General features: G+C 47.9%; 2 protein-coding genes across 6 annotated transcripts; one reads left to right on the top strand and one right to left on the bottom strand.

Annotated features, from left to right (window-relative positions):
* The first annotated feature begins 46,492 nt into the window (after nt 1-46,492).
* RRBP1 (ribosome binding protein 1) lies at nt 46,493-102,327 on the top strand. 5 transcript variants are annotated; one of them, XM_084623087.1, is made up of 25 exons: nt 46,493-46,705; nt 62,767-63,465; nt 71,184-71,329; nt 71,894-71,965; nt 72,681-72,803; nt 74,324-74,476; nt 75,281-75,399; nt 77,127-77,280; nt 82,288-82,426; nt 83,342-83,529; nt 83,696-83,733; nt 85,156-85,246; nt 86,416-86,508; nt 87,329-87,421; nt 87,525-87,605; nt 87,767-87,856; nt 88,470-88,562; nt 90,326-90,397; nt 90,630-90,725; nt 93,292-93,375; nt 96,340-96,462; nt 97,826-97,909; nt 99,101-99,199; nt 100,331-100,474; nt 101,829-102,327. In XM_084623087.1, the coding sequence occupies exons 2-25, from the start codon at nt 62,787-62,789 to the stop codon at nt 101,865-101,867; spliced, it is 3,093 nt and encodes a 1,030-aa protein (XP_084479213.1). In that variant the 5' UTR covers nt 46,493-46,705; nt 62,767-62,786; the 3' UTR covers nt 101,868-102,327. The 5 variants fall into 5 exon arrangements, with proteins under 5 accessions (XP_084479213.1, XP_084479217.1, XP_084479214.1 ...); XM_084623088.1 differs by having other exon boundaries at nt 46,494-46,705; nt 96,340-96,432; XM_084623091.1 differs by lacking the exon at nt 96,340-96,462.
* A 12,586-nt stretch (nt 102,328-114,913) lies between these two features.
* DSTN (destrin, actin depolymerizing factor) lies at nt 114,914-126,526 on the bottom strand. Its single transcript, XM_084624019.1, has 4 exons — nt 126,316-126,526; nt 116,265-116,572; nt 115,895-115,971; nt 114,914-115,242 (listed from the first exon to the last, which is right to left on the bottom strand). Exons 1-4 carry the CDS (start codon nt 126,316-126,318, stop codon nt 115,133-115,135), a joined length of 498 nt encoding a protein of 165 aa, XP_084480145.1. The 5' UTR covers nt 126,319-126,526; the 3' UTR covers nt 114,914-115,132.
* Nucleotides 126,527-142,902: the final 16,376 nt, after the last annotated feature.

Below are 142,902 nucleotides of genomic sequence, written 5' to 3'. Positions count from 1 at the left end.
ACAGCATCCCCTGTGCTTTTGGCCCTTTCCCGTTGCCTGAGAGGAGCAGAGGTTTCTTTTCGTGAGAGCTCTGTGTGACTGAGCTCAGCTACTCCCAGTCCTGTCTCCTTCTCTTCCTTCCTGTGCCTTTCTTATTAGTTACTCCTAGGGGAATTCTGCGCCAAAAAAATTAAAAATTCTGCACACCATATGTTAAAATTCTGCACAAAATTTTATTTGTCAAAATAACACTACATAATCACACCAGTTTCAATTATTTTGGTAATTTATTTCAAAATACCTGTTAGCAAGTATGTCTGTGACAATGCAGGCATACACAAAATTTCCCCCAGGAGTAGAGAGTTAAAGAAACCCCTATGACAATCCAGTTCCTGTTTCTTTGCCCCTTTCCCCTTAGAGCCCAGCCAGGGGGCCAGACACCCACAACCCCTCGCCCCCCCCCAGAGCCCACCTGCAGGACTACCCCCAGCCAATACACCTGAACCCCCTCCTCCCCAGAGCCCAACTGCGGGGCTTCCCCAGCCCAGATACCTGTCCCCCTCACCCCTAGAACCCAGTCATAGCCCCCACCCCATCCTGAGCTTCTAGGACTGGCTCTCCCACAGAGCTAATAATAATAATTAATTAATAAAAATTCAGAAGTAGTTTTGAGAACAATGTCAAGAGTTTGAACTTGATTTCATTTTGAAGGGTTCCAAATGAAACTGTTTTTCAATTTCTTGATTTTTTTGTGATCTTAAAAAAACAAACAAACAAAACCACTAATTTCCCCCCCGCCCAATTTTTATCAAAAAACATTATCAAAACCTTTTGTTTACCAACAACCAAGTTTTGACCAAACCTCTGTTTTGCTGGTAAATAGAAAATTACATTTGGACAATGTTCTGATAAAAATTGTGTGTGTGTGGGGGAATAAAAAAGGTATGGAATTTTTTACCAAAAACATATAAAATTGTCAGCAATTTTTCATTAAAAATCATTTTTGGAAAATGACTTTTTAAAAATGAAAAATCTGAAGCAGATGCACGACAGACCAGTCACAGGAAGGGCTGGTCGACAGTTACTTGGCTATAACTATGCCAGTCAATTTCCCACTGTAGACAAGCCCCATAGCTTTAACATAGCTGCTGAGCCCACATGCAAAAATCTGGAATGCGTTTTTCTAGGTAAAAAGAAAAGGAGTACTTGTGGCACCTTAGAGACTAACCAATTTATTTGAGCATGAGCTTTCGTGAGCTACAGCTCACTTCATCGGATGCATACCGTGGAAATGCACGGTATGCATCCGATGAAGTGAGCTGTAGCTCACAAAAGCTCATGCTCAAATAAATTGGTTAGTCTCTAAGGTGCCACAAGTACTCCTTTTCTTTTTGCGAATACAGACTAACACGGCTGTTACTCTGAAACCTGTTGTTTTTCTAGGTGTCGTCCCTGGCTTCTTGACTACCTTCCTTGGATTTCTAGGATATTTTACTGTAGAATTGCTTATGGGAATAACATAGGGATGGGCTCTCTTGCATTTCTAGGGCCTGATTCAGAGCCCATTGAATCAGTGAGCAACTAGCCATTGATTTAATTGGTCTTTGGATCAAGCCTCCTACGACTGGCTTGGTTTCTTTTATGTAAACTATATATATGTATATTGTGACAAAGTTCCTGCTCTACCCTGTGGGTCTTGCACTTGTTGGCGGATTTGCTCGCCTTGGAACTTCACAGCAGCCATCAGCTTGGCCGTTTTTCTGAACCCACAGTCCAGGTCAACTCCTCTTGTGTCTGATCAGGAGTTGGGAGGATTTGGGGGGAACCCGGGCCCGCCCTCTACTCCGGGTTCCAGCCCAGGGCCCTGTGGAATGCAGCTGTCTGGAGTGCCTCCTGGAACAGCTGTGTGACAGCTACAACTCCCTGGGCTACTTCCCCATGGCCTCCTCCCAACACCTTCTTTATCCTCACCATAGGACCTTCCTCCTGGTGTCGGATAATACGTGTACACTTCATTCCTCCAGTAGTCTGCGTTCTCACTCTCAGCTCCTAGTGCCTCTTGCTCCCAGCTCCTCACACACACACCACAAACTGAAGTGAGCTCCTTTTTAAACCCAGGTGCCCTGATTAGCCGGCCTTAATTGATTTTAGCAGCTTCTTGATTGGCTGCAGATGTTCTAATCAGCCTGTCTTAATTGTCTCCAGAAGGTTCCCTTATTGTTCTGGAACCTTCCCTGTTACCTTACCCAGGGAAAAGGGACCTACTTAGCCTGGGGCTAATATATCTGCCTTCTATTACTCTCCTACAGCCATCTGGCCTGACCCTGTCACTATATATATATATATATATATATATATGCCAGTTCCATATAAATCATATATGTAATCCTTATACGAGGAAAAGTAAACAATTTGTGGCTTTTTTAAAAAAAGGTGGTGTTTCTTGCCAGTTGTCCCTGATTCACATGTATCCAGACACCAACTGAGATCATTCCTCCAGGCTACCTAAAAGTCCTCTTAGTTTTTGGACAGTTAAAGACAGGCTTGCATTCTCAAGTGGCTGCATTCTGATTTCTAGTTCTGTAGGGTAAATGGCTTTTTCCTCATTCCGCCTGCAATTTGAAACCAGCCCATTTCATCCCAGGGCTGTTGTAGTGCATGGACCTTTTTGCCTTTAGGATAAAGATTGCGGTGTCTTCCTGAACTTCCGGCGCTCTGTGTGCGTACGTCTGACCCACAGCAAGACCTTTAGCCGGCACGCTCTGCCTAGGTAGATGCCATGATCAGTGCGCTAGTACTGGGTCACCTTGACAGCTTGGTAGGAAGTGCAACTAGCTGTGTTTTGATAACTGAATGTTGTCGTTCGGCCTTTGAGTTGGAAGATGACCACGACATCACCGATTGGTTTAGTTTCTGTGAACGTGTGAGGCCGATTTAAGCTTTCAACAATCTCTGTGGCGCACTGAACAAGAGCTGCCGCTATGGGGGGCTTGTTTAACAGCAGATATGCTGCTGCTGAGAGATTTATGCTGCTGGTGCTTCTGCTCCGCCTCAGTTCTCCTCCCCTCACAGACTGTAACTCTAGTAGGGATGAGACTTCGCCAGGTAGAGCGATCATGAGCGAGATCTTCCCAAAACTCTGGGTCGATGCTGAAACGCCCCAAGGATAACTTGAGGGAAACGTTTCTTCTGGTTTCCCTGAGAGCGCTTTCTCTCTTTTAGGTCACCATAAAAGATCTTCTTCGGCAGTTGCTCATCCAACATTCTGGTGGCATGGCCTGCCCATTTCACCTGTGATTTCATCAACAGAGTATGGAAGCTTCGAATACCCGCCTATAGGAGAACCTCAGTATCTGGAATCTTGCCTTGCCATCTTATCCTCATCAGTTTCCTCAGACAGCCTGTGGAAAGGTGATTTAGCTTCATAGCATGGTGTCTGTACACCGTCCTGGTGTCACATGCATACGTGATGGCTTTGTAGACCTTCAGTTTTTTCTGTTGACTAGTGCCTCCGCGCTCCCACACATTTGCACGTAGCCTGCCAAAGGCCACACTTGCTCTGGCAATTCTGGCATTGGTTTCATCGTCATTGTGAACTGCATGTGACCGTGTACAGCCGAGGCAGGTAAACTTCTCCACAGGCTGGAGGATTTGGCCATCCACTGTCAGAGCAGGCTCTACGTGAGTCTTTCCTGGTGCAGGCTGGTGCATCACTTCGGTCTTCTAGATGTTGATTGTGAGACCAAAATTGTCACAAGCTGAAGAGAAATGGTCCGTACTCCGCTGCATGTCAGACTCAGGTGTGGCATTCTGGGAACAGTCATCAGCAAACAGAAGATCACAAACAGTCACTTCCTGTACCTTTATCTTTGCCTGTAGTCTCCTCAGATTGAAGTTTGCCATCAGTCCGGTGCCTGATGCCAGTCCCGGTGTCACGGTCACAAAAGGCATCTGTAAGCATGGCAGAAAACATCATAGTGAAGAGGGTTGGGGCCAATACACAGCCCTGCTCGACTCCATCGGTGACTGGGAATGGTTCAGATGACTCACCCTCGTCCATAACGCGAGCGAGTGGGCCACCGTGGAGTTGCTGACCTATTGCGATGAATTACTGAATGCTGACCGTGCTGTTGGCAGTCTAGTGATGCTGGAGCAGTCAGGAAGGAGACAGTGACACCTTGATACAAGCCTGGAGTCCTGCTCCGGAAATCAAGCCCCAGAGAGATCTCGCCAGGCACCTCATATGTCCTGATGGTTCTTCTTGGACCACCTGTAATGAAAGGGATAACGCCATTAATTAGATTTGGCATTCTGAGCACCTCTAGCTTGGAATCTGGCCCAGTGATTGGAAATCGTTATCGCCCATAGCAATGCAGTGGCCTGTGTGAAATGAATGAAGGACACTTGTCCGCTTCGAACCGGGCTGAGGCCACCATGGCTGGCAGATGCACCGGAGAAGGCAAAGGGCAGTGAATCTAAACTAACCCATTGGTCCTAGAGATGGGCGCTCCTAGTCAGGGTTGAGGCACATTTGGTGAGGTGGGCTGGTTGCCCTGCACCAGTTCTGTGGCTGTGAATGGGATCTACTAGGGCCTACGTTTTCAAAAGTGAGTAGTGATTTTGGGTGTCTCCCTTTCCGAGTGCACAACCTAAAAGATCTTAAAGGGACCTGTTGGTGAGAAATGCTGAGCACTGACATTCCTGATAATCAGGCCCCTTTAAGGTTCTTCAAACTAGACAACCCAAAATGGAGACACCCCAAATCACTAGTTGCTCTGGGAAATGTAGGCCATCTTTTTTTCTTTTTTTTTTTTAAAAGAAGAGTTATGGCGGATTTTTTCCCCTATTTTGTTCTTCCAATGATCTTCATTTTAAACAAGTGAAGTAATTGTCAAGAGAGGGGAAAATATGACATAATGGGCAGTCCAGGAAGCGGCTATATATCCAGCAGATAAAGGGACATCTCTGATTGAATGTTTGTCTTTGGGAAACATTTTGAGTAGCTGCCCATGCCAGCTCTTCCTTTGCCTGCAAAAGGACAGTGTGACAAAATCCACAAGGTTGTCTTCAGCATCACTGAGTCAGCAATTACTGAAAAGATAATCCCTGAAAGAATGGACATGGAAAACAATGCCTTCATCGGCTAGCTTGGTTGCACAATGAGAATGCATCACGGGGGCACACAGTTTTCCACCACAGTGCTCAAAGTATAAATGCAGCCCCTATTTTCAACCTGCTCACAAATGTACTAGCTTTTTAAAAAAGGACACTGCCCCCCCCCCCTTGTTTAATGCAGAAGAATAAGTTTTAGGCTTTCTCTTCATAGGGGAAATTGATCAGCCTGGCTATTCCAGAATAACTATTCCACTCTAGCTATTCTGGAATAACTCCCCTGTGTGGCCTCTCTGTTCTGGAATAGAAGTGATTTTATTCCAGAATAATTACTCTGCTTCCAAAAAGAGGAAGGATGGTGCAGTGTGAGGATCAGTGTATTAAAGATCATAAGGTGTTCAGATAGATACTATGGTGATGGGGCCATATAAGTACTTAAAATAAGATATTACAGAATAGCTATGCTAGTCAATTTGTCCAATGGTCAATGTAGACAAGGCCTTATTCTACAGAGAGGAGATTCAAACCTCTCTTTCCTAAACTATTAGATGCTTGTCTGCTGGATATATTGCAATTTCCTGCTTTTTCATTTCTTCTTGCACGCATGTCTGTCTCTAGCCTTGGGGCAGTCAGTGTATTTATGCTGCTTTATACCAGGTGAGGATCTGGCCCAGTGTACGCTCAAGGGGTTTCATCTATTTATTTCCTTGGTAATTTTGAAGCAAAAGACAAAAATAACCAAGGGCAATCAGTACTCCGAGCTCGGCTGTCTTGTGTGCAATCTGCCTTTGCAAACAGGATGCGGAAAGGCACTGGCCTAGCAGAGAGATGTTTGCACATTGAGCTTTTCCAAAACAAACACACACAATTACTGTACTTTGTGTGCCGAGGAGAAAGTGAAGCACAAAAAGAATCCAAGTCCAAGGGGGAAAACTTCACGCAGCTCGCTTCCAAGCCGGAGAAAATCTCCTGCATATGCTTTGAATGTTGGGCGCAGATTCAGGCCTGAATCGTTCATTCAGAATGCTAAGGAACCTTAAGGAATTACAACTTGACCAAGAAGTGTTAAAGGAACATCCACCCAGTGATTCTGGAAAATGAGTTAATGGGGGCAGCTTTATTAAAATGGTCATTCACCCGGAAAAAAAAATGAGGTCAGAAGGAATTTAGCCCTGAGAACTTAACCCTTTAGGTGCTACAGACATGTGACTCAGTTACAGCTGCTCTGAAAACGACCGCCTGAGAATACGGCCAGCCCAGAGGCCTCCCTTGCTGACCTACATCTGGCATTAGGGTTCTACATGAGTAGGGTTGCTAGGTGTCCGGTTTTCATCCGGAATGCCTGGTGGAAAAGGGATCCTGGCGGCTTGATCAGCACTGCTGTCTGGGCTGTTAAGTCCGGTCGGCAGCGCAGCGGGGCTAAGGCAGGCTCCCTGCCTGCCATGGCTCTGCGCAGCTCCCGGAAGCAGTGGCATGTCCCCCCTCCAGCTCCTAGGCATAGGGGCAGCCAGGCTGGGGCTCCTGCGCCTGTGGACGGAGCAGCGTGCAGAGCTGCCTGGCTGCACCTCTACAAAGGAGCTGGAGGCGGGACATGCTGCTGCTTCTAGGAGCCGCCTGAGGTAAGTGCGGCCCAGAGCCTGCACCCCTCACCACCGCCTGCGCCCCAGCCCTGATCCTCCTCCCGCACTCCAAACCTCTCAGCCCTAGCCTGGAGCCCCCTCCTGCACCCCAAATCCCTCAGCCCCACCCCGGAGCCCGCACCCCCAGCCAGAGCCCTCTCCTGCACCCCAAATCCCTCAGCCCCACCCCGGAGCCCGCACCCCCAGCCAGAGCCCTCACCCCCACCCCTACTACAACCCCCTGCCCCAGCCCAGAACCCCCTCCTGCATGCTGCACCAGGGCCGTCCCTAGCTATTCTGGGGCCCTACGCAGCCCCCCCACGGTGGCGTGTGTGGGGCCCCAGGCCTCTGCATGGGAGAGCGGCGGGGCTGGCTTGGAGGGCAGGGGGGACCCACCCCCCAGCACTAACCGGCGGCACGGGTGGGGCCGGGTCACTGCACTTCCCGCTGCTGGTGAGTGCAGGCCCGGCCCTGCTGCAGAGCTCAGGGGCGTGGGGCGGGGCGGGGGCGGAGCAGGGCGGGGGCCCTGGGGAAGAGCCGGGGCAGGGGCTGGAGCAGAACGCAGCTGCTCAGGGCACCAGGAAATTTGGGGCCCCAAATTTCCTGGTGCCCTACACAGCTGCGTACTTTGCGAATGGCCCTGCCCTGAACACCTCCATCCCAGAGCTCTCACCCCCTCCCGTACCCTAATTCCCAATTTCGCAAGCATTCATGGCCTGCCACACAATTTCCATAGCCAGATGTGGACCTCAGGCCAAAACGTTTGCCCATCTCTGGCTTAGTTGCTCCAAGTTTTGCAGGAAGTGAAAATAAATCTCAGTAAATACTGACAATCTTTTTGCAGTATTCATCCAGCTGTAAAAAGCACCATATAAGTTGTCTTTCTGGAAAATAAATTTTGTACTGTTTGTTTAAGCACCAGTTTAATCATCTGGGCTTAAATTTACAAAAGTGACTGGAGAAGACACATTAGCTAATGAGGATGGTTGGTTAAGCCAGTGACCTAGGACTCGGAAGATCTCGGGTCAGTTCTCAGCTCTGTCCCTGTGTGAGCTTCGATGCAGCTTGGTGCCTCAGTTTCCAATCTATGACATGGGGATGGCAATCCGTCCTTCATGTATTTAGACTGTAAACTCTTTGGCACAGGCACTGTCCCTTACTCTGTTTGCACATTGCATAGCACAGCATGATCCCATTCCTTTTTAGGTGCTAATATAATACAAATAATTAATAATACTTAAGAATAATTAGGATTTTTTTTTGCTGCCAGTTTGTGACACCTTAAAGGGAGGTGGCTTTTTTAAGGTGGGTGCTCAGCACTTTCTGAAAATCAGGCCCTGTGAAGGTGACCTGAGTTGGGAACCTAAAATTTGAGGCATCCAAAAATCACAAGCCACTTTTGAAAATACAGGCCCTGACCTAGAGACAACCAGCTTCCAAAATTTCTCCTTGAGAAACCCACTCCCCTTCTCTTGAGAGCAAGTGAGCAGAGTGATGCTGGGGCTGGAGCAAAGCAGCTGGCAGATGGAGGAGTGGGTGCAGATAGCTCGCTGACATAGAAATGCCCTTTTGGCAAGTTCAGCAAGTCTAGCAAGTGCAATTTGGGAAAGTCGTCTGTTTATTTGGGATCTGGGATCCACACTCTGTTTTACTGAAAGGCTGCAACTTTGATTGTCAGGTTGCAAACAGCCTGACAACATACGATACAGCTCTCTCCATGTGTCTGGATATTTTGACTTCTAGGCTTCCTGAAAGCACGGGTCAGATCTTCTGCCTGGGTATTGTGAGCTATAAAATGTAAGCGTGCTGTAAAAAGCCATATTTAACGGAATAAATCATTAGAAATGACACTTAATATCCAGGACAATTGCTCTCCTGAAATGGCAGCTTTTTATAGCACACTGTCTTTCAGATTTTGCCTGAATGAGGCTTTATTGTTGATCTTCTAAAGATTCTGGCCACAATTTTTCAAAAGTGACTTTGGGGCTCCAGTTTTTGGGTGGTGGCTGAATCTGAGACGCTTCAAAGGGGCTGGATTCTCCGAGGGCCAGTGCTAAGCACTTTCTGAAAACCAGACGCTTTTTTAAAGTGTCTCAAGTTGGGCGTCCAAAAAACACGTCCAACATCATGAGTCTCTTTTGAAAATGTACGACCTGGAGCCTGTTAAGTACCATGAGTCCCAGGAAATAGCCATGTTTCTCTGTCCCTTCTTGGTCAACTCTAAGTGACTGCCAGCTGTAGCGAGATGTATTGTACAATCCTTAATTGTCCTTCCCCGGAGCCAGCCTGTTGTATCACGTCCTTTGATTGTCTCAGTCTGGAATGCAGGTGTTGATTAATTAATACAGCTTTATGAATCCTGCCTGAATCATCTGCAAACTAGCTTTAAGACCACGAAGGACTCCCAAAGTCCTTAGTCTATTATTTACAATGAATCTCCTAATTGATATCTATAGATTTGTTAAATAGTTTGCTTTTCCAGTTGGGTTTGGGTCACATTATCCTATTGGTGGAGGTTCTTTATTCCCATATTGGAGGGCTAATACCATCTAGGGAAGACATAAACTCACTGCCATGTGGGAATAGACTAAAGTTTAGTTTCTAGTCTCACATTCTAGCTTCTCAGACAAGCTGGAGAGATTGTCCTGTTATGTTTAGGACAGTTAACTTAACCGTGACATCCAGCCCTTTGCTTCCCCATGGAAAATCCCACATACTGCATAAGAAGATAGATTTTTCAATCACAGTTAAGTAGCTCCTGCAAAATATGTACACGCTTGTGGGCAAAAAGATGATTGCACATAGACCTGTGCAAAAAAACTGGTTTCCCGTTCAATGGGCAAACCACAAAAATCTGAAAAATACATTGGTTCTCGTTAACCCAAAATGAAAAATTTCCAACATTTTCAGGAAACTGGAAAAGTTTCTAAAAAATAGTTTTGAGTCAAACAAAACATTTCATTCAACCTGAAATGAAATGTTTCCTTTCACTTTTGAGGGTTTTTTTTTTTTACTTTTTAAAAAAATAATAAAATTGAAGTAAAACTCAAAACAAAAAATCATTTTGAGTCGCAAGGTTGAAAGGAAACATTTTGCCCTTTTCAAACCGTTTTGAGACGAATCTTTGAAATATTTTCCTCGACCTGATGCTGCTTTTTTGTTTGTTTGTTTGTTTCATCCTTAAAAAAAATGTTTTATCCTAAAACTTCCCCAGCTCTTATTGCACAGACATCGCTTCCCTCGGTGCACACGTAAGGGGCATAGGTCCCTGGGTGAAGCTGTATAGCCACTGTGGATACAAAATGAATTACCCAGTGTGTGTGTGTGTGTGTGTGTAAATGTATGATTTGTGCACACAATTTTTTCTGCACGTACAAGTGCATGTTTAGTGGATAATGTGGGATAGCGCGTGAGGCCCTTGAGGGTGTTATCTCTTTAAGATCCTTTCCTGGACTGGGAGTTAAGGCAGAGACAGGCGTTTGCTGTGCCCAACAGGAACGTTCAGAGCCAGTGCTAAGCAGACATCTGAGATGGTTGGTGTTTGTGTGGCAGTGTCTTTCCATTGAGTGCCTTTACATCCTGCACTGGAGTCTAATTTGGGGCTTATTTATTTTTAAACCAATTTATTTGTATATCAAAGGGCTCCATGGGCAGTCTACAGTTAGGCATACAGGTAGCTATGCAAGCAGGTATATATGGCCCTATCCAGGGAAATATTTCACTCAGGTCCAGAGAGTCAAAGTACATTTGTTACTCACCAATTGGTACAAGTAGCAGGGGGTTTTGGTTTTTGGTTTTACTTGGTTAGAGTGTGGGGTGCAGTTTCCATATGTAGATGGTCCCTGGAAGGCTGGGGTCAAGTTGTATTAGTGTTTTATTTAAGGGTCTCAGTTGTCTGTTGCTCTCATGAGTAGAGAATAATAAGATTGCTAGGGTCTTTCTGTCCTCCAGGCATCCCTAATACCTAGCTCTTGTAGAGCGTTTTTCATCAGCAGATCTGAAAGAACTTTACAAAGGAGGGCAGCGTCCACCCCCATTTTACAGATGGGGAAACTGAGGCACAGAACCGCTGCATGACAAGGTTACTCAGCAAGTCAGTGGCAAACCCGGGAATATAATTCATTTCTCCTGAGTCTCAGCACAGCAGTCCATCCTTTAGGCCGCACTACGTCCCCAAAGGTTGCTTGATTCCATTCTTTGATTTATTCCAGGTCCTGAATTCTCTGTAACTTAATTACTGAGGGGAATAAGGGTGGGTGAAGAGCTATTTAAGCTAAAGGACAGTGTTGGCACAAGAACAAAAAGGTAGAAACAGGCAACGAACAAATTCAGGCTGGAAATGAGAAGAAGGTTTTTACCCATCGGGGTGAGGTTCCAGAACAGCCTCGCAACAGGAGTTGTGGGACAAATGACTTAAATTTGTCCAGCTCTCTCTCAAACAAATTGTGTGTGTGAGTGTATGACAGGATTGCTTGTGATAGTTGGAGGCAGGGCACAACAGCCCTGGGGGTCACTTTTTGGTTTATGTCTTATGTTCATGCTGGGCTTCAGCTGGCCACATGTAGGGGTCAGGAAGGGATTTCGCCTGCCCCCCATGTATTCTGGGAGGGTTTTTTTTATCTCCTACTCCGATGCATCAGGGATAGCCGTGCCTGGAGACGGAACATTGACCAGGGAGGGCCAGGCCATAGGTGCTGACTCTGTGGGTGCTCGGGGGCTGGAGCACCCATGGGGGAAAACAGTGGGTGCTCAGCACCCACCAGCCACAGCTATTTGGCAGCACGGCTGATCAGCTGGCTCGGGGAGGGGCTTTGGGGAGGGCGGAGAGCAGCAAGCAGCGGGTGGGTGGGGTCCTTGGGGAGGAGGCAGAGTGGGGGCAGGAAGAGGTGGAGCAAGGGCAGGGCCGAGTGGGAGCAGGGCCTCAGGGTGGAGCACTCTTGGGGGAAAAATAAGTCAGCGCCCCTGGGCCAGGGCTACAAGGTGGAACCGAGCATTCTCTCTCTCAGGTGATTGGTTGGCTGGTTCTTTTTCACATGCTCCCTATCTAACTGATCAACAAATGTGGGGTCGGGAAGGAATTTCCCCCCAGGTCAGACTGGCTGTGACTTTAGAGGGTTTTCACCTTTTTCTGCAGCCTGGGGTGTAGGTCACTTGCCAGGATTATCTGGGTATATCTCACTTAATAATTTTCCTGCCATTGCAGGGCCTCGGGCACTGGTGCCCCTTGGTCCCACTTATTCTCTGCCTGTGACCCATGGTAGTCTAGTCTCCTGTGGGCTGTAATACTTTGGTTTCATTTCTCTCTCTCTCATTGGACTTTATTTCACAAAGCAATGGCTCAAATGCTCTGTGGAGTAAAACGGTGTAGTTCTGTTGACCGTAACAGAGCTATGCTAACTTACACCCGCTAAGGATCTGACCCATAGTTTTGTGATGCATTTCCTGAAAGCCATTGTTAATATTCTAAATTAGTCCTCTTTGTTCTGAAAGTTTATAAACACCTAATTCTTTTCCAAAGCATACTAATCTATCTAGGTATGTACACAACCCAACAGTGTATTATTTGAACACCTCACGGTCTTTAATGTATTTACCTTTACAACACGCCCTATGAGCTAGGAAGTGCTCTTTTCCACTTGAGGCACAGAATTCACAGGACTTGAATCTGGCTGTTCTAAGTACTGGGGTAGTCCCTTAACCAAAGATCACCTCTCCTCTTTATTGCCAGCTTGTTGCAATTTTATCATGAGACTTATATGTGCTATTTTACTTCAGGCCCTAGCTCCTGGAGTCATGTGAATATGTGACAATTTCTGCTTTTCATTAAAAAACTTACTTTCTAGCCTCCTGCCTATGGAGGAAATGTGGGAGGCTGTGGCTCAGACACCAGAAGGCAAATACAAATAAACCAACATTTATTATTTTCAGGATTTTTAAGCCTGTCTCGTGATTTTGGGGGCCTGACTTGTTGGTGAATGTTTGGGGCTGGCAATAGGGCTGGCTGGAAAACAACATTTCTGGTTTGTGAAAAAAATTGAGATTTCTACATTTGTTACAACTTTCAGGGGGGGAAAATAGCCACTACTCCAGTGTTTAGGACACTCGGTTGGGACGTGGGAGATGCAGGTTCAAGTCACTGCTCTGAGTGAGAGACTTGAACCTGGGTCCTACAAGTGCTTTTACCAGCAGGGTATCGAATCAGTCTCTCTCTTTTTCTCTGGCTTAGGGGATACTTAATGATTTATACACAATAGGAGGGCTTCACTTTATAGCCCAGTGGTTAGGGTACTCACCTGGAATGTATAAGGCCTAGTTTCAAGTTTCTGCTGCAGAGTAGGGGCTTGAACCTATGTCCTCTACTAGTCAGGCGAGTGCTCTGTTTTCTTTGGTTTTGGCCAGACATTTTAGCCTGGACCTGAGAAAACTTCTTTGCTGAAAAATTCCCAGCTGACTCTAGTTGACAGTTCTGCTTCCTATACTATCCTTTATGAGTTTCACAGGTTAATTATTTGCAGTATAAATAGGCTTGGCAGATTTCCATTTTCATTTTTAAAATCATTTTGATGCATAATATTGATTATTTGTAAGCATTTTTTCAATTTTTATCTATTTAAATTTTTGCAGTTGCAGGAAATTGTGCGGGCAGAGAATGGTGGGGGCAGACATTGATTATTTAATGGAAATAGACACAGATTCAAAAAGTTAAAGCTTTATAACCATCAAAATACAAACTGTCAACATCACATCTCAAAATATATAAAGTAAATTGCTTCAATTCAAACTCTAATAAGTTCTCAAGCAACATTTTCTTTGTCTATCTGTTAATTTCAATTATGATCAATGGAAATATTTTTCTATCGGTTTATGTGTGTGGGGGTGAAATTGACGCTGACTGACACTGATTGATAAAAATCTAATCCTTTCAAGCCTATGTATAAAAAAATTAATTCACTTCATGGTTTAATACTGACATTCTAATGCTCAGGTGGTGTAACCAGTAGAGGCCCCACTGACTTTAACGGAACTGTACCCGTTTACGCTAACATAGAATTTGGCCCTATACGTTCATGCAGCTTTCTGTCGTTGGAATACACACATTTGTGTGCTATTGTGATCATGTTCTTGTCAGATCAGAGCTTAAAATGAGGTGCTGTACACACAGGTGGGTGATAACTTACAAAATACGTTGCAGGGCTGTCTACCTGTCACTCTCAAATATTGTTTCTGCAGGTCATTGTGTGGGAAACAATAACAGACAGCAACCTGCGTTTCACTGAGAAATGGTTTTCCTTTTGCATTTGGATTTATTAGCCCTCCCACCAGGCCCTCAGCCCTGCCTGCGCACAACCAGATCTACTAGCTTTGTCAGTCAGCATTGTTTGCCTTTATTAGATTGTTGGCTCTTTGTTTCCAGTGAGTATGCAAGTATAAAAGGCCACTGCCCACGAACTAGTCAGGCTCAGTCACAGCGTGTCATGGAATTTCTTGAGAAATGTCAAGATGACCTTGTTCCTCTCCCCCGCAGCCCTTCCCTTATTCAATCTGCTGTTATTTTTAAAGAATTTGTCATATGCCAAAAAATGTTCCCTTTTGCCAGGGCGATCACACACCAGAAGTCATCTTGGATCGGAATTACCGAGACTTACTTTCAAAACCTTTCAGCTCTTCGTCCCTAAAGCCAGTGTTCTCAGAAGGTGAGTGATTGTGCTGAGATCCCAGGCAGGGCACTTATTAAAGGTGCTGCTTGTGAGCATATTGCATTGCATTTAGCAGTGCAAATAAAACCCATGTTATCTGTCTTAGTTCAGAAGGACATCCAATCTTAGCTATTATGGTGTTTATTAAGGTAGCATCTAGGAGCCAGCCGAGACCAGGGCCCCATTGCTCTAGGTGCTGTACAAATACATACTAAGAGACAGCCCCGGACCGAAGAGTCTACAATCAAACTAGTTTTATTGCTACCCCATCCCACACAAGCAAAGTAATGGTTGGCAGGTGTCATGTTAGTGCCATGAGTTTTTGTGTTTGCTGTTTAAAATCCGTTTAGTCCCTAGGGCTGAGAAGTGAGTGTGGCGAAGTTTGCCTTGGAGTAATTTCACTAGTGCCTGGTTTTCACCTGTGCCTGCTTTATCATGTTCCTGTTTTCTGCTGCCTCTAAAAAGACTGGGCCAGATCCTCAACTGGTGTAAATTGGCCTGCCTCCATTCTCCTTAATGGAGCTATACCAATATACATCATCAGCTGAGAATCTGGCCCATGGAATATAAAGTGAAGCACAACAGATTAATGGGGAAGTGGGGCTACCAGTTCAAATAAAGTGAGACCACTTTCCTCTCCTCTGTTAAAAAAACAACCCCCCTCTCCCCCCAGTTCACCCAATAAAAACCTAAATGTTCTGAGGTTCAAAAAACCATTATTTTTCATTTCTGGCCACTTCTGCATTGGCATGTTTTGGCCAGGATCAAAGGCTGAAGTATGAAAATATTGTCAGAAACCCTAGGCTTGTAAGGACTGGTCTTCACCCCAGAGTTGTAAAGCTGTAGCACTGTAACTGGCCTGGAACAGTTAAAGCAGGACCATCCCCCTCCCCAAGGCAGGGTGGCCTAGTGGATAGAGGACTGGGACTCAAGAGATCTGAGTTCTATTCCTGGATCTGGCATGGCTCACCTGGGGCAAGTCACCATCCCTCCCCGTGCCTCAGTTTCCCCAGTGGTAAAATGGGGATAACAACAAATCACTATGTCATATTCTGATAAACAGCAATACGTATAAGCTAGGTGTTATTATGATTAAGACCATATCTATAAAGACCTGCTCCGAAGTCAATAGAAAGACTTGTGTTTATTTCAATGGACTTGTGATCAGGCTCTCACTGAGCAGGCCTAGAATGATTTCTTTAGAAGCATGTTGTTTGCTCCTCCAACTTCTCCTCGCTAGGGATAGCCTGCGGCAGGAGAGACTCTCAGATGATAATTGCAGTGTGCTGGGTTTGACTAATGGTTATAACTAACTATATCTAAAAACACATTAGACTTCCTGATTCCTCGTGTCTCGCAGTAAGACATTATCTCTGTTTGCAGCTACTGCGTCTGGCTTTCCCACTTTGCTTTCATTGTACAAACAAGAAAATTCTCCTTCAAATCTTTCTCTTCCCTTTCTGGATCTTCTCCCAGAAATTTAGTAGCAGACTCTCCAGATCTTCACAGCCTGTCCACGGGGAGATCGTCCCCCCCCTGCCCCCAGCCACACACACTGTTCTGATGAAACATTTGACTATTTGCATCTTTAAAATCTGCAGCTCAGTTCCTATGGAATAATAAAAATGAATCAGAATGCCTAACGCTTATCTAGTGACACTCTCTTAACTACCCTGTCTGCCCCTCGTAGGCGTGGCAATCACTAGCGGTAGGTTTGGATAATTTTTGGTGGTGCCCAGAACGGGTCCAAGTCGTGTGTCGTGTTGTCCTCCAAGTCGTGTTGTGTCTCTCTTCCCCCTTCCCCCCCCAGCCCCGCCTAAGGCTCTGGGAGGGAGTTTGGGTGCGGGCAGGGGTTCAGGCTCTAGGAGGAAGTTTGGGTGCGGGCTGGGGCAGGAGGTTGGGGGGCAGGGGGTCAGCGCTTACCTCGGGTGGCACCAGCTCCCGAAAGCGACCTGCACGCCCAGCAGGAGGGGCCGGGAGGTGCCTGGGCATGGCAGGCGGGACTGGGGGAGATACCCAGCCCCAAACATTGGTGGAGCTGGGCCCCTGGGCCCTGAATATTCATGGAGCATACACTATGGGCCCATACAACTTGCCGCCCCTCGTGGTAATAACAACCAGCAGCAACAGGTGGTGTAAGTTACAAAGAACAATGATTTTGCTGAGGGCAGGGGTGCCGGAATGGTGGGGGGGCCAGAGGGCCATGGCCCCATCACTTTTAAACATGGGGATGGGGTCTTGGGGAATAAGTAGTGTAGGGACAGGGTCTTGGGGAGAAGGGGCAGTGTGAGAACGGGAGCTCAGGGAGAAGGGGTGGTATGGGGCGGGGCCTTGGGGAGGGGGTGGTATGGGGGCGGGCCCATGGTTCAGGCACTGGTGGCCCCCCACTTTTAGGGGGCTTACGCTGCTCCTGGCTGAGGAGCATCTTTCAAATTGTCCTCAGCTCTTTCGCTGCAAAGTTTTCAATGGGGAAGTGTGGAGGAGCAGTTAGGTCATGCGGTACCATAGCAGAAACGCACAAAACGGTGATACTTTTCAAGAGGGGAAAGTGCTGTGGCTGAATCAAGTGATTCCTGGCTATTTTCTTTCTCCCAGACCCTGCCAGAGTATAAAGTTTCTTGGGACAGAGTGAGAATCGTGCTTTTTATTCCTGTAGGGGGCACAGCCCATGTCAGTGCCTGAGACAGCTGACAAGGAAATCTTCTTTTTAGTACAGGATGTTTAGAGCTACATCCATATTAGACCCATAGAAATATAGGGCTGGAAGGGACCTTGAGAGGTCATCTAGTCCACCCCCACCATGCTGAGGCAGGATTTAGTATACCTTAGAGCCCATCCCTGATGGGTGTTTGTCTAACCTGTCCTTAAAAACCTCTAAGAATGGGGATTCCATAACCTATTCTAGACCTTCTCTCTCCATATGGTTAGAAAGTTTCTCCTAATATCTAACCTAAGGGTATGTCTACACTACAGAATAAGGTCGAATTTATAGAAGTCGTTTTTTTAGAAATCGGTTTTATATATTCGAGTGTGTGTGTCCCCACAGAAAATGCTCTAAGTGCATTAAGTGCATTAACTCGGCGGAGTGCTTCCACAGTACCGAGGCTAGAGTCGACTTCCGGAGCGTTGCACTGTGGGTAGCTATCCCACAGTTCCCGCAGTCTCTGCTGCCCATTGGAATTCTGGGTTGAGATCCCAATGCCTGATGGGGCTAAAACATTGTCGCGGGTGGTTCTGGGTACATATCGTCAGGCCCCCGTTCCCTCCCTCCCTCCGTGAAAGCAAGGGCAGCAATCGTTTCGCGCCTTTTTTCCTGAGTTACCTGTGCAGACGCCATACCACGGCAAGCATGGAGCCCGCTCAGGTAACCGTCACCCTATGACTCCTGGGTGCTGGCAGACGCGGTACGGCATTGCTACACAGTAGCAGCAACCCCTTGCCTTGTGGCAGCAGACGGTGCAGTACGACTGGTAGCCGTCATCGTCATGTCCGAGGTGCTCCTGGCCACGTCGGCTGGGAGCGCCTGGACAGACATGGGCGCAGGGACTAAATTTGGAGTGACTTGACCAGGTCATTCTCTTTAGTCCTGCAGTCAGTCCTATTGAACCATCTTATGGTGAGCAGGCAGGTGATACGGACTGCTAGCAGTCCTATTGCATCATCTTCTGCCAGGCAGGCAAGAGATGAGGATGGCTAGCAGTCGTACTGTACCATCTTCTGCCGAGCAGCCATGAGATGTGGATGGCATGCAGTCCTTCTGCACCGTCTGCTGCCAGCCAAAGATGTAAAAGATAGATGGAGTGGATCAAAACAAGAAATAGACCAGATTTGTTCTGTATTCATTTGCTTCCCCCTCTCCCCCGTCTAGGGGACTCATTCTTCTAGGTCACACTGCAGTCACTCACAGAGAAGGTGCAGCGAGATAAATCTAGCCATGTATCAATCAGAGGCCAGGCTAACCTTCCTGTTCCAATAAGAACGATAACTTAGGTGCACCATTTCTTATTGGAACCCTCCGTGAAGTCCTGCCTGAAATACTCCTTGATGTAAAGACACCCCCTTTGTTGATCTTAGCTCCCTGAAGCCAACCCTGTAAGCCGTGTCGTCAGTCGCCCCTCCCTGCATCAGAGCAACGGCAAACAATCGGGCATCTGAGAGTGCTGTCCAGAGCAGTCATAATGGAGCACTCTGATGGGGCTAAAACATTGTCGCGGGTGGTTCGGGGTACGTATCGTCAGGCCCCCGTTCCCTCCCTCCCTCCGTGAAAGCAAGGGCAGACAATCGTTTCACGCCTTTTTTCCTGAGTTACCTGTGCAGACGCCATACCACGGCAAGCATGGAGCCCGCTCAGGTAACCATCACCCTATGTCTCCTGGGTGCTGGCAGACGCGGTACGGCTTTGCTACACAGTAGCAGCAACCCATTGCCTTCTGGCAGCAGACGGTGCAATACGACTGGTAGCCGTCATCGTCATGTCTGAGGTGCTCCTGGCCACGTCGGCTGGGAGCGCCTGGACAGACATGGGCGCAGGGACTAAATTTGGAGTGACTTGACCAGGTCATTCTCTTTAGTCCTGCAGTCGGTCCTATTGAACCGTCTTATGGTGAGCGGGCAGGCGATACGGACTGCTAGCAGTCGTACTGTACCATCTTCTGCCAGGCAGGCAGGAGATGAGGATTCCTAGTAGTCGTATTGTACCATCTTCTGCCAGGCAGGCAAGAGATGAGGATGGCTAGCAGTCGTACTGTACCATCTTCTGCCGAGCAGCCATGAGATGTGGATGGCATACAGTCCTTCTGCACCGTCTGCTGCCAGCCAAAGATGTAAAAGATAGATGGAGTGGGTCAAAACAAGAAATAGACCAGATTTGTTTTGTACTCATTTGCCTCCTCCCCTGTCTAGGGGATTCATTCCTCTAGGTCACACTGCAGTCACTCACAGATTAGGTGCAGTGAGGTAAATCTAGCCATGTATCAATCAGAGGCCAGGCTAACCTTCTTGTTCCAATAAGAACAATAACTTAGGTGCACCATTTCTTATTGGAACCCTCCGTGAAGTCCTGCCTGAAATACTCCTTGATGTAAAGACACCCCCTTTGTTGATTTTAGCTCCCTGAAGCCAACCCTGTAAGCCGTGTCGTCAGTCGCCCCTCCCTCCGTCAGAGCAACGGCAGACAATCGTTCCGCGCCTTTTTTCTGTGCGGACGCCATACCAAGACAGGCATGGAGACCGCTCAGCTCACTTTGGCAATTAGGAGCACATTAAACACCACACGCATTATCCAGCAGTATATGCAGCACTGGAACCTGGCAAAGCGATACCGGGCGAGGAGGCGACGTCAGCGCGATCACGTGAGTGATCAGGACATGGACACAGATTTCTCTGAAAGCACGGGCCCTGCCAATGCATGCATCATGGTGCTAATGGGGCAGGTTCATGCGGTGGAACGCCGATTCTGGGCTCGGGAAACAAGCACAGACTGGTGGGACCGCATAGTGTTGCAGGTCTGGGACGATTCCCAGTGGCTGCGAAACTTTCGCATGCGTAAGGGCATTTTCATGGAACTTTGTGACTTGCTTTCCCCTGCTTTGAGGCGCATGAATACCAAGATGAGAGCAGCCCTCACAGTTGAGAAGCGAGTGGCGATAGCTCTGTGGAAGCTTGCAACGCCAGACAGCTACCGGTCAGTTGGGAATCAATTTGGAGTGGGCAAATCTACTGTGGGGGCTGCTGTGATGCAAGTAGCTCACGCAATCAAAGATCTGCTGATATCAAGGGTAGTGACCCTGGGAAATGTGCAGGTCATAGTGGATGGCTTTGCTGCAATGGGATTCCCTAACTGTGGTGGGGCCATAGACGGAACCCATATCCCTATCTTGGCACCGGAGCACCAAGCCGCCGAGTACATAAACCGCAAGGGGTACTTTTCGATAGTGCTGCAAGCTCTGGTGGATCACAAGGGACGTTTCACCAACATCAACGTGGGATGGCCGGGAAAGGTGCATGACGCTCGCATCTTCAGGAACTCTGGTCTGTTTCAAAAGCTGCAGGAAGGGACTTTATTCCCAGACCAGAAAATAACTGTTGGGGATGTTGAAATGCCTATATGTATCCTTGGGGACCCAGCCTACCCCTTAATGCCATAGCTCATGAAGCCATACACAGGCAGCCTGGACAGTAGTCAGGAGCTGTTCAACTACAGGCTGAGCAAGTGCAGAATGGTGGTAGAGTGTGCATTTGGACGTTTAAAGGCCCGCTGGCGCAGTTTACTGACTTGCTTATACCTCAGCGAAACCAATATTCCCACTGTTATTACTGCTTGCTGTGTGCTCCACAATATCTGTGAGAGTAAGGGGGAGACGTTTATGGCGGGGTGGGAGGTTGAGGCAAATCGCCTGGCTGCTGGTTACGCGCAGCCAGACACCAGGGCGGTTAGAAGAGCACAGGAGGGCGCGGTGTGCATCAGAGAAGCTTTGAAAACCAGTTTCATGACTGGCCAGGCTATGGTGTGAAAGTTCTGTTTGTTTCTCCTTGATGAAACCCCCCCGCCCCTTGGTTCACTCTACTTCCCTGTAAGCTAACCACCCGCCCCTCCTCCCTTCGATCACCGCTTGCAGAGGCAATAAAGTCATTGTTGCTTCACATTCATGCATTCTTTATTCATTCATCACACAAATAGGGGGATGACTATCAAGGTAGCCCAGGAGGGGTGGTGGAGGAGGGAAGGAAAATGCCACACAGCACTTTAAGCACAGCACTTTAAAAGTTTACAACTTTAAAATTTATTGAATGACAGCCTTCTTTTTTTTGGGCAATCCTCTGTGGTGGAGTGGCTGGTTGGCCGGAGGCCCCCCCACCGCGTTCTTGGGCGTCTGGGTGTGGAGGCTATGGAACTTGGGGAGGAGGGCGGTTGGTTACAGAGGGGCTGCAGTGGCAGTCTGTGCTCCAGCTGCCTTTGCTGCAGCTCAACCATACACTGGAGCATTCTGGTTTGGTCCTGCAGCAGCCTCAGCATTGAATCCTGCCTCCTCTCATCACGCTGCCGCCACATTTGAGCTTCAGCCCTGTCTTCAGCCCGCCACTTACTGTCTTCAGCCCGCCACCTCTCCTCCTGGTCATTTTGTGCTTTCCTGCACTCTGACATTATTTGCCTCCACGCATTCGTCTGTGCTCTGTCAGTGTGGGAGGACAGCATGAGCTCGGAGAACATTTCATCGCGAGTGCGTTTTTTTTTCTTTCTAAGCTTCACTAGCCTCTGGGAAGGAGAAGATCCTGTGATCATTGAAACACATGCAGCTGGTGGAGAAAAAAAAAGGGACAGCGGTATTTAAAAAGACACATTTTATAAAACAGTGGCTACACTCTTTCAGGGTAAACGTTGCTGTTAACATTACATACATAGCAAATGTGCTTTCGTTACAAGGTCGCATTTGGCCTCCCCCCACCGCGTGACTACCCCCTCAACCTTCCCCCCTCCCTGTGGCTAACAGCGGGGAACATTTCTGTTTAGCCACAGGCAAACAGCCCAGCAGGAATGGGCTCCTCTGAGTGTCCCCTGAAGAAAAGCACTCTATTTCAACCAGGTGACCATGAATTATATCTCACTCTCCTGAGGATAACACAGAGAGATAAAGAACGGATGTTGTTTGAATGCCAGCAAACATCAATGCTTTGTTCTACAATGATTCCCGAGTACGTGTTACTGGCCTGGAGTGGTAAAGTGTCCTACCATGAAGGACGCAATAAGGCTGCCCTCCCCAGAAACCTTTTGCAAAGGCTTTAGGACTACATCTAGGAGAACCGCGAATGCCAGGGCAAAAGTAATCCTTTCTTTTAAACCATGTATAGTATTTTAAAAGGTACACTCACCAGAGGTCCCTTCTCCGCCTGCTGGGTCCAGGAGGCAGTCTTGGGTGGGTTCGGGGGGTACTGGCTCCAGGTCCAGGGTGAGAAACAGTTCCTGGCTGTCGGGAAAACCGGTTTCTCCGCTTGCTTGCTGTGAGCTATCTACAACCTCATCATCATCATCATCTTCTTCGTCCCCAAAACCTGCTTCCGTATTGCCTCCATCTCCATTGAAGGAGTCAAACAACACGGCTGGGGTAGTGGTGGCTGAACCCCCTAAAATGGCATGCAGCTCATCATAGAAGCGGCATGTTTGGGGCTCTGACCCAGAGCGGCCGTTCGCCTCTCTGGTTTTCTGGTAGGCTTGCCTCAGCTCCTTCAGTTTCACATGGCACTGATTCGGGTCCCTGTTATGGCCTCTGTCCTTCATGACCTGGGAGATTTTGACAAATGTTTTGGCATTTCGAAAACTGGAACGGAGTTCTGATAGCACGGATTCCTCTCCCCAAACAGCGATCAGATCCCGTACCTCCCGTTCGGTCCATGCTGGAGCTCTTTTGCGATTCTGGGACTCCATCATGGTCACCTGTGCTGATGAGCTCTGCATGGGCACCTGCAGCTTGCCACGCTGGCCAAACAGGAAATGAGATTCAAAAGTTCGCGATTCTTTTCCTGTCTACCTGGCCAGTGCATCTGAGTTGAGAGTGCTGTCCAGAGCGGTCACAATGGAGCACTCTGGGATAGCTCCCGGAGGCCAATACCATCGAATTGTGTCCACAGTACCCCAAATTCGAGCTGGCAACGTCGATTTAAGCGCTAATCCACTTGTCAGGGGTGGAGTAAGGAAATCGATTTTAAGAGCCCTTTAAGTCGAAATAAAGGGCTTCATTGTGTGGACGGGTGCAGGTTTACATCGATTTAACGCTGCTAAATTCGACCTAAAGTCCTAGTGTAGACCAGGGCTAAATCTCCCCTGCTGCAGATAAAGCCCATTTCTTCTGGCCTAACCTTCAGGGACGTGGAGAACACTTGATCTTCAGTATCTCTTTAACAGCCCTTGATATATTTGAAGACTGTAATCAGGTCCCGCCGCCCCAGCCTTCTCTTCCTGCACTAAACATGCCCAATTCTTTCTGCATTTCCTCTCAGGTCAGGTTTTCTAAACCGTTTACCATTGTTGTTGCTCTTCTCTGGACTGTCTCCATTTTGTTCACATCTTTCTTAAAGCGCAGTGCCCAAAACTGGACACAATACTCCAGGTGAGGCCTCACCGGTGCTGAGTAGAGCAGGACAATTACCTCCTGTGTCTTTCTTACAACACTCCTGTTCAGACATCCCAGGATGACCTTTGCCTGACTTGCCCTAACATAGCTGACTCCTTTTCAGCTTGCGATCCACTATAACCCCCAATCCTTTTCTGCCATAGACCTGCCCAGCCAGTTATTCCCCATTTTGTAGTTGTGCGTGTGACATTGCATTCCATAGTCTTTATGAAAATATGCTTATGATGTGAATATGACATAACCAAGATGTACTTTATGCAAGATGGCTCATGTGAGATATCATTGGAAAGGCTATGACTTGCTGAATGTGATTATCCAAATTGTATGCCTGTATCATTTTTGTATCTGAAGTTAGGAATATTGACTATGTGGATGAGAAGCTGGATATGAGTCAACAGTGTGCCCGTGTTGCCAAGAAGGCTAACAGCATTTTGGGCTGTATAAGTAGGAGCATTGCCAATAGATCGAGGGACGTGATCATTACCCTCTGTTCGGCATTGGTGAGGTCTCTTCTGGAGTACCGTGTGCAGTTTTGGGCCCCACACTACAAGAAGGATGTGAAGAAATTGGAAAGAGTCCAGTGGAGGGTAACAAAAATTATTAGGGGGCTGGAGCACATGACTTATGAGGAGAGGCTGAGGGAACTGGGATTGTTTAGTCTGAAGAAGAGAAGAGTGAGGGTGGATTTGATAGTTGCTTTCAACTATCTGAAAGGGGGTTCCAAAGAGGATGCATCTAGACTGTTCTCAGTGGTAGCAGGTGACAGAACAAGGACTAACGGTCTCAAATTGCAATGGGGGAGGTTTAGGTTGGATATAAGGAAAAACTTTTTCACTAGGAGGGTGGTGAAGCATTGGAATGGGTTACCTAGGGAAGTGGTGGAATCTCCTTCTTTAGAGGTTTTTAAGGTCAGGCTTGACAAAGCCCTGGCTGGGATGATTTAGTTGGGGTTGGTCCTGCTTTGAGCAGGGGTTTGGACTAGATGACCTCCTGGGGTCCCTTCCAACCCTGATATTCTATGATCTGTATTTCAACTCTGCTACTTTGGATGATGCCCCCCCCCCCCGCTAACACTTCAGGTACAACAATTAAAAAGCCGGACAGTGCTGATGGCCCATCAGCAAGAGACAATGGAGTGTAAAAGAGTTTAGTCTTCCTGTGACCGTGTGGGTCAGCCTGTGAAGAATGGCTACAGGGGCCCTACAGAGGCAGGTGACCATGTCACCTGATACTGGAACCCATCTTGAATTCTGTACTTTTCCACAAGAAGCTTGGGGGGGAGGGGGAGGGTCAAACTAGGAAACAAAGGACTCCCGCCTTATGCAAATCCTATTTAAGGGTGGGGAGTGAGGTAATCCTGGTTGTCAGTTCTCCCCTGCTACCCCACCCACGATGACTGCTGGAAACAACTAAGACTGAACGGGGGGAAAAAACTGGACCCAGGCTGGAAGGGCATTTGGCTTACGAAAAAGATTATTAGAACCACATTTTGGGTGAGAATTTACATGTAACCAGTTTCTTTAGTGTATTGAGCTTAGTTTGCATGCTTTGTTTTATTTTCTTAGTAATCTGCCTTGTTCTGTCTGCTACCTCCTTAACTACTTAAAATACACCTATTATAGTTAATACGTTTATTTCTGGTTTATAATATAACCCAGTTGATGTGATTTCTACCTGGGGGAGTGAGGAGTTGTGCATACCCTCCTCCACATTGAGGGAAGAGATAAATTTCATACAATTTTGGGTTTGTTCTCCAAGGGAGGATGGACATCTGGGTGCTGTGGCAAGCCCCGTAAGCTGAGCCTTCCCGGAGCGGATCTCTGTCTCTCTGTGCAGCTGGGTGTAGCCGTGCCTGTGTACCTGGTTGGAAAAGGCTAGGGAGCCTAGCCCAGCAAGACCAGGTAAAAGGGGGCCCAGGCTGGCAGAAAAGTCTGAGTCAGTGGAGTCCCAGCACACCAGGTGACATCCCAGGGCGTCCATCCCATCCCAGCGCATTTGATTTTTTTCCCTTCCCAAGTGTAGTACTTTGCAGTTGTCTGTGCAGAATTTCATCTTGTTGATTTCAGACCAATTCTCCAATTTTTCAGAATTTTGAATTCTGATTGTGTCCTCTGAAGGGCTTTAAAACCCCTCCCAGCTGGTGTCAGCTGCAGATTTTATAAGCATCTTCTCCATTCTGTTACCTAAGTCATTTATGAAATACTAGACCCAAAACAGGCCACTGCAGGACCCCACCAGATACAGCCTCCCAGCAAACCATTTGGACAGCAAACACTCGATAAGTATTCTTTGAGAATGGTCTTATGACCAGTTGTGCATCCACCCTACAGTAATTTCATCAAGACCACATTTTTTTGTTTGTGTATGAAAATGTCACTTGGGACTATGTCAAAAGCCTTATTAACGCACTGTGCATTAAACAGCAGCAAGGGCGGTTTAGGTTGGTCATTAGGAAAAACTTCCTAATGGTCAGGGTGGTTAAGCACTGGAATAGATTGCCTAGGAAGGTGGTGGAATCTCCCTCACCGGGGATTTTTAAGAGCAGGTTCGGACAAACACCTGTCAGGGATGGTCTAGATAATACTAGTCCTGCCATGAGTGCAGGGCACTGGACTAGATGACCTCTCGAGATTCCTTCCAGTTCTAGATTCTATGTGCAGATGCATCACATCTACTGCTCCTCCTGCATCCACTAGGCTGGTTTCCCTGGCAAAGAAGAAAATAAGGTTGATTTGCCCTGATTTGTTCTTGACAAATCCACTTTGGCTGTTACTTATCAGATTCTTATCCTCTAGGTTTGAGCAAACTGATGTCTGCTATTAAGCCAAGAGCTCTCTGTCTTCAGCGGCCTAGGGAGATACACAGCAGTAAGAGCGTGGCCTCTGTGCGGGGCAGAGGGTTTTCTGAGGAAGGGAAGATGGACTCTGTTCTCAGCCCCACACGTGGGGTCCCAGCCTTGGCCCCCTTATCCCTGTCTGCGTTCCCCCACCCCAATCCACAGCCTGGCTCCTGGCCCTAACTGCCTTACGGACTGGAGTAAGGGAGGGTGAGGTAAAGGTTGGGGCGGGGGGGGGGGGGACCACTGGCTTTCAGTGCCCACACTGTAAAAAATGTTCCACTGCAGTGGGAGAATGCATATGAAAGGCCAAAAGGGGGAAGAGAACCCGAGTCTCAGGGGGGAACTTTTCTTCCCTCCCCTTTACTCCAAGGTGGCACAGCCTGGCAGACAAAGGAGGCTTTAAGACACCTCTGTGCCTCCCAAATTCTGGGTGCATCTGGTGTCCGTCAGAGCTGCTCTAGACTATAGCAGCGTCCCCAGCCCCAGCTCTGCCAGCTGGGGCTAGCTGGGACAGCAGGCTCAGGATAGTAGACCCACGCCCCTGCCAGGCCTAGAGTTGTGCCAAGGAAATCCAGCGGCTTTCCACCTTCTTTATGCCACGCCAGCAGCAGCATGGTCGCAGAATCAGGGCCAGGGTGCTCCGTGCATACTTCCACTGTATTTATGTGAAGATCACACATCGCTTTGCAAATATCAGTATGAACACAGCCGCCCTCAGAGGTCGGGAGTTGGCTAACCTGCTTTTACAAAACAGGAAGAAGTTAGGGCCCCATCTCTAGAGTGCTCACTGAGACATCCTTATTTGCTGAGCAGCTGCTGCTCCCATAGAAGCCAGTGGGAACAGCAAATTCTCAGCATTGTTCGGGGGGTGGGGGGGAAGAATCATGCTTAGTGTCATGTAGAGTCAATGGCTGATTTTGAAAGTGTTGGCCTGAGTGAGTGGCCCAAGGTCACACAGGGGAAGCTGGAAATAGAACCCAGATCTCCTGGGTGCCTGGTGCCTTAACCACAAGACCAGCTTTCCCCTCTCAGGTTCTAATTTGGCAAGGCACTTAAACCCCTGGCTAACCTTCAAGTCTACGGGTAACCCATTGACGTCAGCTGGGCCACTCCTGGGGTTAGCGTTGGAGCACGTGCTTCTCTGTCTTGCTGAACCTGGGTCCGAGAGAACAGCTGGGCTAAGAGGGAGAAGTTCCAGGTTTCTCCATGGGCAGGGGGCTGTTGGGCTAGACTCTCAGTGACTCCAGAGGGGTAGCACAGGGATAACGAAGGACAGAATTTGACCCACTTAATCACCCTGCACAAGAACATACAACAGTTTGTTTGGGGGACAATAGAGACTCTGTTAATCTAATAAGAAGACATTGAGGCTGGACAGTTCAAGGCAGGAAAGACTTTATTGCAGTCCACAGAACACACCACGAGGGCTATGCAGCCAGCTCCCTAGAGGAAAGCGTAGCACCAGTCTGTCAGACAGGAGGCGCACCGCTGAGCCTGGCTCGGACTGGCTCCATATGCCCCTTTCAGCCACCTTTGGAAAACCGCATGGTCCTTTTTTAAGAGGAGGAATTGGCCCAGAAGGATGTATGCCTAGGAGGAGGAACAGAATGAGTTAGTACAGCTAATGAGTTTCCCCCCATCCTCCCATTTGACTCCATATCCTGGAGTAGCTGGTTAATTTGAAACTCTGGCCCACTTTATGGTCTAAGCTTTGCCAGACAAGTAACTGCTTCTCTTCCTGTGGTGACTTCATTAGGGGTGTTCTGCCAGGATAAGGAACTTTGCCCATTTTTAGCCTGGTGCTTAGCTCTCCAGAACGAGAGGGAGGCCAGGTTTACTCCGACACAAGTGTGGGACAGGCTCCTAGCATCATTAAAAGAGGAGCCTATCTGTTGCGTGTAGTGCAACCTTGGGCCTTGTCTGTCCAGCTCCCTCGAAAGGGGCTGTTTTCATGACGCGAGGCTGTTGCTGGTTAACTCCACCCCATAACCACTGGAACAGGGTCTGTCCTAACTTTGTGCTGGGCGTGAATCAGCCAGGAAGTGGTCCCCACTTCAATCCGCTCTTACAATTGCTAACATTTCAAGTTGCAATCAAAATGGGTAAGAGACAAGGACAGGCTCAGGGTTGTGGGGCCTAAACATTGACCTGCCTTGACAGTCACTGTCTGCTAAAGGAGTTAGCTCACAGATTCTGCAGTTGTCCCATTAGTACCGCAGCAGGAAATGGACCAGGCAGTAGGAGGTGTCCATTACCTTCCATCAACAGCACAACTCAAGAGTCACCTGGTTACTACAGTTTAACAAAATAAGGTGGCATCAGCTATCTGTTGCTGTGTGACTTGCTTCCCGTGCATCCCATGGCAACCAAGGCAATGCACGTGCACTAGGAGAGAAGGCCACGCACGCAGTGACCATAGCGGGCTGTTCTGCACGAACTACTTGACTTTGCAGCAATGCTACGGGTGCAGACGGGATCCAGTCGTTACACAAAACTGATCCCCAACACGGACAGGTGGAGCAGGGTTTGCTCTTCTTGAAATCTACACAGAGATCTTCCCACACCCCTTCTGTTCACTTTCTTTCAACCAGCATGCACAAAAGGTTAACTGGACTAGAAGTGTAAATTTTTTTCCCCCTGGGGGGGAGACGGCTAACCGGCATTCAAGGAAGGTAGTAAGAAAGCAGAAGCATCCGTTTCTCCAGTGACGGAATTTCCCAAGCCCGCACTAGAAACGAAATAGCTCGACCTTCTTGAGCTTAGCTGCTGCCAGACTTACCATAACGAACGCATGACATATATATTTTTAATTCCATACTCCCACCCTCCCATGGGAAGTCCTTGTGGCTTTCTTACAAACAAATTCTGCAATGGGGGGGAATGCATTTCAAAAAACCAAAGGCATAGTTTGAATATTTCTGGTTGGACTGTAAGGAACTGTCACGATGCATTCACTTTAAAATGGAAAAAATTTGACCTTGCCCCTTTGAATAACATTCAGTCTTGCGCCTTTGAATAATTCAGCATAACTACCCTCCAGAGTTTGGATCAAGCTATGGTAATGAAGTGCCTTTAAGACCATAATAGCAGGAGAAACTATCACAAGAGCAAAGTCACAAGAACACAGTCTTCTTAAAATCAAGTCCTCTCACAGTACCTGCTCCATAAATAGAACAGAGCTTGGGAAGGAGTGGGAGGAAAAGATGGTTACCTTGTCAAAACCCTTTGTAGCTAATTTTAGTCCAAGCTCGTCATTAATGCCATCCACTGCTGTAACGTCCTTATCGCCCATCGGCTCAGACACAAACGCTTTGAACTTCTGGGTTCCGGTCGCCATGATCTGTCACAGCAGCGGTGTGAGGGTGGGGAGGAGGCAAAGAACAATCAAAGGCCAATGCTGATATCACACCTATTGGAGTCATCCTGGAAGACCAGCCCTCCCACAGAGCAAGCATTCCCCTAAGCATCCCTCCCTTGTTTTAATCCCAAAGTTATCCCCGTTCCATACAAATCCGACTTCCCCCTACCTCCCTGTTTTGATTGCTGAAGTTTATTAACATCAGAAGTAAATAATCGGGAACCTGAGGTTAGAGAGTTGGATACTAAAGGTGGGTCGTTTCAAGATTCCTGCATGAATAGTTTGCATGTCCCTCATTTGGTTCTTCAGTGGTGCACAAGGAATGCCTCACACAGCTCCCACATAAGGCCCTTGCTCCCTGTTGCCTGAGCAATTTTTGTCCTGTATAAACTTCATTTTCTATCCCATTAAAAAAAAAACAACTAGTTTACACCTAGGGTGATATCTGACCTGTAATCACCTACTGCTGACTATTGTGACTCAGCAGCACGTCTGAAATATCAGGCGGATACCGGAACATCAAGACATCCAAAGTCAGGGGCCACTTTGAGACTTTTTGCTTCAATCAAGACGCATCCTTATGTAGCTACATGGGGGAAACGAGCACACGGTTTCCAGCCACGGGGCAGTTGCATTGTTGCCACCAACAGCGTAGACCGGGCGTAGGCAATTATACCGCCTGCTCGTGACAAGCTGCTCAGAGGCTGGCAGCATCAGGGGAGCTGCACCGCTGCTGATAAACTGGTATGGATTTCCCCCACGTGCAGGCGAGCTCAGCGTCTAATGAGCTGCAGGCCCCCACAGAGAAGAGCAGCAGAGTCCTGGCTCGCCCCGAACCACAGGGCGGCACCCGTGGCTCAGCTGGCTAGCTAGTTGCTGCCTGTCAATTCCAGCACAGCACCAGTGTCCCTACCCGTCGGTCCCCTTCCCCTGCCCGGCTGGGCTGGTGGAGAGAAGCCAGCAGCAGAAAGGGGAGGGTGGCAAGAGCAAGCCAAACAGACTGGGGCCACTTCTCTACCTTCTCAGAGACCTTGGGCTTTAGCGGCCTTGATGGAGAAGCGGCAGCAGTGGGTGCTTCCCAGGCCTGCCCCGCAGGACCACACCCAAAGGTCAGGTTTGTGACGACACCTCCCTCCCCACCATGGCCTGGGCTGGAGACGCCTTGGCGGACTTCAACTGCCGCAGGCTTCTGGAACCCCTTTCCCTATGACATCACTGCCCCTTGCCACGGGAAGAGGCCCGTTGGGTGGCCCGTGTTTTAGCTGCCTGCAGTTTCTCCATTGAGAGTGTCCTGATCGCAGCCGATGGGAGCGTGGCAGGGAAAGTGGCTGCCCGCTCCAGGGCGAGCGCTCATCAGCTAGGAACACTCCTGCTGTTATAAATATTGCACAGTGCGATGCAATAGAAACCTAACTCATAAATACAGCGAATGCAGGTTATACCACGTCCCTACCCACAGAAGGGGGACATTTTCAAGTAACAAGTAGAGGGTTTTAGCTCATCCCCCTGTTCATTCGTGCATCAGGGCACGACTTGCAGAGTCACTGAGCACTGACTCCAGTGGGCATGGGGTGGAGAGGATCTGGAGGGACTTGTGGACAGGTGGGGATGATGGGAGGTGGCATCTCCTGCCCCTTAAGGCAGCCTGTGTGGGAAGGGGGACCCCAGAACAATCTGTTCACAGCCCCCAGCAGGAAATCTGCTGCAAAGACAGTATAGTTCCCAGCTGTATTAGCCTTCTGCTCACTGAAACCCTTTCCCCACTTCATGGAGGGGTGTGTCTTCATGGCTACGCTACAGTTGCACTGGCAGGGAGTTGGAGAAGAGACATCTCCAGAGCCACAGGATTTGGGGGCTGGACCCCCAATTGGTTCCACGCAGAGCAAGGCAGCCCCCTCCAGACACAGAGTCAGAGGAAGATTTACAAGAGGGAATTCACAGGGTTTCTTCTCCCCAGCCCCACACCAGATTGTGCCATAGGAAGACATGATCTCCCCCACGATTGTCGCCTGGCACAGTTTCAGCACAACAGACATGGTGCATTTTCTAAAGATGGGAGCCACATAGACATTCAAGGTTATAATTAAACCAATAGTCCTATAAACTCTAGATTCACCACCCACCAGCATGAGTAGACACAAGGAGCCAGTTATCTGATACAAAAGTTGTTTATCTATCCCTCCTAATCCTCCATCACAACACCCTATGCCACACTTAATTGCAACTGGTAGCAGGAGTTTCCACTGCCCTTATAAACCTGCCACTTCTTAAACCAAAAAACATAAACCACTTGCAAAACACACCAGGAGCCAGAGAGCAGAAGGAACAGCCAGCAAGCAAGGAAATAGCAAAAAGCCCAGGCTCCTGCTTTTATAAGGGGTAGGAGAGGTGGCTGGCTACAGGAGCTCAAAAGGGACAAACTAGGGAAGTTAAGTGCAATAGGTTGTACCTCTCAACTCCTTGTGCATTGTGCCTATAGGATTATATAGCCTCCTAGGTAATGTATCTGTCCCTCTCTGACTAAAATAGTGCATTCAAATCCTACAAGAGTTGCTTGTATTAAAATTTCTGCTAAGTTTTATTAATGATTATTTATTTTATTTGTGTATTTCTATAGCAGCCAAATCATGGTCAGTGCTATGCAATCCTATCAAAAGAGCCCATGCCCCAAAGAGGTCACATTCTAAAACCTTTATTCCATGAATGCCCCTAGAGATTTTTGCCATTGCAAAACACAAGGCTTGTAAGACATGCTCCAATGTTAGAAAAGAAATGCTGAATGGCTAGATTGGACGGGAATGCTGCTTTCTGTGTGACTAATGTGGGGCGCGACGTGGGGATCATGGCCCTTATCCCACAACGAAATCTACATGAGCAAAAACCCTGCATCCCCATGGAGTCTCGCTCATTACAAGTGCAGGCCTCAATGTTCCTCACTGAGAAGTGCATGATTTTAAGTAAACTAATAAATCAAGTGGAGAGATCTGGAAATGCATCAGCACTAAGCAACAGGGCTTGCCAAAGCTTTCCTAGCTAGCAGCCAGAGACTTGAGGCTATAAAATAACTTATCCTGTTTTAACCTCGTCATTGTACAAAGCTTTATTTATTTACTCACCTGATCCTTGTCCTTCTTCCTTCCCTCCCCAGCTGGGTGGCTTGGTTGGAAACACAGAGTAAAAGCCGCCTACAATGCAGCTGTTGATCAGTCAACAGGGGCTGCTTTGAGCATAGAGGTGTAATTGTGTGGTTGATGACTATGCTGTGCTGATGGAATAATCTCTGGTGTATGTTGGAGGTGGCGGGGGGGGGGAGTTCATTCCCTGGTGTGTCTTCCTGAATGACATCTGGATCAAAGTTATAGGGCGAACTTTTTGCTGCTCGCTTGCTCGTTAATTAAGGGGACTCTAGAAGTTCCCCTATGTAGTGCAGCATTCAAGGGAGCGTAGCCACCCTTCCTCCCTGCCGCAGTATCCGACAGTTGGGGGAGCAGTGGGAGTTGCAGCCCCTTCCTGTACGGATCCTTCATCTGCAAGATGGATCCGCTTGTCTGTTCAAAAGGACAACTACAGGCGGCCCATAGGGCTGAGATGGAAAGAAAGCTGGGCTCAGTAGGTCAGTGTCCCTGGAGCCCTATGGGCAGAGCCACCACTGATAGAGGCATAGCAGGATTGCTGGTCACTCACTCACTGAGGACACGATCCTGCCGTGATCCAGTGCCTAGCCCACAGGGGTCCACAGAAGTGCAGGGGTCTGCTTGCACTAATGGGACCTAACCTTTCATTGCCTTCTCACACAGCCTCTGATGCCGCCGGTTCAGGTGCCCTGGTTCTAATGATTGGATCTGACATCCCTGCAAGAGCATTTATTTCTACCCTCCGCGTTTCCTAATTAACAAGGTGCGCCCAGCTCTGACTCCTTTCATTTCACCCTCAGATGCAGCAAACCTTCCTTTTGTGCCATCACCTCAGGCAGCTGTCGCCGGGTCGCTGCGGCATAGCTTCGAACGGTTGCTTGGTTATGTACCAGGGTTGGTACGTGTGCCCACTCTTTCAGGGGTCTGTCTGTGAACTTTCAGCACCGCTTTTACCACGGAGAACTATTTCCAATACACTTCCCTTTCTCTCTTCTTCTCGTTTGATTAAGCTTCTGAGCTGCAGGACTTCACAAATCAGGGCCGTTCTCCGGTCGGCTAGGTCTGTTTTCACAGGCACAGTGCTGAATTCTCTTGGCTTGACATTGCTTTCTTGGCTACATGAGGACAGGAACAAACATTGCAGGTTGGCAGCAGAGCCAGCCTTAAACAACCGTGGCCCCTCCGGCCCAGATCCTCACAGGGATTTAGACACCTTGGTTTTAATGGGAGGATCTGGGCCTGACTCCTTGGGGCCAGCACAGAGTCACAATTGATGGGAGCTCACCATCGGTTTACCCCATCAGCAGGAAGACTGATGGGGCACAGATACCCCCTCCACCTCTCTAGCTTGGAGCAACAAAGTTTGTAATGTGCACCCTGATCCAAATGTCCCAGTTAAATCTACTCTAGGAATAACTCTGGGGGTAGCTTAACATGAGTTTCACTGGAGGAATAGAGCCATATAAAGAGAATCTTACCCCTCTCCCTCAAAAGGTTTTATACTTAAGCTGTTTGGGATAGGGACCATCTTTTTGTTCTGGGTTTGTGCAGTGCCTACCACCATGGGGTCTTGGTCCATGACTGGGGCTCCCAGGTGCTACCACAATACAAATGAATAACAATAATAATAATCATTAATAACCGCTGCCCAGTGTCAGACCAGAGGGCCTTCTACTATAAATTGCTTCAAGGAAGGTACAAGAAATCCTGCAGGGGATAGTAATGGGATAATCTGCCCGCAAAGGAAGTTTCCCCCTGACTCCCACTAGTTAGAGGTTAGTTTAAGCCCTGAAGCATGAGGGGTTATAGTCCTTCCTAAACTCTTGAGGTTTTTTGGTTTTGTATTATTATAACCCTAGATATTCTTTTTAATCATATAATTATAATTAATATAGCTTATCAAGCGCTTTTTATCTACAGATCTCAAAGTGTTTCACGAAAGAGCTCAGTAACAATATCACCATTTTACAGATGGGGAAACTGAGGCACAGGGAGGGGAAGTGACTTGCCTAAGGTCACCTAGCAGGCCAGTGTTAGAGCTAGAAACAGAACCCAGCTCTTCTGAGTCCCAGTCTAGTGCTCTATCCACTAGTCAACACTGTCTCTCCAATTCCTTTTCTGTCTCCTACTATGCTCTTTGTTTCAATGCTATCTTGTGGCAATGAGTTCCGCATGCTAGCTGTGCACCATGTGAAAAAGTATTTCCTTCTGGGCACTAATCCATGTTTGGTGCGACTGCCCACTGGTGGGAAAATGTTATCACGGTTATGGGTGACTTGCCTGATAACAGAGAGTGACAAGAAACACTTGGTAGGATTTATTTGTCCAAACCAATAAAGAAAGTAAAAAATCAAATGAAAATTCAGTTCGTACAAGTTACCATCCTGGGGTGGCTGATGGGATGTATAGGTCACATGTGCCAAGAAAGCAGGGGAAAAGTTCCTGCAGGCCTAGGAGAGGCAGCAGGTGGGCTCAGTTAAACTTGTGGCCAGGGGCATGGGCATTAAGTTAAATCTGGGAATTCCTGAGGTTGAGAGGATGTTATGTGGGGTGAACCACAAAGGGAGAAAAATCAATCTCACCTTGTGACCCTCCAGTAAAGGCATTTCTTAAAGGGACAGCATCTAGTGGTGGGAGTCTTCCCACTGCTTTCACTGCAGTCTCCTCAAGGCAATGGGCTTGATCCTCCCTGCTGGTATAAATCAGCAAGCTCCCTTTACGCTCCACCGAAGTGACCCTGATTTACTCCAGCTGAGGACTTGACAGGTATCCATGAGGCCAGCTTTGGAACAGCCCTGATTGCAAGAGCTCTGTGGCTGTTGCAATCAGTGGCAGCCATGGTTTCAGGGCAGATCATTTTGGGTCTGGCTTCTGTATAAAGAACGTGCAAGCTAATAGGAACTAATGTGCTAAAGATAATTAGCACAATCAAGCAAGAGTGCTGTGCTTTGAGAGCAGGGAAATATAATTGACAAGGGGCAACCAGAGGCTCAGGATGTGATTGCCTAGAATACCTCAGGAGATAAAGACCATGAAGAAGAAAGGAAACAGAAATGAGAAGCAACATGGGGCTAGACAAAACCAGGGGAATGTTAATATAACAATGGAAAAATAATTCTACTGTGGGAGCTTTCTGTAGTGGAACTGGGGTATGGACTATCTCTGGCCTGCTAGAGATCAAAAGCCATGTGACAATGAGAAACCTTCTGCCAAGCCTCCGCAAGAAGTGGATTGAGGGGTGGCTCAGTGGAGCGCTCCAGCCCAGCCATGCTGCGAGTGTTGTTTTATAGACGAGGTGTAAATCAGAGGCCTTGACAACTTGTTGCTAATACAGATCCTGGGGCATTTTCGTTATGCAAAATCAGGAGGTGTCCTGGCAGAAAGCTAGGGGAGTGTATGTTCCCTACATACAGCCCTGGGGTCAACTGACCAAGGTACTCTGTACTTTTTACTGTGCGCAGTGTTGCTGCTTGGTACTTAAGGGGAAGTTGCTTTGCAGTGTTGAGTGAAGAGATGCTTATGCATAGAGGTCCACTTACATCTGTGATATCAATGGGCTGCACAGGTGTAGCTGGGCTTAGAATGTGACCCACAGTTTGGAAACCAATTTGTAGAGCAATTTCTGTAGATTAAAAGCACTAGATAAATTCTAGGGTTGCCACGCATCCAGTTTTCACCCGGACAGTGCGGGTTTCAGCTTGTATGTCCAGGTACCATTTAACAAGTTCTGATGTCCAGTTTTTTTTTTATCTGGGGGGGGGGGAAGAGATGGAGAAGGGGGCGGGGCTTGGGAGAAGAGACCGAGAAGGGGGTGGGGCCTCAAGGGAAGATGCAAAGCAGAAGGAAGAGGCGGACTGCGGTGGGGGTCTAGTTACTAGCAATTAAAAAGGTGGCAACTCTAATAAATTCACCCATTATTTTTACTTTGCAAAACTGGGGAAATATTCAGGGCAGAAGGATTTAACTATTTACAAACCACTAACATTAATGGGAGACCTGCAGCTAAATCACTTGACACTGTACTGGATGTGTGTCGTGGTGAGTTTTATTCATATCTGCATTATCGTAGCACCTAGGGGGTACTACGCACCATACAAAATAAGAGACAGTCCAGCTCCCAAGAGCTTACAGTCTGAACCGAAGTACCGTGCCCGTCTCACGGGGGGGAAGTGAGGTACATGCAAATTAAGTGACTTCCCCAAAATCACACAGGAATCTTAAGAAGCAGAAATTGAACCCAGCCCACTTTCATTCCAATCCAAAGCGCTAAATGTAAGACCTGCCTTTCTCTCCTCCTCCTTTCTTTATGATGACAGCCTGTTCACGTGATGCACTTCGAGTGCCTTTTAGTTGATTGATTTAATCAGTGTGTTTAGACCAGTGCCCTTTTTGTGTGTTGGTGGGGGTTGGGGAGAGCGGCCCCAGTCCTGTAAGGTCTTGGCACCGCCCCTGGCTGCAGTATCCGGGGAAAAATATGAAAGCCCTGGAGTCTCTCGCAGGGGCTGAGAATAGAGCGACTATTTTGGGATGCCTTGCAGAAGTAGCATTACCATAATTAGCAGAAAGTGCTCCTGATTAGCATATTTTTTCACTTCTTTCATCACATCTGTTTGCGCAGAACAGTCACTCATTCTCATCTCCGCTGTGGCGAGATGTACCAGGCAATCAACGAGACCCTTTGACCTTTGACAGCCCCTCTTCAATAGCAGGGCTTGTTTTCTGTGCACCAGGGGAAAGATGTCTGGCCAGATCCTCAGCTGGTGTAAATCATCACAACACCACTGCAGAGTTACATCAGCTGAGGATTTAGCCCAAAAATTCAACAACATTTTAAAATGATTTTGCTTCCCTGACATTTTGTCATTGATTCCACTAAAATATTGAATTTTAATCTCACTGGGGCAGGGACGGTCTTTCACGATGTGTCTGAACAGCACCGACCGCACCGGAGTCTCACCTCTAATTGATCCTGTAAAACAAATGATAGGAATAGAACATATGTGGATGTAGCCTTCAGCTACCTTTTTTCCCTCTTCTTCCTTCTGTTATCAAAATTCCTTTTTCTCTCTTTGATCTCAGACAGTAAATGCCTTCGGGAGTGAATCCAGTTACAAGACTGTCTGCTGAGAGTGCTGTCTCAGACTTGACACTAGTAAGATGCGACAGCACTGACTGGAGATGTGTGTCACTGTCCTTAGACCATTCTGGTTCCTGCCTGAGGGTTGAACAGAACATTCAGTCAGAAGTGTAGTTTTTCAATCCCGTCAGTCTCTAAGTACTTGATCCAATGCACTGATGTGACTGCTGCTGGAGTACTGTGTCCAGTTCTGGTGCCCACAATTCAAGAAGGGTGTTGATAAATTGAAGAGGGTTCAGAGAAGAGCCATGAGAATGATTAAAGGATTAGGCAACCTGCCTTATAGTGATAGACTCCCTGAGCTCGATCTAGCTTAACAAAGAGAAGGTTCAGGGGTGACTTGATCACAGCGTGTAAGTATCTACATGGGGAACAGATATTTGATGATGGGCTCTTCAGTCTAGCAGAGAAAGGTCTAACATGATCCAATGGCTGGAAGCTGAGGCTAGACAAATTCAGACTGGAAATAACGCACGAAGTTTTAACAGTCAGGGTAATTAACCATTGGAACAATTTACCAAGGGTCATGGTGGATTCTCCATCACTGATCATTTTAAAATCAGGATTGGCTTGTCTTCTACACGATCTGTTCTAGGAATTATTTTGGGGTAATTCTCTGGCCTGTGCTATACAGGAGGTCAGACTATAATGACGATGATCCCTTCTGGCCTTGGAATCTATGAGTGCCTATTGGAGCACTTACTGGCTTCAGTGGGCTGTGGATCAGGCCCTAATTCAGTAGTTGCTAGTCGTTCCTGTCCTGCAGTTGGGGTGGCACAGGAGCCAGCTATGCCAAGACAGCAGCCATGCCAACTGGGGACTCCCACGCATCAGGGGAATCCTCAGCTGGCAGGATCTGCCTGCCTTCCACTGCCTTTCATGGCAGCACAAAGGGGCTGGAGTGGGGCTCAGGACTCAGCCCAGCAAATCACATTTGTATAAATGTATTTAGTAGGAAGTAGGGCAGTGAAATCCTAGATACTCTCACACCCAAATGTGCCCCCTCTGGCCCTCCACACCTTGAAACCAGCCTCACTAGTGGTGGCTTTATCCCTAGCTGATAAAGATGCTTCTGAAGGGACCATGTTCTTTACCAATTGGAAGGCACCAGAGGGAGGGTGTTTCTCAAGGGAAGATGTTCCCAGACCCCTCCAGCAGGGTGCCATGCTTACAAACTCCCTTCTGCAAGTGGCTCACTGCACATTACTGGCTTTGAACACCGGGGCAGAGTCAGAGAGAGAGGATTACGAAGGGATGGGGCAGCATCACATACGGAACTAGTGATGAGGGGTCATGTGACTCTCAGCAGTGCTAGACTGGAACCCACTCCTGGGGCAAAGGTTAGGGGCTACCCTCGGTATGGGAAAAGACTTAGGGATAGCAGGGACTCGTAGTCCTTCCAGAGGTGACCTAGAGAAAAGCAGAGAAGAATCCCACTGGTTTGATGGTCTGTGCCCAGTGCTCCTGATGCTCAGATATTTGGGTGTTCCTCCCACTTTGGCAGCACCTTTGGGAGCTCCTCATCACCTTGGTCGTGTTGCAATCTGTCGCTGCTTCAGGGAATCGTGCCCGTCCATGAATGGAGCTGGGCTGGCAGGAGACTTTGACTTGCTGACTTTGTGATGGCACCGTGTCTTTGGAAGGCAGGACCGAGGAGGGCATCCGACTGATGCCAGGTCTATAGAAGACAGTTAGGCCGACCCAGCTTCATAGCTCAGGGGTGTGTGTGGAAAACCCCCCCCCCCTTCCCCGAGAGATGTAGTTAAGCCAACCCAACCCCCTCGTGGAGACAGTGCTTGGTCGACAGATGAATTCTACCTTTGCCCTAGTTCTGTCTCTCCTGGGGTGGATTATCTCCAGCGATGGGGGAAGTGAAGACATAGCCTGAGAATCAGGAGATGGACGGAGGTTCTGTCCCCAGCTCTACCACTGACCTGGGGTGTGACATTGGGACAGCCGCTTCCCTCTCACTATTCGTGTGCCTCATCTCTTTAGATCGTGAGCTGTCTGGGGCAGGGGTTCTCTTCCTCTGTGTCTGGAGGGGTTCTGATCTTAGATGAGCTCTATAGGTGCTTCTTGCATACAAATAGTCCAAATGGGTGTGTGGTCCTTATAGGAATGATATACGGTGTTAGCAATAGTGCATATAATTACTACAGGTAACATCAATCACACTTTTCATTGGTACTCATAAGTGTTATATATTTGCACAAAGGCTCATCAGAATGTGCAGTAATTGTAAATAATAGGGCTATGTCACCCTACTGAGGACTGTCTATGAAATGTAAAAACCATAAGAGTGACCCTAGTTGTTTCTGACTATCACCAGCACCAACACAGAGAATGAAAACTGCATATGCAAAGTTGGATTTATTATTTAAAAGTGTATTTTTCATGGCCAAATTCTGCAGCTTTGCACCACCAGTTTTCAGACAATAATTTCTGGCCAGAACTGAAATAGTTTTGATGGTCTCATCCCACTTTCTAGTTGTCTACATATAAAAACCACATCAGAATATGATGTGATTGACAGCATCTGTTCGGGACCAGAAGAGAAAAAGTGGTTTAGGTCTGGGAGGAGAGTAGGAGTGAATTTCTCATGAAAAGTCAGGTGGAGGAAAGGAAGGGAGAAGAGTTGGACCCTTTCAAAGCTGTAGCCTAGTTGCAAGGTGCGATTTCAACCAGAAAACCTGTACAGCAGTTGGAAATGTCTAAATAAAAGAGCCTAGTAAGCTATTTAATAGGACAAAATGCAAGAGGAAAAAGGACACTTGAAGAAATGGAAATAATGCAAATTTGAAACTGATCAAAGGCAATACTTTTCACACAATGCACAATTAGTCTGGGGAACTCATTGCCCCAAGATATCATGGAGTCCAAGAATTTAGCAGGATTCAGAAAGGGATAGGACATGGGTAACAAAGAATATCCAGAGTTATCACAGGAAATAGGAAAAAAATAAGGATGTTTTGGAAGGGATATAAATAGATTTGGAAAGATTAGATTTTTATCTGTAAATGTCGATAAATGGCAGTTTCACAGTACACGCACAAGCCAATGAAACAATATTTTCTAACTTTACCTGTCTGTACATTTTGATTATTATAGAAGGAAAGTGTTGCTTGGGAACTTATTGGAATTTGATTTAAGGACATTTACTTTGTCAACATCACATGCCAAAATAATCGTCTATGTTTGAACAGTTATAAAGTTTTAACTTTTGGAATCTCAGCGTCTATCGTCATTAAATAATTATTGCCCGACGCCCGCCCCCCCCAGCCCCATTGTCTAACCCAGCATAAATTTGCGCAACTGTGAAAATTTAAATTGACAAAAACTGGGGGGAAAAGCTTAAAAATAAACATTGATATTATCCATCAAAATGATCAAAGAAAGGAATCAGTCAGATTCTGGCCACGTGTAGATAGAAATGCCCTCCTCCCCAGAAACTGGGATTAGAGAGGATTAGCAGACAATGGAAGGAGAAAGGGTAATGGATGAAATGGGATATTTGGGGGCTGTTACTCTGAAATGTTATGAAGGACCCCTAAGGGCTTCAGCCCAGAAACCAGCATGTAAGCTGGGTCCCCTAGCCTAGTGTTCCTTTTGGGCACTGCCTGGGATTGTTTCCTAATGTTGCTTAGGGGGAAAATGCCTTTTCTAGCCTTACAGTACAGCACGGGGCACACCTAACGCCAAGTCAGTCGCATTACCAGAATTGTCTAGGGGAGTGCTTGTCCGTTGTCTGCCAATTTCATCTAGTAGATGCTTTGCCTTCTGCCTTGAGCTTGGTTCTTTTACATCACTTTCAGTGCTTCTGGGAATCAAAAAACGGCAGTGCTTCCTCGATAAGCCCGTAGACCACCAGTGGGCCCCAACGCCATTGGCACCGTGATTTGTGGGCAGGAAAGGAGGTGGGGCCTTTTATGCCATGCTCCCCACAGCATGGCCAAACTGGAGAATGGCTGTTGCAAAGGAATTTGCTGAGGTATCCCACCGCATCCACGCAGCTGTTGCAGGAGGGGCGCTAACTTTCCGCATGTGCACGGCGGGATGCAAGCCACAGACGCAGCACAGCTGCGGGCAGCACCTGCTGTCCCTCAGGGAGCGGAAGAGCAGTGCTGAGTTGAGACCAGGAGACCTCTCTCATTGCAGGAGGTTTTGTGTCTAGCTGAGCATGTCCGCTGGAGAGCAGAGGGAGAGCGGGGGTGGAGCTGGAGGAGAAGAGCAATCTCCCGGGCCAGGTGGGGGATTCAAAACCTTCAGCAAATTCATTTTTTCCACTTGGTGTCTCCGCTTCCCCTGTCTCAGCCCCCAGTGTGAACAGGCTGCCGGGACAGTGATGCAATCCAGCTACAGTAACCCCATGCCCTTCCCTTACTGCAAAGTACTGCTCTGTTTGTTTTGTACCCATGCTCTTAAAATGCCAGCCCTCTAGGGCAGGGAACCTGTTATTTGTCCGGCACAGTTCTCCTATTGTACAGGGCCTTTGGCCCCAGAAAGATAACTAATCAGTGTCACCGCTAGCCAGCTCCTCCCCACCATGGCTTTGCCACTAGGCCCCATTGGGGATATAAGCGGTCTTCGACACTCCTGATTAAGCACCCACCGAAATCAATGGATGGACATCTTCCCATTGACCTCAATGGACCCTTACTAAGGCTACATTTTGTTCCTCCTAGATAGAAGTTTATGGGCCAGTTTGTCCACTCTGCTTCTGTCCGAGGAAGGGACTCTAGATATCGTGGATATGCTGGTGGGGTGTGATGCATGGGGAACTCTGGCTTTTGGGCATCACCCATCTTCATCTCAGCCAACAGAAGCATGTCTGTGGATCCTCTTAAGCTTTTTGATACCAGGGACTGGCTTGCTGCCTTCCCAAAGTGTGTCAGTGAGATCTCAGGGACCGGTCGTTGAGAAACACTACTCTAGAGGAACTGAGATGTACACATGCGTGTGCATGAGGGATGGGGCAGGAACACCAGCAGCCACTTTCCATGGCAACATGACACCAAACCCATGAAGACGCCCTAAATCAGATAACGCTGCTTCGGTCAGCATTACCATCCACACTGTCCCCCTGAGTTGTGTGAACTTCCCTGGCTCTGAATAAAGGGTGTTGGACTCCAAGGAGCTCTTGGGATACATGCAGATCCCAGGGTATCTGAGAGGGCTCAGCCTTATGGTGGGAGAGAGGAGGGGGAAACTCCCACTACCTGATGGATTCATGCAATGGAAACTCGCTGAGTTTCCTGTCTATTTGTAGTCCCTCCCATCTCCCGCCTGGCAGAGGACAGTCCAGTCTTACAGCAGAACTGGTTGGGAATTTTTTAACAAAACATTTTTTCCCTGAAAAAATCTGATTCGTCAACACTGAAACTGTTCGTGGCAAAGAGCCCGTTTCCACGCCTTTCCTGACTCAAAAAAGTGTTGGAAAAAGTTTCCAAATTGCCAAGACGTCCTCCTTCGAAATTGTCAAACTGAAAAGTCACGGGGGTTTCTGTTCAAAACAACTTTTTGTTTAGAATGTGCACTGAATTCATGCCAAGAAATTGGTTTAAAAAAGAAAAAAAAGTAAAAAAGAGTCAGATTTGTATTGAAAGGTTTCAAAATGATCGAAACCAGACACGTCACAGGACCGGAACTGAAATTTGGTTTGGTTTGTCGGCTTTGTGAACATTTTTGAGATTTCAACTTTTCGTCCTGTTGAGTGATGGGAAATTTTTTCAAAATCTCAGAATTCTCCTGGGACAGAAAAACAGTTTCCCCACCCACTCCCAGTTTATAGGCTTATACTAATTAGAGATGATGTATATGAAAAGTAAATACATCCCGCCTCTTGGATGCACCACAGAAACCCTCACAACTTGGATTGCATAGTGTTGAAGCTAGATTTATCCATTGTGCTAAATCAGCCCCCGGCCCTAATTCTAAGAAGCTAATGCTGTGCTATCTTTCACCATATTCCACTTGAAATTAAGTGCAGTAAAGGAGTCTTTCTTCCCAGGGAATGTGACAAGGGGCAGGGCTGCAGCATTTCACCAGCACTGAGAATGCTAAATGTATTAAATAATGACTTAGGATCTTTTATTTCTTAGTTAGAATTAGGCTTCCAGACTTGTTTGTGCAGGCTCTAATTTAAGCCTTGAAAGATCCCCTTCCAAACTAGTGCTAAAGCTCTGACGGTAACTCGAACGGGGAAGACTTTGAAAAATAACGAATGGCTTTTATATGTCTCATTGAAGCGCGCACAGAAAAATCCTACACCAGCCTTAGAGTTTTAGGTGGTGCCTGCCAAAGAAGTTTTCACTCTCCTACCCCCAAAAAGAGATCACATAGGACTGAGCTGAGGACCCCATGGAGGGCCAGCGAGGTTATTCCATAGGGCACCTCCAAACTTAATTGGCTCATTTTATATAAGAAGGGGAGGGGATGGCCAGAGGTCTGAATGTCACCACCAGCTTCCTGCCCTACGAGGCAGCCCCAAGCTACATGTGTGCTGGTGTTCTTGCACAGCTGCCTACATTTCAAAAAGTTTTGTGAGGGACAGCTGTCCGAACAAGCCACTAGTGTGATGGTTGGTTCTTAGGCCCAGATCCTCAAAAGGTATCTAGGCACCTCCCTGCCTTTGGCCCTGATTCAGCAAGGTTCTTAATCATATGCATGACTTTAAACATGTGGGGAGTCCCCCTGGCTTCTGTAGAAAAACTCATGTGCTTAAAGTTACACAAATGCTCAAGTGCATTGCTAAATCAGGCCCATGCGCCCAGATCCCTAAGCCCATGGAGAGTTCCTGGCAGGCTCAAGGCTTTACAGGGTTAATATTGGAAGGTCTCACTATATTCGAAAACACAATGGCTGGAGGGCTATGGGTTACGCTGTGTTTTGCAAACATTAATTGTGACAACTCCTGGGAGGGAGGGAGTTGGGAAGAGTTATTATTCCTATTTTTATAGATAGGAAAATTAAAGCAGAAAGGCCAATGCCAAATTTTAAAGTGTCCAATAATTTTGGGTGACTGACTCGAGACACCATGGCCTGATCTTTCAGAACAGCTGGGTCTACCCAGAAAGCCCTTGAAATTGATTCTTAGTGAAGCAGTCTCCTTGTGAATAGACACGACTTGTGGGCAGGTCTGATAAGTCTACTTATTAAGCTAATCAGGAATGTTTCACTGTTTACCTTGCTCTCCCTCCATGTGTTTGTTTTATCCATCTGCTGTCTTGGTATATACAAGACTGTAAACACTTAGAGGCAGGGCCTATCTTTTTATTACATGTGGTGTGCTCAGTGCTAGTACAAAAGTGATCCGCAAACAGGACCTAAAGGCACTTCTGAAATAATGTTCCAGTATTTGACCAAATTGAACATGCCACAAAGTAAGACCTGTGATCCCAAACCTTCAGTCCTTTCTTAGATCCCAGTTCTGCCACCATTTAAGCATGTGCCTATCTTGCATAAGCACTTGGACGCAGCATGGTCTACTGGACAGAGCACTAGACTAGGACTAAGGAAACCTGGCTTCTATTGCCAGCTATGGGCAAGTCATGGTTCCACTGTGCCTGAGTTTTCTCATCTGTAAAATGGTGATAATGGTACTGACCTTCTTTGTAAAGCACTTTGATATCTACTGATGAAATATAGTAAATAAGAGCTAGGATTTATTAATTATTATTAGTAATTTAACCCAGGGTTAGGTCCATTTATGTCAATGGGATTATTTGTAGGAGTAAAGAAAAGCATGTATTTACATATTTGCAGGATCAAGGCCTGAGGTAACAGCCCCCTCCCCTCACTTTGTAGTTAAGGAGAGTTTTGTCCCAGTTAGGATGGCTGAATTTTGGGCTCCTGCAGTCATTCCAGATTATGAATTATATACTCATTTCATTTCTTTCCAGTGGAATAGCTATTAACAACCCCAGTAGACAAAGCCCTTAAATGCCCTAACAAGTAATTGATTTTGCAATCATCAGTCATAATCGGATAATATTTGTAGTGCCTAGGACACTCCAGCCAGGACCCAGGCCCCCCTTGTGCCAGGTGCTGTACAAATGCATAGTGAGAGACAATCCCTGTCCCAAAGTGCTGACAATCCTTTATTTAATTAATCATTTTCACTCCTGCTACCCACACGGTTGCCAGAGAAGGTCAGAGCCTGGAGAGGCCGGGTGCAGGGCAGAGGAGACTCCAGGACGCCCTAGTAAAGCGTGTGTAACTAGTATGTGTAAAAGGGAATGCTCTTCCTTGCTCTTATTCTCCAGGTCGAAGCCTGCAGCTGGCAAACTACAACTCCCATCATTCCGCTCGCCTTCAGCGGCCCCATTGGTCTCCCGGCTCATCCACTCGCAAGAGCCCGCCCTCCCCGCTGTCTCCTCTCTCACTGGGCCGCCGCAGGCTTGACTGGCGGGGCTGGCACCAACCGCCGCAGGCCCATGCGGAGCGGCGGGGGCGGGCTGGAGGGAAGCCTTGGGAAAGGCGCCGTGCTAGCGTAGAAGGAAAAAGTGCCACGACTCCACAGAGGCGGCGAGCGGCGGAGGGGCGTTGGGGGGCTCTGGGCATCGGACGGGGCAAGGGCAGCCGGGCGCATCGCCCAGCCAGCGGCGCTGTCTCCTCCAGCCTGGGCGGTGCGTTGGCAGCTGCGGAGCTTGGAAGGGGGCGTCTCGTTGCCGGGGCGAGAGAGCGAAGTCGGAGGCGCCAGTCAGGTAGGAAACTCGAACCCCCCAAAGCCGTTTCCCCCCTTTCCTCCCCCGCTTGCAGCTGCTGCCGGGGAAGCTGAGCCCGGGATCTCAGCCTGCCAGGGCCAGCCTTCCGAACTCGGGGGCGCTCCGCGTTCCATGGAACCCGGGTCAGCGTTCCATGGAACCCGGGTCAGCGTTCCATGGAACCCGGGTCAGCGTTCCATGGGGTGCCCCCAGCGTTCCAAAGAGTTCCTCATCGGCGTTCCAAAGAACGCCGGGCTGGGAGCACCCCACAGCTGCGGCTAAGGCGATGCGGGACAGACTCCAACCCTGTGGTGCTGGGGAGGGTCGCGATACCTCTTCCCCCACCCTAGATCTAATGGGGGAACCCCCCCCCCCCGGTCGGCTAACACTACGCGCCGAGCCGACCCAGCAGCATCCCTCTCCCTCCGGTAGCTAGTGCTCCGCTTCCCCTTGGAGGCGCCGGGTGAAGTTGTGTGGCTCCTCCGGCCACGTTCACAGCTGGAGCAGGAACGGGTTCCGTGGCCGGAGCGCGCACAGCTGACGTTGCTTGACTGGAAGACTCCAGGGGATTTAAATGCCTCCTGGAAGCCTTAAGCCAGGGCTGGATAATTGCGTGGAGGGAGCCAGGGGCCGGTTTGGCGTGAGATCCGCGGCGAGGCGGCCCCTGGACTGCGATCCTCTTGGAGGAGGGGGCTGGTAAGGTGGGCACCGGGGCGGCTTCTGGCTGTCAGGCTTTGCAGGGACGTCGCGAGCTGCGGCTGGGTGCCCCAAATCCCTGCGCACGCCTCTCTCCGGCCTGGGGCGCCGCGGGGCAGGCGGCGGGGCGGGGGGGGGGGGGAGAAGAGGATTAAAACGTGGCGGGGGAGTTTGCAGAACAATTCGAGGCGGAGTTTCCGCCTCCCCCGGGGCCACCCGTGCCCTGTCTGCCGAGCCGCCGCTCACTCCGCTTTCATAAGCGGATCGGTTTGCAGCGAGCTCACTGGGGGGGGGCTGGTCCCTTCCGGATGAATGGGACCGCGCTGTGCCAGAGGCGGTGCGGAGCGACGACGTGCTCAGTCGGGGAAGGGGGGGGCGCTTACCCCTGCCCAGGGCACCGCGGACGGAGCCTGCTCCAGCGGCGGTTTCCTCCTCTGCTGTTCGGATCCCGCGTCCCCAGTCCCTTCGCTTCAGCGCTTGCAAAGCAGGGGGGCCGCTAGCCGTGAGCTCTGCCCGCTCCCTGAAAGTGCTCGGGGAGTCCCCGCTCGCCTGTCCCTCGCCTGCAGCCGCTGGCAACCCCGCTGCAGGCTCCTTCCCCCCCGGCTGCTTCCGGATGGATTAGCGGCCGAGCCCTGGCCGCTGCTCTCCCCTGGTGCAATCACAAGGCTGCACCAAATAAAGACCTAAGTGTCCCCTTCGGGGAAACTGAGGAATGTCTGCATTTCCCTGCGCCATTTCCTTAACGGGGGGGGGGGGAGAGCTTGAGGGGGGATACCAGGGTAAGGGTTTCACAACCCAGGGAGAAGGATTCACATCAAAGGCAATATTTGCTTAACAAATGGGCTAGCTACAGATGTGCATTGGGCTTCTGCGTAGCCTCTGTTGTAGCTGGTCTTGTGAAATCCTGGAGGGATGGGAGCGAAAGTTTTCTCTTTATCTGGCACACCCAACAAGGAGTTAGTTACCCCGGACAGGGAGCTGTAGTAGCTTTGAGGCTGTCTCTGAAATAGATTGTCCTCAGAGCTAACCTTCTCTCCCCACTGAAACTTTTAACAACCCCATCTGCTGCAAATATTTGAAACAAATTCCTTTGACCATAGTTGGAGGTGATCTGGTGAAATTCTGTAATCTGATTAAATACAGTTACAAGAGGTCACAACCATGACAGGATTTTTTTTTTTTAAGGGAGCAAAGGTTTTCAGCTGTGTTAACCCATAAAATGAGCCATTGACTGGTGCAGAATTAAATGATCATAACAATAGAGAGATGGTACTAGAAATATGAAAACCAGTAAGAACAGAGAAATTACTTGCTATTTCACTCTGTATAGGGCTCTGATTCTGTAACTGACTACATGACCATGACCGACTGCATGTTGTCAGTTGAGTGATTGGGACCTAGAGGACCCAGCACTAGACTGAGACTCAGATCTGCGTTCTATTCCTGCTCTACTACTGGCCTGCTGGGTGACCTTGGGTAAACTGTGTCACTTTTCTGCCTCAGATGCATCCGATGAAGTGAGCTGTAGCTCACGAAAGCTCATGCTCAAATAAATTTGAGAGTCTCTAAGGTGCCAGAAGTCCTCCTTTTCTTTTTCTGCCTCAGTTTCCCCATTTGTAAAATGGGGATAATGATCCTGACTTCCTTTGTAAAGTGCTTTGAGAAAAGTGCAGTAGAAAAGCTAGGTATTCTATGCAACCAGTGTATCTGGGGTTGTGTAGAAGAACCAGATATCTACAGGAAGGAACAAAGTTCTAATGATAGCCTTAAGAAGGAGAGAGAGTTGAGGAAAGCACCCATGAGCTTGTAGTGAGAGGTCTCGTCGGGCTGGGTATACATAATGTAGAAGCAGAATAATAGTCGTGTACCAAGCAGCTCTAATGTGACTGCCTCTGGAGTATGGCATTCTTGAATAAGGTGGCCAGAACTGATCTCCGATCACATCGGATTAGAACAAAATAAATAAAAGACAGGTGGACGAGACACAAATGTAGCATAAATCTTTCATGACACCTTCTTAATTGAAGTACTCTGTAGTCACCTGAAGCTACAAATGCTCGAAAGGCCTAGCCATGAAGGAGGGAGATGAATAATTCAAGTTAGTACCAGGGTATATATTGGAAGACTTCAGTAAACTATCGCAATCTTGTTAACAATAGCTACTGGAGGATTCCTCCCAAGGGAAGATGTGAAAGTTCCACTGTTTGGTATCCTTAACACTAGACCAGTGGTTTTCAACCTGTGGATCCCTAGGAATCTGCAGACTATGCCTAAGATTTCCAAAGGGCTCCGCACCTCCATTCGAAATACTTTAGGGACCTGCAAATGAAAAAAGGTTAACAACCACTGCAGTAGACCAAGCACAGCACTGCCAAATGTGTAGTAGGGGAAGTATCCTGCATTGGCAGAGAGGAGTCTAGAGATCTAATTCTTTTTGTAAACCTCAACTTCCATAGTTATCCTAGGTCTAAACTTACCGAGTAACATGATTTGTATTGATACTAGTTTTACAAAGACCATAGCTCTTTTAAAGAGAATGATCAGGAAAACCTTCTGTCATTGTGACATCTAGAAAATAACACGAGTTCATCTTGCTGAAGCAAACGCAGTGAAGAGAATGAAGGGAACTGTCATCTCTTTTATAAAAATAACCCTTTGGAAACTGAATTCCAGACTGTTTCCTTGCCAAAAATAATTTACTTATGAGAGGGGCTGCTTCTGAGGCCTAACATTGAAATGCTGCCTTTTCTGGGGGCGTGGGATAAAATTTCAAGGACTCTAAAAATGTGATTAAAAATAGGCAATGTTTTAAGACCCTAACGGTGGCCTGCTAGACTCCTTTTAGTAAAAGCTGCAAAAATATACCAGGGGAAAATAAAGTGTAAAGCTACCACTGCACAGCTGCAGTTGGCTAGCTTTTGCCGTGGCTCATGAAAAGTGCCTACGCAAGCTTAAGTAACCGATCACCGTAATACGGGGGTGGGGGTCTCTTGCCCGAAAGGTCACTGCACCTCATTGTCAATACTGAACAATATCAAATACCTCTTTGGAATGTTAGTATTTAAAAATGGAGTGGATCCGAGAGAGGTGCATACTTCTCTCCTCCTTAAACCATGGCAGCATCTTCCTTCCAGAACCGCATGCAGTGGGGGTAAGGCTGTCAGAGGTATCATCTATGCATTAACAAACCACTCCAGCATCCCTTTCTGGCTTATGATGTTGCCAGAATCCCTTGAATGTATCTGCAGGATGAGGATCACACCCCCTTCTGCTCTTCTTGGCAGAAGCCTAGTGATGTTAATGGGGCAATGGGAGTAAAGACTAGTGCGACCGTAACTGCCCTTTTGAATGCTCCAGGCGTGGGTTGTTTAAACCATATTGGTGCCTCCTGTGTTTGGAAGAATGAGACGGTCTCCTAGGATGCCAAAGAAGCAGAACACTCAGCGTAAGGTTTGGATGGTCAGTCAGGATCCACCTCCATGCATTTGTGTGAAATCTGCTTTTCAACCTGTTTTGAGGGGGCTCCGTCAGCCAAAGGCGTCTCTGTTGCCTGCAGTCATGCATGGCTGTGGAGCTGGACAGAGAGTGACTCCAGTTCACTTGGTAGCTCAAGTGTAACTTCTTTTTTCCCCTTGTGTACTTTAACTTCAAAAGCCTTTGGGGTGGGGGGCTGCTCTCGCAACTGATGGTGAGACTAAAACAAAGTGTGGAGGGTGTGATCATTGAGACATGACTTTCTCTGCAATAAATAATCTCCCTCCACCCGTTGTGCAACTTTTTAAATGTGTTTTTTTTTCCTAATTGACAAGGTTAGGGGCTTCCATTTTAAAAACTAATGGGGAGCCCCCCTCCATCCACTAGAGTGGGGTTGGAGTTCTGTGGCACTCTTAATTTCTACATCAAGTGTAGCTGTTTTCTTGTCCCGGAGTTGTTGACTTTCTTAATAGCCATTGACCTGCTACTGCAAACTAACTCGCACGAAGAGTTTTTATGCACCTATTCTCAACAGGTGTTAATGGAACTATCATAAGTAACAACAACCAGTGTGAGTAAAGTTCTGCAGGATCAGGTCTTGGTTTGTCATTCTACTGGAACTTACTTTTTGATTGTTACGCTTTGGCTTCTGTTCTGCTAAAATCATCCCTGATTGTCATGCTGCTAAACACAAGTAAATCCGCTTGGGAGACTCCTCCTGGGAGACTCCTCCTCCTCCTTGTTTTGTGTCTTTCACTCTCTGGTGTCACTAGGACTGTTTTGTGAATTATGGCGCCGTCTTTTATATTACAAAAGAGCTCCTTCATCTCTGGCATTATTGCATTGGCCCAAGGTTACCATGCTGTGATACCAGATACTGCATCCACTCACACTCGAACTACAGGAAATAGCTGCAATATCACGGATACTGCTCTGAGGTAGTTGTTGATCACTTAACCTAGAATCTGTGATATTTGTGAAAGTCAGTTACTCCTGGAAACCTGCATCATTCTGTATTAAAGAGCCATTGAGCCTGAGTTTTTAATGATGACCACGTTGCTGTAGGCATCTTTGGAAAGGCAAAGACAACGCTTCCAAATCATTATGCACATTTCTTTAAAAGAGCTGGTGTTAGGGTAAGCATAGTGTGCTATGAAGTCACCATAGTCAGGTTGCTTAGAGTAAACTTCTGGTGCCTTTACTAATGTCCTAAAACGATTAGTCCTAAAGACTTGATGGTTCACTAGGGATGGCAGGACTCCATGTAATTTAGTGGAGGAGTCCTGCCTCTTTCAGAAACTCTTAAGGGCGTAGTGCACATATTTAACTTCTTTCTATTAAAGCCATCTCCTTTTTCATAACTCAAAATCATACCTGCTAGTCTTATTCTGTTTTAGTGCAAAGAAAGCTTTGCCTGAACAAGAACTAGTTTTGTGGGTATACTAGACAACACACAAACACAAACACACACACACACACACAAACCTTCCCAAGAAGAAAATCTATATGTGAAATTCTCTCTCTCTTGTGTGGCTGTGATCTTGGGCTGAATTTATAAGCATTTTGGGGGGAAAAAGTTTAATATGTAGCTGTAATTTTGTGTGGTGAACATGAAACTAACCTCTTAAAAATCCACCATCAGTCCTGCCCAACTAAACTACCCTGGTGACGTGCGTTCTCCCTCACCTCCACGAGAAGACAAATGCTTTAATATTAAATAAAGTAAACATGTCTCTCAAGGAGCACAGAAGTCCCCTTTATGGCTCAAATTGTGATGTGAAATAAAAACTTAAAGTTTATGCTGTTTGAGAGACTCTTAAGGTTGCCTAAGCACAAGTCGAGAAATAATGCAGTACCTACAGTTTTAACTCTGCCAGTTGTTTATGCATTGCAGTATAGTCTTAATTATGCAGTCTCGTCCTAACTACTCAAATACACTACGATACCATGCAATTTTGTTTAGCTGCAGATGTAGCATCAACTTTAATCGTCATAATAATGCAGTATATCTGTACTGACTCAGGGCCAGGTCTTGCAAAGTCTTACCCCAAATTATTCTACGCTGTTATGTCTACACTGCAGTAAAAACCCTGCTGTGGCAACGAGTCTCGGAGCCCGGGCCACCTGGCTCTGGCTGTGGGGCTGCAAAATGGGTAGTGTAGACGTTTGGGCTCAGGCTGGAGCCTGGGCCCTGAGACTCTCCCGCCTTGTCCGAGCCTGAACGACTACAGTATAACTTTACTGCCCCGTAGCATGAGCCAGAGTCAGCTGACCTGGGCCGGCTGCAGCTGTGTCCCGGGTTATTTAATAGAGTGTAGACATACATTTGAGTTGCATTTACATCTCTGCTGAAGTCTCTGCAGGACTTGGGCCCTTTGACTTCATATGCTGGAGAGGACAAACCTTAAGGTTGGCTATCGACTAGTGATTATTAAAAATGCCTTATTTCTGTCTGCTCAAGAAACCGGTGTGCCCTCCTTTGAGTATAATTGAGGGAATGAGGCTCTCTGTGTAACTCACTGCTGAATGTAGTTGTTGTGAAGCGAGGGAGTAGCAGCGCAGCTTCCTAATTAAGGTTGCCTATGATTAGCTGGAAGGAGGGGTAGAATGTCTTAAGCGGTACAGCAAGGGGTTCTCAAACTGCGGTCGCCAAGGCTGGTGTTAGACTTGCTGGGGCCTAGGGCCGAGGCCGAAGCAAAAGACCGAGCCCCATGGCGCCCCAGGGCTTCGGCCCTGGGAAAGGGGCCTAAGGTTACGTGTCTCCTGCCCAGAGCAGAAGCCCTTGGGCTTCAGCTGTGGCCCACAGGGCTGGGGGGGAGGGGTGTTGAGCTTTGGTCCCCCCCTCCTGGGGCCGTAATATTTGTTGTCAGAGTAATATTTGTTGTCAGAAGGGGGGGGCATGGTGCAGTGGAGTTTGAGAACTGCTGCTCTACAGACTAATTTATTTGGTAACTCTTGCAGTAAAAGTTTTTTCCTTTCAAACACCTTGGACCTGTCTCTCAAAATAGATGGTTCCCTGCTCCCAAGCCCATCTAGCAAATGTCTGTCTGTGTGCTTCAAAGTCTCCTGGCTGAATCCAAATTAAAATATACGTGGCTTGAGACTAGATGACCCTTGTGGTCCCTTCTAATCCTGTGATCCTATGGGAGACATGGTGGGGCTGGAAACAGTAACATTTAGCATTGCGGTAACATCAAGATGGAGCGTCCGTGTGTTAGGCGCTGTACAAACATGGGTCATGTTCTTATGGCCGAAAAGGTTGGGGGGGCGTGTTTTTAAATAGCAAAATAACTAGTGCGCATTTATGGTGGGATGTACCAACCCCACACTGGGCCTGGGGGGCTAATGAGAGCCCGGGGGTGCAGTCAGCCTGGCCTTGCGTGGAGCACACGTCAAGCTTGGTCTGAGGAGTTCAAAGCGCTGCCCAGGAAGGAGAGCAGCCCTGTCTTTCTCTCCGGGGAATAAGCACGGCCAGGATCAGGGAACTGAGCTGGGTGAGAGCCTGGCTGGAGGAAGGTACCCAGGCAGCTGGGAAGCAAAGTGGCAGGAAGTGAGCCCGCCCAGGGTTCTGGCTGCTGAGTCAGAGACTGCCCTGGGAGGGGAGGAAACTCGCCAGCAGCAGAACCGGCTGGGTGGCAGACAGAGCTGGGAAACGCTGCTGGGAGCCTGGGAAAGAGGCTTCGAGAGAGCAGGGCTGATCTGCTGGAAACCCAGGAAGAGGCTGGAGCAAAGGCCCAAGGCGAGGCAGAAAGTAATCCTGGGAAGGCAGCAACAAGTCTGTAGTCCGGTCTCGGCTGCCCATTCAAGGGTCCCTGGACTGTAACCCAGAGAGAGGGAGGGCCTGGCTTCCTTTACAAGCCCTGGCTCACACACTGTGGCAATGAAGACATTGCTGCAGTAAGACATTCTTGCCCTCAAGAGTTTACAACCGAAATAGACAAGACAAAGCGTGGGAGGGGAAACTGAGGCACGGGGAGGGGAAGTGACTTGCCCAGGGTCACCCAGCAGGTCACTAGCAGAACTGGGGAAGGAGTCCAGAGTCTCAGGACAGTGCCCTATCAACCTGTGTTGGAAGGCAGCGTCATTACTCTTAAACTTGTCACTGACAAATCTAAATCTACCACTGGTGGCTGATAGATGTGGGAAGATGCTCTTAAAAAAAGGACTTTGTAAAACAGATTGGTGACCTACTCTTAAGAACCCCAAGTTCCTAGGCCTTATGGGTAAGAGAAGAGACCCTGTTTTCTTCTCAGTCACGAATGTTAGAAATACAGCATTATACTGGTTTTGGAGCATTCATTAGCCAGCAAATGATAGACGCTGATGAAATGGCAGTGTCAATTGTGCGGAAGTTAGATGTGACTTGTAGTGTTTTAATTTCACAACTCTCCCACTAAATAATCTGTACCATGGACCTTGCTGCAACCTAGACTGACATTCCCAGAGGAGAATTCCTCCAGCTGGCACTGTAAGGTCATTGGGCTCCTCCAGCTTCACATGAGATGTTCTGAGAACCAGGCAGAGAAAGCTGGAATATTGGTTTAAAGCTTTCTCCTCTGGGCATCCGTGGCTCTCTGGGAGCTCTGAACACTACTGATTCTGTAGCCCCCCTTCTGCCCCCATATCAGTTAATCCCTCTTTCCAGCCTTGGATCCTCTGCCTTCATATTTTGCACATAGCTTAAAAAAAAAAAAAACCCAACCAAGCATGGGTTTATGGTGGTTCAGGTGTGCTTTCTTAACACACATACTGGAAAAGCAGGGCAAATCATAACTGCTGCACTGCCATTCTAATGCTCTGTCTAACACAGTTGGTTCAACAGTGCTGTGTGCCCTGCGGGGAGACAAAGAACTGAAAATCATGCCACACCGCACATGCAAAGCTGCTTCATTTAATGATAACTTGGAGTAGTAACATTTCAATCAGACCATACACTGGCTTTTGACAAAGATGAGTTGCCACCCAGAGCTCTTCAGTGCAGTCACAGGCTGCGTGTTTGACTAGACGCTACGTAAATGCATTTTTAGGAATGCGCCTTGATGATAAGAAACTCACCGATGTCAGTTTTACTGATGCCTTAGCACAAGTTGTCACCTCAATGGATGATCTAGTTGCGGTGCTTGGAAAGCTCAGCAGCAAAAGTTGGCCTGAAAATTAATTGTGGTAAAGTCATAACTTGTCCGGTTGTGGAGTTTGAATACGTTGCGGATTCTAGCATCCTAATGGGCAACTGTCACGGAGTCCCTGGGCGATGCTCTGGACCTGCTCCCCATGAAGCCAGTCAGGACTCTGGGGAAGTCTCCTTTCTGTGAGCGGCCTGTCTTCAGGACACACAGCTCACACAGCTTCCACCTTCCTGGGTCTGACCTCGGAGCATTCAGCATCCTCTGCCCCTCCGTGCGCTTCCCTCAGCGAGTCCGCTCAGGCAGGGCTCCTGGGGAAGCCAGAGGGTCCTGCGCCCCAACTTTGCAGTCAGACGTGACTCTCAGCCAGCCAGTAAAACAGAGGTTTATTAGATGACGGGAACATGGTCTAAAACAGAGCTTGCAGGTGCAGAGAACGGGACCCCTCAGCTGGGTCCATTTTGGGGGGCAATGAGCCAGACAACCACGTCTGCCCTTCACTCCATGTCCCAGCCAGCGCCAAACTGAAACTCCCTCCAGCCCCTCCTCCTCTGGGCTTTGTTCCTTTCCTGGGCCAGGAGGTCACCTGATTCCTTTGTTCTCCAACCCTTCAGCTTTCACCTTGAGGGGGGGAGGGCCCAGGCCATCAGTTGCCAGGAAACAAGGTGTTGGCCATTCTCTGTGTCCAGACCCCTGCACACACCTGCCCTCTAGGGCTCTGCAATGATCATACACCCTTACCCCACCACCTAGATACTTAAGAACTGCATAGGGGAAACTGAGGCACCCCCACAATGTTCGGAGGAAACATTAAGAACAGTCCCACTTCGTCACAGCGACCACCCAGTCGAGATTGTCAGTGATTTCAGCTACCTCAGCTCGGTTGGGCAGCATCAAGGAATAACTTGAAGCCTATACTTCAGAAGTGTCGGCAGTAATGGGACACCTCCATTAAGAACGTCTCTTGAAAATGATGAGTAGAGAGATGAAGCTGAGGACACTTAATGCTTTGGTGGTCAATATTCTGACCTATGGGACTGAAAATAAGTTGGACACTGTTCAGATGAAGTGTCTCCAAATGATTGGAAACATCAAATGGTACAAATTGAAGTGAAATGACTAGATCCATTTTCTAACTAAACAGGTCCTGCTCTTTCAGTCATCCAGTGCTTTCCTACCAACTTCCCTGTGAGAATCCTCTTCAGCTTTGACCAACTTAAAACAGGATGGAAAAGAACTCCTCCCTTCCCCCCAAAAGACCTAAAACACAAGGGCTGTACAGTGTCAATAGACAACTGTCCCTCACAGACCTCTGACTTTGTAACGTGCCAGTTTTGGTTCAGGACAGAACATCTTGGAGGTGCATAATGCATTTGATAGCCTCTACAGTAACCAGCCGACAGCATGAGACCTAACCAATCCACTGGATGGGAAAAGACTGCCAAGTTGACTGACTAAATTAAAATTATAGTATTTTTAAAATCATAACGTAAATATCTAGTAACCATATTATCTATGTAACACAGTACTAAACAATAGGGTGGATTCATTTTAAACCAGGAAGGAGGAAACCTTGACTGAAATAAGTGGTTTTAATCTTGTTTTGCCCTTTTATTTTTCTAAAAAGCGTCTCATTCTCATTGGTTTGTTTGACAAATATTTGATCTGTTCACAACCAAATATATCCTTTACATAAATTTGTTGCTATTTTTTATTACATGTGTGATACACTATTTCCATGCACACTTATTTAAGCAGTTTAACACACACACATTTAGATTTTTTTTTGGTTAGAAATTGGTGAATGGCGCACTTTTCTACTGGATTACTTGGTTTGGGTCAAGCTGTACTTGAATGGGAATTGGAATTCAATTAAAAATGCACCACAACATTTTAAAATTTGTTTTTATTAGTTAAATAAAAACTACCTTTACATGTGCTGGGTACATAAGAAAATGTGTGTATCAAAACATATTTTGCATTTAAAACTGACTTATTAAATACAGGAGATTTTAACTGTGGTTAGTGAATTGATTGGTGGTTTGTTTTTTTGTTTTTGTTTTTTTTTGGTGTATGAGCCAGATTTTCTGTGTTGTTTGGGCACCTAAAGATGCAGACAAATGCTTTAGTAGTTGTTTCAGAAGCATATTTAGGTGCCTGAATGCTTTTTGAAAATTCATGTCTTTCAGGGTTTTTAGAATTTTAGTAGATTTCGCTGTGACGTTGCACTCCATAATATTTTATGGAAATATGCTTATGAGTGTGAATATGATGTAACTGGAATATGCTTCATGCAGAAAGTCTCTTGTAAGGTATCATTACAAAGCTTATGATCCACTGAGTGTGTTCATGCCTATTTGTTTGCATGTATTATTTCTATGTCTGGGGTTAGGAGAATAAGATATAAACTTGTATTACTGATGTTAAGTGGAAGCCAATAAGGGTGCTTCAGAATCAGTGACTTGTAAATGGCTCTGTTTACTTGCAAACCTTCCTGAATATGTGCAGGCCAGCCCTGAAAGAATGGAGGCTGGGGTCTCACAGGACATGTGAACATGTCACCTGATACTGGAATCCCTCTTAAACCTGGTGCTTTTCCATTTAGAAGGAGGGGTGGGGACCTAGAGAGACACAAGATTTCCGCCGCGTGCCAAGGCTATAAAAAGGGGTGGAGCAGAACAAAGGGGGTGGCCAGTCATGAGAACACCGCTACTTTCCACCTGAGATGGCTGCTGGAACCAACAAGGACTGTACCAGGGGAAAGGATTGGGCCCAGACTAGGAAGGACTCTAGTCTGTGAAAGACGTTTATTGGAACATCTCTGAGGGTGAGATTTTACCTGTAATCGGTTTCTTAATGTATTAGGCTTAGATTTGCATGTTCTTGCTTTATTTTTCTTGGTGACTGACTTTGTTCTGTCATCACTTGAAACCACTTAAATCCTACTTTTTATTCTTAATAAAATCACTTTTGTTTATTAATGAATCCAGAGTAAGTGATTCATACCTGGAGGAGCAAACAGCTGTGCATATCTCTCCATCAGTGTTATAGAGGGTGGACAATTTATGACTTTACCCTGTATAAGCTTTATGCAGAGTAAAATGGATTTATTTGGGGTTTGGATCCCATTGGGAGCTGGGTCCTGGAGCTAGGTGACCTACTGAGCAGTTTCGGTTAAAGTCTGCAGCTTTGGTAGCGTGGACCTGACCTGGGTCTGTGCTCCGGCAGGCTAGTGTGTCTGGCTCAACAAGGCAGGGTTCTGGAGTCCCAAGCTGGTAGGGAAAATGGGCTCAGAGGTAATTCCAGCACATCAGGTGACAGTCCCAAGGGGGTTTCTGTGGCCGAACCCGTCACACTCATCCTCTTCGAACTGTTCTCCCCGCCACCCCCTTTTATAGACTTGAAGAAACAAGCTTTCCTGCTGCTTAAACTCCCAATCAGTTTCTCAAGTTTAAAGAAAATATTCTCTGCCTATGCTTGCAGAACTGAAACCAAAAGCTTTCCTGCGCAGCAAACTCCAAGTACTGAGCCTTGGGGAAATGTAAATAACAGCATTCGCTCCATTGGAAAGGCTGAAAATAATTACATCCTGTAGGATATGACATTGTGTCATATTTATAAAGCTTGAGTTGATATCAGAAGTTTAAAGGTGTCTTGTCCCTCCATCCCAATTCTTTATAAACTAAAACAGTAGCACGCTTTAGCTCATTAAAACTTGAGGAGTGCTCCTTGGTGCAGCCTTTATAAAATGTATTTAAATGAGTAATAAGCAATAGTAAGTTTAGACCTTAACATAGGTTGTCAATTTCAAATTGAATTTGCGAATAAGCTGTTTTTAAAAAAAAATGTAATTTAAAATAATTTTTTTTTTAAATTCCAATTTAAATAAAATTTGGATTTTCATCCACATTGATAAAGAACCATACATCAACAGTAGGCTGGCCATTTGTCCAGTTTGAAGCTGTCTCGTCGTGTTTTTGGACCGGCTTTTCCCTGTCCGGTACTGGATGTCCGGTATCATTATCACAGTGCATGGGGAATGTCACTTTCTGTCCCACTGGCGTGACCTTACATACACTGCGTGGACACAGCCACGCCAGTGGGGGCCGAGCAGCAGGCTCTGAAAAAGGCACTCTGTGCGGTGGGACCTCACGTGGATTCTGTGTGTGAAGTTACAGGGGCACGCAGGCAGGAGCGGGCCTATGCCGTTCCCAGACCTACTGGCATGTCCGTTATTCTGGGGAATGTGGCAGTGGCCACTCTAATCAGCGTAGCCCTGTATACACTTTTTGCAACGCTGTATAGGGAATCAAACTGAAAGTAATTCAGGGACTGGAAAATTGTGTCCAGTTCTGTTGTCAGCGCTTCAGAAAGGATCTTGAAAAGAGCTGCTGGAATGACTCGTTGTCTGGAAAACATGACTTTTTAGTGAGACTTCAGAAGCTCAGTTATCTGCAGCAGATCCCAGAGAGTGTTAAGAGGTGACTTGGTTGTGCCTATGAGTACTGGGGGAGGGAGGGGAAAGATTTTTGATAGCAGAGGGCTCTATAACCTACCGCAAAAAGGCGCAGCGAAATCCAGTGGCTCGAAACTGAAGCTAGACATTTCTAACCTGAATTTAAGTTGCAGATTTTTCACGGTGAAAGTAATTAACTGTCGGAACAACTTAGGGTTGTCAGTTTTGGCTGGACATATTTCCTGGAGGTTTCATCACATGACACAATCTTTAAAGCAGTGGTGTCCAAACCTGTCCTGTTGTGACCCCCTCCCCACCTTACCAGTAGTGGAATCTGTCAGCGTGCCCCCCACGCCCCCGCATTACTGTACAGTCGGTTCAGCAGAGGGCTGAAGGCAGAGCTGGGGGCAGAGCAGGGCTAGGTGACGCTCCCTTCCCAACTCCCCTCTGGGGGCTGGCCTGAGCTCTGCCATGCGCCCTTCCAGCGTGGGGGACCACTCCTTTAAAGATGAATTTTAGAGACTCCAGGCCAATCTTGGAGGGTTGGCAACTCTGCAGTGGTGGATTCTCCGTCGCTTGCAGTCTTTAAATCAAAGCTGGCTATCTTTTTGATCTACGTGCTGTAGGTTAATCGGAAGTATGGGCTGGCTGCAAGAACCACTGGGTGAGGTTAGGTGACCTGTGCTTTGCAGGGAGGTCTGACTAGGTGATCCGAACGGTCCCTTCTGGCTTTAGTTGTGAGATGCAGTGTGTGTCTTGGCTCTTGCTGTACGCCGAGGGCCTGGCTGAATTGACAGCGAGTGTGGGGTGAGAGTTGTGCTGGCCGTGGGCTCACTGGTGTCATGTGTGACCGTTGCCTTAACATACCATTTATTGTCTTTTAGGGCTTCTATCTCGAGGAAATACACTTGAGCAACCTTGACTCTAAGCTGGCAACGTGTGTGTCTGTGTAATTGCCACTGTGCCCGGGCAACACAATGTAGGGCAGGCTCCACCCCGTGCAGCTGTGAACGGCATGCTCCCCCACCCCACCCCGCCCCTCCACTAGATCCAGGGTGGAGGGAATCCCCCACAGCCTAGGGGGCATCTGCAGAGGCAAGATTGGCAGCTTTGCGTGAACTGACCCTGGCTTCTGCTTTTGAACGTTTGTAGCCCGATGGATTACAGCGGAGGGAGTTGGCCAGGAGGCAGCCCTGCATGCTGCATAGGCATGGCAGCTCTAACTTGTGTTTTATAACCTCCGTAACACGTCCCTGCTGTTGTTATTTGAATAAACTAGCACAGGGGGGCGGGAGGTGTTGATACGTCCCTTATGAAACAAGCTTGGGGTGGGGAGAGGTGTAATAAAAATCAAGAATACAGGCTGGGGTCTGTGCTTTGCACTGCTAGATTTGGTTAGTTTAGCAGTCAAATGTATGTATTTATCTTCATGCAGTTTCATGCCTGGAGACTGGCTGTACCCACACAGAAAACATGGGTTCGAATAACTGGGACTTGCACTTTTATTTTGTGTCTAACACAGGTCTCCAGCATCAGATTATAATTAAAGGACTGGCTCTAATGTGTATAGTGAGGATTATATGCTGCTGCAGAGAATAATTCTTGTTGTGGGTTATTAATACCCACTTGGCTGTAACAGGGAACATGCGGAGAAGTCTCGACATTGGCTTCTTTTGGAGGTTTTTTTAAGAAATGGCTGGACAAACACCTGTCAGGGATAATCTGGGTATACTTGGTTCTGCCTCAGATCGTGCGTGTATGTTGGAATGGATTAGATGGTGTTCTGGGGACCCTCCAGCCCTACACTTCTATGATACTGTATACCAGTAAGGTAGCATTCCATTGCTAAAAGATAGTGTGAAAAATTTTACCTGATTGCAAATGGTTATTTCCCTTTAGCATCTAAAATGCTGAACGTGTTTCTGGGTTCTCTAGACCTGGCAGGGAAGGAGTACAAGACGACGACTCGTGTCCTGGTTTTATCCTACTATGCGCACACTTGGACATTGTGTAATGAATGAGCTTCTTTAAAACCTCTAGATCTGTTGGCTGACTTTAGCCTAAGAAATCAACTCGTTTAAGCTGTTCTTCACCACATCTTTTCCAGTCTGACCCACACCTAGTTTTGTAGCTTGCTGGGACGTGGATTTTCTTCTGCATTTTGTACAGTGCTTAGAATAATGGGGCCTCTCCCTTTGGTGGCTCTGTAATAAAAACAAGCACACGCGTACCCTCCTCCCCACCTCCACTGCAACAGATCTGGTGCTGGGAAGCTGTATCTTGGCACTAACTCTTGTTTTTGCCTCTTGCAGATAGAGAGAAGTAAGCCAGGATGGATTTGTACGATCCTCAGACACTGGGTGTTATGGTCTTTGGCGGTTTCATGGTGATTTCAGCTATTGGGATCTTCCTGGTGTCCACCTTCTCCATGAAGGAGACCTCTTACGAGGAAGCCCTGGCTAAGCAACGCAAGGAGCTCGAGAGAACCCAGCAGCACAAAGTGGAGAAGAAAAAGAAAGAGAAACCTGTTGAGAAGAAAGGAAGGGCCAAGAAAAAAGAGGAGAAACCGAATGGGAAAATACCTGAGCAGGAGCTGGTTCAGGACGTGACTGACGCTCCCAAGGAAGTAGACCCTGAACCTATTGCGATGTGTGAACCAGTGATCATTGAGTCTCCTATTCTGGCGGTTTCAGCTCCCCCTCAGGAGAAGGAGAAACCTGCCCCGTCCCCTAAAGACAAGAAGAAGAAGGAAAAGAAGGTGGCCAAGGTTGAGCCAGCTCCCCCACTTGTTACTTCTCCATCAGTCGCTGTCTCAAAATCTTCTCCAGTCTTGGAAGTAGCTGCCAAAGAAGTGCCCATTGTGGCTGTCCCACCGGTCGGCACACTACAAAGTGCTCCCGTAGTTAATTCTGTTGCTGTCAAAAAAGCGGAAGCTCTGGTAACCCAAGAAGAGCCAAAGCACGATGGAGCTGCCAAGAAGAAGGCTGTGGCCAAGAAGAAGAGCGAGCTGAGTAAGTATTTGACTCCTGCAAGTGTCCTTACAGCATGTCACCAGAGCCGCTATGTGGTGGGGACACTGAGCATGGGTATGTTGCGTGAGGCACAGAGGGGGAATGCCCCCTTCCTCCGCTGTGGACTTGCCTCGAAATGGCTGTGTTGCCTCAGGAGGCTGGTTTTGAAGGGCTGGTTACGTGTGTGGCGCTCTTATTAGACTGGGAAAGCCTCAGTGGCTTGGGTTCCTCTCTGTGAAACTCGACCACAGCCTCCATTTCTTGATTCAGTGCCTCTTTTTTTTTTTTTTTTTTTTTTTTAAATACAGCATCTTGTGTTGGTGCTTCTGTGTGCTTGGAGCTGGCTTCTCACTCTGACTTTTTTTTTTTTCCTGTTTTGTTTGGGCGGGTGAGGTTTTGCAGCCTGCAACGTGCAGGAGGTCAGACTAGATGATCATGATGGTGCCTTCTGGCCTTAAAGTCTTTGAGTCTATTTCCTTGGATCTGAATGCCTGAGTCTGACCGCTTAAGTCATGTAGGTATTTGTAACATGCTCATCACAGGTACCTGAACACTTTGAAAACCTGCACGAATGCAGAACGAGTGGGTTGATGGGGAGACTTGTATTCTCTCTTCTACCTGTCCCAGGAAAGGGGGAGACCCCTGCTTAGGCATTGTGCCACCTTGTAAGAAGCAAGCCTGAAGGTAGAGGGCATGTGTGGATTGTTTCTTACTGATCCTCATAAGGGACAGGTGCCTGTTGCATTTTTATCCTGAAGGTGATCAGGCTAGTTGGTTGACAACCTCTGTAACGAAAGCAATCCCACTAAGGTGGACCTGCCCATGCAAAGGCTGAGTACTGCTAGCAGACTGCTATACATAGCAAAGAAGGAGCACCTTATCCTTCTGTATCCAGAAAGCAAGCTGGGTTTTGTCTGGGAGGACGAATGTTTTGCATTTGGTTACTGCTCAGAAACTGCTACTGTGCACGGCAGGAACTCCTCTCATTAAATTGTAACTGGAAGGAAGCAAAGCACGAACATGCTTTGGAGAGGCAGGAAGTTAGAACGTCTTTAAATTCTTATTGGCTTACTTCTTTGTCTTCAGATTATTTTGGTGTCTACTGAGCCTACGCTGCGAAGGAATTGGTCAGAGAATTCTGGCTTCTGAGACTCTCTTGACTGCAGTAAACGTTCAGGAAAGGCAGTATTTCTTCTTCATTCCTCAATACTGAAGAGGCTGGTAGCATTGTTTCCTTTTTCTGGTTTGACCAGTAACAAATTGCACAGGCTAAGCAGAACAGAGGATACTGCACATGCCCAGTGTAACAGTTCTGCTGTTGGAATCTTAACGTTCAGGCTTCCCCACTTCCTCTTAAAACCTGAGAATGACACTTCATTTTGAAGTGTCTGCTAGTCTTACATGTAAGACTGCTGTAAATCCACTGGGAGGGCGAAAAGCACTTTGTGTTTGAGAGCAGTGTTTTCTGAAAATGTTAATGCATATTACAAAGGTGTCTCTCTTCCTTGCACTAGGCACCTTGACACAGGCTAGTTTCACTTTATTCCTGTATAATCCATTCACTTTCCTGGCTTATGGAGGCTTTTTCCTGTCTTGCGGCAACGCGGTAGGGGACAAATTTTTCAGCTGCTCTGCAGAGACGGTTTCCCCAAGGTGGGCTAACGAGCTAACTCCCACAGAAGCCTCTGTTTCTAATGGCTACGTCTGTGCCTTGTGCAAACGGGAACACTGAAGCCCTCTCTTTAAATGGAAGCCTGGGATATTGTAGATGGCCGTGGTGACAGCAAGAGTTGTGATTCTTAGTGTCCATGTTATTCTCCTAGCCCAACAAAGTAGCAGCGTGATGTGTGCTTAAATCTCCTGCATATAAACTACTTGGACGTCTGCGGCTGGGAGGGGCAACCTCGCTCAGCAGAAAGTACGCAGCGGTGAGACAGATGTTGTCACTCAACTATAGCTCAGAACCTTGGCAGATGTCCACTGAGCAAGCTCAAAAGTGACCTTCACTTCCTACCTCCAGTCCTCAAATTCATCTCCTTCCTGGTCCACTGGGCTGTCTTGCCAAGCATAATTTCTTCAGCTGGCTTTTGCTGCAACCCTATTATGTACAGATGCAGTAAGCCTAGACTACTTTAAAAATGTGTTCCCATTCTCCTCCTCTTCCACTCCCCAAAAATCTTCCTGTGAAACGGATTTTGCCCAAAGCATATTTCCACCCCAAAATGCCAGGTACAGCTGAGGTGGGGAGCAGTTCATCTCCAAAGGCCAATGCTCCTGAAAGCTGTTTCCATGTGAGAAGTGTGTGGCTACTGCAAAACCAGTGCCTGCTAGGAGGTCCCGTTTTGGAGAACAGAATGGAGCTTGTCTGACCCATAATAAATGTGCGACCTGATCCAAAGTCCACTGAAGTCGAGGGGAAGACTCCCACTGACTTGCAAAACTGCTTCCTAAACCTAGTAGCCCTGCAGTTGGTGTGCCATGTAGTGACATCTCGGTATAGAAGGAGCAGCCGTTTCATGGCCGCGCCTCAAAGCTCAGAACAGTGCTCTGGCTACTGTGTTTTTATTTTATTATTTGTTTTTATTTGTTTTTATTTGGCATAAGTAGCTGCACTGAGCTGCCCATATCTGGACTAAGAGGCACTGAGTAACCTTCAAGGTGTACGTTGTGGTTCTACCCCCTTTAGGGAAGAGGTAGCAAAAGTGTCATGTGACAGATCAGGACCTCGGCGTTCGGAAGCAGAAAGTGTACCGGCTATTATAATACTATCCCTTTGATCTCTTAGCTGTGGACGAAGACCCAGTGAAACGCTGTCTCCATTAACTCCACGGGAGTCTTGCCACTGACTTGAACTGGGGCCGTGTTTTCACCCCTTGTGTGTAGTGCATTTTTGCCCCTTTCTTCCTTACCCATGAGTTCCAACAGAACCTGAGCATAAGTTAGTATGCATCTAGATCCTTTATCATTAAAACAGAGACGCAACAAAAGGTGCAAACTTAAAATGCAAGGGGTAGGCCTAAAGCTAGCCCTGTCATCCTGGAGGATCAGCAACCTTCCAAGTTTCAAACCAGGATTAGCGTTACTGTGTGCGTTAGTGCCGCTGAATGCCCATGTGGGCGTGAAAAGTTCTTGGCTTCTCAGCGTTAAGTATTTAATGCCTAAACAAAACCACGGTTCATCTGGTATCAAGCTTTTAGTCCACATTCCTCACTTTTGGAGGGCGGTAACGTTTATCTAACTCTGATAGAGGAATGTCTGGCTATTTTGAAACCTCTCTACAGCTCTCCGTAATGTCAGAGCCCCTACCTAAAAACAGACAGCTAGCATCAGTTTCTTTGGGTGTGGGGACTACCGGTGACTCTCCATCCTCATTCTCCTCATGCCCCCCAAAAATACAGGATTTTTGGGTGTGCTTGTCCCCTGCCTTAAAACTGAAGATGGAACAAAACCAATATTTTAAGCTCTGGATGCTTGCTAGAAGTAGTAGCAGCTAGTAGGAGGTCCATCTCCTCTCGGTTTGGATCACCTTTCTTCCCCATGCCTTGTTGAAGAAGAATTCTCCACAGTGCCCCAAGACGTGACACAGAAAGCGAAAGAGAGTAGGAAGTGGCCAGAGGCTCACTGCCTCATTGCTGCCTCATTGGCTGTGAAGCAAAGTTGGGAGGATTGAGAACTGTCACTTCTTACACGTCTGTCGGTGTAATGGGAAGACAAAGTATTACGGGCATTGGATGGCTATTCAGTCCGAGCCAGACGAGTTTCTGATAACTTTTAGTTAAACTCAAAGCTGAGACGGGGAAATGGAAGGAGGATGGCCCAGTGGTGGTGCACTGGCCTAAGACTTGGGTTCAAATCCCTGTTCTGCCATGGGTTTCTTGTGTAACCTTGGGCAAATCACTTAAGCCTGGTCTGCACCTAACACTTAGGTTGCCCTAGCTACATAGCTTAGGGCTGTGAAGAATTTCCTGCCCTGTGTGACGTGCTCACTGGTGCCTCTTCCTTCCTGACCCCTGTGGCCTGCTTGATGCACGGCTCTGCCGAGCACCCACTGGCCTTCACCCAAACGGCTGCTGTTGCGTGTCTCCCTGGAGCCTTGCGCTCTCCTGCCCCATCGTGCACCCGTGCTGGCTGGGGCTCTCCTGAGGTGGGTCGCCCGCTTATTTCTCCGCTCCTGGTGCGGCTGGGTTCTCCTGAGTGCTGCTCTCTGCCCCGAGGGGTGATCTCTGAAGCAGCCCTGCTTCTTGCCAGCACGGCCCTCTTGCCCCAGCTGCGCTGACCTCCGACGGGCGGGCTCACGGGGAAAGACAGCATGGCCAGGAAGGAGAAGATCAGCTCCTGCCAGTGCTTGGGCAGCTCATGCTTCAGGAGCAAGAGGAGAGGAGCACAGGGAACGGCTGGGCCAGACTGGCCTGGGGAATGCCTGTTCTCTGGCTGCTTCCCATTGTCAACACTTGACCTCTCCTGCTCAAATTCTCCCCTCATTCACTGGTCTCATCTTCTTCCCCCTTCCCCCCTCCCCCAATCCCGATCAGTTTAACTCTGCCCCTGTGGGAGGGTTGCCACCTTTGAAGAACAAAACCAGGGGCATGATCCTGAGTCCCTAAAGCCAGGCAGCTGGTAGTGTGTACGGAGGCCTGCGAGGTGCAGGTCAGCTCATGATGGTCCCTTCTGGCCTTTAAAGTCTGAGATTTCCCAGGACAGTGGCCTCAGAAAAGGGGCGAGCCTGGTGACAGCCCTATCCTGCAGACCGCTCTGTGGCCTGCTTCTCCCCCCACCCCCGCCATTACCTATCTGGGCCCAACCCTACTTTTTCATGGGGGGAGGGGGGGGCGGGGGAAGAAAGCTCCTCCCCCTTACACTGATCTGGGCTGGGACTCCCTGGGGTAGGGGGTCTCCTGGACTGGCTGGGGCTACTTTTGGGGGCCTTGGTGGGTTGCAGAACCTGTTCCCAGATCAACAATCGCTTTCTTGTTCCTCCGGCTCCCAGCCTCGCTGCTGGGCGGAGGGGGAAGGGCGGGGTCCCTGCTTTCTGCTCCCCCATCTTCTCTTCTCCAGTTCTTGCTGGGCTGCGGGGTCTCCAGAATTTCTTTTTAACCCCCCCCCCCAAGCTATTGGCATGCAGTCACTAGTTCTGCAGTCCCTCGCCTTTTAAAAGGCTTCTGGGCTGTGACATAATTTTGCTGCGATTTAACACTTGGATCCCGAGCTGTTTGCTGCAATGCTCCTATATAAAGAAACCATCTCAAATTCTTTTCCAGCAAGACTAGTGGTGTTATTCTAATGCTTAGAGAAAACACTGAGTTTGATAAAACTAGATAAACAAAATATCAAGCCAAAAACCCTTTGGTCTGTCTGCTAAAGCTTAAGGTCAGATTCAGCTTTGCTTGCCAGATGTGCTCGATGCTTGTGCTTGCAGAATGGAATGAATGCAGACGAAGTTCAACAAGTCCACTCTTTATCTGGATGTGTGTTTGGTGGGGGCACAGTACTGTATCAGCAAACTGAAGCAATAAACAGGGCCTCATGTAGTCCGTGGTGCTTCTTGTGGCATTAACCCTGCTTGAGTCAGCAGTGTGACTTGAACCCAGGACCTAAAACAGAAGGACCAATGCAGTTAATTGGAAGCTGTCTGAGACCCCACTATTTTAATGGGGAACAGCTGCTGTGTGGATGAACAAGAGCCATATTTCCCCTGTTAGTGGTGACATGCACTCCAGCATCTAGTCCTCCCGGTTGTGCTGAACTTGGGAAATGTGAATAGAGTCTAAACCTGTGTGGTGAGGCAAGATATGAACTGCCCCATGTCTTAATGGTTCTGAAATATAAAGTGACAGGCTGAGGTTTGTTCGCACTGGGGAGCTGAGTGGAATAGCTATTCCAGAATAAGAATGTCTGTACGGGGAGGAGTTATATGAAATGGTGCAGGACTTTAGATCTAGATTGCTGCAGAATACAAGAGGCCTTGGCAATAACTGGTTATCTTAATTTGTCTAAACTAGAGTCCAAACCACTTAAAGGTCTATAAACTATGATTTCATCCACACCGTAAACCAGTGGTTCTCAACCTTTCCAGACTACTGTATTCCTTTCAGGAGGCTGATTTGTCTTGCATACCCCACGTTTCACCTAATTTAAAAACTCCTTGCTTACAAAATCAGACATAAAAATACAAAAGTGTCACAGCTCACTTACTGGAAAAATTGCTGACTGTCTCATTTTTACCATGTAATTATAAAAATAAACAGACTGGAATATAAATACTGTACTTGCATTTCAGAATGTAGTATATAGAGCAGTATAAACAAGTCATTGTCTGTCTGTATGAAATTTTAGTTTGTTCTGACTTTGCTGGTGCTTTTTCTGTAGCCTGTTGTAAAACTAGGCAACTATCTAGATGAGTTGATGTATCCCCTGGAGGACCGCTGCGTACCCCCCGGTTACACGTACCCCCAGTGGAGAACCACTGCCCTAAACTAACCGTCGATCTCGGTCACAACAGCATTATACAACTTGTTGCAGTTCTACAGAAACTGCCGGCTGGGGAGGTGATGCCACTTCAGAAGATGAATCTTGAGAAATGGCATTTTTTCCACAACTACGTAGTTCTCCTCCACCTATGCTATGTCTGAAGATTCTTGCGCCAATAATTACTGGAGATGATAGCATTTTTGTGAGCTTCCAGCACTCTGGAAATCCAGACTATATCTGCAAATGGCCCACGCGCTCTGGCCTCATCATTCACTGTGTGCAGACTAGCTAAAGATGCTGATTTCCTGAAGGTTTCTAAATGGTTCGGCTGTGTTAGAATCCCAGAGCTGGAGCATGGAACTAAAACTAACCTAGACTGGGTGTGTCTGAAATTCATTCAGCTCTAGTCTCTTAAATGTCACTTTATAAAGTTGTGGTCTGTGAGGTTTTAACTAGGTCTACAGTTCTCTAACTTCATTGCACTGAATCCCTCTTCTGACAACAAAAATGACTCCATGACCTCAGGAGGGGGCACCAAAGCCTGAGCCCACCCGAGCCCCACCACTCTGGACAAGGCGGGGGGAGCTAAAGCTCAAGCCCTGCCACCCTGGGGTGGGGAGACCAAAGCTGAAGCCCAAAGGCATCAGCCTCAAGAAGGGGGCTGGTCACCTGAGCTGAAGGTTACCCTCAGGCTTTGGCTTTGGCCCCAGCAAATCTAACACCAGCCCTGGCGACCCCATTAAAACAGGGTCCCAACCCACAGTTTGAGAACCCCTGAACTAGGTAAATGTGTTAGTGTCAATGTGTTAGTAAGAGAGACAACGATGACTTTATTACTCTTTGGGCTAGAAGATAATAGATGCGGTGGCTGACTAGTCTCGTGAACCAGTTTAGCTGGATGTTGAGAACTGCGTGTGCTGTCAAAGTCTTCCTCGTTACTAATTTTGCAGTACAACTTGAAGTGATTTTTTTTTTAATTTTAAAAAAAAATCTCTTTGTTAAACCCATGCAAAAGGCTGCTGCGTGGATCCTGATTTAATTTAAGACAGACTTATTTTGGTTTAGCTTAAGTCTGTTTAGGAACAGTTTCAGCTAGTGTAATGAGAGGCTCTTAAACCAAAACAAGCGTGTCTGCACAGGGACTTGCACCGGTTCAACTAAATCCATATAAATATGAATGTGAGAACCCCCGGTGTCCAGCTGTGGATAATTCAATGATTTATGTGAGTCTCTCACTTTTCCCTCTCTAGTTCCTACAGATGCTGATGGCCCCCTCTACCTCCCATACAAGACCCTGGTTTCCACCATTAGCAGCATGGTTTTCAGCGAGGGAGAGGCTCAGCAGCTCATTGAGATCCTGACGGATAAAGCAGGCGTTCAGGACACCTGGCATACGGTACTGTAACTCTAGTTACAAAAAGCTCAATCGCTGATTTCTGTATAACGAAGGGAGAACCAACGCTAACCACATGGTGTCGTTCGTCTCTACCTTAATTGTGTGTGCATGTTAAATTCAGATGTATGTAGAACTCCATCAGAAGATGCAGGGGGCCACATCCGCTCCGGTGTAAGGAGTGGAGCTGTGGTGACTTACACACATTGAGGATCTGGCCCCAGCTCTTCAGATATAACGTACTTGTCTTGCCTGAGCGTAAATCAGTTTTGCAGAACTCTCCCTTTCTGTAACATGTCCTTAAAGTCAGAAGACAGCCGCTGCTGAGAAACACGCTATAGTTGGCTGCTCAAAGCACCCATCTGTTCCATAAACGTAATAAGGGAAGCTCTGACTTCCAGGATTATATAGTGCCAAGGCCTGATTGTTATGCCTTGGGCGTCAGAAGCCTTGTGAGGATTCCTGCATTGGCGCACATACCTCACGGGACTGAGACGACAGGATTTTGTTCCTTGGCATGGTGTGGCACCAAACTGTCCTCGTAGTTAAAACTACTAATCTCTCTAGACCCTGCTTCTCCGGCGAGAGCGAACCCCAGCATTGCCTGCAGAGATTAAAGGAAAACTCCATCAGTTTGAGGTCAGCAGGGGGAGAATGCTGAGTGAGGGTAGGCAGTGCAGCTTAGTGGACGGGACACTGGACTGGGATTCAGAAGTCCTGGAGACTGTTCCCAGCTCTACAGGGCAAGTCACTTCCCCTGTCTATGTCCCCATCTTCAAAATGGGGATAATGCTATTGATCTCCTTTGTCAAGTGCCTGGAGATCTACCGGTGCAAAGGGCTACATCAGCGCTAGGTTTTATTAACGCTTGCCTTGGTGCCAGCAATTCTAAAGTCCTTCCGTGGTGCATCCCCTTAAAATCCAGCATGTGCGGAGGGCTGTCTAGGTCTCCTCTTATCTGCTGGTGACGTCGGCAGGGTTCTGCGAGCCAAGGATCTGGCTGTGTAGTTTTGTTGTTGCGTGACTTTTCGGTGTGGCTGTCCAAATGACCAGCCTTCTGGAAGGTGGGGACATGCTGGACTGTCATACTAGCTTCCAGTCCCATGCCAGGCGCTCAATTTGTTGTCCTCGGCAGTATTAAATGCCCTTCCCCCGTGTGACGAGATTAAGCTAGGGTTGGCTAGAAACCACCTTCTGCATGCTCTCTCCACCCAAGCGTTTGCGTTCTTACTGAGTTTGCTTCCTTGCTGTTGCACTTGGCAGTTTAGGCACAAGTTTCTGCTAATCTTTCCTATCCTGACAGAAGAAGAGATTACGAGGTGGATTGCACAAATAACATGTGGTCTCTTCACAGGCGACTCAGAAGGGGGACCCGGTTACCACTCTGAAACGTCAGTTGGAAGAGAAAGAAAAGCAACTTGCTACTGAACAAGAGGATTCATCTGCTGCCAGAAACAAACTGAGGGAGCTCACTAAGGTGAGGACTGTGTGGTCTCCTGCATTCCCTGCAGCCTGAACCGCTCACGTTGGCTTCAGCCTGGAAGATGGAGAAAGTGTCTATTTGACATGCTCCCCTGCTGCTAGTGTTTCTCCGTGGGCTCTCAAATCTAGCTGTCTGGCATGTAAAATTCTTCAGAGAGCTCATTTCTGGTGTGACGCTGATTCTATACAAGGCACGTTTACGATCTGAAGAGTGGTAACACCTAGGGATCTCATTGGGCTAAGTGCTGTACAAACAGAGACGAAAAAGACAGTCCCTGTCCAAAAGAGCTCATCATGGAAGTCTGTCACACACTCGCAGAGCTGTGGCTATCCAGAAAAACGCCTTCTGCAAAATGCCAACAAACTTTGTTTTCTTTGTTTGGGGGAGAATTCTGCACAGCTCAGTGGATCCGAGGCAGCTTCGTGCATGTTCAGTGTAAAACTACTGAGCACGGCCTTGCTGTCCTTCGCTGGAAGGAGGATGCTTTTTAAATCCAAATGAGTTGAATTCGTGTGGTTACACCATACTGTTTCTGAGCTAGTGTGGAAGCCTCCCTCCAAAATCCAGCCGAGATCTGAAAGTCTAGTGCTGACTTCTAATGCAAATATTTTCTGAGGCTGTGCAGTCAATGGGGACCAGAACAGGTCAAAATCAGTCACCTCTCTCAGGCTCCCAAAATCGCTATGTAATAGCAAGGTGGGTTATTGGCTGTAACTGGGAGAAGGGTGGAAAAAACCAAACTCTTCTATATCCACCCTAATCATGGAGATTCTTCTCCTCTCCTTGCAAGTAGTGAACACGAATATTTCAGTGCAGTGTCTTCACTGGGGCCAGGGATGGGTATCCCTCTGACAACATGCTAGCGCCTCCACCATCTTGCACTCTGGAACCAAACTTCAACTTCTCCTGCTCTAATTAAAGCTGAAAGCCAAGAAGCCCTTACACCTCCTCTTCAGGCTAAGCCATGGTCTGGACCTGATTTAATAAGTGGTGTGTGTGAGACTCCAGAATCTACATTGAGCAACAATTCTTCCCTCTCTTGTTGTCCTTCATTAGCCAACCACCCTGCAAATATTCTCGAATCCCGTCCTAGCTGGTGTCACAAAATCTGCTTGTGACCCGTGCGAGTTAATGGAGCAGAATAGTGCAATGGGACAGCGAAACAACAGAAGATGAGTGGTGCTGCCTTCTGATGTGGCTTTCCCGCTTGGACACGTGTATGTAATAGGTTATTGATCTGGAGAAACTCTAGGATCTTACGCCTCTCTCTTAGCTGACCTAATGTGGAGCAATAGTGGCTACAGCACTCAAACCAAAATTCAGAAACAAACATAAGGTTTTGTTGGAGTTGAGTAATACAGATCAACGGTGCTGGCTAATGCTGGGTTAGCCTGGAATTGGATGGATGACCTCTGGCTATAACATTGCTGAACACTTAAATGTTTTAGATTGTAAGATGTCTTTTTTTTTAAAGAAAAGTTGCTGAGAATTAAAAGCATCTCCTCTTCTTGAAGGAGCTTGCAGCTGAGAAGGCCAAGATGGTCGCTGTTGAAACCAAGTTGAAAGAGCAGCTGTTGGCACGTGAACAAGAGATTACTGCCGTGCAAGCTCGCATGCAGGCTAGTTACCAGGATCATGTGAATGAAACCCAGCAGTTGCAAGGAAAGGTAGGAGACGCGTTTTATGCTTCAAAACACAGGCTCTCCTACTAGACTTAATCTGCAGTCTGGCAGCACTGGGAGCAGAGATTGGTTTGCAGGGCTTAGTTTCCTTGGAGATATAAGGTAAACTTCATTCAAAACCCCGAAGGGACCCCGACTGCACCTGCTTTGGCATGGCTGAAGCTGTGGCCACATTGTACCCAGGTTTAGTGTGAGTGGCATTAACATCTGAATATTTCCCACAGCTGTACTTCTAAGGAAATACCACTGAAGTCCCTGCTTGGGTTTTAGGATTAACAGAGTTTAAGGCCAGAATGGACCAAAGTAACTTTATAAACCCTTCTGAAGCTGGCATCCCATTGCCCCTCCCCTCCCCTCTCCCTCCAAAAATACCTTTCCAAACTAACTAACTTGGGGTAGGGTTAGGGGAGGAGGAGAGGTGAAAGGATCTCACAGGAACTGCCTAAGATTTAGCTCTTGTCACAGATTTCTTCCCCCTACTCAGTGGCTTCTCGGTGTGGGGGGGAATGTCCTCCCCCTTTCTCACATGCTTTATTTTGGGCTCTGCATTTGGTTATAACCAATACAGTAAAAGATGTAATAAAAAGGGAAGATGCTTTAAGAGGGCAAGGTGTTTGGGGGCAGAGTGGCACGTCTGTAGAAAGCCAGGCTTTTGCTACCGTGTACAAGTGGGACAAGAAAAACATGGTTTCGGTGTGTGACTTTAAAGAAAGGAAAACTGTTGCTGTAGTCTTGGGCCCAGCATGCCAATGGAGGCGTCCCCGTGTACTGACGTCCTTGCTCTTCCAGATTCGGACTCTTCAAGAACAGCTTGAGAACGGCCCCAGCACCCAGCTGGCTCGCTTGCAGCAGGAGAACTCGATCCTGCGGGATGCTCTGAACCAAGCCACGAGCCAGACGGAGAGCAAGTAAGAAAATGTGTTTTGGTGAATACACGGATGTGAGCTGCAAGACATGGGTCATGCAGGGTAGCTTTACTACACTGTCTTCCTCCCTTCCAAAAATCCAACCCCCCCACCACCCCAGGGCACATCTAGTGCCCGTGAAAGTAGAGCATGCTCCAAGCTTCTCCATCTTTCTGCTGGTTAGAGCTGGTGGCAAGCTTTCTGTTGAATCATGTGTCTTTTTGAAATCAGGTTTTGTTTTGCATGACTCAGCTTTCTTGAGGAAAGTGTCTGCTTTTTCTTGGGGGGTGGGGTGGGGAGTGTTAAATCAGTGTTTTCAGCTGGAAAAGCACATGGTCACTGTGCCCCTATTCATGCACAGCCTTCCCTTGATAGGAAGTAAAATTGACACTCCAGGCGATGTAGTCTGATTGTGGAGCATGGCCCAGAGGACAATGTGAGCATGAGGTATCCAAACTACAACTCCCAGGAGGCACCAGGGCAGCATTTTCTTTTCTTTTTTTTTAAATTAAACCTAGTCAGTCTTCTGTGGGTGGGAAACCACTTTCCACCCAGCATTATTACCGATGCATTGCAAAATGCTTGCCTTCCCACACCCCATCATGCCAATTCTGGAGCAGACTGCTCATTCTCGCTGAATTAGGGCGCAGTTCAGTTGTGATGTAAATGATCAAACTCCTCCGTCTGACCTAACCAGGGCTTGAATTGAGCCCAACTCCAGAACACTCGGCACTCAAATATCATTTTCTGAAGTAACATTCAAAATTCAGTTTAGCTGCCGTCTGTGAAGACTGACACACTCCTGGCTCATGCATTGTGATGGGGCTCTTTGTCTTTGAGGGTTTCAATTCGGTGATTGAACTTGGCTCATTTTTCTAGCTTTATAGTTTCATAGAGTTCCAGTCCAGAAGGGCCCACTAGATTGGCAAACCATAGGTGTCTTGTTTAGTGCAGGTAAATTGTACTGTTCGGTTTCACTCTTTGCTCTGCAGTGTCTGTCTAACCTAGATCTAACCTACCCTAGTTAATTATCTACCCTGATTTAAAATAACATTGCATATGTGATTGATGGAAAATCTTGTACTTCCTAATTGGGTTTAAAAAAACTCCTAATTTTTTTTGGCTGTAGAATAAGAGAAAAGGAAGAGTAACAATAGAGAAACAAGAACTAGCCAGTGCATACTAAACAAGCTTCTCTTTAAAATAAGAGATCATTGACTATTTAGTTTTTATATAAAAGCTTTAAAGTAATTGACTCAACTCCAAATGCTTAGAGCACTTCCTTTTTATGTTCTGAAGATAAATCCTCAGATTTTTACATCCTAAGAATGAAACTCCATCTTTTGAAAAGGGGCTTATTAACTTCATTGTGACTTTTTTCTTGCTGAAGAGGTTCTCTGCCATGAAGGAAATTACACATTTGGGGAAGCAGGAAAAGGACATGTCTCTAAATATTTGCATCTGAAGTAATGCAGTAAAAATATGTTTCAAGTGTACAGGGCCACTGGAACAGTTTATATAGTGGGGGTGCTGAGAGCCATTGAACCAAAGTGTAAACCCTGTATACAGTGGAAAATGCTTCACGCCAGGGGGTGTGGCTGAACCCCTAGTTCCAGCACCTATGCAAGTGAAGGATTGAGGCTGATGAGATAACTCCAGTCCCACTGAGCTGGAATAGTATGAGTCTATACAGAAATGTAACTGATTTGTCTGTCTGTCTGTCTGTCCAGGCAAAATGCAGAGCTAGCCAAGCTGCGGCAGGAATGCAGTAAACTAATGAAAGAGCTGTCTGAAAAATCGGAGACGCTTCATCAGGAGGAACAACAGAAAAAGAACCTGGAGATAAAGGCCGCTGCGTATGAAAAACAAATCAGCCAGCTCCAGGTCAGCACTGTGCCAACAAACCACTGTTTTTTGTTTTTCTTCTAGTCATGTGGCTTTCTTCTCTGAAGTAGCTACCTTTATTGTAGCTGTTGCTTACACAGAGGAAGGGTGGTCTTGTGGTTAGGCATTGGACTGGGACTCTGGAGATCTGGCTGTTTGACCTTGAGCAAGTCATGTAAAGCTCTGTGCCTCAGTTTCCCTTCTGTAAAATGGGGATAATACATAGGGGAAAGATGGCATTGTCTGTTTCGAACCAAAGCTGTTTCTTGCTGTCTGTGCAGCGTGCGGCACCGCAGGGTCCTAATTAAGTAGTGGAGCAGTGGGTGCTATTTGAGAGTTTTTGGATGAAATGTCTGTCAGTCAAAATACTGATTAGCCAAAATGGAAGCTTTGCGGGAAAGGGTGTTGGGTTCAATGAATTTTTTCCACTGAGGTGGCGGGGAGAGATGGTCCAAACGTTGTTCCATTTCGACCTTTTAGAAACGAAATATTTCTGGTTCAAAACAGCAGGTTTGAAATGTTAAGCTAATTGGTTTTTAAAAAAAAATTGGCCCAAAGCAAAACAAAATACTTCTATGAAATGATGATTTTGGATTTTCAACTTATGAAAATTGGTGACTTTTTTTTTTTTTTTTTCCTGGTCACAGTTCTGGACAGAAACATATTTTCCCTACAGCAGGCTTGTGCGGGATGGGGAACAATTTCTTGCCCAGCTGTAATTGCTAAACGAGTAGCTAATAACATGGAATATTTAGACTAAGGTTTGGTAAAGGCTTCTTGCTACAGGAGAGTATCGTCTTGGGCCTATTTCTTGCTGAAAAATCAACCTCTTCACATCCCTTTCCCTCACCCCCATGTTAGCCTGTACACTATAGACTTACAAGTTGGGCATATTGCATCACTGACAGAAGCTCAAAGGGTGGTAAGAAGCATGATATATACGGGGGGCGGGAGGGAGAGAATCTCCATTTAAAAACAAATTCCTCAGGACACCAAAAATCCAGTTGATGATAAACCTAGGGTTGATCTGATCAGCCTTAACACCACATAGCCAGGTCTCTTTGTATTCTGATGGAAACTGGTGGTCAGTAAACTGGCCATTGGCTGCCTTCACCCCTGCTGCTTCTTTCCTGTCCCAGAGAGCGTCGGCTGTCACCAGAAAGACAAGCCTAGCCTGACATGAGGTCAAACGAACTAAAAGCACTATCAGTTTAATGGGGGTTTAACACGGAGTGCTGCTGAAGATACCTGACACTGGTCAGAAGTTGCCTGGCCCATTAGTGCTGCCCTCACGTAACACTGCCATACCAGGAATTCTCCTATTCCTGTGTCCCACCTCAGACAGGGGCCAGCACCAGATGCCTCAGGGGAAGATGCAAGAAGCCCTGCATAGGCAATTGGGAGATAATCTGCCCCCATGGAAAATTCCCTCCTGACCCCCAGTACTCCAGAGGCTGGCTCACACCCTGGAGCATGAGGGTTTATAACTCTGCGTATTCTCAGCCATATAAATGTCCAACCCAACTGTGCCACGGCCAAGCGTCACTGCAGCACAGAGCAGGGCAAAGTGACACACGACTCGGGTGCTCTAGGACAGTGATTGCCGTCCGCTTGATAACAGGAGCATCATAAAAATAGTTCCACTCTGAAACTTACCGGCAGCGTGCCTCTCGTCTGAGGGGGTTTATGATATGAAGTGTACCAGAGTTCTCACGCAACAGGGACCTTGCACTCTGTCTCGCGCAACCTCTGCTCTGTCAGAGCTTGTTTACCTGCAGACAGGTGAGAAAACTGGTTTTGCATTACTGATGGGGAATGTGGTGTGTTTTTTCCTTTTTTTCCTGTTCCTGCTTTTTTGGTGGCTGGTTTTGTTACCGCATGGGCGACACTTAAACACTACAGCGCTGGGTGTCAATATAGGAGCCGTGGGTTCATGGCGCGCAGCGTATGGACCCCGTAATGCCTCATAGTCAAAAATATCGATTCTCAGGCTGTAGTTCGATTTAAAGGGGAGACTTGCGGTATTGCTTCTTACTCATATGCACAGATGACATGCAAGGAAGTTAGGCCATGAATCCTAAAGAGGTGGCAGCCAGCCACTGTCTCCTGAAATGATGTTGGCGTGCGTTCAGCAACAGCAGGAAATCCCAGCTTCATGGTAGCAGAGACCCATATCACATTACAGCTCTCACAGAAACCTTCATATTGCTCTGCTGTAAACTGCCTTCTCTCTCCTGAGATGTGGTTTGATGTCTTTGATTGCTCCCAGTTCAGAATGATCCCTCACTCTCCCAGATCTTGGGAGACAGGCCAGTCCTCGCTTACAGACCACCCCCCAACCTGAAGCAAATACTCGCCAGCAACTACACAACAGAACCATTAACCCAGGAACCTGTCCTTGCAACAAAGCCTGTTGCCAACTGTGTCCACATATCTATTCAGGGGACACCATCACAGGACCTAATCACATTAGCCATGCCATCAGGGGCTCGTTCACCTGCACCTCTACCAATGTGATATATGCCATCATGTGCCAGCAATGCCCCTCTGCCATGTACATTGGCCAAACCGGACAGTCTTTACGCAAAAGAATAAATGGACACAAATCTGACATCAGGAATCCTAATATTCAAAAACCGGTAGGAGAACACTTCAACTTCTCTGGCCACTCAGTAAAAGATTTAAGGGTGGCAATTTTGCAACAGAAAAGCTTTAAAAGCAGATTCCAACGAGAAACTGCTGAGCTTGAATTAATATGCAAACTCGATACCATTAACTTGGGTTTGAATAGAGACTGGGAGTGGCTGGGTCATTCACATATGGAATCTATATCCCTACGTTAAGTATCCTCCCACCTTCTTGTCAACTGTCTAAATGGGCCGTCTTGATTATCACTACAAAAGTTTTTTTTTTTTTTTTCTCCTGCTGACAATAGCTCATCTTAACCAATCAGCCTCTCAGTTTGTATGGCAACTTCCAACGTGTGTGTGTGTGTGTGTGTGTGTCTATCTATATCTATCTTCTTACTCTATGTTCCATTCTATGCATCCGATGAAGTGAGCTGTAGCCCACAAAAGGTTACGCTCAGATAAATGTTAGTCTCTCTAAGGTGCCACAAGTCCTCCTATTCTCTTTGCAGTTCAGAATAGGCTCCTCCCGATACACATTAATGCATGTTCAAAGCATGCACACTTCTTTTGAACTGTGTGCTTACCTGGCTGCAGTAAGAGTGAATGGAACTGGGGAACGGGTCAAGTCTCAGGAGGGACCTCCTTTGATGTGGCCCCAGGGGGTCAGGCATGCAAGCTTGAGGGCCACCTGGCTACCAGACAAACGCAGGCCTCTTGACATGTAACACTGGCCTCTCTGCATGATCTACAACTCTGCCTACCTGCTGCATCCATTAATGTTAACAAAATAATGGGCACCTGACTGAAATATTTCTAAGTGAATAATCTCTGTATCACGCTAGTTTAAGGCGACATGGTATCTTTATAGGGAAAGAGAGCTAGCTGTGAACATGGCTGGTATGTATATATGGGGGGTGTGTGGATCTTCTCTTGGAGACTGAGTCAATCTCAAGTGACTTAGGAACTTTTAAGCATTGCCCAATATCTGAGCTAAGTTTGTGCAGTTGCACAACGTTGTCATCCCTCTGAAAGCTTTCAGAGTTTGAGAAATGTGCTTTTAAAATCTGCTGATGGCTGTAGGAACGGGACAGATGGAGGGGAGTGTTGGCCACAGGTTGCCATAACTTTATCCTCACTGGGGGCTCTTGTCGGAAAGGGGGAGGAGAAATAAAGAGAGTTTCTCTTTTAGCGTGATCATCACATTCTCTGCTCCTGTGTCTCCATGAAGGGCCAGCCAATGCGTGCCCTTCTCTTGACACTTCTTGATGTGGAAAGATTGTACTCTGCCCAAACCACACTGAAAATTCCACTGAGCCGAACACACTTCACCATAATAACGTATCGAGTAACTCTGTTCCTAGCCAGCTGGATTCTGTAGCGGCTGGGTGCTTCAGCTACACATCTAGCGTGTGCCATTGGCAAGAAAAATAAGCAGGCCCTCCCTGCCATGGGGAGCAAATGCCCTCCCCGGGAACCCTGCCCCCTGCAGGGGTGAGAATGGGCAGCAAGAACACACTAAGTGAGGGGATGGGGTAAAGCATGAGACGTTGGTACTGAAATAGACAGAGCTTACTCTAAGAAGGCGCTCGCCAGCCCCTCGAATTGCTCGCAGCACAGAAGCTAATGGGAATACAGGGCAGAGATTTCAGCACGGACCATGCTCCCTACCCTGCTGGCTCGGTAAGCAGCTGTGTCCTGTGCCAGCTGGAGCTTTGGGGCTGACTTTAAAGGAGGCTCACCACAGTGGTCCTCCGCCCCCAGGCAACTTAAGGGCCAGAGAGACGCATTGCTTTGAAATGAGAATTTTTTCTGTTCCTTCCCCTCACTGGAAAAAAAAATTCTCATTCAAACCAAGCAAACATTTCTGATCACTCCATCGAGAATCTTCCCAACAGAAAACATTCTTCAATAAGATTTATTTTTTTTTTTTTTTGGACCAGCCCTAAATATCAGATGTGCAAACTGTGCACACCTGACTTGCACGTGGAATTACCATGGTCGTGCACGTATGGTGAGATGCGCTTGCATCCCTGGCTGTCTGGCTTGTACCATGGTGGAAATTGTAGGCCCGCTTCAAAAATCTCGCCCTAGGAATATACAGTAACAAGCACGGCCCCAAACTAGGGAATGGTGGGGGGGTTATACACAGAACAACGCTGCCAGCTGAGGGAAGGAGGAGACCATTGAGGGGCTTGTATACCTCCAATCCAAGTGCTGTGCGTGTGAAAGCTTCCTGCGTGGAGAATGCTGGGAGAAGACTGGAAATCAGACAGGGCGGGACCTGGCAGACCGGCAGTGGGGCTGCTCTCTCCAGCCTGGCTTAGTGTCTAGCGCGCTCTTCTTTTTTTTTTTTTTTTTTCCCCTCTCCTTCATGCAGACTTCTCAAAAAGAAATGGAGGCGACACTGCAGAAGAGGCTGGATGAAGTAAGCGAGGAGCTGCGCAAATCCCAGACCAGCTACAAGAACCTGCTGGCGGACACGGAGAAGGTGAAGGACCAGCAGCAGAGCATTGCTGGTGAGAGGATGCTGCAGGGATGCCCAGGAGGGCGCGCATGCTCTGCCCTGGAGCTCAAACTTCGCCCTCTGCCGGCCTTCGCCTCGCTAATGCTAGCATGTTCCTTTCTGAAGCGGAGCAGGGCGGGCCTCTGTGTCTGAGTTTCAGCTGCTGGCCCTTTCCCAGAGGCCCAGCGGGAGCTGGGGAAATCCCAATGGTGATTGTCTGGTGGCCTGCGGGTGCTGCTGGGGAAGTGCTGAGAGCAGGAGTGGGGAGAATTGGGCCTTTTGTGGGGAAATGCCAGTGGGAGCTGGGGTGGGGTGGTCCAGAGCGGGGCAGCTGCGCTAGCCATGATGACGACACCAGAAGGCAGGAGGTTCCCAGTTTTAGCCTCTCTGAGGCTCCGTCCTGCCTGGTGTGGTGCTAAGGGTCTGACTCTCAAAGCTGAAGCACTGGTGAACTCGCTGCTTTATGTGGGGTGCTGCTGCACAGTCCTGCTTCACGGGGGGGGGGGGGGGCACAGCTCCTGGCACGGTAGATCCTCCACTCCCCCTTGCACGAGAGGACAGCAAGCGTGTGCTGCTCCCTGCTGTATCGTGCACAAGGGCTGGCAGGTTAAAGCCGACACTTGGGGTGGGGTGTCTTGGCCAGCCATGTTGTCAAAAATCCATCACTCTGTCACTGACGCGAGAGCTACAATAAAACGCACTCATTCTTCCGGGTGAGCCTGCAAATAACCGTCCATACTGCCTGGTCTCGCTGCGCGTGTTCTTTACCTGTCTGCCCAGGACCTTGCTGTCTGAAACGTGCTCGTGGTCCAAAGCCCTGTCCTCTCTAGGGCTAACTTTAGCTCTGGCCGTCTACGTTCTCTCTCCCTCTTTGAATCTGTACACATCTAACTTGCCTCTGTCTCCTCTACCCACCTTCCTCTGGCAGAGTCTGAAGCCAAGCTGCTGTCCTATGAAATGGAGGTGAAAAGTAAATCGGAGGAGCTGAGCACCCTGAAAGTGAAGCTGCTAGAAGCCAGCTCTGAAAATGAGCAGCTCACAGAGAGGATCAAATCCATTGAAGCTCTCCTGGAGGCAGGCCACACGAAGGAAGTGGAGAAAGATGCAGACTTGCAGGTCAGCGCCACGGTGGTGGTCCCTACATCTGAAGGGGAGAGCAGGCCTGGGATGAAGCGTGACTTACAGCATTGCATGCACCGTAAGCATGCTGGAGAGGGGGTGGGGAGCTGTCCTGTACTGTTTATAATGCATGTATTAAAGGCAACCTCTGTCTAACTTTCAGGCAGCTAATCAAGCAGAAGTGAGCCAGCTGCAGTTAAGGTAAGACTGGTGAATGTACTGCTCTCTCCATCCGTGCGCTGAAAGGCTGCACCAAAGGAGTCAGGGCTGGGATTCCCTTCCCCCAACTTTCCCGTGAGCTGTTCATATGCTGACATTACTGGGGTGCTGTCACTGAAGGCAAAGTTAAACGGAGTGCTCTAGCTGACTTCTGGCAGGCGTAGGCCATGTAAATGTTGATTCGCACGCTGGCCTACACCAACGGCTAGTCCATTTTGAAGTGACACTTCTTGCAAATGCACGAACAGCTGAAGACCTAAGGTGTGTTCTAGAGTTGACAGGCTTTGTAGTTCTATACAAGCTTCCCATTTTTGAGAGATGCTGAAGTAGAGGCCAAGTTTGTGTCAATCAAAATGAAGTTTGCCTGCCAATCAGAGCAACTTAGCAATACCCTCTTAAAATTTAAACCAGTGGCAGACTTCCTGAAAATAAATCTATAGGAATGACTTTTCAGACTGGCTTTATGCCCACGAACACCCCTGGCCTGACTGCAACGGGAGCTACTAGCATGCCAGTCGCTTACCTGAGTGTCTCCATGCAGCTCCAGGTTCCTTGGCCCAAAGCTTTCAGAATTGACTAGTGATCTGAGTGCTCCTGAAAAGGGTGGGTGCCCGATGCTGCTGGGAAAACCAGGCCCCCTTCAAGGTACCGAGCTGACGGACAGAAACTGTGGCACCCAAGTAACTAGTCGTTTCTGAAGATTTGGGCCCTTCACTCTCAGTAGCCATTTTTGAAAAATCTTGGCCTAGTTTAATTTCAGACAGAGGTGAGCTAAGAGCAGTTTCAAGTCCTGCGTCTCACCCTACAGAGTTCACAGCTTGACAAATTGCACTCTTGTTTTGAATGCTTGTTTTCCTTTCCTGGTGCCCGTTTTGAAGACCCACTAGCCAGTTTCTCCTGTCTAATTAGCTGAGGACACAGGGGAGTCGGTACAGATAACTGTACTCAGCAAACTGGTTCTAACTTGGGCAATTGTATCCTGTCCTCCCCCCAAAAAATCTGTCTGCCATTTGCTTTGGGCAAAGATCTTTGTTTTATTTTTATTTTAAAATAAAGAGAGACCCCCAAAACACTGGTGCATATTTGGTGGAATCTCCATCATTGGGGATTTTTAAGAGCAGGTTAGATAAACACCTGTCAGGAATGATCTAGATCATACTTAGTCCTGCCGTGCGTGCAGGGGACTGGACTCGATGACCTCTTGAGGTCCCTTCCAGTGCTATGATTCTATGTTACTGCTGGCACAGTCTGGCTGCCTGTCACTGAGGTCTGCAGGGACTTCTGGCACTACATAGCTGTCCTGTTAGCATGCTGGGGTGCATGGGGAAATTTGATCATGACTGCTGACAGCACATGACTCGGTGAAGAGCACCGCTCCAAACACGCCCTCTTGTTTCATTGCAGACTTCAAGCGAAGGCTGAGCAGGTCTCCTCGCTCGAAAAGGAAGCTATGGAGCTGAGAGAGATAATCGAGCAGCAGAAAATGAAAAACAATGTGCGTGACTGGACGAGCTGAACTCCTGTTCCATCAGCACAAACCTGAACAAGCCCCTGATTTGCGTTTGACCAACAATTGGGTTTTAAAAGTTGCCCAATAAAGTTTAAAATGTAGGGTTGGGCAAGTCAAAGGCCTAACTTCTCTGTGCCCTGAGAGACGCTCGTCTCTATCCGAGGCACCTAGGCTACTGTTGGGGTGGCGTTCGCACGCTTGTGCCCTTGCTAGGAGAGAAGCTGGCTGACTCCCAAGTAGCAGAGGGCTAAGGGCTTGTCTACGCTTCCGTGCAGGGTTGAGCTAAGAAACGTAACTTCAGCTACGTGAATAGCAAAGCTGAAGTCGACGCGCTTAGATCTACTCACCGCGGTGTCTTCACTGCGGTAAGTCGATGGCTGACGCTCTCCCCTCAACTCCGCTTGCGTGCCTCGTTCTGATGGAGTACCGGAATCAACGGGAGAGCGCTCAGCGGTCGATTTATTGCATCTAGACTAGACGCGATAAATCGACCTACCGCTGGATTGATTGCCGCCCGTTGATCCGGCAGGTAGTGCAGACAAGCCCATAGTCTTCGGTGGGGGAGTCTGACAGAGGAACAAACGAAGCTGCGGTCTGGGCCTGGCAGCCCTCTGGCCGGGTGGGGGTGGAGAAGGGTCTCCAGCTAGCCAAACTGCCTCTGTGGGCTTAGTGTACCCTCTCCATCCCGTGAAGCAACACTAGGAACAAGGCTGGAGTTTGCCACGGGAGTGGGTGAACCACTGAAGCAGGCCAAGCTGCATCTTAAGCAGGCCTTTAAGGGATGCTCCTAGCCGCTGGGAATGGGAGTACTGATGAGTTGGCGAACGGGCCTCTTCCTTCCCACCTTGCCAGGAGACTCGATGGGCTGTGACTGCAAATAATGAGGTTCATACCTGATTATCTTAAGGTATTGGACCACTGCAGTGAGAATCCACGTGTATGGGCACATACATGGAGGGTGTATCGCAAGATTTAGGAGTCTAAGCAAAATCTGGCTTCCTAAATGGGATCATCAGAATCCCCCTCCCCCCCCCGCAGCTCCGTGCTGTGGATCCATAACTTCCAATAGCGGCAAGTAACATCATGCTAAGCAAACCTTGTGGTGGTCTCCGTGGCAGCACGTGGCTTATTCCTGCGTGCGTCTGTCCCAACAGGATCTTCGCGAGAAGAACTGGAAAGCAATGGAAGCTTTGGCCTCGGCTGAGAAAGAGCGTGAAGAAAAGTTGTTTTCTTCCACAAAAGCAAAGGTGAGTCTTGCCTCTATCAGTAACAAAGGGGGGTCTGGTCTTTGGAGCCAGACTCTGCTGCCGGGGAGCAGCTACAGAATGAGGGACCTGTTAGTTTCTAAACTGAATTTCAGCATCTCTCTGTTTGCACAGATTCTGTTTAAACCCTGTGATTACTCTCTGTGCATGTTGACCCCTTAGAGCTCTTCCAGTAAAACTTTGCCACAATCATTTACTCTTGGGCCTTGATCCTGCAACCACCACGCATGGCAAAGGAATAGTGCAGAGAGACTATTGAGTGCTACAGTGAAATTTTCTTTTCAACAGCGCTTTCCCATAACTTAACTGCCTGAATTCTTTGAAAACAAACTTTGTACGGAGGTGTTGGTGTTTTTCCTCTCTCAATATTGGTGGTGGTTAATGTTGGCGTGTCCCTGGCAGTGGTGTGGGAAGGTAGCAGTGTTGTAACATTCTGTAAATGTTATGGTGAAAGGAAGATGATGCATATGGCTCGTCAATATTGCTGCGTTTCCGACTCGTATAGAGATGTGCAGCATCACCGCACGGGATGCTGACCTCATCAGATGGGCGTCTCAGAATGGGAACTTGACTCCTCTGTTCTTGCGTAACTAGCCTCGTGGAGATTTGTGCAAGTTTTGTTGTTTTGGCTTCTTTTTCCCTCCCCTCTTCTGCAGTGAAGTATCGACTGCAAAACAAAGGCCAGGCCCTCAGCTTTGTATAAATCAGCATAATGCCATTGACCTTGGTGAAATGAGAACAGCTGGGATCTTAAGGTGCTGACTTAAGTTTAGTTCATGAAAACCTATGTTTTCTCTTTCAGGAGGATTTGGAGCAGCAGCTTAGCGCAATTCAGACGCAAACAAAGCAGACGCTGCTTTCTCTCTTCCCGCAGATCACTGTAGTTCCACAACAGGTCGGCACTAATATTCTCATGCTATTGGAAGGTGAGCAGATAGCTGCGCCAGTGAAGGAATGGGATAGACCAACTGATGCTCTGTTTTTATTTGTTTAATCAGGCTTACGGGGTGTGGCTACAGGAGTTTAAGGAGAAGAGTCTGGGAATGCTAGAGCAGCAGACAGCTAAAACAGAATCTCTTGTAAGTGATCTCGTAAGCACTGGACAGCCATGCTCCAAACATCTTGCTTTCTGTGGGCGTTGGTGTAAGGCTTAGCAGCTACAGACCAACATCAAATCTAGCAGCAGCTCTTGGGGGCACGGGGAGAAGGGGGCCCCCATTAAAACTCCTTTTTCTTTCAGGATTCCGCGCTTAAATTAAAGGAAGCAGAAGAGGCGCAGAGCACTTTACAAGCAGAATGTGAGCAGTACAGAACGATTCTTGCTGAGACGGTAGGTTAAGCCATTCAGGCCGTTTCTCCTCTTCGCTGAAAGTACCACTCCACCTTTCTTGCCACTTACGAAGCCAACTGACTTTGTGACAGCCAAATCATGTCTATAGTCTCTGAAGACACTGCACAGATGGGATGCATGTGACTTGCAGCCGTTGTTTGGAGGTTTTTGCAGAGCTTGGTTAAAAATATTTGCTGTCTGAATCCATCTAGCTTTCTTATTTCTTAGTAATTAAGATAGAACTGCCCTTGAAATGCTACGGCTCTGCTACAGCATGGTTTGAGAACATAGAATCCTAGAATACCCGGGTGCCCCTGTTCCCCACGCACCCGTTATCAGGTGCTTGATACAATGTGCGAAGATGCCTAGCAGTTCCTCCATGGTGGTGGGTCCCTTCCTCCCCTAGTTTTGCAGAGACAGTCCAGTGCTGAATCCAGCAGGCGGTGGCTGCTTCCCTAAAGAACCTAGAAGCCAAGCTGACCTATTGATTTCAGTGGGCGCTAGACCATGCCCATAACTTCCTGCCTTGACAGCAGTTTGAATGCGCCCCCCCTGTGAGCCTTCCCTTCTCCACCTGCCCAGCCTCACACTTTCGTCCCTTCTCCCTCGGCAGGAAAGAATGCTCAAAGACCTGCAGAAGAGTGTGGAGGAGGAGGAGCACGTGTGGAAAGCAAAGCTAACGGCATCCGAAGAGGAACTGCAAAAGGTGCATCCTAAAGATTCTCGTCTGTGTGTGAGCAGGAATCCCTGGGGTGCTGGCTGCCTATAGTGCTGGGAACCAATGGGCTGGTGACGTGTCTAATGCTGTAAATAACAAGGGGATCATAATGATCCCTTCTGGCCTCAGTCTATGAAATGCAAGGGCTTTTAGAGGTCACTTGCTAGGGAGGGGCACATCTTTAAAAGGCTCTGGGGTTGAACTTGGTGTAAAAACACGTCGTCTTAAATAAAGATAGCACTTTCTTTGCCCTCTGCAATACGGCATGGGCACGCGCTGGGAGGTGAGAAAGAAAGTTGCCCTCTGTATAAGCTTCTGCCTCGCTGAGATCCTGACACGCACATTCTGCCTCTTGAGCTGGTGACGGTATTCCATTACTTACCTTACAACATTCGCATCCAAGCTCAAGAATCAAACTCCGGCACCTCCACTCCATGCAGGGGAGTCTGGAAAGCCTTTTGATGTTCAAAGAGCTGGCTGTGTCAGAGCACAGAGTGCACGGCATTCTTTGCAAGGCTGTTTTTCCGTGCTACTTTCGGGACTCCCCGCTGTAGAGGAAATTGGCTACCTCTACAAGTCTGGATTGATGCTGGCATTGGAGTGTACACTGGTACGCGTCACAAAAGAGCCCCATTCAAGCCACCCACAGTGTGCGTAATCCTCTCCAGCTGTCTGTCTCGCTGCAGACAAGAGATACTCTGGGCAGGATGGTGCATAAAGGCTGAGCAAGAGGCTGTCCTCTTAAAAGGATAACCCTTTAGAGAGTGTGGGAATGAAGGGGTGTGGCTGATCTCTTATTCCTTAGCTGGTGTTCATGAGAACTTGCCTGGGCATACTACATTATAAAGGAATTTAAAATGTCCCTCTAAAAAGATTTTACACTCAAAAGTGTCTAAGCTTAGCATTGTGGAGCTCAGTATTTGTGTCAAATAGATAATGTTAAATTTACTCTGGTTACAAGGGGTGTGTGTAATTCCCACTCCCATGAACACCAGAGTTTTGAGAGAAGCTGGCTTTTTTCCTGTGATGGCGGTGCATGAAATCAAGATTCTGCTGGCCATATTATGTTCTGTCTTGCCCATGCGTGTAATGTGAAGTTGTTGAGGTTGCATGGATGTAGCTGAACATAATATGGCCAACAGATTTGTCATGGTTGGTGACTGGAGTTGGTCAGGAAATGACGTTTTCCTCCTGAAAAACAAAAACTGAGTGGTGGCTTTTTTTGTGTTAATTTTCCATTGAGGTTTTCAAACTTCAAAAATGTTCAGTTTAAAACCAAAAAAATTTCAGGTGGTGGTGATTTATTTATTTTATTTTATTTTACTTTATTTTTGGATTCTTCAGCAAAAATGTCAATGCCCTCAAAAAGCCATTTTTTTCCCATCAAATGCAGCCAATAGAAAACATTCTACTGATTGCAGTGGTGACTCATTAGAAGGGAGGAACCCAGCTTGACTCTCAGATCCTTGGCTTAGTTTGCAGGGATGACTGTATCGTCGTCCCTTTTTGGATACGGTTAGTAATGCGGCAGCACCTAAAGGTTCCAATCCTGGATCAGGACGCCAGTTATGCCAGGTGCTGTACAAACGCAACAAATGGTCTCTCCCTCAAAGAGTTTAGAGGCTAACCGCACTGTGCCATTTTTAGTCGCTTGTAGGAGACATTTTAGAGGAGAGTCCATGCTGGGAAATACGGCTTATTAACACTTTTTTTCTTTCCATTTTTTCTGGGGGGGTCAATGCTTGGTGTAGTCCCAAGTCCAAGTGAAATCTCTTGCAGAGGCTGTGGACCAGGTGAGGGCAGAGCTCCAGAACACAGATCAGGTATGGACATTCTCTCCTACTCCAGAAGGAAAGGGTACTAATTTCTGCTGCATCCCCAGAACTTCCCTTTAATGTTGCCAGAGAGAGGCGATTTATCATTTCTTCTAAAGCCCTCTGGGGGCAGGGAGGTTGGGAGAATTGGTCTTGCTGGTCTAGAGAGGCTAGATATGCAAACAGATGAACACCTACATCGTGACCAATCAAATCACTGGGCTCTCCTTGTTTTAATCAGCTGAAGGAATATACTTCTCTTCTGGAAGCACAGTTGGAAAATCACTTGGAGACTGCCAGTTCAGAACGCCAGAACTACACAAAAGAAGTTGAAGTAGTAAGTGTTGGTCATCTGTTTGGGGAGCTGGGGAGAGACTGAAGCTAATCGGGGCCAGGAATCTCCAGAGCTTTAGTCCAGTGTGCTAGCCGCAAGCTCATCCTTCCCCTCCAGGAGAATAGGTGGTATCTGCCTCGTTAACAGCTGGATCCATTCCTGACTTGAAGTGAACGGAGAGTTGTGCAGAACAGTCGCTCCTTTTGAGGTTTTTAAACACCCCGAGCATCTCTGAATGGCTGATGATGAATTCCCCTGGCATTAGGGTTTAGAAGGAGAAGCTAAATGAAGCCATGGGTGTCAGAAGACACAGAGGGCACTGCCCACTCCTCTCCCTGCAGACCCACCAGGCTATGTCTTTGGGGCTTGTCTTAACATCAAATCTGGTGTTTGAAGATAAGCAGCCGAGTTAGCTTCAGGTGGGACTGAGCTAGAGCTGCTTGCGTACTGAACAGAGTGCGGGGTTGGCTCGGGTGAGAGCGGAACTCCTCAGTCATTCATGGCTTTGCAAAGCCTTGCGTCTGTGTGTAAATATGCTGCCTGCTGTCGGCCTTGCTAAACGAGCCGGCCAGGTGAGGGTGAGATGCTCCACCTCCTGTCCCCGTAGAAGCCGAAGAACTGCTTAGAACAGAGAAGTCTTCGATTTGCAGACTAACTCCGAAGGGTTTGAAAGGGAAGGAGTGGTTCTGAAATGGGCAGCAGGCTGGCATGGTGACCGCTAGGCCCCGGCCGGACCTGCTACACCTTCACTCGCCAGAGATGTGGATCCTATTTCACTAGCCTGCCTCTGCTCACAGGTGGACAAACAACTTCTTTAAAATGGGCTTTACGAGTCTTCAGGCTTGGCTCTCAAACCTGTTTGTTTTTTCAAAGGTGCCTTAGGGAGTCGGGCACCTGAGTCCCGTTGAATTGTAGTGGGAGTTGGGTGCCTAACTCAGGCTTCTTTGGCAAGCCAGTCATAGATCTCTTTCAAGATGCTGGCAAGTAAAGAGGCTGCTCTCTTGACTGATGATTTAGCTGTTCTGGCCCTCGCACCATAAGTGTACAGTGTGCGACAAACCCAGACCGCTCCCTGCCCCAAAGGTGTGTAATGTCAGGTAAACAGATGCAGGCCAAGGTGAGGCGTTGCATGCTGGGTGGCATAATGGTGTGAAAGGCTCACTGGAAGCAGTAGCTTAGGACAGAGAGGCTCTTGCCAGGTTGAATTTGAAACCCTCCCGAATGGGGAGGACAGCACGAAAGAGGGCACCAAGCAGCTGGGAGAGCAGAGGTGTGAAGTGGGAGGGGAGAGGCCTAGCGTATTTGCAAACCAACTAGCGAACAGGAGCAGCAAACAGGCGAGTTTTACAAGGGGGTTCTCTGGGTGCAGGAGAAGCGCCTACGTGAGCCTAGGGGGTGAGTGAGATTTTGTTTGTTTGTGTGTTTGCTTGAGGGGTGCTTGCTTGACGTTTTTCTTGTGTCGTCTGTTCTAGGGGCTGAGTGCTGGGCCTAGCGGTCTGCTGGGCAAGGCTGAGAGCTTCCTAAACAGGGTCTAGCCTGCCATCCTTTGCTCCCTGATCCCTTGACAAGGGGCCAGGCTAACTTGGGGAGATCAGTTGATAAGTGCAAAGTAATGGACATTGGAAAACATCATCCCATCTCTACAAAATGATGGGCTCTAAATTAGCTGTTACCACTCAAGAAAGATCTTGGCGTCGTCATGGATAGTTCTCTGAAAATGTCTGCTCAGTGTGCAGCAGCCGTAAAAAATATCAACAGATTGTTAGGAACAATCAGGAAAAGGCTAGATAATAAAACCAGAAAATATAATGCCACTATGTAAATCCATGGTACACCCACACCTTAAATACTGTGTGCAGTTCTGGTTTTCCCATCTCAAAAAAGATCTATTAGAATTGGAAAAGGTGCAGAGAAGGGCAATGAAAATGATTCGGGGGATGGAACGGTTTCTATCTGAGGAGAGTGAAAAGTCTGGGACTGCTGAGCTCGGAAAAGAGACAACTTGGGCAGGATACGATAGAGGTCTATACAGTCATGATTGGTGTTGAGAAAATGAGTAAGGAAGTGTTGTTTATCCCATCATGTAACACAAGAATGCAGTCACCAAATGAAATGAATAGGCAGCAGGTTTAAAGCAGACATCACACAGCTGACATTCAACCTGTGGAATTCATTGCCAGGGGATGTTGTGAAGGTCAAAAGTATAACTGGGTGCAAAAAAGAATTCGATAAGTTCATGGAAGATAGGCCTATTAATGGCTATTAGACAAGATGGGCAGGGACGCAACCCCATGCTGTGGATGTCCCTAAACTACTTACTAGCAGAAGCTGGGACTGGATGACAGGGGATGGATCCCTTGCTAATTGCCATGTTCTGTGCCTTCCCTCTGAAGCATCTGGCACTTGTTGCTGTCGGAAGACCGGATACTGGGTTAAATGGGCCTTTGGTCTGACCCAGTACATCCGTTCTTATGTAACTGATCTGCTGCTTCTTCTCCCTGCCACTCCAAACTCCCAAGCTTCTTCCAGACACTAACACAGATGCTGACTTCCCTCTTCTTTTTTCCAGTTGAGACAGCTCTTCTCTGAATCCCAAGAACAGCTGGACGCAGCAAAAGCAGAAGCACAGAAACAGAGCAAGGAGCTTGCACTGGTAATGGCTAATTGCTAGATAATAGCTAATCTAAGGTTGGGTCGACACTTAGAAGTTGTTGTCTCTGTAGAACTATTTTGGTGAGGGGTGTGATTATTTGTAATGATGTATCAGTACAATCTGTAGTGTGGATGCAGCTCTACTGATGCACAGGTACAGGTACCTTTATATCTTTAGAGCTTGTCTACATGGGAATGCTCAAAATTGTTCTGAATTAACTTACAAAGTGGATTGAAGTCCCCTTCGTGTTCAGGAATGGCTATACTGGCGTAAAGCACTCTCATCCTGGCATAACTCTGCCAACACTGGATCTCCACTGAACTCCGCATGGGGTCTGACTTCAACTGTGTCCAACTCCAAATGCCTGTGGAACCATCTGCTAGGGGGATTTGTATTTTGAACATGCTGAAGAAGGCGGCAAAGGGTTTCACACCATGAAACTCTTTGCGATTTCTCATTGTTGCTTTCATGATTAGACCAGATTTTTCAGGGTTCCAGCTATGCTGGATAATTCCCAGGCGGAAACATGAATTTAAGCTGCTGTAAAATATATATAACCCAGCCAGGACTTACGCGCTACTGGGTCATCTTCAGCGTGTCGAGGAGTTACCATGCGAACTGACTCTCTGGGCACAGAGAATGATGCTCTCATGGGTCCAGGGTTCAACTTCATGGATCAAATAACAAATTGACTCACTCCCCGTACCTTGCGTACACACACCACTATATTAGAAGAATGTTAGGGTTGCGAAGTCTAGCACGTAAATTGGGAAATGCCAGTGTAATCTTTTCACCAACTTTTAAGACCAGAAGGGACCACGCAATAATCTAGTCTGACCTCCTGCGTAACACGGGCCAAGGTTGCAAAGGTAGCCTTAATTCTGGCATTTCCTATGTTAAGAGTGCTTGATTTTGCCACCTTATTATTTTAGTGCAGAGTGTCTGTCTAATACATATGTGCACACATTCCTTGGTTGATTGCCATTGGATTTGGCAGTAGGTCCCCTTATGGGAGGGATCCTGAGGGCATCCAGTGTCCCTTAGATGTCCTTATAGATCATCTGTTGGCTGGAGGAATCTTTCTTTGGGTTCCTTTTGAAACTGGCTTTTCTGTATGTAGGAATTAGCCATAGAAATCTATGAAGGTTGCCCTGTCTGTCTCTGAACCCATTTGATCAATGTGATGTGACTGCCCTGTAAGAAGAAGTGTTAAAAAGTTAACAGGATTGCTACTCCTAAGGGTTAACAAATCATGAGTTTGTCTTAAAAATGCCAGAATCTTTTATGCTGGATTCTTAATTGCTTTCCGGGGTTGGGAACCTTAAGGCTCACATTTCAAGCTGTTCTTTCCCAACATGAGGGCTAGAAGCTTTATTTATTTTATTTATTTATTTATTAATTAAACAAAAGCTGTGGTTCTCACGTAGTTGTGTAACTCCAGGAACTGGAGCTTTCAGAAAAGGAGTTTGATATTGGGAGACTCGTGATAAAATCCTGAGGGTTGTTTACACTTTTTAAATGGACGAGAGCCAGGCAGTTCAAAATCTCCCTCCTCAGTGGACCGTCTGGTTATAGCTTCTTTTGAATAATGAAAGCCTCGCATGCACTGTAAATCTAATCATTTGGATCATTCAGGTAGTTGTCACAGATCTATACCCGCTGCGGAGGAGTAATTAGAGCAGTCAAACAGGGAAGCAATTCCAGGTATTTAGCAACTTCTGTTTTCATCTCTTTTCCCAGAACAGGACTGGTTGTAAATCTTCTAACCTTCCAACCCACGTCTCCGTAAAGGGCAGGGCAACACTGGGAATGGGTTGAGCGACTGCAGGGCACCTTGGCAAGCTGAGTAGAAATCTACGCTGGCTTCTCTTGATAGCAGCCGCTGGCTCTGCAGCTCTCATTGGGAATGTTACTGTTCATAACAGAAGTGGAGATCACTTTAAAAAATAAAGGTCCTTAAACAAACGCAGGCAAGGTGCAGTGTCCCTGCTCAGACCCCAGTTTTGGCCTGCGTGGCTTAGAAAAAAGTTGTAGAAAGACCCCACTTAGGATCTTCCCCGCCCACCATCATGGTTGAGTCATTTTTGTGTGATAAGCTGCTCACCAAGGAGTTCTCAGGCAGTTAATAGAGTGTCGTATTAAAGTGGTTCCCTGCCTTTCAGTTGCTATTGCACTGTGAATGTCCCGCTCCCCAGAGAAGTAAATCCTTTACAGAATTCGAATGCAAGCTCTGGTGTCTTCTGGATCCATTGCAAAATCAGCCGTGTTTGGGATTCCTTCCGCAGATGACCTGGTTGGAAAGCAAGACTGAATTTATCAGCCCCATGCCCTCCCTGTAATGTTACCGACTATCCATTTAACAGCTACTGTACTTGGAAAACATGGACTGATGCTCTGGCCCTGATCCTCCAGTTGGCTCCACCTGGATCTGATCCTTTTGTCTCTGAGGAACCCTAGGAGCACATGTAAACAGAGAAGTCTGACTGTGGGGATTCCACTGCAGGATCGGGGTCTGTTCTTGTAACCCTTCCATAGGGTTGAGTTCGTGGCAGGTGAATTTCACTGCAGCGGGTACCTGGCGAACCCCATCCATACCAGTGAGGTTGCAGCTGTTCTTATGTCACTGAGTCTGGTCTGATAAACTTTGAACTGTTACTTTTGGGCGGTTTCAGGAGGATGTGCTGTGTTGGATCTTCATGGATCCCTTCTGCGATTTCCGAAGGAGCGCAGTGGGATTTGGGTGTCTCATCCTCTTAGGCAGCTCTGGGAATCTCTCCCCCGTTGCTCAGCTAACTTCCAGTTGACTTGTTCAGGCAGCAGAACAAATCTGACCACAGCTGCGTTCCTACTTTTGCTGGCCGCTAGGAGCCTTTTCCATTGGCCACCCTCCCTACCTCAAAGCTTCGCCCGCACCTTGACCGCCACTGTGTGTCACTGAGCCAGGCTTGCTGGTCCTTGTTTCAGGTCAGGCAGCAGTTGAGGGAGATGAAGAACCGCGTGCATGATGGAGAAGCAGCTGGGTCGCAGGCTGACCCAAGCGAGTGCGAGGCCCTCGAGGTTAGGGCGGTGAGACCACTGCACGCTAAGGCACTGATTAATGACTGCACTTGTCCCATCTCCTGCTCGGCACCTGCATGATAATTGTGTATGGCTTCACTGATGACTGTAGACCGTGTGTGTTGTGCTGTTTCTCTGGGGCTTCTATTGAGATGGTTAATTTTCTTAACTAGATAAGGGAGGGGAACAAGCTTCACGTAACAAATATTCTTACCATGGCCCATTTGTAAAGAGAGGATTTAAAAAACCCACTTTCTTTTCGTAGTTCTAGTGGGCCCCAGCTGAGACCAAGGCCCCATTGCGCTACGTGCTATACAGAGACCTAGTAAGAGACAGACAGCCCCTGCCCCAGAGAGCTTTGTTGAAGTAGATATCACGCAGGGTGGGAGGAAGGAAGTGGCATTACACATGGGGGAACTGATGAAGTGACTTGCCCAGGGTCATGCAGGATATCTGTGTCAGAGCTGGCAATCCAGCCCAGATTTCCAGAGTCCCAGCCCCATGCCTTAGCAGTGAGACCATCATCTGATCACTTTCTGAGCAGAAATGAGGTCTGGCTTTGAGCACTGCTCCCTGCTTTTGAGACCTCCTTGTTAGATGACAGTGGGATGACTCCTGGGCTTAGTGGCAGCTTTAGGGGATCCAGGGTCAGAAGATGGGTGGGCAGGGAGTCCTGCAGAGTTGATGCACTGAGTCCTTGAAGTGAGAGAATCCATTACACTGAACTCCATGTACTCTCTCTGGCTGGTTTTACAGGGTGCTGCCTTGTCTACTCAAGGGGAGGGCAGTCACCATGTGAGGCCTTGGAGGGTGGAGAATTCTGGTCTTAAAGGGGTTCTTGAGCTAAGGATCAGAATTCAGAGGGGCAAAGACTTTGCGTAGGATTGGATTTCTAATCTCACTAACCGGAGTTGGGTTACAGGAATTAACTGAGAGTCTTTCAGCCTAACCTTTCTCTCCTCATTAGCGTACTGACCCCACAAGCTGTGTTCTCTGCTCTTTGGGTCTTAATCCTGTCCATTGTGGAGTTTTCCCCAAGGTGCTGTGTTGCCCAAGTGGTGGGGAGCTGTCAGATGAGATGGGTGGGTCAGTCTACTCTTGGCCTTTGCAAGCGGCTCCAGTTCAAGTTGCTGGGGTTGGAACAAGGGGGGAGTATAGCACCAAATTGGGCAGAGACTGGAAGTGTAAAACTACTGGCTAGAGATTTCCTTTTGCTTAATCTTGGAAGCCTTTGGGGATTAGAGATTGGAAGCAGGGCCTGGCAGCTGCCCTTCAGGGCTTTGGGGAAAGCTCTAGGGTCTGTCTCCGTTTATCTACGTGTAGCAGGCTTCGGTGTCACGTCCGCTCCAGTTGATCTTTCCAGTGTGACTGATTCACTTTGGTTTCTCTGCAGTTGAAAACGCAGCTGGAACAAACGGAAGCAAATGTGGATAACGAGCAAGCACTGAGGCAGAAGCTAGTGCTGGAGTTTGAAGAAGTAAGTTCGAACCTGCGTGTGCGTGGGACTCTCTGGCCTGCTGTCTGTGAAAAGGACTTGGAGGGAAGCGAAGCCCCCCCAGACAGAAGGACTGTGTTTAAACCGATGGAGGGGGGAAAGTCCTTTTGAAAGGCTGTATGTGATCACCAGCATAGCAGAATTTTCATTACGCGGGCTCTTCCAAGCTGTTAATATGGGCGGGATGGCAGAAGGTCAAAATAGATGGTCGCCATCCCTTCTGGCCTTTTGTCTATGCCTATTACTGACAAAGACCTGAAACTGAAAGCAACAAGTTTGGTTCTTTAATCACCTGTTGTAAAATGCTGGTAACAGCCCAATGAGTTACTTTAAATAGTGAAGTCTGTCTCTGGGCTGCAGGAAAACGACTCCCACAGTCTGCTTCCGCTGGGTTGAGTTGGCTCTCGTTGGAGTGTGTTTTGTTTTATAAGGCAGCTCTTCAAAAAAGTGGAAAACTAGCCTGAATTTAACCAATAGGACCCTGGCCTGTAAATGTGGGGAGGACAGGTTGGCTGCTTTTGTCCCCAGTGCTACTGGGGAAAATGCTACGATGTTCCACGCAGCTGCTCATGGGGCGGTGGAGGAGCAGAACACGGGTCTGCTCTGGGCGCACATGCTAGCCCGTTAATTCTGGCGTGAAATGAATGAAGGCTGTTTGAAATATTGCCTTGGCCTGCCTCTTTCTAAGGAGTAAACCATCATGGCTGCTGGGAGGGGCGTGGCCGCAGAGGGATCTTTAAAACTTCCTGAGCCTGATGTGTGCGTTCTGCTGGCAAACTTGCAGGCACAAGTAATGCCAAGGCCTGCAGTGCACCGGCTAGTTTCTGTTCGCAGTCTGCCACGGGTACATGCAGTGCGAGAAGGTAGCGCGTGGTGGTCATGAGGGTTTACCTTTAAATTTTAAGCTGAGATTTGTTTGAGGTGATTCGTCAGTGTAGCCACTGAGAGCAGTGTACTCACTGCAGCGTAGCGGAGCTCTGCGCCGACGGCTAAGCATAAATGTCACTATACCCACTGCCATGTGGCGCTGGGATTCTTGGCCAGCTGAGCTTCCTCTCTGCTCTTCTGGGCCACGCCCTCTGGACCCCTCTGCGCCCTGTCTGACAACCACCCGTTGGATTCTCAAGTATCCTACTCGGGTAGGACTGACCTCTCCAATTCCTGAAACCACAGGCGCAGAACTCGGTGTGCAGTTTGCAAGCGGAACTGGAAAAGCTGAGATCTGCTGCAAACGTGGCATCCTCGGAAACGGAGGAGGTTCAGCACCTGAAGGTAATTCCCTGCACGCCCCCCCTTTGCAGCGTGGGGTCTGCAAGCCCAGGCGGGCGAAGGGCGCCTTGGGCCAGATTTTGGTTCCAGTCTCTCTCTGCTGCCCCGGTGGGTGAGAATTCTCGAGCCTGCGGGCCTAACCCTGTGAGGGACCGGAGGGGGCAAGGGCATCGCGCTCAATGCCGGCAGCTGCAACCTACGAAGCGGGAAGTCTGGGTCCCCCTAGCAGCCCAGAATGCAGCCCTGCCCTTTGACGCAGCCTGGAAGCAGCACCGTGCGTGCTGTGCAGTAAGGGGGTATGGTTGCCAAGCCAGGGAAGGGAAGCCATACGCAGGGTAAGTACTAGGGGCATGCTCACTGCTATTGCTGTGGTCCCTGACTCAGGCCTGAGGGCTGGATCCTGAAGCCATGTCTCACGTCGGGCGTTGCACTGTTTGGGGCCTCGCCTTCAGCCCTTCCTCGTGCGATGTCTCGCTGCAGCCGGCAGAGCTCCCCAGGCCTGGGCTGTGGGATCTGGCCCTTGTAAGGTGGAGGGGGGGAGGAAATAAGACTCTAGGGCTGCTTCTCCCTTCAACCCTGGCATCAAGTGTGGCAGGGTGTTTAGGTGAGTCTGAGCCCCATCCTGCTCATTCCCATTGGTCCATGGCACTAGTGAGGAAGGAGAGCAGGCAGGTAAGGAGCAGCTCTGAGACTCTGCCTCTGTTGGCTAGTGACTGGCAACCAGCGTGTCCTCCTGACACCAGTCAGATTTATATGGGAAGGAATGGGGTCAGTTGACTGTGCTGGACGGGGCCATCCATTGCTTTGGCCCCAGCACAGAAGGTGGCTAGACAATTGGTGGGGAGATGAGATCCTGGCAAATGCCTGTCGTGCAGAAGCAAGTCTTGATTCTATGTTCTTGCACAGAGACTCTCATTAAGGGTGAGCAACCTGTGAAATGTGGGGATGAGCATCAGTTACGTATGCAGGGAGCTTCTCCACTGTCAAACAAAAAAGAGTGCAACCCCATCGCAAAAACCTCTCCAGGGGCTCTGAGAGGTGAGAGCGGCCTGTGAATGCTGCTCCCTTTCTCCAGTGACCAGAAAACGATTGATCTAGTTATTGCAAATAATAGTTTACTTCAATTGTGTGCAGGAAAGACTTGAGAAGGAGAAGAAGTTAACGAAGGACTTGGGACAAGCTGCTACCAAACTCCAAGAGCTATTGAAGATTACCCAGGGACAACTGGCCAAAGAAAGAGAAGCAGTGAAGAAATTGAAAGAGCAGCTTCAAGAAACGGTATTGCACCTGTCTTCAAATGGAACGTAACGGTGGGCAGGTCGAACCAGGAAGCCACAACTGAGACTGGGACCCTGTTACGCCAAGCACTGCACACACGTAGGAAGGGATCGTCTCTTACAGTTGTAATAGATGAATCAAAGGGTGGGGAATGTAGCCTCGGCGATGAAGTGATTTGCCCGAGGACGCAGGGAATCTGATAGTTGGCAACAGAGCCCAGATCTCCCGAGTCCCGGCCCAGTGCTTTAACCAGGAGACCATCTTTCAGAGGTCATGCAAGCGTGGGCACGTACATGCCTAATATACAAAAATGGGAACTTTACAAGAGGAGCACTCATACGCTGCCCAGGCTGATCTTAGCGGTGGCAGGACATAGAGTAGAGAAGTCCATTTCCCCTTACCAACTTTTTCAACAAGAAGTCAGATTCTGGACAGTATGACTGTTCGCAGTGGTGGTGTAGCCGTGTTGGTTCCAGGATATGAGACACACACACAGTGGGTGAGGCAATCTCTCTTATTGGACCAACTCCTGTTGGTGAAAGAGACGAGCCTTTGAGCTCCGCAGAGCTCTTCTTCAGGTCTGGGAAAAGTACTTGGAGCATCACAGAATTTAAACTTCCAGGCTCATCTTTTGAAGGTGTTGTGCCAGTTCTCTTTGAGGATGAGGACTGAGAGGTCAGACGTGGAGTGATCGCTTTGTAGCAAGAGTTCACCCACACGTGATAGGGTGGGATTTTTTTGTCTTTTTATCGTTTTCCTGTGAGTTCATCTGAGAACATGAAGATGGTCTGGTTTTACACATGTAGTTGCTGAGGCATTTGATGCACCTTCTAAAGATGAGCCTGGGAACTTAAATTCATAACTCTGCTAGACACAAAAAAATTATGGATTCAATAGAGACCTTGGTTTTATGTCTCATTAAAGGATCTGTAACCTCCTTTTTCTTTTCCTATGTGTGCAGAGGTATTAATTACCCACTTCACTTTGAATGGTTTCTTGCAACATGTGTTAACTCCTTATGCTTAATCTCTTCCACCTTGTATTTCTCTGTGGCACTGAGTACCTTTCCCAGACTTGAAGAAAAGCTCTGTGGAATTCAAAAGCGTGTCTCTTCCACCAACAAAAGTTAATCTAACTGCATGGCCAGAAGGCCAGATCTGGTCTGTAGGGCATTTATGTTAACATCACTGATCAGGGGTTCTTGAGTCAAATGTTGAATCCAGTCTCTGCCATTATGATATTGACATAATTGTTAGATAAACCCTGTCCCTAAGAATCCCTGCTTCCTGAATTACTAAAAACAATGTGTTCTATAAACAATCCTATAACCTGCTCTGCTCTTTCTCTCTTCCAGGGGGAAGACAATGGTTCAAAGGAAGGAACTTCTGTCTGATGGGTCTAAGATCTAGAATTTACTATTCCACTTACCAAAATGCCTTACACGTTCCTAAAATATATGCTCGGTTCTCTGCAGATAAAGACACACAAGCCATTAGTGACCCAAAAACCTCCTAGTTTGAGATTTAAAAGGATACAAGTACACACTGCAGACATACATCTGTAAAGGAATTTTCATACTGTTTTTTCGTAATACTGTGTTCCCTTGGGAAAGCCCTGACTGTGTCAGCCAGCTGCTTCCAAGCCTTTACCTTCTGTAGTAACAGAATCCATGAATGTGCGAAAAGGGAAGACACTCTGTTTGTTCGTTCATCAATCAGTGCAATTTTTGTCTTTTGGCGTGAATGAAGCCTGGAAGGTACACGATGCCCCTGTTTGTTGTTACCAGGCGGCTGTTGGCAAGTGTCCTTGTGAATTTCTGGATGGTAATGCAATTAAACCAATGGTGTAGCTAACTAGGGGTTGTGCTAGTCTTATTTTGAGGCGCCTGCAGGAAACGCCCCTGTTGATGGTATAAAGCGCTGGGATCATAACAGACCTCGAGCCCTCCGTGTCCCAGAGGCCCTATCCCCCAGCCACAGGACGGAACGGAAAGGTGGCACTCTGCTTTTCTTGCTCTTTCATGAGTGATGTGAGCAGAGAGCGAAGTAATACAACACTCCTAATTCCACGGTTTGAGCAAGTCCCAGAGAAGGTCCTGGAGCGTCAGGGGAATGTGCCATGTACTAGGAGCACTGAAGACCGCTATGGGCGCTGGCAAGACGGGTTTGAAATGGCAGGAGTGCCAGCTGCATTGGATGAAGCTGTGCCCTGGTCCAGCTTGGGGATCCAGGAAGTTTCCCCACTGCATCGTTTTGGCTGCGTCCCATGTGAGCCTCGAACCTGGAGTTGTCCGGGAAGGGAAGAGCTTTATGGAGAACTAGGGCCAAGCTGTGACTTCAGCTTTTCTGAACGCAGTTGAGCCATGAGCCCATCTCTGCTGCCATTGAAGTTGGTGACGAAACTCCTGCTGGCTTCGGTTCGGTAGGAGCTGAGCTGTGTCGGGACTCGGTGCTGTCAGGGGTGAGATTTTTTTTCGGATGTCTTACTCGAAGGATCTAATTCCTCCCTGCCCTGCCTGCTGGTGGTCATTTCTACACGTTAGATGAGTGGCCTAACTGGAGGAGGCGAAAACACAGCGGCTGGTCTGATCCTGTGGGGATCAGTTAGGAGGCTTGTGTGTATGTAGCCGAGGTTGCAAAGTCCCTCTCTGTTTAATGGCAGTTTTAACTGGTGCTTGGTGCGCGTGCTGGTCCGTACAACCTACGTGGATTTGCTTATGTTAAACCGGCCCCTTTGCGCCCCTTACTGGTTAAGCACACATTTTGAACTGTCCTGTGTTTGCAGTGGTCCCGCAGGCGTTCGTGTGCAAAGCATGGGCTGCTTTAGCATCAAAGGGAGCCCCGTTGGTTCCAAGCCAGGCTGGAGTGAGAGCCCTGTGGGGTTAGTCAGGGGCAGAGTCTGGGCCTCTTGTCGGCAGAGGCTAAAGAGACCCTTCTCTTTGTTTCCAGCAGGGCTCTAGAGGGCTGGGTGTGGGTGGTGCCCTGGGGAACGGCGTCTGACTCATTTGGGGGGCGGGGCCTAGGCCACACCCCCTCCTGAGCATTTTCTATTGGCTAGCTTTGGCAGCTCCCGGCCCAGCCTGCTGGCTTCCGTGAATGCCATTCATAGGCCGCTACCTCTGCCCAGGCGTGGTATAGGGACCCTGGGTGCCTAGCGCAGGATTGTGAAGTCCACCAGGCGGCAGGGCCCAAAGACACACTGCATTGCTCAGTCTAAGGACTCTAGCTCCAGGAGCTCATCGACAGGGACCGTCCTGGCAGCCCAGGGACGTATTTAAACAGCAGCCGCCTGACCGGTGCTTCTGTGCCAACCAGGATTCTTGGGGATCTCACCGTGCTTTGTTGTGCTGCCTAGTGACGCCGTACCCGGCTGGGACGTCCTTCGCTACCCCCATTGCACCAGAGCGGTGCCCCTCGTTTGACTTTGGAGGTGAGTCCTGATCCCATACGATGCTGAGCTGGAGTAGGGCCTTATGCTTGTTGCACCTTGTTGGGAGCCACGCGTTCAGGAACCGACGAGGGCTGCATTGACCCGTGGGTGACTCAGCCCTGCTTCTGCTCCTGGAGGTGAGCCCGACGAGGGATGCTCTGCTCCGCTTGCTCGCTGACACTTGGAGGAGCTCGGTCTCTGTCCTGATTATGCTCCTCTCCCCCTCTGGTTTTTACACTGATCTGCACGTCAGCTGAATGTTGCTGGAGCAGCAACAGCTTCACTGATTTGAACAGCGACGGGTGGGAGGATTCGCCATCTGCTTGGAGGTGCCACCCCGCCGGCAGCCCAGCTCCAGGAATCCAGCCGTGCGCCAGGCTCGGCAGCCACCAGAGCCTGGGCGTGGTGAAGACTCACTGGTGATTATTACCTGCTGACTAACCATGGGCATGCAGTCATGTCCCTGGCTGGCTGCAGGCATGGGGCAAAGTCCCTGCATGGCTGGGACAGCTCCTAGCTTTTCATTCCAAGCCCAGGATCCACCCCTCTTGCCTTCAGGAAAACCACTCGTCCCTAGGTTGTCTCGCTGCCTTGGCAACTGGCCCCGTGCCCAGCCTTCCATTTACTGGCACGTGGCACTTAAACGTCACCAGTGGCTCCTGGGCTAGTTTTTTTGCCCTGGAGGGGTCTGGCAGCCCGCGCTGGATATGGACTGTGCCGTACCAGCTACTGGCTCAGAACCGGGCTGCAGTTCCCAGAGGGGTGGGGATAGGGCCTCTTAGCCTGTGCGAAGAATAGGGGGTTCCAGGCCAAGTCCTCCCACGATTGCCCATCAGAGGCAGGAGGGTAACATGGCTGCTGGTTAGTTCTAATTTGAAATAACTTTCCATAAAAGGTTAGGGGGCATTTTAAAGGCACAAAAATGGGTGGTTAGGCACCCCGACTCCCATGGACTAGCCGCTGTTGGTGCCTTGGAGAATCTCCCCCGCAACAGGGAGAAGGTAAGGGGATTCCTCAGCTCTGCACCGCTGCCTGAGGCCCAGGTCTTTGAAGTTACTCAGGCTCCTATCATCCACTGCCATCAGTGGAAGTCAGGGGCCTAATCACCTCTGGGGATCTGGGCCTAAGTCTCTCTTGAAAATAAGACGTAGGCCCCTGTTGAAAACTTTACTGTAGACCTAGGCCAGAGGTTCTCAAACTGTGGTCTGCGAGCTCCATTCAGGTGGTCCGTGGATAGGCCCCTCTAAGGTGCACGCCTGGACGGTTGCACACGAGAGAATGAAGGGCCACCCACCTAATTAGTGGAGCTGTGCAGGCGTGACTCCACTAATTAGGTGCCTGGACCCTGGAGAAGATGCACATGTGAGGTGAGGTGGCGGCCTTGGGGAGTACAGGGGGTAGGTGGGAGGGGGCAGAGGGGTGGGAAGAGGGGGTGGGGGGGAATTTGGGACGTGCAGGGCTGCGGTGGCCAGAAAAAGAAGCGACTTTCCCCAGCTCCAGGGCTGTGGCAGCGTCAGGAGAGACACCCGGCCCCCTTGTCCTCCTTCCCAGCCCCAGCTTGGGGGGCTGCCCCGGTGCGGGAGAGAGGGCACATCCATCGCATTAGAAAGGTAAAACTACTGATATTAAAATATGAGTTGTGCTTTTATTTGTAGAACAAAAAAAAAAGACTTTTTTTTTAATGGAGCGCTTTTATCCCAAGCGCTTTACAAGAGTTAGCTAACGGTACAAACAGCATTTGGAAAGAGCGTGAAGTGGTCCACCGAGACCCTCAGCAATTTTCAAGTGGTCTGTGGGGGGGAAAAGAGAGAGCTTGAGAACCACTGACCTAGGCTATAAACTAACCTGCTCCGCTCCCATTTGTGATGCCCCTTCAGACTCTTCAACTTTGTTTCCAGTCGTGATGCATCTAAATACGCTCATATCGACAGGCGGGTCTGACCCCAGGAGCTGCCGTTCTGCCAGCACGAGCCTTTCCCGCTGGAGCCCTGTCCCGCAAGTTGTATGAAACCGAAACCTCCTCCATGGACCAGCCACTAGAGGGGGACAAAGAGTGGCCGGCGGCTGGCGTATGTCCTACGCGGGTACATAGTGGCGTGAAAAGCTCCAGCACCAGAAGAAACGTCTTTAGCTTTGTAGAACAGACTGCTCTACCCCGTCACTTCCAGGAAACCAGCAGCGCCTTGGCCAGTGCTATAGCTAGGGGAACTCACTGCCACAGCGTGTAGTTGAGGCCAAGAACGGAGCAAGATTCAAAGAGGAATTGGACTTTTATATGGGTAGCCAGGATAGCCATCGTTAAAACATCCTCGTGCTTCGGGGCCTAAGCCAATCTCTAACGAGCAGAGACCAGGCTGAGATCTAATGTCGGGGGCGGATTATGCCACCGACGCTTGCTGCTGGGTGTCTGGTACCGTCCTCTGAAGTAGCTGGTGCTGGCCCCAGTCATGAGGCTAGATGGAGCTTAGGGCTGAGCCAGCCAGGCTGTTCCTGACTAACCCTTTGGTTTTAATTCCGGGCAGTCCTTTTGTACATTTCTCCTGCTGCAGCCGGGCCTTCTAACTCTTCTGGGTACCAGGCAGACGGGGTCACCGCTGTCACCTACCACCCCAGCCACACCTGCGCTTTCTATTGGGCGTACTCCCTTGCCAAAATCCTGATCGAGGGTGGGGCAGGCTGGGCTTTTCAAAAGAACCCAAGGGAGTTAGGATCCTGAATTCCAACCCCCCCCCCTTTGAAAATCCCATCCTTAGTATCTGATACAGCAAAGCCACCAGCTAGTAGCTGTAAGTAAGGGGAGGTCGACACTTCGAGCTGGGGGAGGGACATGATTCCCAGCTCCAGGAAGCACATTCATGCTTGCCCTGTTTGAGCTAGTACCCTAAAAATACTGTAGCCAGGGTGGCACGATCGGTGGGAGAGGCTAGCTGCCCCACGGACATGCCTAGGGTGGTGGAAGGTGGGGTGGCTAGCCCTTCCGGCTGCAGTGACGCTAGCTTGGTTGGAACCAGCATGTGTAAGGGGACTGTTGCCCCCTTACTAATATTCACTGGGGATGCCCGCCCTGTCATTCAGGCTGACCTGGAGCATTGGCCTCTCCCCATTGTTCCTAGGGACTGGCAGTCTCAGGGTCCTGATTCCCCATCGACCCTCCCCCCCCTTTAGTACTGGGAGCTAGCAGCTGAAACACCCCCACTGGATGTTAGTAAGGGGGCAACAGTCCCCTGACACATGCACATGGCTCCTGGAGTTGGGAATCGCGCTCCCAGCTCAAGCTGTAGACGGACCCAGAGCGTCAGGGCCTGAGAGTTGCTGATTCTAACTAAATCTGTGCATTAGGAACTTGAACTCCTGTAGCCTGCAGCCGTGTGTGACGACCGGCCCAGTCTGAACTCTGCTGGTGGGCCCGGAAATCCTCCGCTAAGAGGGGGGAAATGGGGTGCGAGAACTGATTTGTGCCTCTTCCATTCATTCACGTCCCCACCTTGGCCATCCGCCTGCACGCAGTAACTCCGCTGGAGGCTGCAGCTTTGCTCCAAGCTGAGGTTCCTCGCATGAGCTTGCAAGCGACGGCACCAGCTGCTTTCCCCGCAGGAAACGGGGCACAGGATTGTGCGGGGGAAGGGGTGTCTCCCGACACAATAATGAGGCCACCTTCCCAGCACCCCTTCACCGTTCAAAATCCAGCTTTGCTTTGTAGGGGTGGTTCTTGCCGCCTAATCATCTCTGGTCAATGCTCTTTGTGACGACCCCGGCTCGCAGGCCCCTCCACTCCAGCCACTGTCCTCTCATGGTGCGTGGAGCAACTGTTCGGGAGGAGGTGGCTGCACACATGAGAAATGTTGCTCTCCGTACTGGGAGGCAGGACAGCAGGGCAGAGCTGGGAGCAGCAGGCTGCAGCTAATCAAGGGCTGGTGTCTGTGGTATTAGTTGTAGAATAGGTTAATAAAAGAATACGGCCTTATTTACATGACCCAGCCTTTGCGGCTATTGCTATGCTGCCAGGGCCCCCTAGTGGAGATGCAGTATAAGTTGCTGTGACACCAGGAGAACTCCTCCCTGAGTGACATTAGCTAAGCGGAGACACAAGGTGGGTGAGGTCATCTCTTTTACTGGTGAGAGAGACCAGCTTTCGAGCCACACAGAGCTCTTCTAGAGGGCTGGGAAAGAGTCTCCCCGCTCAATATGAGGTGGAACAGATTTAAGCATAAGGAAATAACACGTTGCAAGAGACCATTCAAGAGAAAGTGGTCAATTAACACCTCTGCTGTCACAGGACAAAGGAGGGTAGTGGGTTATATAGATTGGTATAAAACATAAATCCTGTCTCGCTACTGAATCCATAATTTTTGGTGTCTAGCAGAATTTATGAATTTAAGCACCCAGGCTCATCTCTTGAAGGTCTTGTGCAGGTCCTTTGAGGACAAGGACTGAGAGATCAGCTATGGAGTGATCACTTTTGTGTAGTGTTTGCTCACGGGTAATCTGGTTTGATCTTTTATCATTTTTCTGAGAGTTCATTTGACAGCGTAGTGACTGACTGGTTTCACATACGCAGTTGTTGCTGGGGCATTTAGTTCACTGGATGAGGTACACCACATGTGACAGGCATGTGTAAGACACATGGATCTTGAAAGGTTTGTTGTTGGGGGGGTGTTGATCATTGCAGCTGTGAGATATGTCTGCAAATTTGGCATCTGTCGTTCTGGCAGGGTGTGGGCTGCTTTGAGTTAGTGGGTCCCGGTCTGGAGGGAGCTTGCTTCTGATGATGAGCTTGGTGAGGTGTGGCCAGGGGAGGTGTTTGAAGGCCAGAAGGGGATTCCATCCTGAAAGAAATCTTACCCAAATGCCCACCATCAAGTAAGGGTTGTAACTGTTTGACACCCCATATGGGTTTTAGTGTGGGGTGGTAGGTAACAAGTAGAGGTGTGAGGTCAGTGTGGGTTTTTCTACACTGAAGCAGGTTCTCTGGGGGAATTAAGGTGGCCCATTCCATTAGGCAATCTGCTTCTCTGGTGGGGTGTCCTTGTTTGGAGAAGGCAGTTTTAAGTGTATTAAGGGGTGTATCCTGGACTTGCCCCAGAATATGCTCTGAGGAGAATCAGAGGGTGTGTCTGCACTGCAATATAAGCCCAGGGTTGGTAGAACTTGAGTTAGCAGACCCTGGTTTTATTAACCTAGGGCTTGAGCATCTACACTCATTTGTAACCTCTCCCCATCCCCAGTTAGGAATTTGAGTCCTGAGGCTCCAGAGTCTACACTGCATTATGCAGGCCTGTGTCTAACCACCCATATCCCAGACTTCCTCGTGCCCTTCCAGCCTGTGGCTGCTCTAGCCCTTTGTGGTGCAGTGTGAGGAACACTTGTCCCCCCGAAACTTGACTCTCCAGAGGAGAAAGAAAGTGGGCTCAGGGGATTGTGGGATACTTCTAGTAGATTCCCAAAGCATGAGTCTGGGGGCCTGCCTCTGTACTGCAAAGCAATAGGGCTTGAACCTTAGGTCCCAGCTTGATGCAGGCTTGGACCTTCCACCCCTGTGGGCCTCTGGGTCAGCGCATCTTGTGTGTAGAAAGAAGGGGGGTTAGGTTGAGCGTGAGTTCGACCGCTGGGCTTCCATTGCAGTGTAGACGTGGCCCGAGTGCCTAGCTGTAGATAACTAACGCCTATCCTGCTGCTGAGAGAGGATATGAAACGGATATTCCATAGGACGGTTTTCTGCCCAAGCCTCTCTCCCTTTCTTGACACGATACAGCACCTGACTATGCTTCGTGATAGGCCATGCCAGGAGCGAGAGAAACTTTGGGGAAAGTCTCATCCAAAGCTGGTCAAAGAAAGCGTATAGAGCAGGATTGTAATGGGGTCAGGCCAGACTTCCCAGGGCGTAACAGTGCTGAGCTACTCCAGCAAGTGAAGAAGCAAAATGAAACCCCCCAGTCCAGCACTGTCAGCTGGACTGGAGCAGCAGCGTCGGGGTTCTGGCCCCTGGGGCCTGTACCTGTAATTTCATCCTTTGGACAGCAGATGTCAGCACTCTGAGCCAGGTCCCCACTTGTAGACAGTAGTGTGGGTTGCATCACCCTGGCCCAGGGGTGGGCAAACTTTTTGGCCCGAGGGCCACAGTGGGGTTCCAAAACCATATGGAGGGCCAGGTAGGGAAGACTGTGCATCCCCAAGCAGTCTGGGCCCTGCCCCCTCCAACTTTCCAGCCCCCTCAGAACCCCCCCCCCACTTCTTGTCCCCTGACACAATTGGGCAAGCGGGGTGTGTGTGTGTGTGTGTGTGTGGTGGGGGTGGAAGGATGGGGAGGGGGAAGAGAGCCACAGGTGCACACCCCTAGGAAGCTGCAAGAGTGGTGTACGGCCCCTGCTGCAGCCCGCACCATGGGGCCAGGGGCACAGGTTTCTCCTCCCTCCCTCCCAGTGCCCTTTCCCACAATGCCCCACACAAAGATCTCCCCCACTGCCCAGCACCCCCACCCCAACAGGCCCCCAGCTCCCCAAAACACACAAACCTCCCCCAGTGCCCTCTACACACTCACAGCCCAGCACCCTAAACACACCTCCCAGACCACACTCACCAGCCCTGCTGGGTGGTCTTTGGCTCCTAGGATCAGAGTGGTGGTGGTGGGGGGGGCTCCAGACTGTCCACGTGCTGCGCCTACCACAAGCGTGAGCTCTGTGGCCCCCATGGGCCAGGAAAAGAGCCAATGGGAGCACACAGAGAGCCCCCTGAAAGCCAGAGGAACCGGCCAGGTGCGGAGTCCTGGTGGTGCTTACCTGGCGCGGCTCCCAGGGAGCATCCAGCAGGTCCCTCTGGCTCTTAGGGTGGGGTCGGGGTGTGTGTGTGTGTGTGGCGGGGGGGGCGAGGGCTTTCTGCCTGCTGCTGGTGCCTGAAAGCCCCACCCCTGCAGCTCTGATTGGGCAGGAGGGAGCTGGTGCAGCACGCAGAGACCCCCTCTGTGCCCAGGAAGTGCCGCCACGCCAGCCCCGGGCCTTGGAGCGGTCTGTCCCCGATATCGGGACAAAGGGCGTGCTGACCGATGTGCAGCTGGGACACGGGACAAATGGGTTACTAGCAGGACATCTGGTCACCCTAGACTAAGTCTGCCAGGGCATGCTCCTATGACCGGTATGCCAAGTGCTCCCCATTTCCAGTAGGAGCCCAGTGCTGTGAGGGCAGCGCTGCTTATTTTACTATGAAAGGGCAACGAGGGTGATGGGAGACGGGGGAGGGGTGTGTGTGTCCACCAGCAGCATGGCCCATAGAGAAAGCATACTGCAGCTCAAGGAGTCAGGAGTGTGTTCCCTCCCACCCACTCAGACAGGGGGTAGGTGTCTTAGGCTCCTCCATGTTTGCAGAAGGCTGCAACCCCAGCCAAGAAGCCCACAGGACCTGCAGGCACTCAGCAGGCTCTTGAAGTGACCGAAGCCAGACCCTTGGGCTTTTTAAACATCTCTGCTCAGTCCTGCCACCTGGAGGACGTGGCCATGATACACCTAGCCTCCTTTGCGAAGAAACCCACTGCAATTCATGCCCCAGAAGCTGAGAACGTTCTACTCGTAGAGAATTATCCCTACCTCCCCTGCCCTCTCTGCTAGCAACACCAACAGATTGGTACAAGACATTGGGCACACTTCTCATTTTGCCTGTGGCTCCTAGGTCAGGCTCCTCTGCAAAGGTCAGGGAGATGTGGCTAGGATTAGCTGAGGCTGACACCTGTGATGAAATCCCTTTCTTTGACACTAAGCTTCCCCCCTGTCTATGCTCGGTCATACAAGCAGAGGCAGAGGACATGTAGGGAAGGTTGAAGACAAGTTTTGTTCAGTAACTCACCCCAGGACTTGGGGGGGGGGGGGGGTGGTTGGTGCCTGCAGAGAGCCCAGCGTAGCATGACCCTCGGACACCTTCTGGCAGTAGCATCAGTGTCTCGTGCCAAGGAATACTGCCAGCACCAAGAGTCATTTTACTCCAAACACCCGTATCCTATCCACCAGCTATGAGCCACTCTCATCAGCTGGAAGACTGGGCATTAGCCTCCCCGGTCCAGAGTGTGTGCCTACCAGTCGCAGCTCTATGCTCACAAGGACTCTCATGAGGAGAGGACAGAATCTGCCTGCCAGTCTAAGCCGTTCCAATGGGTTTCTTTACTCTTCCATTTAACAATGAATCCTGTTAAACAGGGAATGAAATCCTGGGCCCATAGTACTGCCCTTGACTTAAGTAGAGCAGGAATTTTCCCTAGAGGTTGTGATCCAGTGCTTGACAAGCTCTTGTGGATTGCAGCTGCACCTTAACAGCTCACTCTCTATTTGTTAAAGCAAAGTCTGAGTAAAGAACTAGGAGTGGCACTTCTTATCTGAAAGTAGACTTCAACCAGACTTTTACTTCAGCCACCTGAGAAAGCAGAAACTTCTAGAAGGTATTACTCACTCCAGTTAGCTGAGGAATGAGTTGGGACAAATGCTAAAAGAGATACTTTTAACATAATCTACTTACTTTTCCTCGACTTAAGGACACATTGAGCATTGGCCTGCTAAACCCAGGGTTGTGAGTTCAATCCTTGAGGGGGCCATTTAGGGCTCTGGGGCAAAAATTGGGGCTTGGTCCTGCTTCGAGCAGGGGGTTGGACTAGATGACCTCCTGAGGTCCCTTCCAACCCTGATATTCTATGATTTCTGATGCCGCATGGATCTTCATAGATTTCAATCACAAAAGCAGAAGTGTGCTGATATCACATGAGCAGCTGCCCAGTTAATCAGAAAATGCAAGTGTGAAGGTTTCAACAGCAATGCAACACAGAGAACATGCAGGGCAGGGAATGTGGTTATGCATTATGTAACAACCAACCACATTTAACTAGAAAAACAGGTCTAGGAAGTAGCAGATGTGCACCGTGACTACCTAAGCGTCACTATCAGAACCTTCACTTTCAGTGTATTTTCCCAGCTAAACCCCATTCACTGCCACAGGAACTTGGAAAGCAGAGAGAGCTTCAGCTTATTAGGAAACTCTACTGTGGCGTTTCTGGCATTGCTGCACGCTGAAGTTGAGGAGCAGGCAAAGTATCTGCTAGCCAAGAGTGGAGACCATTTTGAGCTGCTGACTAGGTCCTGGTGCAAGCTTTATATCACAATACTGTAAGTTACACAACAGATGCTTCCTATTTCTAGATGGTAAGGAACTGGGGCCAGCTCTGGAAGGTACTGAAAGAAGAAATGTATTCATGTTGATATTGCTCCTGCTGTTCACATGCTGTTTAGGACAGAAGCAGCTTTTAGCCTGGTTGCTGGAGGCAGATATGCAGGCCAGCAGCTGCCACTGTCTGTGGTAGAAAAAAAAAAAAAATCCCTGTTTCAGCTGAGCACTTGCTTTCTCTTCTGAGCAGGTCCCCTGCCACACAGCATCTAGAAATATGGAACTACAGTGGTGCCAGAAGTTCCAGCTACACAAGTCCCACAGCAACAATGGTATTAGGCTAAGAGCCCAAGGGAACAACAACAATCCAGCTCATGTACTGCCACATGGCTGGCATTCTGCTCCATGGGGATTACTAACAGTACAGGGACACCACCATGCTTACAGTAGCTGTAGATGGCAGCAGGGCGTGTCTAGGTAGAGTAGTATAACTTTGCTCTCCGAGGATCACTGAGCACACTAAAAGTTAATACTGTTGAAACTTTGGTATTCAGGGAGTCCCTTTACTTGTACAGAAATGAAAGTACAAGAAGAGTGATTGATATGGGGTCACAGACCACAACACTCAGGGCTATGCTCCTTCCCCACTCTAATTGTGATTTGGATGTGTCTGTGCAGTGAATCAGGGAAAAAATAACCTGCTTCAACAGTGCAGCTGCACCAGGCCCAAGCTGGCCCTACGATCATGCAGGAGTACAACTAGAAAGGAGCACTGTGCACTTCATCACTCATACCAAGTGCTTAAACTTGTGGGTCATGCAGGGTTTTGGCTTGTACGGCCCTGGAGTACAGTCCCTGCTGTACACCTCACAAGGTACATTAGTACCAGGCACTGGGAGGAATCTTGCTACTAACCCAGTGGAGGCAGACTCTCTCCTGGAGATTGTTAGCACTGCCAACCCAGAACACAGGTTACTACATGAGAAGCTATAGATGTCCTAAACAACTGCACAAGCAACAATGGTGGAGACACAAAACTTGGAAGCCTGATGGCATGGAATGATCTCTGCCCCTACTGAAAGGCAGCTGTAAAGTCATATGCTTTGAAGTTGGACCTCAGATTTTCTATGGAAACAGGGTTGAGTAGTCGCTACAAGTCCCTACAGCAGTTTAGCTCAAACCACTGTAATGAAAGTGGTTTAGTTCCAAGCTTCAGAAACACAGGGTGGTTTACATCCCTCTTCCATTGGTCCAAGCCAGAGCTTGGAGGTTCAGAACATTGTCCAGGTGAGTTAAATATTGCCCCCTAGAGCTCTACCATTTATCTATGGCACAACTAAAATTAGAGCTTCTGACACTTAAATTGACTCATCAATATTTATGTACAAGTTTGATTTAGCACGATACAGCTTGCACTATGTGAACACAACTGTTCTAAATCAGTTATCAGAGAATGCATAACTACATGCAGAATGAAGGAGCTTTCAGACACTAATAAGAGACCATGAGTTTACAAGAAACGGTTTAGGATTATTTCCCCAGGAAAGTGTGCCTAGTTGTACTTTGATTTTAGCTATAGGCTAGGGTACCAGAGCTTGATGTGTTTAATATTAAAAAAGTTATTGAGCAGCACAGTGATGGTTATGACAGACAGCATTCCTTTTAGCATATGACATTTAATAAAGTTGTATTAATCATGTCCTAAGACAGACACTAGCCAGGAAGGGGAAGAAAAAGAAAAAGAAGCTTTGACATGTCTGATTGCTACAGAGAAAATTTAAGATTGTGATGTTTGCTACAATTTAGATCAACTGGAAAGGGAACCAAACTCCCCCCTTCACTATGCAGTATTGAAGCCAGAGTTCAATAGCAAACTTGTTTGTAATCCTCAGGGCTGCTCAGCCAAGAGAAATCCTTAGATTTTATTTATTCAGGATCATTTGTACATAATCAACTACATCTGCAAAGTCTACTTTATTCTACAAGACAGACAGTTTCCCCACCATTAGTGAAACCCTGGTTTAGAATGTTTGCTTTACATAATTGATATATTAAAACATGGAATGCTTGTAGAGTTGTGGCACTGTATAGCATCTACACAGGACATCCTTCAAAAGCTACGATTAGGGAGCCTCCTAGCTTATCAGCAATGTAAGCTCGGTTAAGGTCCTCTGGCCCATTTGCTTGACATTCGTGCTTTATGCCTAGAAGAAAGGCAAAAAATTCAGTGATTCATGAGTTCCCATATGCTAGTAATTCTCATTAGAAACTTGCACCTGTAGCCAAGAGTATTTGATCAGGTAGCCCAACAATTCACAAGAATTCAAGCACATGGCAGTCCAGTCTAGAAGTTCAAGAGCCCAAAGGATTTAGGTGCTCAAGTGCCATTGAATTTCAGTGGGAGTTGAGTACTTAGTGATGTGCAAGCACTGATGATTGAGGCATCTGGATATGTTATGGTATTGGATACTTGAACTGGATGTGTATGTTTTGGTCTTTCCAGTTGCAGATTCTGCTGGAGTGAAGCTGGGAGTTTCAGCATTATAAAAAACTCACTGAAGTGGCATGGGACCTGGGATGTGTGCAGCTGAAGAGTTATGGCTTAGTTAACAGGGAAGCCATGTGCACGGAGAGGGAAAATGCAGTTCTACTGCATGTGCAATTCAGACACTTTTTTGCTATGTTGTGTTTTAATCATGTTTCAAGAAGTTTCACTTGCTAAGTACTCATCTTCAACTGGTACTTCTAAATAGACGCTAGTCCATTAGCAACAGCTAAGTCCTATGGGTCAGCAGTTCTATGGTGCAAGACAGATTTAATTGGGCCAAGTGAGAAAGTGTTGCCTGTATTACGTACCTTGAAATTTCTTTTTGATGGCATCCTTAGAGCTTGCATAGATCATCTTACTTTTGAGAGGCGCTTGGTCTGGTGCCCTAGTTGGACATACCAAGGGTAAAGTTAAGATGATGATATTCAACATCCAACATATCAGAATCTAAGACCTACAGACTCAGGTGACAAGCAGTGGCCCTACAAGTTTATGAACATTTGACACCCCATCCTAAACAGCATGCAATATCTTGGACCAGATGAGTGTGTCACCACATTTCCGTGTCTTACACATTAATGGAGACCCTGTGTACAGGCCAGGCATTGCAGGTAGGTATGTACGTACATTGTGCAAGCAAAGAGACCAAGTCACACATAAGCCACGTTTCCAGCTTACCACAGGATGAACATCAACTCCTCTTTTTTTGATTCCTTTGTTTCAAAGCTTGCATCGTACAAGGCATAACGGCAATCCTTTTCAGGGAGCATCTGCACAAACTGCTTGAACGGATCAGTAACTGTTACGCCAATATCTCCCACGAGGATTTCTTTGCCTTCTTCCACAACAATGCACTTCTGGTCTTCACTGAGACAGAATAAAACTGCCTTCTTCCTTTTCTTGATTTCCCCAGGTGTGGAGCACTTACGAACTTTCATGTCATAGAAGATACGGCATACTTCATCAGCCACTTGTACTCCTGATGCCTATGACAGAAAGAGTTAAGTCAATTTCAGTCCTGGACTATGCACTTTATATAGCTACTGTATAACATCAGCTTAATGCATTAGGCTGATAAGACTAGAAGACAAGCAATATTTCCTAGAGTATTAAAGGCTTGGAGTGGCAGATGCAGAAAGCCTGAAACAGTTAACACCAGAAGTTGATATAGGAAAGACAGGGTCTAAGTCTCCCATTCTGGCTACAGTTAGCTTTTAAAATTATAGTTCCTAATGCACATAAGTTATGTTTTTGAAAAGTGACTGATGGGGAAGGAAGATCCTACTTGCATTGAAGGTCTTTCTACTGAGGAACAGGAACTTGTAGCTTCAGAGGTCTGTTTAACTGACAGTCTTGAAGTGAATGCCTAAGTCTGATTTTCTTGAAACCCCACAAGTAGCTTTTACCTGGCAGTCATTTTGAGACAGCATTCTTTAGCTATTTGACAAGTCTCAACTTGCCACTATTTTGGCTAGCCATTTCCAGCCTACAGGAAAGTAAAGCAGTGCTATCAGATTCTACATATACAGTCACATGTATGTGTGGTTCAGGTTTAGAAGTTCTGGAGCAAGACTTGTTTATGAAAAATGCTGGGTTTTAGGCTCAAGATCTGACTAGAGAGAGTGACAAGTCTGTTGAAGTTACTCAAAGAAAGTGTCATGCTTTTATTAAAGGGCTAGATCTCTGGAAACTGCTTGATAAGTTTCCTAGTTCTCTGGTTTGCTGCTGGCTCTTAGGTTACTATTATGTAGTCAAAATTCCCCGTTGGATTATTTTAATTTAACTCTTATATGGCCCATCTATGCCAGCCACAAACTAAGAGGGAATAAAAGGAACTGTATAAAAAACAAACAGAATAAAAGCCCGTTGCTCCTTCAGTTATGAAGGATAGCTGGGGTTATCCCTACTGTTATATATATCTCTGTGCAGATGTGTGGCCCTGACAGCTCCAGGTTTGTGCATCTGGGCATACTTCTCTCAAGAAAGGATGATCCACACTGGCAACTGAGGTATTCCCACATAGGTATAATTTAGGTTAGAGCAATATAAAAATGACTGGATTAGACTGAAGCATGTCTACCAATCTGTTCAAAATGTTACATGCTTCAGTGTAATGAGCCTGCTATATTTGCGTGTTAAACCTTTTCATCCTTGTAATGATTCGAGAGACCTGTTCACACATCTGAGTTCAGCACATGTGAGTGCCCTTTGATTATTACAGTGCCCTTGGTACACTGCAATATTACACCACACTGGCAACACTGACTTAGGTACTCACAATCAGGTGCAGCTAGCATTATAAAGCAGTTGATTAACATTTAGGACTGACATTAGAGAAAGGTTTCTTTGGTAAGCATTTGACAGCCCTGTTTATCTAGAGTATTGCCACTTGTTTTTAGGGGTCTTTCACAGCAAGAGGAGAGAAAAATATTGTTTACAGACATGATAGTTCAATTGTAGCACTATGGAAGTCATTAGGGGACTCCATGTGCAGTGTTTTAAGTCACTGGTACCAGCTTAGACTGATTTCAGTTTGGTTTCCATTTAAGACAGTTACTCTAATGTGACTAACATGGCACCTTCTTACTCATATCTGCTTCAGGTATGTATTTTAAGTCTTCTTTAATGATGTATTCTTGCAAAGGAAGAAATAGAGCCATGCTGTCTGTGGCTTTGCACTAAGTTGTTTGCACAGTTCTAATCTGTTAGAATGCATCTGTGTAAGCCTACTGACGAAGTAGAGTTGCCTGGTTGTCACCAGGAGCATGATTTGAAGACCCCAGAGGTGAAAGCCTGCAGAACATTTTTTTGCACTGAAGTATGAACAAAAAAACCAAACAAACTTGTCTTTCAGATGCCAGGTTGAATCTGCAAGGCTAGCGGTAAGAGAAAGTACATACGATAGGGAAATAGAGCCCTGCTTTTCAGCAAAAAGAACAGCCTTTAAGGATTTAACTTGACCCCCTTGCCCAAAAAAACCAACAAAACAAAAAACCAAGAAAATGAGTTGACTCAAACTACTCAGATACTAAACTGTAGTCTCACTGAATACATTATTAATTCCCTTGTTCAGACATCTGCCATGTTGGTAGATGCCATCTGAAATTTGGCTCATTCCCTGTAGCTAGGATTTCTTTATATGGAATCTGAAGTGCCATCCTGAGATCAGGATTTATAGATAAACCACCTAAAAGTGGGCAACTGAATCTGTTTCAGGATTGGCTACCATGTAAAAATTACAGTAGGCAGCTACACTTCCAGTTAAAGTTGCTACAATATTTAGAACTTGTGGCCTATGAAATTTGAACTAGACAGACCATACTCTTCATTTCCTACATTACATATGGAAATGGCAAAAGCCATATGGCTTTTCTTATGAACCCTCAACCTTGGCACCTGCTCCCACACTGACCTGCTTTCCTAAACCCAGACTTGCTAGTGATTTTACTGCTATCACTTTGGATAAAAAAAGTCAACCTCAGAAAACCAGCAAAAAGCTAGAGTACTGCTGAGAGTCAACAATACCGCCAAGAGCGGAAGATTGTTTATTGCGTAGAGCCAGTAATTCATCTTGAGGCAGGAAACTTCTTGTTTCCTTACAAAGAAATCTAATACTTTGGCAAGTTATTTAAGATTCAAAAAGGGTTAAGAGGGTTCAATTTGGGAACTCAAGTTGAACAACAAGTGATGTTGAATGGCTCTCTCCTGGAGGATGTAAGCTTTGCACCAACCAAAGGGGCTGGGTAAGTGTTCTTTAAAGAAGACAGCCAGTTTTAGTTGCAGTATGAAGCTACAGTTCTGTCTAGGAAAGCACATGCAGATTACTGCAATGGGGCTTACCACTTCCTTGGCTCCAATTAGACCTCTGCACATCTTTTTAGTTACTTAAAACATCTTGTAACTAAGTGAGTTTTCCCAGTCTCCAGGACAATGGATTCTTTGGAGGAGAAATATTCCACCTCCTCATACAAAGTTACAAGTACTTAACCAATGGCCCAAGATTTGGAACACTGATCTTCCATAGCTGCTGACTACCAGTGAGCAGGTCAGAGGAGTGCATATTGCACACATCACTATTTATGCTGTCTTGACTTGGCAAACGAAATGGAGCGATACTACTGTTAACACTGCAGGACTAGCGAAAAAAACTCCATTCTATTCCATCTTGGGCATGAAAATTGTTAGCCAAGTTCTAGACTTATGGCTGCTTATTTAAAATGCTATGCTGCTGGTACTTTTGTGGGTGGCAAGGTGAGGCCACCACTGGAATATATTCTGATTTAGCATACAACTAAGAAATTTTGACTCAGGTGATTCCCAGAACAAAGAAAAGAGAGGCCTAAGTCCAGTCTGATCTGTTTCTACAGGTGCCCAATGCAAGGGCTCTCAAGCCTGTTAAAGCATTTGAAACCCCCTCCCCACCTTACTAGCAACCCTACTAGAAGGGAGGAAAAGACAGACAAACCATCTTCCATTACAAGGGTGGAAGAACTAGGAGAGAGGGGCCAGGTGGTAAAAAATGCAAGAAGTAGGAGACACAGGAAGAGTCCAGAGTTCTTTAAAAAGGATAAAATTCTATATTGGTTAGGAATAGATTCCCAATACTAATTTCCATGCAACGGGGATGTTATATAATGGAAAGTGTGAAGGGAAACATGTCTCATGGGCTGCTATTAAATACTGCAATAGTTCCCAAGCTGCAGGTTGGGAGTGAGGTGTCATGAGACAAGGGGAAAAAAAATTGCAAGAAACCAGAGTAAACAACTCACAGCAGCAAGGCAGCGCCAGCTGCTACTGGATCAACAAAGCACTCACAGCAGCAGCTGGACAGCTAGGCAGCATCGACTGCTACCAGAGCAATAGGAGCACTCTCCCAACAGCATGCCTTCTATGGCCAGGAGCAGGTCACACAAGTGGAGGTGGAGGATGCAGGAGCAACATGCTGAAACAGGAGGGAAGGGAGGAGAATACCTCCTTTCCAGCAGACAGGCTAGTGGACCAAATAAAGTGATCTGATAAGCTGCATGTGCCTCTCAAGCCACCAGCTGCCCATCCCCTTTTTGGTCTGGTGCTCTTGAGCCCCCCCAGAGACAGGCCCAGCACAAGTGCACTACATACACACTGGTTAATCCAGGCTTGGCTGCCCATGCAGAGTTTTCAAAGTAGACTGTTCATTTGTGCAAAGCCAACCTGAATACAGAGTTCCAGGCGTGGGCCCAAAGGGAGCTGTGGCATGAAAGTTTGCGAGTCCTTGCAACACCAGCCTGTACACCTGTCTAGACTACTGCACGCACATGGGGTCTGCTAATGTACAAGAGATTCAGTAGATGCCAAGTAAGAATGCATGACAGTGATGCAGCCAATGTCTCATCTTTTTTCCATGTGTAGCACTTTTCCCACACCTTACAAACTGATGCTCTGATGTCTTGTGCTAGAGGAATGCCTTACCTAAACACCACTATGTACTAAAAGCAAGAAACCCTTTCCTTCTAAAAAGCCTCCCTCCTGTCCTCCACGCCCCATCTTGATGGATGCAGGTAAAGGCTGTACACAGCCATGTCAGCTTCCCACATTTTGCTTTCTTTAATTATGTTCAAAAGAAGTGCCCTAAAACCTTGCACAAAATCTAAACCAGAGTTATTCCTTTAGTCCAGTTTTGACAGAGAGGCCCTGCAAGTTGCCACCAAAACCTATGCATTTCTGTAATATTAGAATTTGGAAAGAAAGTTTGCATTTGGAAAGCAAGTTCAAGATAGGATGCACATACCAGACATCTGGCAGACTGGATTTACAGCACATAATTCTGCATTCCATTGTGTCCAAAGTTGCATTGAAGCTAGTGCTTCCCAACAAAACCCTGGGCTATGAACCTTAGGGTTTTCCTTCAGTAAAGGATTTTTATGCCGCCCCTGCCCCCCCGCCCCCCCCCCCCACAAAAAAAAGACTAAGCTTCTTGGAGTTTTGCACAAAGTAAATTTTGGAGGGGGGGGGGGGGAGAGGAGGTGTGCGGTCACATGGAGGAGGAGGATGAAGAGACCAGTATGGATAATATGCAGGTTCTCTTCCTCCAAGCCCAGCAGTCTAGAACCAAAAGCCATAATACCAGTGTTAAGTTTACATATGGTAAACCAGTTCAACTGGTTACATTATTCTTGAGACCTGGGTCTTAAAGCAAAATCTTACATCATTCAGGAGCTACATTAACTGTATGCATGTGTTCTAAGCAATCCATATCCACCTAATTAAGTGAAAACATTTGCTTCTTGGGAAAAAAGATTCAGTTCTTATGTAAGTTCAGTTGGATGCAGAGCCTGAAAGCTACATTCCTCAAGCATGCCTAGCCAAATATAGAAGGAATGAGTAGCAACTCTAGAACTCTGCACTTCAGTCTAATAAAAGGATTGCTAGACAGAACGCAGTTAATTCCCTACTTCCAATTGAACTCAATGTCCTCTCCCTCCACACAAAACTGGGGACCCATTACACTGAAAACACAACTTCATTTTTGTTGTGTGACACTTGCATCAGATCCAGGAATCACTGATTTGTCACAGTATCTCTTTGAGAGCTGGTCAAATTTTCCTTAGTCAGTAACCATGTGGCGGAAGTGAACATTCCTTTTGTGAAGAACTGGGCAGTGAAGCTAGGTTTACTTGTTTCCCGTATGCTGCTGTGCAACACCCTAGGATGTCCTTTGCACAGAAAGCTGGAAGGCAGGAGCAATGGACAAACAAGATGATGGAGGCTGTGATCAGCTGATTTGGGGAAGACTACCTTGTATCAAGCCAGGCCCTTGAAAGGTTAGAACATGATTAAATAGTGACAAAAGTCTGCACAAAATATGTTAAGTAGTTGGTTATAAATTGTGGTATAGGCAGGATCTCAGACAGCAATAACTCAGACAACTGTTCCTACACAGTGCAGGAAGGTCCCCTTTTGCAGAAATTTAGACTAAGATCTGATTTGTTTTGCATATCACATTTGAGATAACTGATATTTACTGCTAGGTTTCAGAGTAACAGCTGTGTCAGTCTGTATTCGCAAAAAGAAAAGGAGTACTAGTGGCACCTTAGAGGCTAACCAATTTGAGCATAAGCTTTTGTGAGCTACAGCTCACTTCATCGGATCTTATTTACTGCTAGTGTGTCAGAGACCATTTACAAGTCAAAGCAATAAAAAAGTTTTTCCGCATATCACATCCTAGCCTGGCTGGCATGATTTGCCTATCAAATAAGTCATTTTGTATTAACCTAGTTTCTTTCCAAACCAGAGTCAAGGCTCCATCCAGCCTTTTGTCTACCAATAAGAGACCTTACTAGCTAGACAAAGGCAGAGGACGATTAAGAAATAGCTGCAACAGAAACCCTTCCCTCTGAATTCCCGGAGTTCCTTCCATCACTCCTAGCTGAAGGAATACGTTTCCATCAGTTGGATCATGAGGCCATTCCCTGAAGGTGGTCACAGATTGTATGGCATATCTCCACTACTCACTGGTGTGAAGTAATCCCAGCCCATGCCAGAGAAAAATGGGAATTGTGCCACCCAAAAATGGGTGTAGAGAAGAACGCTGTTGGAGAGTTGGTACAAGTGCCGGTACTGCTCTCTGGAAGAGGATGCAGGTAGAAGAATGATTTAGGGCTTTTAGAAGTTAGGCTTCACCTTAGTGTAGTCTGCAGGCCTCCAACTGCTCATGAGGAGGAAGTTCTGTCTGAACTGTCCCTGGTAGCTAAAAAGATTGCCTTGGTAGCAGATTTATAGATCCCCAGGGATTTTGGTGTGACCCTGGAAACTTTTAGGGTATGTAACAACTCATATGAAGGGAGTAAGAGATATGGTCCTTTAAAGGTCTCCCCCTTTCAGTTATTTGAATTTCTATCACCAGCAGGAGAGTGAATTTGTGTGGGGGGGTGGAGGGTGAGAAAACCTGGATTTGTGCTGGAAATGGCCCACCTGATGATCACTTTAGATAAGCTATTACCAGCAGGACAGTGGGGTGGGAGGATGTATTGTTTCATATTCTCTGTGTGTATATAAAGTCTGCTGCAGTTTCCACGGTATGCATCCGATGAAGTGAGCTGTAGCTCACGAAAGCTTATGCTTAAATAAATTGGTTAGTCTAAGGTGCCACAAGTACTCCTTTTCTTTTTTTGAATTTCTCTGAAACCCTGAGGATTGTAACCAGGATGCCCTTTCATGGTGATAGCTGGAGAGAGACAAGACTGCTGCATCAGAGACATCCAAGGCTACTTGGAGCAAAGTCCTGGCTACTAGTTGCCTCAAGTAAGCCCCAGCTTCCCGTGGGAGCTTGTCAATGAATCATGATACTCTGGAGTGTACGCAAGGACATGCAGAGTACATGTCTAGTCCCAACACACAGCAGGTCAAAAGCTTCCTATCACATGATGTCAGTAAATCACAAAGTAGCCCACAAAGAAAAAAGTCTAAGGTAATCTTGGCAGAATTATGTTTATTTAAAAGCCATTGTTGATCACTTTTTTTTTTTAAAAACAGTTGTAGGAGGGGCTCAGAGTTATGGCAGATGTGGAGTTAAAAAAGTAAACTCTGATGTTAACACAATCATATCATATAAAAATATTCTTAAATCAAACCAAGTTTGAGAAGCATTTCTCAATTTGCCTATCTGTAGATTTCAGTCAATGGAAGTATTTTTGCCCATTTCCATGTATGGCAAAATTAATGTTTACCAACATATACTAATAAAAACCTAATCTTTCCAAGCCTAGCTATTGGGATTATAGACTTTAAAACAGTTTGAGGTCATTAGCCAAACGCATATAACATTCTCTGGTGAGTCAGTCATTTCTATGACAACAAAACATGGACACAGATTTCTAACTTCACTATAATATCAAATGAGAACAGAAACTAAGTTTTGAGGAAGAATGCTCTTTAAATAGGTTTAATAAGTTACAGACTAGAGACTGTCTGGTTAAACATGGGCAAGTATTCTTTTGGATGACCTCTGAAGAAGTCTTTTGGCAAGCAGATGCTAGTTTTCTTTAAAAAAAAAATAGAAAGATTTCAACCAGACCTACAAGATCAAGTTTCATAGTGTGTTGTAAACTGAGTAACCTATATTCAGCTGAACCAGCAAATCAAGGTCTCAGTACCAGTTATCATCCCAACATATATGGTCTCCAACTAGCCTTTTCAGTATGAGCCTACTAGCCTTATTGGGGATCCAGGAAGCGGGCGGGCAAAGCCCGCCCACTGCTAAAGGATCCCCCCCAGCCTAAGGGGGGGTCCACAGGACCTGGAAAACCAAATAATTATGGGGGACAACTAATGAACGACAGGGACAGGAGTGCGGTCAAAGGGAACCGGACGGGGACACCGAGTGGAGGACCCCGGACGGCGCCCACTGCTCCTCAAAGGCGTCAAGGGAGTCAGTGGATGCCGCCCAGAGGAACTCTGCCCGGAGACCTGAACGGACAGAGGATCGGAAACAGGCCCCACAGTCACAGGAGACTCCATCAGCCAACCTCCTCACCCTGGTTTTATAGATGGCCACTTTAGCCAAGGCCAGGAGGAGGTGGACCAGAAGGCCCTGCGACTTAGTGGGCCCACAGACAGGGAGCGTATAGATAAGGAGGTGAGGGGAAAGTGCAACCAAAACCTTAACAAAATATTTGTGAGGAGCCGGAATAGGGGCTGCAGCCTGGCGCACTCTAGGTAGACAGGCGCCAGGGTTTGCTTCACGCCACAAAAGGGGCAGGTGTCCGGGATTGGGGTGAACCACGCTAAGTACACGCCCGTCCTCACGGCCCCGTGAAGGAGCCGCCAACTGATATCCCCGGCAGGCCTCGGGACTAAGGTGGAATATAGTAGGCAAGTCACAGCCTCGAAACTTTTTAAAGGTCTCCAGAGCAGCCTTGTAAAATGCTGCTTGGCTAGTTATATGGGGAGGAAAGAGGTTGTTTTTTTTTAAACCGACAAGTAGGGTATCAGTTAACACCCCGCCAGTAATGGGCCATTAGACTTTTGCCTGCAGAGCTTCAAGTTTATACAACTTGATCTTGAAATTCTTAGCCTTACTGGGCAATGAACTTCACCCTCACGGGAAAGTCGGTCGAAAGCAAATAAGCCACTGGACTCCTCCCGAGTCAGCCACCGCCTGAGCGCGGCTGGAGGCGTCCCCGCGAGCCCGCCCCGGGAGCCCGCCCCGCCAGCGCCGCCCGCCAGCAACCCCACGGCGGGCCTCCGCCCCGGGAACGGCCCCGCCCGCGCCCCACGCGCTGCCGGGGCAGGCCCCGCCCGCCAGGGGGACCCATCGCGCAGGCCCGGGAGCCGCGGGGGCGCCGCCGCCGCCAGACCTCCGGCTTCCTACGGCCGCCGTTACGGCCCGGCGGGAAGGCCGGGGCCCAGCCGCGGCGCCTGGGAGGGGACACGCCCTGCGAGGCGGGGAGGGGAGCACGGCCGGCTGAGGAGCCGCGCGGAGCGGCAGGGAAATGACTCTGCCCCCCCCCCCGCCCGCCCGCGATGGACGCGCCGGCGCCAGCGCGTATAAAGGGGGGCGGGAGGTACCATCGGCTGCGGAGGGGGTCGCCGGGCCGGGGAGCGGAAGGCTGCATCGCCCCGGGCTCCGTGGCGGGCGGTACCATCGGGGGGAAGAGAGGAGGGGTGGGGAGAAGAGATGGAAGGGGCCGAGATACGGCGGGTGGCCAGCGCTCAGCCCGAGTCCCCCGGCGGGCGCTGCCCAGCTTCTCACCATGGTCTCGGCGGGGCTGGCGGGTCTCGAGTCCGGGGAGCGGCTGCCTCACTCGGTGCTGCTGCTGGGCGAGGCGCGGGAACAGGAAGGAGCTAGGGAGAGGCGCGAGCCGGGCGGAAGCGCTGCCGACGTCACGCCGCAGTGCCTGGAGGAAACGGTTGCTGGCGGGGGAGGGGGGAGCTCTGCTGGCAACGCTCGGACTCGGCCTGCTCTGCTTCCATCGCCCTGGGGCGGGGCCCTTATATAGGGAGGAGGGGCCGCCGGGCTGCCCAATCAGACAGGGCGCTGCCAGGTGGGCTCACGTGCCCGCCAGCCAATGGCAGGGCCGTTGGAGGGGGCTACGTGCTCCCAGGTGAGGCAGAGGCCGGGAGGGACTGAGGAGAGGCAGGCAGGGGGGAGAGGAGAGACAGGGTGGAGGCAGGTAGGGGAGTGGGGTGGGAGGAGAGGTAGGGTGGAAGCAGGCAGGGGAGTGGGGTGGGAGGGGAGGTAGGGTGGAAGCAGGCAGGGGAGTGGGGTGGGAGGGGAGGTAGGGTGGAAGCAGGCAGAGGAGGGGCAGGCAGGGTGGAAGGAGGGGGAGGAGAGGCAGGGTGGAAGCAGGCAGGGGAGTGGGGTGGGAGGGGAGGCAGGGTGGAAGCAGGCAGAGGAGTGGGAGGGGAGGTAGGGTGGAAGCAGGCAGGGGAGTGGGGTGGGAGGGGAGGCAGGGTGGAAGCAGGCAGAGGAGTGGGAGGGGAGGTAGGGTGGAAGCAGGCAGGGGAGTGGGGTGGGAGGGGAGGTAGGGTGGAAGCAGGCGGAGGAGGAGCAGGCAGAGGAGGGGGAGGAGAGGTAGGGTGGAAGCAGGCGGTTGAGGGGAGGTAAAGTGGAAGCAGGCAGGGGAGTGGGGTGGGAGGGGAGGTAGGGTGGAAGCAGGCAGAGGAGGGGCAGGCAGGGGTGGGAGGAGAGGTAGGGTGGAAGCAGGCAGAGGAGGGGGAGGAGAGGTAGGGTGGAAGCAGGCGTGGGAGTGGGAGGGGAGGTAGGGTGGAAGCAGGCGGAGGAGGAGCAGGCAGAGGAGGGGGAGGAGAGGTAGGGTGGAAGCAGGCGGTTGAGGGGAGGTAAAGTGGAAGCAGGCAGGGAGTGAGGCGAGCAGGGAGTGGGTAGCAAGGAGAGAAGGGGGAGGAGAGAAGGGGGGGAGGAGAATCAGAGAAAAGATGAGGGAAGGAGCTCTCATTTTTACCTACTTTGGTGCGATTATAGCTAACCATCCCCCTATTGGTTCAATCCACTAGATTCGCTGTGTGCTATAGGGAAACCCTGTGTATTTCTTCCTAGAGGTGACTCGGCAGCTGCCGAAGAAGCAGTAGCTCCACTGTATATGAGTCAGACGCAGGCTGAGTCATTTCTGTTTCAGGTTTCCAACACAATGCAGGGTTTGTTTTTGAGACAGGAGAAGTGAGAGATGTCAGAAAGGTGTTTCTGAGAAAAGGCTTGGATAAACTGCCTTTCCCTTTTTACTGTAGTGTGCTGCTGGTAAGGTTTCAGAGTAACAGTCCTGTTAGTCTGTATTCGCAAAAAGAAAAGGAGTACTTGTGGCACCTTAGAGACTAACCTATTTATTTGAGCATGAGCTTTCGTGAGCTACAGCTCACTTCATCGGATGCATACCGTGGAAACTGCAGAAGACATTATATACACAGAGACCATGAAACAATACCCCCTCCCACCCCACTCTCCTGTTGGTAATAGCTTATCTAAAGTGATCATCAAGTTGGGCCATTTCCAGCACAAATCCAGGTTTTCTCAGCCCCCTCCAAAAATCACACATACAAACTCACTCTCCTGCTGGTAATAGCTTATCCAAAGTGACCACTCTCCTCACAATGTGTATGAAAATCAAGGTGGGCCATTTCCAGCACAAATACAGGTTTTCTCACCCCCCCACCCCCTTTTTTTTCAAAAAAACACACACACAAAAACTCACTCTCCTGCTGGTAATAGCTTATCCAACGTGACCACTCTCCCTACAATGTGCATGATAATCAAGGTGGGCCATTTCCAGCACAAATCCAGGTTTTCTCACCCCACCCCCACACACAAACTCACTCTCCTGCTGGCAATAGCTCATCCAAACTGACCACTCTCCTTACAATGTGCATGATAATCAAGGTGGGCCATTTCCAGCATAAATCCAAGTTTAACCAGAACGTCGGGGGGGGGGGGGTAGAAAAAAACAAGGGGAAATAGGCTATCTTGCATAATGACTTAGCCCACTCCCAGTCTCTATTTAAGCCTAAATTAATAGTATCCAATTTGCAAATGAATTCCAATTCAGCAGTTTCTCGCTGGAGTCTGGATTTGAAGTTTTTTTGTTGTAAGATAGCGACCTTCATGTCTGTGATTGCGTGACCAGAGAGATTGAAGTGTTCTCCAACTGGTTTATGAATGTTATAATTCTTGACATCTGATTTGTGTCCATAAGGACAGGACAGTCCTTGCCTACAGACAGCCCCCCAACCTGAAGCAAATACTCACCAACAACCACATACCACACAACAGAACCACTAACCCAGAAACCTATCCTTGCAACAAAGCCCGTTGCCAACTGTGCCCACATATCTATTCAGGGGACACCATCAAAGGGCCTAATAACATCAGCCACACTATCAGAGGCTCGTTCACCTGCACATCCACCAATGTAATATATGCCATCATGTGCCAGCAATGCCCCTCTGCCATGTACATTGGTCAAACTGGACAGTCTCTACGTAAAAGAATGAATGGACAAATCAGATGTTAAGAATTATTCATAAATATTAAACATAAATCCGTGTTGCAATATACCAATAGTCCAGCAGTGCAAACTCTGTCATGGGTTACTGCTGTAATGATGCACACACTAGATGAAATCCCATGCTGCGGCTCTAAAAGGAGCAGCACAGAATTCCTAACTCTTGTTGTGCGTGGTGGGCGGGGAGGGAAGACTGAGGGAAGACTGTCTTCCACAACCTGGGCTGCTCCAGGGCCTCTGGTGTAACTTCATCTAGTCTGCACAGGGAATTTGACCAGCATAGCTATGGCAGAATAACTATTGTACAATAGTGAATTTATTATTTGTTTTACAATAGTGTGTATGAGCCCTACTCATGGACCATGACCCAGTTGTGCTAGGTGCTGTACAAACAGAACAAAAAGATGGTTCCCTCCTCAAAGAGCTTATTGGGTATAATTCCTCTGTGTGGACACTCTGTTCCCGAATAAAATTATCCAGAATAATTACTCCACTTCCAAAGCCCACCCCCATCACCATTTCCCCTACACTAAGGCTTGCAAAAAGGTCTTCAAAAGGCAGTTGAAGGGCTGTCTTCCACAGTGCTTGTAGTGGGAGAATCCTCCCCCAGCTAGAAATGGGGCTTTTTGGTGCACCTTTACACCATCCCAGCCCTTTTATGTGGTGTAAAGGGATCAGAGTGCAGGTGAGGATGTCACTCCCTATCATAGCTTATTGTTCCTATTGTATGCATCTGCTCATAGTTTACTGCTACACATCCTGCCATGGCTTATTTTAAGAAATTAAGACAAAACTCAGGCTTCAGTGGGTCAGGATTTCCCTTTGGGATTTATATGCAATAAAAGGGTATTGGTTGGTCTAAGATTGTGAAACAAAAGAACAAAGAATAAATAATGGCTCGCTTTAGCATCCCTAAAATGGCATATTGGACCAGATTTTCTATATTTTCTTTCCTAATTATCTCCAGCATTCCACCCAGCATTATTAAAGAATCCACTGCATTAGTATTCATGGATGATAAATATAGATAGAAAATGAATCTGAAGTGTTTAGATTAAACCATTTTGAGATATGCTTCTCAAAAAGTAAAAACCCACACATTTTCAAAGTTTCGTAACTCAGAAACGGCATGTCTAATTAACCTGAAACTCTCCTTCCCCTCCCCCAGATTCTGTCCTCACCTTTATGGAGGGTACATCCATCAATGGCTATTAGCCAAGATGTTCAGGGAGGCAACCCCATGCTCTGGGTGTCCCTAAGCCTCTGACTGCCAGAAGCTGGGAATGGATGACAGGGGATGGATCACTTAGTAATTGCCCTCTTCTGTTCATTCTGAAGGATATGGCAGTGGCCACTGTCAGTAGACAGGATACTGTGCTAGATGGACCATTGATTTGACCCAGTATGGCCATTCTTACATTCTTATATCAGAAGGAGCTCTAGAAATTTGAGACAGAAAGGTGCTTTCTTCAGGAAGTTAAAAGGCTTGTGTGTCAAAATGCAGCTTATAACATCAATGGACTCATTACTTTGACTCCCTTCTCTGATACTTTGGCTTTAATTCCAGCTGTTGGGCCTTTCCAGTTAGGCAAAGCCTGCTCCAAAACCCAGTGAGAAGGACTCCCATTGACTTCAATGTCTCTGGAAGGTTCCACCCCTTTTCCTGCTTTCTTGCAGTTCAGGAGGGTTACTGTATATACCTTAGCTAGTATAACTCTCTCCCTCCCATCCTCCAAGGCACTGACTCATTTCCTCCCTTTAAACCTTCCTTTTACAGACTCTCACTATAAAGTATTTCACAATGTTCTGGGCTGCATGTTCCATGCCTTACCCAAACTCCTACAGGACTATAAATTACATTGCTTTTGTGCCATGGAAATCCTGTCTTTGTTTTTTTAAAATACTTTCAGATTTGCAGGTGCATTTCAAACATGGACTGTGCTCCTATGCAAATGGCTAATGTGCTTTTGTGACTGCTGCTTATTAGGCTAATCACTGATGCCCTGTGCTCCCCCATCAATTTGCTATATCCTCCTGTTCTCTTATTACATTTGTACATCCTGATACTAAAATTCATTGCAGTGCAGTGACCACACAGAATCCTGTTCACGTCAAAGGCTTCTACATGAGGTCAGCACATATCCACACACAATGAATTGCAGGATCAGAACCTTTGACTGTAAGTTCTTTGGGGAAGGGGCTATCTTTTCATTACATGCATATATGGTACCTAGCACAATGGGGCCCTGATCTCTGATGGGCGTTATTCTATTCTAATATTACAACAACTTTGTGTTTTTGAATACAGGAGTATGTTTTGTTCTGACTCCAGGGATATTGGTTCATCAGTTTTCTTGGTGCGTAAAAGGTCTCAGTAAAGATTATTTTTGACATGTACACAAATGGCTGTTAAAGCTTACAAACACTGAAGAGCCGGTGGCTAGTATGATGCTAAAGAAGAGTGATAAAACCTCCATTGTTAGAGGTCATAGCATCTCCCAAATCAAAAGTTACAAAGTGATCAACGACTAAATGGAAAGTAACTGAAAGTTCAATTTCAAAACCTGCTGGGATATTAGAGCTATGTTATCCCATTTCCTCTTAGCCTAGTGAGCAGAGCACTGGGCTGGAACTCAGGAGACCTGGTTTCTATTCCCTGCTCTGCCACTGACCTGCTGGGCGACATTGAGAAATCACTTAATTGATCCGTGCCTCAGTTTCCCCCATTTGTAAAATGGAGCTAATGAAACTAACCTTTTAAAAGCACTCTGAGATCTACTGGTGAAAAGAGCTATGTATTATTCTTTAGAAATACACCATTCTTTAAAGCCTCTCCTGAATTGCCAGAGATCAGTGCCAGAACTGAGTGTACTTTGAAACTGTTCTTGGCTTTCATAGTTGCTGCAGGTTGTAGTTCCATCACTTTAAGTATCGTTTGCACAACCACTCCTAAGAGCTACTGGGCCAGAATCTGATTTCAGTTACACTGGTGTAAATTCAAAGTAACTCCATTGACTTCAGTGGAGTCAGTCTGGATTTACACTGGTGCAACTGAGGTCAGACCTTGGCCCAGAGTTTGGGCCTTGAATACACAGAAACATTTTTAGTGGCTAGAAGGATAAGAAAAGAAATGGAATTAGAAGAAGGCTCACTCTGGACAGTCTCCTGTATGTCTGATCACTGTCCTGCATCTCTTGCTTCTCTTCTGTATGGTTCATTACATTTTGGATACATTACCTAGGTGATCTGTTCTGATGGTTTTACATAGTAAGTCAGAGTGAAATGCAGAGGGCCAGCTCCAGGCCTCTGCACAATTTAAGTCCCACTTCAAACCTCAAAATAGGGCATAAGTATGACTTACATCCCTGCTGCACGGGCCCCTTTGCACAGGAGCGAGTTGCATCCGAAATGATCTTTACTCCATGAAAAGTGAAATCAGTGTTTCATGTGTTGAAGCTCTGGACTTGCATTTAACTATCCATTACCACAGTATCCGTGTGCCTCTCAGTCTTTAATGCATGTATCCTCACAACACCGTGAGGTAGGGCAGTGCTATTATCCCTATTATACAGACGGGACCCTGAGCTCCAAGGGACTACCTGACTAGCCCAAGGTCTCCCAGGAAGTCTATGGCAGAGCAGGGAGTTAGATGCAAGTCTCGTACTTCACAGGGTAGCATCCTACCCACTGGGCCCTTCTTCCCCTCAACAGGTTAGAAACACTAAGAATGTTCTATTGCTTTGTCCCGGCTCGAGGATCACTTTGAACACAACACAGGTATGAGAATGTCTAGATTAGAACATATAGCAGAATGGCTAATGCTCTTTTTGCTCCAAACGTGGAGGTGGATTTTTCTTGAGGACAGTTACTAGTTGAGGCTAGTGAAAAGAAGAAGAAAGCTCCAGATGTAACCTTTTGCCTTGTTAAAAACTAGATACCTGACTCCCACTGAGGTCCAATGGGTGCCTTCCTCAGGCTCTGTTGAAAATTCCAGCCTAGAAACTCAACTTAAAAAAAATACCCAACTAGTCACTCCACCATCCCCGCCCTCTAAAAGCCCCTAACCCCAAAGGATATCCCCTTCCCATCTTGCCACTCCCCGCTAGTCCCTATGGGCTTCTCATCTCTAAGCAGATGGCTGATTTACTTTCCTTTTCTATATCCTCAGCCCACCCAGCTCTTTCAAAACCCACCGTGTGCATGTCTCTTATCCCACAGGACTGGAAATGTTCTGCACTTCTTAGATGCCCCAGCCAGGGTTATGGACTAAGGCAGAGGGGATACTTGTTTTAACTATTGATGGTACTGAAGCTAGTGGTCTTAAAAAGATGGTCTTAAAAAGATTGTCAGTGAAAGCAAATCTAGGACAGAATAGCGAATCATAGATTTTAAGGTCAGAAGGGACCATTATGATCATCTACTCTGACCTCCTGCACAATGCAGGCGACAAAACCTCACCCACCAACTCCTGTAACAAACCCCTAACTTATGTCTGAGCTACTGAAGTCCTCAAATCGTGGTTTAAAGACTTCAGGGTGCAGAGAATCCTCCAGCAAGTGACCCGTGCCACACACTGCAGGGGAAGGCGAAAACCCCCATGGCCTCTGCCAATCTGCCCTGGAGGAAAATTCCTTCCTGACCCCAAATATGGCAGTCAGCTAAACCCTGAGCGTATGGGCAAGACTCACCAGCCAGACACCCAGGAAAGAATTCTCTGTAGTAACTCAGATCCTACCCCATCTAACATCCCATCACAGGCCATTGGGTATATCTTCCGCTAATAGTTGAAGATCAATTAATTGCCAAAATTAGGCTATCCCATCATATCATCTCCTCCATAAACTTATCAAGCTTAGTCTTGAAGCCAGATATGTCTTTTGCCCTCACTGCTTCCCTTGGAAGGCTGTTCCAGAACTTCACTCCTCTGCTGGTTAGAAACCTTTGTCTAATTTCAAGTCTAAAGTTCCTGATGGCCAGTTTATATCCATTTGTTCTTGTGTCCACATTGGTACTGAGCTTAAATAATTCTTCTCCCTCCATGGTATTTATCCCCCTGATATATTTATAGAGAGCAATCATATCTCCTCTCAGGCTTCTTTTGGTTAAGCTAAACAAGCCAAGCTCTTTGAGTCTCCTTTCATAAGACAGGTTTTCCATTCCTTGGATCATCTTAGTAGCCCTTCTCTGTACCTGTTCCAGTTTGAATTCATCCTTCTTAAACATGGGAGACCAGAACTGCACACAGTATTCCAGGTGAGGTCTCACCAGTGCCTTATATAATGGTACTAACACCTCCTTATCTCTACTGGAAATACCTCGCCTGATGCATCCCAAGACCGCATTAGCTTTTCTCACGGCGATATCACATTGGCGGCTCATAGTCATCCTGTGTTCAACCAATACTCCGAGGAGGTCCTTCTCCTCCTCTGTTACTTCCAAGTGATGCGTCCCCAGTTTATAACAGAAATTCTTGTTATCAATCCCTAAATGCATGACCTTGCACTTTTCACTATTAAATTTCATCCTTATTACTATTACTCCAGTTTACAAGGTCATCCAGATCTTCCTGTATGATATCCCCGTCCTTCTCTGTATTGGCAATACCTCCCAGCTTTGTGTCATCCTCAAACTTTATTAGCACATTCCTGCTTTTTGGGCTAAGGTCAGTAATAAAAAAGATTAAATAAGATTGGTCCCAAAAACCGATCCTTGAGGAACTCCACTAGTAACCTCCTTCCAGCCTGACAGTTCATCTTTCAGTGTGACCCGCTGTAGTCTCCCTGTTAACCAATTCCTTATCCGCCTTTCAGTTTTCATATTGATCCCCATCTTTTCCAATTTTGCTAATAATTCTCCATGTGGAACCGTATTAAATGCCTTACTGAAATCCAGATAAATTAGATCCACTGCATTCCTTTTGTCTAAAAAATCGGTTACCTTCTCAAAGAATGAGATCAGGTTGGTTTGACATGATCTACCTTTTGTAAAGCCATGTTGTATTTTGTCCCAATTACCATTGACCTCAATGTCCTTAACTACTTTCTCCTTCAGAATTTTTTTCCAAGACCTTGCATACTACAGATATCAAACTAACAGGCCTGTAGTTACCCGGGTCGCTTTTTTTACCTTTCTTAAAAATAGGAACTATGTTAGTAATTCTCCAGTCATACGGTACAACACCTGAGTTTACAGATTCATTAAAAATTCTTGCTAATGGGCTTGCAATTTCATGTGCCAGTTCCTTTAATATTCTTGGATGAAGATTACCCAGGCCCTCCGATTTAGTCCCATTAAGCTGTTCGAGTTTGGCTTCTACCTTATATGTGGTAATATCTACCTCCATATCCTCATTCCCATTTGTCGAACTACCATTATCCCTAAGCTCCTCATTAGCCTCATTAAAGACTGAGGCAAAGTATTTGTTTAGATATTGGGCCATGCCTAGACTATCCTTAACCTCCACTCCATCCTCAGTGTTAAGAAGTCCCACTTCTTTCTTTGTTTTCTTCTTATTTATATGGCTATAGAACCTTTTACTATTGCTTTTAATTGCCTTTGCAAGGTCCAACTCTACATGGCTTTTGGCTTTTCTCACTTTATCTCTACATGTTCTGACCTCAGTAAGGTAGCTTTCCTTGCTGATCCCTCCCATCTTCCACTCCTTGTAGGCTTTCTGCTTTTTCTTAATCACCTCTCTGAGATGCTTGCTCATCCAGCTTGGTCTACAACTCCTGCCTATGCATTTTTTCCCCTTTCTTGGGATGCAGGCTTCTGATAGCTTCTGCAACTTTGACTTGAAGTAATTCCAGGCCTCCTCTGCCTTTAGATCTACAAGCTTTTCAGTTCAATCCACTTCCCTAACTAATTTCCGTAATTTTTTAAAGTTAGCCGTTTTGAAATAAAAAACCCTAGTCACAGATCTATTTTTGTTTATCCTTCCATTTAGTTTGAACTGAATTAGCTCATGATCGCTCGAACCAAGGTTGTCCTCTACAACCATTTCTTTTATGAGGTCCTCACTGCTCACCAAAACCAAATCTAAAATGGCATTCCCTCTAGTCGGTTCAGCAACTACTTGGTGAAGGAATCCATCAGCTATCGCATCCAGGAAAATCTGAGCCCTATTATTATTACTAGCACTCGTCCTCCAGTCTGTATCTGGGAAGTTAAAGTCTCCCATGATCACACAATTCCCATTAGTATTTACTTCTTTAAAAGAGGTCTCTATCCATATCCAGACTGGATCCCGGCGGTCTCTAGCACACCCCAAGCACTATCCCAGGGGAGGCTCTAATAGCTTTCTTCCCCACTGTGATTTTTGCCCAGACGGACTCTGTCTTATCCATTCCATCGCTTCTTATTTCTTTACAGTCTACCTCATCATTGATGTACAATGCTACTCCACCACCTTTACCTTATTTCTGTCTTTCCTAAACAGCACAGACCCTTCAATACCCGTACTCCAGTCATGACGACTATTCCACCCTGTTTCCGTTACCCCGATAATATCTGGTTTCACTTCCTGCACCAGTAGCTCTAGTTCCTCCATTTTGTTACCTAGGCTCCTCGCAGTAGTGTACAAACATCTTAATTTTTGCTGTTTGGCTTCGCTCACATTCTTTACCCAATTGGGCACAGACATTCTACCGCCAATATTACCTATTAGATTGGTATGTACACTACCTTTCCTCCTTATGTCCATTCTCCTACCCATGGCTGTATCCTTTCTTACTTCATTTTCTTCCCTCTGAAAGAGAAAATCTGGCTTGGAGATTACCTGGACATCTCCCAACCACCTCCCCCGAATTCCTAGTTTAAAGCTCTCTTGATGAATTATGCCATCCTCCATCCTAGAAGTCTATTTCCCACCTTACTCAGGTGAAGTCCATCCTGAGAGAACAGTCCTCTGCCCATGAGTGCTTCCCAGTGGCCATACATCCCAAAGCCCTCCTTGTAGCACCACTGCCTGAGCCATCTGTTGAGCATCATAATCTTGTCACACCTTTGTTGCCCTTCTCTAGGAACAGGCAGAATCCCACTGAAGATCACCTGAGCCTCGATTTCCTTAAGTGTCTTCCCCAGCCTGGCATAGTCTCCCTTGATACGTTCTAGCGAGAATCTAGCCATATAATTTGTTCCCACATGAAGGACAATCAGTGGATTCTTTCCTGCTCCCGTTAGGATCCTCTTCAGCCTCAGGTCCATATCCCATATCTTAGTACCCGGCAGGCAGCACACCCTTCAGTTCTCTGGATCAGCTCTTGTTACAGACCTGTCTATTCTTCTCAGTAGTGAGTCCCCAATCACGTAGACCTGCCTTTTCCTGGCGATGGTGCGATTCTCCAGTTACATCTGGCCTCAAGTCCTCTCGATTCCTATTGTCCCTTGCAATCCTCTGCAACCCATTCTGTATCCTCCTGGGGCTCATATTTGGTGTTATCTCCATTGACGCTTGCCCTCTTCATATTGGACTATCTGCTCTTCTCTTCTTCCTTGCCCTCTCACCTTCAGTGACCACCTGCTGTGCCCCTTCTTCATTTTCCATCTCTGCAAACCTGTTCCTGAGCCCTATTTCTCCTTCACTGCCCCATCTTTTCCTCTGGCTGGTTCTCTTAGTCACATGCTTCCACTGTCCACTTTCCTCACCCAGCAGTATTCCCTCAGAGTTCTTTTGTCCTGCTTCCATCTGCAAGTCTGAGCTTTTCCCTTCGGCCTCCTCATGTCTTTGCTTCATCATCCGCTCGAACCCCCTTCTAAACTCAACCAGAGTCTCCACCTGCATCTCCAATCCTTGGATCTTCTCTTCCATCAGCTCTATCAGGCAGCACTTCATGCAGACGAAATTATTTTCAGGTACCCCCTCCAGGATCATGTACATGCTGCAGCTTCCACATCCAGTCCATCTTCATTGTGTCTTCCACTGCTTGGGTCACTACCACTGCTGCCTCTGGTCTGTCATCGCCTTCCCACCTCAGTCCTGTTAGTCTGGGAAACACAAACCAAACCAAAACACCACCACCCACAGCAACACAAACCCCCAGCGAGCACCAGAATACTGCCAGACCACCACACACTCCCTTCACTCGTCTGTCTGTTCCTCTGCCTGGCTCTTGGTCTTCCCCCCAAACTCCCCTGTTTACAGCTGTGTTTGCTGGCTCCTGCGCCGTTGCAGCTGTCTGCACCCTTGCACCCATTGCATCCTTGCCTTCTCTTACATTCTCAAGGGATGATCTGCCACTTCTTCAAACTGAAACATTCGGTGTGCGCAGTATGAACAGAAAACTTCTGGTTAATGACTTCTGAGACCAGAGCACCATCCTGTGACGTAACATGGGGGTATTTCATGCTTTTGCAATTCTGAAATCAGTTGTGTTCACAGTTCTTGAGGGCTGATTCTCTCCTGTACCAAGATCCGCTTGGTACAAGGAAGTAGGTATCAGTAGAGAGCTGGTTACAGCTCCTTGTCTCCATGGAGTGATTTGCACTGGGTCTAGTCTGAGTCAGAGCAGCCATGGGGCTGTTCCGACTTACACCAGCTAGGCATGGTTTATAAAGGGCCATATGTCAGGAGAGGTTTGGTGCGCTCTGCCCCATTTTCCAGCCCTTCCTCTCTGACATGCTGGCCATGCAGAGGTGAGGAGGGGTGGTGTACAAAGGAGCTAGCTACATTGCTTTACACCAAGTGAGAGCTTACCACATGGGGTGAGGGTGGGGAGTTCTCTGTTGGCCAGTTCCAAACAGATTCCAGCTCTTTTGCACTGCCTGAGTGGTGCGAAGGAGCTGAATCAAAGAGGAGACTGGCCTAAGGTTCCCGGAGATGATGGGGACGAGGCAGTCCATAGGGAAATGATTGCCCACAACAGCATTCATTTAACTTATTTTATACCTAGGATCACTTTTGAAGCTGTCCTTTTACCCTCTGTGAAATACTGTTCTGCTATTGTCCAGCAGCCAGGGATTTCTCCAGACTCATGAGATGAAGGGAAAGTAAAATACCCAAGGAGAAGTTTCATGTTTTATTCCGTTTACTAGAGGTGAAGCACTGGGGCAACAGCGACTTCATACGGGAATTGCAGCCACTTACCCTGGGAGTGACTGTGGGCTGCGACTTTCACAGGAGTGTAAGGGAGTGTAAAGGGATTTGGGCATCTAACTCTCTTGACTCCTTTGAAAGTCCTACCCTTGGTCCATGGTATTTAGGGTCTCCAGCTTCCATCATGAGGAAAGAGGCCGGGCTTGATATAAAAGTGCTGGCATTATTTTTAATGATCACTCATGTTATTATGGTCATGCCTAGGGATCAATGCAGAACAGGGCCCCGTTGTGCCAGGCACTGTTCAGATGCACAGTGTATGCTAGTTCCTGCCCCGAAGAGCTACAGTCGAGACAGGCAAGACAGACCCAGGGTTGGATAAAGAGCTCTAACTCCTAGCGTGATCAATGTGATCGCTGCAGATGACTTGCTAGTATCACCATTTTTCTTTTAGGGGGTCAGGGTTACTTAGCCAGGGACTGGGGACGCTAGCTGGAGGGCAGGAAGGGCAGTGTGTGAAGGGAGGTGCAGTGAAGAGACTGTGAGACAAGGGCGGAGGGGTTGAGTCAACAGCCAATAAGTGCCAAGTGTGAACACTCTGACTGCAGCATTGGTGTTCTGCACTCCTTGCTTCTCCAGTCAGAGACAGGGTCTTTCCCCTGAGCCATATGGCTAGGGGAGAGGGGGCTGCTGCATGGGTCCCCGTACCCCCACAGGTGGCCTCTCCCATTAGCCTGGGGGAAAGGACTTTGATTATGGACTGATCAGGATACACCTTGTAATGGTTCTGCTTTCCCTGGTCCCTCAAGCTCCCTTCCGGTCTGATCCTAATGGGCACTTAGGCTGGATTGATCTGCCATCCAGAAAGGAAAGGCTAGTGCCAAAAATCCTCAGCCAGGACAGAGAAGAAATGAGGATGTACTATCTGGGACAGATCCTCTGCTGGCATCCATTGTTAAGAAAACCTACACCAGTGGGGGTGGGGGATCTTCCCCTTCAGTTCCAAATTCTACAGTCTCTGGGCCTGCTGCTGCTCCCCTTGCAATCGGTGGCAAAACCCGCACTGATCAGGGTCGATTTCATTTTCTCTGCAGAATGGTCAGGTGGCATGTGATTCAGAACGCAGCTGATTGCTTCCTTCCAGGTGCACTGTTGTCTCAATATCCCTCTTCCATTAAATCCCCAAAACAGCTTCCTTTAAAATATCCCATTGCTTTTGCCGTTCACGTGCTAGCATTTGAGCTCTGTAAAGTGTGGCTTGCCTGGTTTTTAGGCCTAACTACCTTTGTGAAAAAGGGGGTTTGTGTGGGTCTAGCCTCCAGTTAAGGCAAGTAATCAAGGGCCTGATTTTCAGAGCCGACAGAGTCTGGGTTGATCTCTGAAAATCAGATCTTGAGCATTTAGCAGTATTGCTTTGGCCACTAGAGAGCTCTCACATCATTCACGAGTTATAATGCAACAGAAATATTGGTGAAAATGAAAGCAATTAATAAAAAGTTTACATCTAAGGACACTAAAGTTCCCAGTGCATTCCTGAGTTCACAGTAGGATCTAGACATCCTGTGTTCAATGCATTGTGCAAATCAAACATCATGATAGGCTGTGTTTTGCATCTTCAGTGCAGAATTAGTTGCATGAATGGTAGTGTATTTTGGGTGACTGTAAGTAACGATAATACAGTGATTCATTTGATACAGAACGTAATCAGGTAAATATGGTAGCACCAAAACCCAATTTATTTAGCTCTCTGTTGAAATGCTCTGTTAGACTGTATTGTGTGGCTGACTGTTGTGGCGAGTCATTTTTTTTTTCCATTTTGATTTTATAGCACCTATCTTAGGCGCCGGCTCAGTAAAGCACTTAAGCACATGCTTAACTTTAAGGATGTGAGTAGTCCCATTGATGTCAATGGTGCTCTTGGCCACTTCTGCTACCTTGAACATCCAGGAGCAGTGCAGGATCTAGTCGAACTGATAATATCCATTGAAATTAATGGCTGCACTCCCTCAACCAGGGTGCCGATATACTTTTTGCTTTTTCAGTTGCTTCCTACAACCTACCTCCTAGCTCTTTCTTAGTCATACTGAGCCTCACCCATCTTGTCGTTATCCAGCCCTCAATCTCACATCAATAGCTCTCCTTCCTGACACAGCCATGAATAGCAGCTCAGGGGGAAGAGAATCTGAGAAGTGACAATCAGTTACAGCTCCCTGCTTCTCTGCTCCAGACTGGGTTAGAGTAGCCTGGGGGTTGCTCTAACTTGTGCCAGCTGGCAATGGTCTCCCTAAGGGGCTAAATGGAATAGACAGAGCACAGCATGCTGCAGCTTCTTCCCTGACATCCCCACCTCCTCCTGCACAAGGGACTATAGGAAGGGAGACATAGGAGCCAGCTACACCGGGTCTACATCCACTGGGGACTTCCCCATGTTGGGGGAATCCTGAACAGTGGACTTGAAGGTGGCATCTCCTCCCTTTGCACTGTGTCAGCAGAACAGGGCAGAGAATCTGCCCCAAAGTATTAGTGGTGGCCTCTGTGAGAGGCACTGGCTTCCACAATTCTGTCTTCACAGCGCCAGGCAGCTCAGCAAAGTTACCTGACTTTATCAACAAAATCACAGGGACATTCTCCCCCGTGAGAAGCACTCAACTGTAACTGAGGAGGGGCAATGCAGAATAGCTGAGCTGTTCACCACCTGGAGTGATTCTGCTGCACAGCTGCTCAGGGACTATAGGGTGGGGGAAAAGAGCTAGTTCTTCACATTGTGCATAGCCCCACAGAAGACTTTGAAGAAGTTCTGTGCTGCAGTTTGTCTGACTCAGCCAGAGACTTTTCTGGCACTGGCCATCTCCCTTCTTGGTTCACCCGTTGCAGATCATCATGCAACATCATGATGATCAACTACAGGAATCTCTGAAAGCAAAACCGGTAGAGGTGGCTTGGGCGGGGGTGGGGGTGTCACTCTATTGCTATTGGAGAATACAAATCCATTATAAACTGTCCCAAGCCATCGCCCGAGTGATTGTCATGCAGCCATGAAATGCTGAGCCGATCAACCACAGTGGACAACCTTGTAGCTCAGCTAAAGCTTGTAGGATGTAGAGAGGTGTGCAACCTTCACTCCAGCCCTGTCTCAGGACTCACACACACGATGGATGTACCGAGTCCAATCTAGCTTTGGACGAGGAGACCTCCTGCGCTGGACCAAAGAGCACAGCTCTATCACCTCTCAAATCCACCTCTGCCAGTGCCTCCTGCTGAATGATATACCATGGGTGGGCACTACAGTCCAACTGGGTCATTGAACCACGGTTACATGTGCCGGTTCCAGGGCCTCATCCTTTGTCAAGTCGCAGACAGCACTGACTCGACTAGCATTAGTCCAGGCTAGAGATGGGAGCGTAGCACAATCATCATCATAATACCTAACTCTTCTATCGCGCTTTTCATCACTAGATCTCAGCGTTTATCCTTACAACACCCCACAGGGCCAGAGAGGGACTAGCACGGTCAGTTTGCCCGAGGCGCTGGTTAAATCTCCGTCGTGTGGGGGTTATTTCAGAACTTCCAGTCGAAGCAGGATCACCCAGACTTGGCAAAAGTTACTGCTTGCATTCCTTCCATGCAGCATACCGCCAGCAAACTCCAAAACAAACTAGCTAACAGGCTCACTCTCCCGTCTGCCCAGAGCTCCTTGCTCTCGCCTCTGGGTAGGATACCCCCATCTCCCCCATGCCAAGAGCTATACAAAGGCAATGTTTCACAGCAGTGCTATATTTCATCTTGTGGTATA

Source organism: Lepidochelys olivacea (assembly GCF_965140295.1).
Source record: "Lepidochelys olivacea isolate rLepOli2 genome assembly, chromosome: 3".
Classification (NCBI taxonomy): Eukaryota; Metazoa; Chordata; order Testudines; family Cheloniidae; genus Lepidochelys; species Lepidochelys olivacea.
Note: the sequence above shows the minus strand (reverse complement) of the source record. Positions and strands in the feature narration are given on the sequence as shown.

Coding starts and splice junctions, on each gene's coding strand:
- RRBP1 (XM_084623087.1), top strand. CDS start 62,787: ATGGATTTGTACGATCCTCAGACACTGGGTGTTATGGTCTTTGGCGGT. Junction 85,247..86,415: donor AGCAGAAAATGAAAAACAAT/GTGCGTGACTGG, acceptor CTGTCCCAACAG/GATCTTCGCGAGAAGAACTG. Junction 87,857..88,469: donor GAACGATTCTTGCTGAGACG/GTAGGTTAAGCC, acceptor CTCCCTCGGCAG/GAAAGAATGCTCAAAGACCT.
- DSTN (XM_084624019.1), bottom strand. Junction 115,972..116,264: donor GAGTTGATGTTCATCCTGTG/GTAAGCTGGAAA, acceptor ATGTCCAACTAG/GGCACCAGACCAAGCGCCTC. Junction 115,243..115,894: donor CATCAAAAAGAAATTTCAAG/GTACGTAATACA, acceptor CCTTTCTTCTAG/GCATAAAGCACGAATGTCAA.